Source organism: Salvelinus namaycush, chromosome 28, assembly GCF_016432855.1.
Source record: "Salvelinus namaycush isolate Seneca chromosome 28, SaNama_1.0, whole genome shotgun sequence".
In the NCBI taxonomy this organism is placed as follows: domain Eukaryota; kingdom Metazoa; phylum Chordata; class Actinopteri; order Salmoniformes; family Salmonidae; genus Salvelinus; species Salvelinus namaycush.
The window spans coordinates 18,446,958-18,591,136 of NC_052334.1; the positions used below are offsets into that span (position 1 = coordinate 18,446,958).

A 144,179-nucleotide genomic window follows, 5' to 3' on the forward strand; every position below is an offset into this window, starting at 1 on the left:
GCACGTGGTCACCTGCTTTTATAGTGAGCCTTGAGGTGGTACCACCCAGCACATCTAGAAGGGAGTGTATTTCATACCAAACCCTCCCTTGATATGACAGGAGCACTATCACAAGTTGAACTGCTAGGGGCAAAAAGAGCTAGATTTACTTACTAAAGGACCAAAATATCTCACTTTTGCAACGAACTGTTAAAATGAAGACCAGAATTTTTCATTAAAGTTACTTATGTACAATTTGATTGCACAGTGCATATGTAAAGTAAAGTCTACACCATATTAATATCACACTATGGACTCCCCTCGGATCATAAGGAAACCTGAGGAGGAAAGAAAACGATTGAAGTCTTCAAAAGAATCCCACAAGATAACAAGATTAAAACTCACAATTTTATTATGATAATGTTATTTGATATGACAAATTACAAGTGTATGCATATTTACATTATATATTTACGAAAAGTAACAAGTTACATCTGTATAAAGAAAATACAACTATGACATGAGTTATTGAACTATACATTTTACATCATATACTTAGAATTTTCAAACCATGGTAGAAATAGCTAGACATATATAAACCAATATAACCAGAACAAGAGCTGTTAAGTTTTAGATGGAAACTATGATGGACGTGAGGCACTTTTTCAAGGTTGTCAGGATGTGAAGCCAATGGCACTAAGAAACTGAAAGAAAAGATGCATGAGAAAGAAAGGAAACAGGCAGTGTTTACAGAAGAATTAGAGTACCATTTAAACTGCAATTTTCAAAACACAAATGTTTTCCACTATTTAGAAGTAATCACAGAAATGTTACATCATCAAGCGCTGTAAGAAAAAAGCCTACATACATCATCAGTGCACCAAAGCATTGGAGAATTGAAAAGTAACCACTCAACTGCTGTGAAAAGAAACCTTTTTAAGCAATACACTGAACACGTTTATATAGGCATTTCTTTTTAACGCAGACAAAGTCAAGAATGTACATTTTTAAGCATTCCAAAAATATGCACACTTTCCAAGATTGAAAGAAGAATAAAAGACTAGCAGCAAAGTGGTTAAAAACTGAAGTCTTATGCAAAGTTAACTGACAGGTAAAACATAAATATATTAAAGCAGACAAACATGTTGCATATATAACACAGTATATGATAGCGAGTTACACTGTGCTGGTTAATGCAGAATGAAACAGATGATTTCAGTATCTCTCAGCTAAACTTGTATGAATGTACGTCCTACACTTTACTCCTCAGCCAGCAAGTTTTTAAATCAGGTTAATCTAATCTTGGGTTTAGCTTGCAATATGCAGGGCAATCCAAATTACAATATGGGAGAATAAAAACATTGATAAACCAACCAAATGCGCACGCACACACACACACACGGTTATATGCGGTCATAGGAACTAGGTATTGTTTAAACAGTCTTTCGTAGCTGACTTTTCTCTCAAATCAATAAAAAAATGAGTGATTGTATCTAGCAGCTTTATATATATATATATATATATATATATATTTATTTTTTTAAATAAGTGGACTGCCACTACTGTACCATGTTAGTACTCTAGCCTTCCTCCCTTCATAGAAATCTACAATGAAACTCCATTAAAAGCTCAATTGTCATTTCCATCATGAACGCCCTCCACTTTCAATGTGAAATAATACTAAAAGGTGACTTATGTACATAATGCTGTCAATTGAAGCTACAGTATATGCATGCTGACAGCAATGATAAATACAGCTCTCTCTTTTAATTTCCAAAAAACAAGACGGGATTCTGATCCGGTATTTAAATATAGTGTTACTTATTTATAGGTGCTTGGAGTTTGGTACCTGGGGTAACGTCTACATAGCGTTAGTAAAGTGTCCCGTCACTGACTCAGTGTGGAGAGAGGTCTATGTGTTTCTCATGGTCAACAGTTTGCATAGAAAGTAAAGAGTATTGGTTGGTACCTCGCATGGGGCATAAAAGAGGGATATGGAAGAAGTTGACTGTCCCCATCCAGTCTGGCGACGAGACAGGGTTGCCACGTCCTTCTCAAGAAGTGGTGGTCCGGGGGATGGTGTGCATATCTATTGGCTACAGTACAGGGCTGTAATGACAAGCTTTTTAAATAGGGGTGATTTTAAATCCTTTTGATAACGATTTTGTCTAAATCACGTGTCAAACTCATTCCACGTAGTGTCTGAGGGTTTTTGCTCCACCCTTGTACTTGATTGATGAACTAATTAGTAAGGAACTCCCCTAACCTGGGTGTCTAGGTCTCAATTGAAAGGAAAAAAACAAAAACACACAGACACTCAACCCTCCGTGGAATGAGTTTGACACCGCTGGTCTAAATGATCAAAGAAACCAATTTCTTTGTTCTCAAAAACGATTAAGGTACACAGGCAGACAGATTTCTCAAAACAGTGGAATTAGCAATAACATACTGTCTTTTAAAGATGCAGCATCAAATTAATACAACCAGAGGTATGTCTACAGTTATTGTGGCTATGTTCCTCGGAGTGAAATATGGATTTCAACAAGGACCTTCATACTGCATCTCCCCATCAGCTTTCAACAAAGTCAGGTTTGTTACAACGAGTAAACACAGTTATCAGTTTCTATGATCACTGTGCTTGACATCTCACTGCATATGCATATGAAGACCTATGCACATATAGTGTGTAACAAACAATCATACCCATATGCTATAATTACCTATAGGCAAATGCCCTTTGACATTTAAAATTAGGTACCTGTTCATTCATGACTGGGCAAATGTTAAATTATGTATTCTCTGACTTACCGTGGACAAGCTGCAAAATGACTTGACAGTAGTACATTTGACTCGTTACAAATGCTTTAAATGACAAGGGGACAGACATCCAGTACTTTTGAAATTTGTAGATGGTGCTGTAACCCAACCTTGGAGACCAGTGCTTTCACGGTTGGCTTTTCGTACACAAAACTTGAGTTTTAGTTGGTAATTTCTAGTTTCCGACAAAAAAAAAAAAAAAAAAGGTTTTCACCAAACTAGTCTAATTTAAGTGCCTTGTTCAACAAAGGGGCACTCAAGACCCCTTACTCACCAACATTAAACAGAAAAACTTGCTGGTTGAGAAAAACTTCAGCTTTAAATAAAAAACAACAGTTTTACCATGAAGCGAAGATGTGATGGAGTCAAAATAGAAAATCTGGTAAAGTACCTGGAATTGTGACATTTTGGTCTCATGGAAGGTGAGTCAAGAAGTGCTAACATTAATTCTTGACTTGTTCGGGGGATGGAGGATTGCAAAAGACATTACCATATTTTCGCTCCTGCTCATGGAATTGATCACTTTATGTTGGAATGCAATTAAGTGGTCCAAATCACTTTACCAAAACAAGGAAATCATTCTAACATCTAGCTATGTCAGACTGTACCAGCAAAAGATAAAAAGGTGTTACCTTCTTTTTTTGTTCAACATTTGATGAATAGGAAAAATAAGGAAACACGTACACATCCACCACAGCAACATCTCTGAACTGTTAAATGACTCAATAAGAATGGTCTTAAGGTTAATGTACCATTAGAATTGTGTGAAGGGGGGATAAACATTTCTAGTGCACCTTCTCTAACAATTACACTGTCAGTGAATGCTCGAGTCATAAAGGAACTGCCAATGTTACCCAACTACAAATTCACAACAACATATCCCTTTTAGCATACTTCAAGTTTGTTTTCTGTATGCACAAATGTTTTGTTTTGTTGTGTAGTTGCTGCTCTCTGTACAAAAGACAATATTCCTTCATAAAGTTACACATTACTTGTTTGGAGAGTGACATGGTGGCCTGGTTGTTGTGTGTATTATGTACGAGTGTGAGTAAGAGTGTGTTTGTTTAGTAATATTTCCATGTCTGCTAATCGCAATGCCTTCTCCTCGCGTTCAGCTCCTGAACTATACTTCACGCTCAGAGCCCGTAAAGCACAAGGTTAGTCTTCCGCTGCTCTCTGCGTCGAAGGACACAAAAGACCTCCAAAGCCAGGCGTCTACAACAACATGTCACCCCCTCTGAGGTGAATGAAAAACAAGGTTGCCGGCATTTTAATACCCAGCTTTTTCCCGCTTTCCTGTGTCAGCTAGCTGTGTTGTGGGTAGGTCATCCCGGGTGAGGGGTCAGAGTTCAGTCAGGTCAACCAGCGGCCTTGTGCTTGCCCCCGCAGCATCTGCAGGCCTCCCCACAGTGGTGGCAGGCTCTCAGAGGCAGGTAGCAGCACATACAGGGAGCGATGAAGGACAGTGCCGTCAGGGCCAGCCAGCGCAAGCAGAACTGCTCGTCAGCCGCGTCACACGAGCACGGGTCCGAGAAGTCTCCCTCCGAGTCGGACATGCAGTGGTACAGCATGCTCTCGGCACAAAGCATGCAGCTGACTTTATAGATGCACTGCTTGATGGGGTCAGGAGCATCCTGGCACTGGCCCCGCTGGTTGTCCTCATGGTTGAACATTTCCCGGCAGTAGATGCAGCGAGAACGCTCCCCGTCTTCCCGCCTCCGCCACCCTTTTTTGGACTTGAGCAGTGGTGAGGGCTGCGCCTTGATGGAGGAGTCTTTACCCAGCCCTAGCCCCAGCCCTGTGCCCATGCCCATACTCCCAGGGCCTGAGTGGGACTCCATGCCCGGCCCCTCGGGGAAGAGGTACTCACACTTCTTGCTGTCCAGTTTGTGGAAGAGGGCAGGGAAGTCAGAGTCCTCTCGCTCTGCCTCCTGCTTCCACAAGACTGGGTGGCGGTAGTCCTCGTAGCCGCGAATCAGAACGTCCTTACGAGGGTTGATCCTTACAATCTCCTCCTCGTCCATGTGAAAGCTCACATGGCGCGTAGACTTGAAGGACACCTGATGGAGACACAGTGTTATTTTATTCAGTTCAGAGAACACAACAGACATTTTAGCAGTGTCAGTATATATTTCATTTATTTGAGTATGCATCGTGAATGATCTTTACTGTCCTTCCATGTCATGTAGGACATTCTTCAGAATTAGTATACCTTATTAAACTAGATCTAACATGGAGGTTTAATCTCCAGTGGCAATACAGGGCTATTCATATACTGTAATATAGTGGGTCACGGGTCCAACTTAGGAAATGGAACGTGGCTTTCCCACCTGACCTGATATGAATAAATTAACTTTATAAAAATGGAGACCCGTTCCGAATGAACCCGAGGACTGTCAGACACATTCCGAAAAGGCCCGTGGAGAAACAGACCCAAACAAACGCCTTCCGATCTGGATCCGAAGACCCGTTCAGATCCGAGAGCAGAAAGAAACCTCAGACTGAACACTGCCAACGCCATCAATAAACAAGTGACATTGGCCAAATGACCAACAGTTATGTGTCCTTAAAACCTGCCTATAACAAATAAAATAAAACGTTGTATTTTTCGATGTGTAGAACATGCAAAACTTTATAGCCAATTGTTATATTGGTTTTTACTTTCCTAAAACAATAAATTGTCCACCTCACAGCTCAGCTGTCAGAGATGTGAGTGCTAAATGCGCCAGGGCATTGCATGCATATAGGCGTATCGGCCTAGGTGTCCACTATGATATTCATATTTTTAAAAATATATATAAAAAAGGAAGATAAGCTTAGGCCTAGCCACACAGAAACAGAGATATAGAGTTCCTATGTTCACCTGGACAAGAGGAACACCTACGTGAGAATGCTGTTCGACTATAATTCAGTGTTCAACACCATGGTGCCCTCCAAGCTAATCACTAAGCTCAGGACCCTGGGACTGAACACCTCCCTTTGCAACTGGATCCTGGACTTCCTGACTGGCGGCCCCAAGGTAGTGACTGTAGGCAACAACACATCTGCCACTCTGACCCGCAACAAAGGGGCCCCTCAGGGATGCGTGCTTAGTCCCCTCCTGTACTCCCTGTTCACCCATGACTGTGTGGCCACGCACAACTCCAACATATTCAATAAGTTCGCATGACATAACATGGTTGGCCTGATCACCGACGACAATGATACAGCCTATAGGGAGAAGGTCAGTGACCTGGCAGTGTGGTGCCAGGACAACAAGTTATTCCTCAACGTCAGCAAGACAAAGGAGCTGATCGTGTACTACAGGAAACGGAGGGCTGAGCATGCCCCCATTCATGTAGCCGTAGTTGAGCGGGTCAAGAGCTTCAAGTTCCTAGGTGTCCACATCACTGAGGAATTAACATGGTCCACACACACCAACACAGTCGTGAAGAGGGCATGACAACACCTCTTCCTCCTAAGGTGGCTGAATCTTTTTGTGTCATGGGCTCTCAGATCCTCAAACAGTTCTACAGCTGCACCATTGAGAACATCTTGGTATGGCAACTGCTTGGCATCTGACTGCTCAAGGATTTCACCATGAGGCCAATGGTGACTTTAAATCAGTTACAGAGTTTAAAGGCTGTAATAGGAGAAAACTGAGGTTGGAGCAACAACATTGTAGTTACTCCACAATACCAACCTAAATGACAGAGGGAAAAGAATGAAGCCTGTATAGAATACAAATATTCACAATCATGCATCCTATTTGCAACAAGGCACTAAAGTGATACTGCAGAAAAAGCGGCAAAGCAATTCACTTTTTGTCCTGAATACAAAGTGTTATGTTTGGAGAGTACCACACTCCATTTTTAAGCATAGTGGTGGCATGTGTTTGATGTATTTGATACCGTTCAACTAATTCCGCTAAAACCATTACCACGAGCCCGTCCTCCTCAATTAAGGTGCCACATTATGTTATGGGTATGCTTGTAATCGGTAAGGACTGGGGAGTTTCAGAATAAAATATAAAAGGAATGGAGATAAGCACAGGCAAAATCCTAGAGGAAAATCTGGTTCAGTCTGCTTTCCACCAGACACTGGAGATGAATTCACCTTTCAGCAGGACAATAACCTAAAGCACAACACAAGGACAAATCTACACTGGAGATGAATTCACCTTTCAGCAGGACAATAACCTAAAGCACAACACAAGGACAAATCTACACTGGAGTTGCTTACCAAGAAGACAGTGAATGCTCCTGAGTGGCCAAATTACAGTTTTGACTTAAATCTACTTGAAAATCTATGGCCAGACCTGAAAATGGTTGTCTAGTAATGATCAACAACCAATTTGACAGAGCTTGAAAAATTTATTGAAGAATGTGCAAATGTTGCACAATCCAGGTGTGGAAAGCTCTTAAGAGACTTACCAAGAAAGACTCAAAGCTGTAATCGCTGCCAAAGGTACTTCTAAAAAGTATTGACTTAGGGGTGTGAAAATATGTAAAATTAGATTTCTGTATTTAATTTTCAATAAATTAGCTAAAATGTCTAATAACCTGTTTTAATTTTGTCATTATGAGATATTGTGTGTAGAGGGGTGATATTTTTTATTTATTTAATCCATTTTGAATTCAGGCTGTAACAACAAAATGTGGAATAAGTCAAGGGCTATGAATACTTTCTGAAAGCACTGTATATTTACATATCTACATCAGTTACATCGTACACCTGCACATTGTCCCGGTACTGGTACACCGTGTATGTATTGTGTACTTATTCCTTGTGTTATTATTTTAGTATTATTTATCTTTTTCTCCATACCCGTTCTTCCTCTCCTCTCCACCCGCTCTTCCTCTCTTCTCCACCCGTTTCTCCTCGCCTCTCCACCCGCTCTTCCTCGCCTCTCCACCCGCTCTTCCTCTCCTCTCCACCCGCTCTTCCTCTCCTCCCTACCCGCTCTTCCTCTCCTCCCTACCCGTTCTTCCTCTCCTCCCTACCCGTTCTTCCTCTCCTCCCTACCCGCTCTTCCTCTCCTCCCTACCCGCTCTTCCTCTCCTCCCTACCCGCTCTTCCTCTCCTCCCTACCCGTTCTTCCTCTCCTCCCTACCCGTTCTTCCTCTCCTCCCTACCCGTTCTTCCTCTCCTCCCTACCCGTTCTTCCTCTCCTCCCTACCCGCTCTTCCTCTCCTCCCTACCCGCTCTTCCTCTCCTCCCTACCCGCTCTTCCTCTCCTCCCTACCCGCTCTTCCTCTCCTCCCTACCCGTTCTTCCTCTCCTCCCTACCCGCTCTTCCTCTCCTCCCTACCCGTTCTTCCTCTCCTCCCTACCCGCTCTTCCTCTCCTCCCTACCCGCTCTTCCTCTCCTCCCTACCCGTTCTTCCTCTCCTCCCTACCCGCTCTTCCTCTCCTCCCTACCCGCTCTTCCTCTCCTCCCTACCCGTTCTTCCTCTCCTCCCTACCCGTTCTTCCTCTCCTCCCTACCCGCTCTTCCTCTCCTCCCTACCCGCTCTTCCTCTCCTCCCTACCCGCTCTTCCTCTCCTCCCTACCCGCTCTTCCTCTCCTCCCTACCCGCTCTTCCTCTCCTCCCTACCCGCTCTTCCTCTCCTCCCTACCCGTTCTTCCTCTCCTCCCTACCCGTTCTTCCTCTCCTCCCTACCCGTTCTTCCTCTCCTCCCTACCCGTTCTTCCTCTCCTCCCTACCCGCTCTTCCTCTCCTCCCTACCCGCTCTTCCTCTCCTCCCTACCCGCTCTTCCTCTCCTCCCTACCCGCTCTTCCTCTCCTCCCTACCCGCTCTTCCTCTCCTCCCTACCCGCTCTTCCTCTCCTCCCTACCCGCTCTTCCTCTCCTCCCTACCCGCTCTTCCTCTCCTCCCTACCTGTTCATCCATATTTAAAGAACTGTTTTAAACCTTCACAAAAGTATTTAACAGGTTAGGCCTATTTTGCAGCAATTAAGAAAGAAGGCGAGTTCCTACCGTATGCCTACCCAACAAATGACAGCAATAGAATAAAGATATTTTATAACATGCCTACTTTTAACCCATCTTAAAATAAAATACGGAGTACAAAATTAAAGTTAAAATTCAATTTTAGCCAACAAAATGAAACATTGCATATTTAAAGAACTGGTTTAGATTCCTAAATAAGCATACAATAATAATAATGATAAAACAAATGATAATAAACACAAAATTAAATAAAAGTTTGAAAATTACCTCAAACCTGAATAGCGAGTTGCACAGAGTCCATTTGGCCACATCAACATTCTTCTCATCTTTGTCCACTACAATATTAAACACTCCCATTGTCTGCTTCTTTTCACTATACTCTTTCTCTTTTAACTTCAATTAAAAAGGCCATCTTCGCAATCAACAGTGGCCTAGGCTCCTTTCACTCTGTCTCTCTCCTCAGCAGCAGGAGCACGCGAGGCGAGTGGCGGGAACCACTTTTAGCTGGACATAACTTATGTTTTATTGAGTTGCAATTGGCTGACAGATAAAAAGCAGATGAAAGTAATAATTTAGGGCCCAGTGCCGCTTGGTTCCGAGTCGGGTCTCAGAATTCCAGGTCTGTTGGACCCGTGAAGTCTTCCAGTCTAGAGGTGTTTGGTACTGACCTGAGGCGGCAGGTAGCGGTGGTTGCTGGAGGGAAACTGGTCAAAGGGCTGAGCGCGGACGTAGCATCCCCGGTAGGGTTCAGTGGACACCACATTGTGGGCACTCAGGGGGGAAAAGGGCTCCTTCATTGGCGTACAGATGGAGGGCAGCGCCTCACACAGGGGCTGCAACACAACCACAAAACCTCTATATCATTCATTTTTCACATCTCACCTTAATTATACAAGGCTCCGTTATTATATTTCACAAGTAGGTATAAGAAGCATATCACTGACTCACATTAGCTACTCACATTAGCTACAGACACCACTGATATTCTAACTATATTTGTCCCACATTTGTCCACCAGGTAGCGCCCAGAGAACACATTTCTCCCTGTGCCTTTGCCTGTGATATGAGATGACTCAAGCCCCTTCTGTTGAGAACTCAAGAGATCCTATCAGGCTCCCATGTGTTCTCACAGGCATTTTATTGATGTGACAAATCCTAGTCAACTGTATTGGACAACTACTGTTGAGAACTCTAACACACACAAATACATGTATACATACACCCACCAGGAGAGGAGGAGTGGTAGAACCGGTGCGGAGGAGAGGAGGAGTGGTAGAACCGGTGCGGAGGAGAGAAGAGGTAGAACCGGTACAGAGCAGAGGAGGTAGAACAGGTACGGAGCAGAGGAGAGGTAGAACCGGTACGGAGGAGAGGAGAGGTAGAACCGGTACGGAGGAGAGGAGAGGTAGAACTGGTACGGAGGAGAGGAGAGGTAGAACCGGTGCGGAGGAGAGGAGAGATAGAACCGGTACGGAGGAGAAGAGAGGTAGAACCGGTGCGGAGGAGAGGAGAGGTAGAACAGGTACGGAGCAGAGGAGAGGTAGAACCGGTACGGAGGAGAGGAGAGGTAGAACCGGTACGGAGGAGAGGAGAGGTAGAACCGGTACGGAGGAGAGGAGAGGTAGAACCGGTACGGAGGAGAGGAGAGGTAGAACCGGTACGGAGGAGAGGAGAGGTAGAACCGGTACGGAGGAGAGGTAGAACCGGTACGGAGGAGAGGTAGAACCGGTACGGAGGAGAGGTAGAACCGGTACGGAGGAGAGGAGAGGTAGAACCGGTGCGGAGGAGAGGAGAGGTAGAACCGGTACGGAGGAGAGGAGAGGTAGAACCGGTACGGAGGAGAGGTAGAACCGGTGCGGAGGAGAGGAGAGGTAGAACCGGTGCGGAGGAGAGGAGAGGTAGAACCGGTGCGGAGGAGAGGAGAGGTAGAACCGGTACGGAGGAGAGGTAGAACCGGTACGGAGGAGAGGTAGAACCGGTACGGAGGAGAGGTAGCACCGGTACGGAGGAGAGGTAGAACCGGTACGGAGGAGAGGTAGAACCGGTACGGAGGAGAGGAGAGGTAGAACCGGTGCGGAGGAGAGGAGAGGTAGAACCGGTACGGAGGAGAGGAGAGGTAGAACCGGTGCGGAGGAGAGGTAGAACCGGTGCGGAGGAGAGGAGAGGTAGAACCGGTGCGGAGGAGAGGAGAGGTAGAACCGGTGCGGAGGAGAGGAGAGGTAGAACCGGTACAGAGGAGAGGAGAGGTAGAACCGGTACGGAGGAGAGGTAGAACCGGTGCGGAGGAGAGGTAGAACCGGTGCGGAGGAGAGGAGAGGTAGAACCGGTGCGGAGGAGAGGAGAGGTAGAACCGGTGCGGAGGAGAGGAGAGGTAGAACCGGTACGGAGGAGAGGAGAGGTAGAACCGGTGCGGAGGAGAGGTAGAACCGGTGCGGAGGAGAGGAGAGGTAGAACCGGTGCGGAGGAGAGGAGAGGTAGAACCGGTGCGGAGGAGAGGAGAGGTAGAACCGGTACAGAGGAGAGGAGAGGTAGAACCGGTACGGAGGAGAGGTAGAACCGGTGCGGAGGAGAGGTAGAACCGGTGCGGAGGAGAGGAGAGGTAGAACCGGTGCGGAGGAGAGGTAGAACCGGTGCGGAGGAGAGGAGAGGTAGAACCGGTGCGGAGGAGAGGAGAGGTAGAACCGGTACGGAGGAGAGGAGAGGTAGAACCGGTACGGAGGAGAGGAGAGGTAGAACCGGCACGGAGGAGAGGTAGAACCGGTACGGAGGAGAGGTAGAACCGGTACGGAGGAGAGGTAGAACCGGTACAGAGGAGAGGTAGAACCGGTACGGAGGAGAGGAGAGGTAGAACCGGTGCGGAGGAGAGGAGAGGTAGAACCGGTACGGAGGAGAGGAGAGGTAGAACCGGTACGGAGGAGAGGAGAGGTAGAACCGGTACGGAGGAGAGGTAGAACCGGTACGGAGGAGAGGAGAGGTAGAACCGGTACGGAGGGGAGGAGAGGTAGAACCGGTACGGAGGAGAGGAGAGGTAGAACCGGTATGGAGGAGAGGTAGAACAGGCGTAATGGTGAGTTCTTAATGATGGCCAGCACATTTCAGCACTCACACAAGCATGGAGCTCTCATCTGAGCACGTACACAGCCACACACTTGGACATGCAGTTGCACACAAGTTCTCTAACACATATTGGTACACAAACTTATATGCAGTAACACAAAGATGCATATTCTCACACAGATAAGCATATACGTTGTATTTCAAACACAAGCAGAAACACACCCTTCCTCATTCAGGCCTCACACTGCCTCGCTCACTCACACTGCCTCGCTGCCTGCGTGTGGAGGAGGCTGCTGGCTCTGGTTAGTCAGTGCTGTGTGTAAAGTAGCCCACGCCAGTGTTTTAACACACAGCGGAAATCTGGTTTGCTCCCAGCTGCTGCTACAGTAATTACTGTCCTGTGGTTACTAAGAGATGCTTCCTTTGACCCCCCCAACTCCCCTTCTTTCTCTTTTTACCCTCTTCTCTCCCTCTCTCCCCCTCAGACTGCTAAAATACTGTGTGTGTGTGTGTGTGTATGCAGCAGTCTGAGCAGGAATGCCAGAATAAGGAGGGTAAAGAAGAGAAAGAACAGAACAGGGAAAAAAAAAAAAGTGTGTGTATGTGAGCATATGCATACGTGAGTGTGTATGCATGTGTGTGTGTGAGAGAGAGAGCACGGCCAACAAATCTGCTGAGGGAATGTCATAAACCAACTCCAGCTGGAGAAATGCAGGCCAGAATTTAAAATGCCAGATGACAGCTGTGTGTGTGTGTGTGTGTGTGTGTGTGTGTGTGTGTGTGTGTGTGTGAGAAAGAGAGAGAGGGGGTTAGGGGGATGAAATTGGAACCAGACTTGGGCTTGCTTATAAAGCGCTGTGCTGAGCCCCACCATTCAAAAGGCATGCGTGGGGGCCAATCTGGTTCCGATCTGACCCCAGAGATGTTGAGGTGGAGATGGTGGGGGGTGACCTGGCTCAGGACCAACATACGAGCTCCCAGGCACACACAGGGGAAGGGGCTGGCCTGCTGTGTGTGTTGTATCAGTGACTCAAAGACTCCCAGGTCCAAGCATCTGCATGTTCACATTTCATTGTGAAGCATCCCAAGAAAAAGGAATTCAGATGTGTGTTAGAGAGGGAGAGAGGAGGGGGGGAGAGAGGGATTGTGTATGAGTTCTTCAGTGTTACGGATGATGACTCATCCCTAGAATGCAACCTCGTAATGCTGCTCAGCCCTGCTCTACAAGGATTCTACTGGGGCTTCTCTCCAGTACGCTTTCTCCTCAACCAAACAACCCAACCTGACTAGAACATGCCAGGTGCCATTTGACCCACATTTGGGGTTTACTTGTTTAATCTCTCCAGGACTCTGGCACCCCACCTCCTCTCAAATACTTGGTTGAGTTTAGATCGCACCAAACACTACAATTCTACAAGTCCTATATCCATTTAAGATGAGGAGAGGCTCACCCATCCCCCTCAGCGGATATCGTGCAGTACAAAACAGATGTGGTTTTGCGTTCTCAAACACCTGTCAAATGTGGTACCTAAACAAGGTTCTGCAAGGAGGGTGGGAGGTGTATGCAATTTGTGCAGTATGTCAGCCTTTGAGTGTGTATGTATGTGTCGACTGTGTGATTATGCATGTGTGTGACTGGCTGTGCGGTGTCGGGGTGAGAGAGGAAGACTGTGGCGTTTTGGTAGAGGGTGCTGAACCCTGCTGGGCAGGATGTGGGCTGATACCACACACACAGTGGGTTAAGAGGTTCCAGATACCAAGAGACCTGGCTGGCCATTGATGTCTGCATGGGCTCAGAGCTTCAGATTATGAGGGGAAAACCAGACATCCCAAAACACTACTTGGCAGACATGTTACTAGGCCAGTCCAGCTCATGTAGAGAAAGGCTAAATCCAATACAGGCCCAAACGAGGCTCCGGAGTGCCCTCCATCCCATGTCAAAGTGACTCGTCTCGTGGCTCTCGGCTGGGCTACAGCACAAGGTCACTTTCAGCTAAATCAATTCATGTCAGACCTTTGATGAATAAATGAAACTGAACAAAAAACTCTGAACAAATGTTTTGTCTGTGTACACAGTTCTCATCATTGGAGTCAAATTCTGTGATGCAGCCAAGGCTGGAACGTGTTAAATTATGAAGAGGTGCAGGCTAATGTCACACATTGTGTGGTGGCATTTAAGTGGAGCGTTCGTTATCTCTCTCTAGCTGGGTGGCTTGGTGTTAGAGTGACTAGCCTCACGGTTTCTCGTCCGTGTAGCTCAGGTCACAGACCGCAACACTCGGATGCCAAATTACCATGGCGACATCCTCAGTTGCTCACTCACCGAACCCCCCTCCCCCTTTCCTCCCACCGCCTGCTCTTCTGCTGCTTAGCAACAATGGTGCCATTGGACTTCCTGTATGGCTGATTCCTTAAAGCTGCTCTCCACATGAACAGATTCCCCCTCCATCTCACACCCTCTGACCTTCTCTACTCCACTCAGTGAATGAGGTCAGATACTGAGGGGTCAAAGGTGACTGCAGCCCAGCCACCGAGTCACTGATTGACACAAAACTCACAAATACTGAGAACTAAAGAACAGCAGGAGCTACTAAATGATTGGCTTGGCAGGTCTTCTGAAACAAGGACTTTCGTTAAGAGGTTCAGTTTGCCATGTATACTTAGCAAATACCACGCATTGTACCATCATGTCACAAATCTGATGGGGGTTTCTACTTGAAGTGTTAAGGAGCAGTGTTGTTTCTACAACACAAAATCAGCTTGGGTGTGTCGTCATATACCTGTACTCCCTCTTGTTCAGATTGAGAAAACCTTGCTAACCACACCTGTAGCTTGTGAAATCTCAGACTGAGGACAAAGTGATAACCAACTCCTTTATCAGTTTACCAACAATACGCCTGAGCACAGCTCAATCTATTAACAGACGAGGAACATGAGTAAATACAAGTGGCTTCAGATAATCCACGCAATTATTTTTACACAATTGGGTTCCCCCAGGTATCAGTTTTGACCAGATGACAGATGCGCACACCTAAGCCGTGGGCACACTCGACAACTCCCCAGCAATGGAAGGTAAGGCCCTGGCTGTTCAAACAGACTCAAATCCTAAAGACAACTGGCAGAGTAGAAGACAGAAGGGCCTGAAGCAGTACAGATTTCCCTCTGCCCTGCTTCCTGGATTCAAGCACCGGCAAGAGAACTGAAACACACACTAGACTTGTGAGAAGTAGAGTTAGTCCTACAGCAAACCTCTGTGCTAGCAAATAGAGACACAGGTACATGGAGAATATGAGGACCCCAGTCTTTGGACTCACCTGTAATCCATCTTCAAGAGAGTCCGAGTCGTCAAATGCAGGACAGCCTGGAAAAGAGAAGACAGAAGAAAATCAGATATTCAATAAGACTTCCAGCTACACAGATACAGGTGAGCTACAGAGAGAGACAGAAAGAGTTCTCGTAACATACAGTATGTCCACACGTCACCAAGTCCCTAAAAATGACAAGCCCCCAGACCTCCCCACAAGTACGTCACTGGTGATAGAGGAAAGAGAGAAGCAATTAAGGGAGGTATGGTTGGCAAAGACTTCCATTCACCCGAGAACAGCTAAAAGGGAAATGAAAGCTATTTTGTGTTAGTGGGACACATGGCCTAATGAAATCGACTCTCTACTTGTAAAAGTGCAACTCGAGTCGATGCTAAAAAGCCATGAATGTTGCATTCACTGACACCTAGTTTCAAGTAAGTACTGATAAGAATACTAAGTCGTACTGTTGAACTCGTACCAGACTCTTAGCAACATGTCTAAAACAAGCTTTTCTTGAAATCTTGGGGAAAATAAATTAGTCCAAAGTTAAATGTTGGCAGTAGTGTAGAAAACAGATATTAGCTCATTTCCACTGGGACGGACGAAGAGGAAACTGTTTGTACCGGAGGCATCGAGAGGCTCTTTTAAGACTCCTAGTTCACTTAATTAGGATCACTAAGACCTCATTTAAAACGAGCCAGGCAGGCAGCAGGAGAAACCAGGCCTCCGTCTGTACGTCCGTCTGTACGTCCGTCTGTGTCTCTCTCCGTTAGTTTAGAGAAGGCCGAAGAAAATTGTTGGAGCATTGAACAGTGTGTGGGTATCCATCTTCCTGTCTGTCAGTCTCTGCTACGGTGAGACCCAGGCCGTCTGTCTGTCTATAGCACGTTGAGACAGAGACGACTCTGCCAGTGCTGGGTCACGGCGCTGCCTGGGCCATGTGTCAGCTGTTCCCATGGCAACAGAGGACCGCAAGGCTGACACACCACACACTCAAACATACACTAAGAAGAACACACACACACACACACACACACACACACACACACACACACACACACACACACACACACACTGCAGTCCGGCAGCAGAGCGATGCAACAGGAATACAAAGGAACCTGCCTGTGTGCAGAAGAGGTATTACACAACACTGGCGGAATACCGAGGAAGCTAGAACAGATCAGAGGATACAGAGAGGAGTAGAACAAGCACTGAGAGCTAGGCAGCAGTCTTATTATAAACCCATGACTGACAACAAGACCAAAGGCAGGTAGCCTAGCAGTTAAGAGAGTTGGTAGAGTAACCGAAAAGGTCGCTGGTTCGACTCCAGTAGCCAGCAAGGTTGAAAAATCTGCTATTCTGCCCTTGAGCAAGGCAGTTAACCACCAACAACAAATGCTCCCTGGGCACTGATGATGATGTCGATAAGGTAGCCCTCGCACCTCTCTGATTATTGGGTTGGGTTCAATTTGGAAGACAGATTTCAGTTCAATGCATTCAGGTCTGCAACTGACTAGATATCACCTTTCCTTCCCCATAGGCTTGTGTGCTAATTCACAGGAATGCTAATTCTGCTAATATGCTTGTATTGATCATCCGTACCTAAAATATCCATAGCTAGAGTTACACGATTATTTTGGTGTAGTCCATTGTGCTTCATTAATTTAAACAATTGTCATGATGTTGTTAGACCCCATCAGTTTCCTCCACAGGTCTACAGGGCCGAGGACCGGACGAGATACAGTAGAGCCCAGGCCAGGTTCTAGTCTTAACGTCTCTGCGCTACGGATCCCTTTAGCTGGATCATTTCCCTAAACAACCGCTGAATCAAAATATTACAAAAAATATTTATAATCATGCAATCACAAGTGAAATATACCAAAACACAGCTTAGCTTGTTGTTAATCCACCTATCATGTCAGATTTTGAAAATATGCTTTGCAGCGAAAGCAATCCAATTTTTTGTGAGTGTATCAATCAATGCTAGAACAGCTAGCCCCAAATTAGCATGGTCACGAAAGTCAGAAAAGCAATAAAATGAATCGCTTACCTTTGATAATCTTCGGATGTTTGCACTCACGAGACTCCCAGTTACACAATAAATGTTATTTTTGTTCGATAAATATTACTTTTATAACAAAAAAACGCCATTTGGGTTGCGCGTTATGTTCAGAAAACCAAAGCCTCGTTCCGTTCGACAAAAATTCCAAAAAGTATCCGTAATGTTCGTAGAAACATGTCAAATGTTTTTTTATAATCAATCCTCAGGTTGTTTTTAACAAACATAATCGATATTATTTCAACCGGACCGTAACCTATTCAATAAAAGAGAGAAAGAAAATGGAGAGCTACCCCTCTCGCTCGCAGGAACTAATCAAAGGACACCTGACTCGTTTTGAAAAATCTCGCTCATTTTTCAAAATAAAAGCCTGAAACTATGTCTAAAGCCTGGTCACAGCCCAAGGAAGCCATTGGAAAAGTAATCTGGTTGATACCCCTTTAAATGGAAGAAAGACGGGCAAGGAAACACAGATAAAATAAAAAAAATCACTTCCGGGTTAGATTTCCTCAGGTTTGCGCCTGCAGAATCAGTTTTGGAAACTTTGGAGTGTTTTCTATCCTAATCTCTAAATTATATGCATATTCTACGATCTGGACCTGAGGAATAAAAAAAATAATAATCTGACCCCTAGCGTCAAGATTAAGTAACACAGGTCTACAGGGCCAAGGACCGGACGAGATACAGTAGAGCCCAGGCCAGGTTCTAGTCTTAAGTAACACAGGTCTACAGGGCCGAGGACCGGACGAGATACAGTAGAGCCCAGGCCAGGTTCTAGTCTTAAGTAACACAGGTCTACAGGGCAGAGGACCGTACGAGATACAGTAGAGCCCAGGCCAGGGTCTAGTCTTAAGTAACACAGGTCTACAGGGCCGAGGACCGGACGAGATACAGTAGAGCCCAGGCCAGGGTCTAGTCTTAAGTAACACAGGTCTACAGGGCCGAGGACCGGACGAGATACAGTAGAGCCCAGGCCAGGGTCTAGTCTTGAGTAACACAGGGCAGGAGGCTGGATGGCAGATTGCTGAGCTGGCGGCTCTCCTGCTAATTGGATGACTTTGCTACCTCTGGCACTACCTCTGCTGGAAATGCGTACCAGAGTCCCAAGCTGTTGTATCAACCTCAGCCCATCTCCAACCAGGTTAACGTAGACTAGCCTCAGCCCATCTCCAACCAGGCTAACCTAGCTTCAGTTCATCTCCAACCAGGTTAACCTAGCTTCAGCTCATCTCCAACCAGGTTAACCTAGCTTCAGCTCATCTCCAACCAGGTTAAACTAGCTTCAGCTCATCTCCAACCAGGTTAACCTAGCTTCAGCTCATCTCCAACCAGGTTAACCTAGCTTCAGCTCATCTCCAACCAGGTTAACCTAGCTTCAGCCCATCTCCAACCAGGTTAACCTAGCTTCAGCTCATCTCCAACCAGGTTAACCTAGCTTCAGCTCATCTCCAACCAGGTTAACCTAGCTTCAGCTCATCTCCAACCAGGTTAACCTAGCTTCAGCTCATCTCCAACCAGGTTAACCTAGCTTCAGCTCATCTCCAACCAGGTTAACCTAGCAGAGCCCAGCTTATCTCCAACTAGATTAGCCTAGCTTCAGCCCATCTCCAACCAGGTTAGCCTAGCCCAAACTCCACCTAGCCTATTCCACAGAAAAATATTCCTGCAGCAACAGGATTGTAACATTTAGTGGATAATGTTGCTTGATCGGTAGTTAGGCAATTAGCTGACTAAAATTAGGCTACATGAAAAGTGCAATACTGTTGATATTGCTGTTTCAGTGTATTTATGTAAATCCCAAAGCTCATCTGCATTTCCTGCGGTGCAGGAAAATTCTCAACAAAAGAGTTATCCTATATCTGTACCTTAAAGCCTGAACTTCAAATTCCAGACGGCCCCTATCCTGACCTAAAGGTGTCCCTCAGCTTGTAGACCTATCCTCTGACTCGACTGTCTGGGCACGGGCTTGTCAGTCTGTACAGGAAGTGGTGCCCTTATGTCCTAGACAGCTGGCACAGATAAGATAGGAGAGCCAATCATAGGTGAGTGAGCCGGGAAAGTCATCACAGCTAATCAACACTACACATCTACCACCAGGAGAACAGGTGGCAGGTCAACCATTACATGTCACAGACATAGAACAACACACAATGACACACACACACACATAGAAACCAACACACACAAATTAATACGAACACAGGCATAATGTCAGAGGCAAGGAGTCTACAAAAGCAGATGTTCTGTGAGGTGAGACTGTACTGAGGTGGACTGAAGCTCAGGGGTCCTTCCTAACCCACCTTGGTTGATGTCTTCGATGGCCCTGCGGATCCCTCTATCGAAGGCCCTGGCGTCTGCAGGACTCTGGAAGGTCAGGCCAAACTTCTTGTCGTTGATCCTCCAATGGTGAAATATGGGGTTGACCTTGTTGTAGACCAGGTCCTTCTTTAGAATACACTCCAGAACAACCTGAACAGCGAGAGAGAGACATCTGCTAGTGACTTGAAGTTCACATTTTTCTACACTGACATTTCAGTCATTTAGCAGACGCTCTTATCCAGAGAGACTTACAGGAACAATTAGTGTTAAGGGCCTTGCTCAAGGGAACATACTTGCCCAACACTCTTAACCACTAGGCTACCTGGCCAGATGGTAAAACGTTGGTCCCACTACCTTAAGGCAGAATAATATGATACAGAACCACACAGCACAGAATCTAGTCTAGATTTCTCCAGAAGCAGCTAGAAAACCCAAAAATCAGTTTCTCACTCGAAAAGCAAAGGCGTAGAAAGTAGAAATCCAACATGGTATAGGAGTGTAAAATCACTACATGGAAACTATGCTATTTACCCCTGTCTGAGGGAGACTTTGAGGAACAGACATCTAACCGCCATCTTACTCATCACCCTAAGCTGTTTAAATGTGTCCCGTTTAATTACAACACGAAGCGTGTTGAGATAAATGAAAAGCCACAACCCTGCCCCAACACTGAATAAATTGAAACGCTCCAAATCCAACCAAATAATGAACCCTTTTCCCTCCCCTCTTCATTTATAAAACGGATTACAATATAGTGGTTTTATTTTACAAATGATAAAGCTGGAGTTAAGAACAGTTTTGGAGCCAGGCACAGAAACTAAGAGAGAAATATTATTAATCAAGACTGCTGGGTGGCCTCCAGCCCTTCCTCCAGCCCTTCCTCCAGCCCTTCCTCCAGCCCTTCCTCCAGCCCTTCCTCTAGGCAGATTCAATGAAATGAGATATGGCCATTAGTCTTTGAGGCTTTGGGCGAACGTGCACAACGACGAGGGCTGAGTGAGTGAAGGTGCACGTTGGGTTGAATGAGGGAGGGAAGGGACGACGTTGTGTGGCAACTTGTGCATTCTGTTTGACGTTCATGTTTGAAACCGTTACTAGGTGGTTGTCTACGACATGGTAATCTGTGTTATACTGTCACCTTTCTAACAAAACGGCAGTATTAGTAAATAAAAAAAGATTGGTAATAACATTTAATTGTACCTATGCAAAAATAACATAAGAAACCCGTAAAACAAAACAACAGTCAAAGAAAGTCAAGCCCCAATGGCATCCTGACGGTCAGTATATAAATCATTGTCACCTTTGTCCATGTTTGATAAGAGTGCATACGTGGCAGCTGAATGTGTGGGTTTGTGATATATCTGGTGTGTGACGGATCGCATGAGTAGTGCACAAAAACACATATTACGAATAGGCCTATTAGCTGGAAATGCAGGTGTGTATTAGACAGGAGTGTCTCGCTCACCCAGAGAAAGAGAGGAGTAAGGGTTAAACCCTTGTGTTTACACAGAGCCTGTGGAGGAAAGGAGGGAGGGAGAGATAGGCGGCAGGAGGTGTCCGCCTCTGGGGCTGATTGTGGGAGGCGAGACTGAGCGGAGCCGGAGTGGGTAAGGTGAGCGGCTTGCCTGGGAGAAGAGGAAGTATCGCCGTTGAGGAAGGATGCCACTCAACACCGCATTCATTCAAGTCAGGGAAATAGAGAGGTGGATCCACAGAAAGGTGGAGAGTAGAGACCAAAGAGAGACCAGAGAAACACCGAGAGAGAGACCAGAGAGAGAGAACAGAGAGAGAGAACAGAGAGAGAGAACAGAGAGAGAGAACAGAGAGAGAGAACAGAGAGAGAGAACAGAGAGAGAGAACAGAGAGAGAGCGAGAGACCAGAGAGAGACCAGAGAGAGACCAGAGAGAGAACAGAGAGACCAGAGAGAGAGAACAGAGAGAGACCAGAGAGAGAACAGAGAGAGAGCGAGAGAACAGATAGAGACCAGAGAGAGAGAACAGAGAGAGAGCGAGAGAACAGAGAGAGACCAGAGAGAGAGAACAGAGAGATAGCGAGAGAGAACAAGAGAGACCAGAGAGACTGAGAGAGACCAGAGAGACTGAGAGAGACCGAGAGAGAGACCAGAGAGAGACCGAGAGAGAGACCGAGAGAGAGACCAGAGAGAGACCGAGAGAGAGACCAGAGAGAGACCAGAGAGACCGGGGACAGAGAGAGACCAGAGAGACCGGGGACAGAGAGAGACCAGAGAGACCGAGAGACCAGAGCGAGAGAACAGAGAGAGAGAACAGAGAGAGAGAGCAGAGAGAGAGAACAGAGAGAGAGAACAGAGAGAGAGCGAGAGAGACAGAGACAGAGAGAGAGCGAGGGAGAAAGAAAATACAAATGCAGGATCTTCATTTGAGCCAGTCTCCTACAGCAGGAAAATAATCATGCAGCAACAGGAAATGTGAATTATTATGTGTGGACAATTTTGTAGCGGTACATTTTTAGTAAGGGAAAATCAAGTCAAATTTAAAAAGTGGAAATAACAAACTGTAGAAGCCTTTTTAAACCTCAAATACACTAAGTTATCCTGCAACAGGGTGATCAAATTAAGAACCTATGTATGTAGGAGACGGAGGTGGCGCGAGAGAGGGATTGGTAAAGAGAAGAGAGAAGATTAATTGAATTCAGAGTGAGTCTTAACAGATTGGGGGAGTTTGTAGTTGCACTCTGGCTTTTGTGACAGGGGGAGGACTGAGATGTTATCAAGAGGACAGGACTGTTTCTCTGTGTGAGAGCAGAGGACAAGCAGACACCAAACAGCAGACACACCAAATCACAGAGATAAATGCCACATCCATTCATTCAGTTATCCATTTGATATTCTACCAAGCAGCAATGCTAAATCTATAAACTAATTACAAAAACGACTTCCCATGCATATAGAATAACTGGGGCAGAGTCCTCTTAGTTTGTACGATCTCTTATCTTTATTAATTTATGTGTTAACTTCTTATGGCTGCAGGGGCAGTATTGAGTAGCTTGGATGAAAAGGTGCCCAGAGTAAACCTCCTGCTCCTCAGTCCCAGTTGCTAATATATGCATATTATTATTAGTATTGGATAGAAAACACTCTGAAGTTTCTAAAACTGTTTGAATGATGTCTGTGAGTATAACAGAACTCATATGACAAAACTCATATGGAAGTGGGAAATCTGAGGTTTGTAGGTTTTCAACTCATCGCCTATCGAATACACAGTGGGATATGGGTCAGTTTGCACTTCCTACGGCTTCCACTAGATGTCAACAGTCTGTAGAACATTGTCTGATGCTTCTACTGTGAAGTGGGGCCGAAGGAGACGGGAATGAGTAAGGTCTATCATGAGCTGACCATGCTCTGACCATGCGCATTCACATGAGAGGGAGCTCTGTTCCATCGCACTTCTGAAGACAATGGAATTCTCCGGTTGGAACGTTATTGAAGATTTATGTTAAAAACATCCTAAAGATTGATTCAATACATCGTTTGACATGTTTCTACTGACTGTTACGGAACTTTTTGACATTTCGTCTGCTTTTAGTGAACGCGCTTCCTGACTTTGGATTTGTTTACCAAACACGCTAACAAAAATAGCTATTTGGACATAATGATGGACATCACCGAACAAAACGAACATTTCTTGTGGAAGTGGGAGTCCTGGGAGTGCATTCCGACGAAATTCAGCAAAGGTAAGTGAAGATTTATAATGCTATTTATGAGTTTTGTTGACTGCACAATTTGGCGGGTAACTGTATGGCTTCCTTTTGTGGCTGTTCTCAGATTATTGAATATTGTGCTTTTGCCGTAAAGCTTTTTGAAAACTGACACAGCGGTTGCATTAAGAACAAGTGTATCTTTAATTCTATGTAAAACATGTATCTTTCATCAAAGTTTATGATGAGTATTTCTGTTATTTGACGTGGCTCTGCAATTTCTCCAGATATTTTGGAGGCATTTCTGAACATGGCGCCAATGTAAACTGAGGTTTTTGGATATAAATATGAACTTTATTGAACAAAACATATGTATTGTGTAACATGAAGTCCTATGAGTGTCATCTGATGAAGATCATCAAAGGTTAGTGATTAATTTTATCTCTATTTCTGCTTTTTGTGACTCCTGTCTTTGGCTGGAAAAATGGCTGTGTTTTTGTGATTTTGCGGTGACCTAACAATCGTTTGTGGTGCTTTCGCTGTAAAGCCTATTTGAAATCGGACACTGTGGTGAGATTAACAAGAAGTGTATCTTTAAAATGGTGTGAAATACTATTATGCTCGAGGAATTTTAATTATGAGATTTCTGTTGTTTGAATTTGGCGCCCTGCACTTTCACTGGCTGTTGTCATATCATCCCATTAACGGGATTGCAGCCATAAGAAGTTTTAAGAACAAGTCTATAAAATCCTGAAGGAAATTAGTTGGTTCAATATTTCTTAATCAATCCAATACAGAAGTAGCCTATTAGGCTACACAAACAAATAAGTACATCTAAGAAGGTTAAATCTAGCAGTGGAGAAAGAAATGCCATATTAGGGAGCTGTTATCATTTGAGAGCTGGTAATTCAGCAGCCAATTAAAGCTGTGCTCTTTGACAAAATGAGTGAGAAGGGGAGAGAGAGCAGAGAGAGAAGGGGGGGGGTTCAGAGAGAGCAGAGAGAACAGAGTGCGAGACAGAACAGAGAGAACAGAGAGAGTAAGAAAGCAGAGAGAGAAGAACAGAGAGAAAACAGAGAATGAGAGCAGAGAGCGAGCAGAGCTCGAGATAGAGCAGAGAGAGAGGAGAGTGTGAACAGAGAGAGAGGAGAGTGTGAACAGAGAGAGAGGAGAGTGTGAACAGAGAGAGAGGAGAGTGTGAACAGAGAGAGAGGAGAGTGTGAACAGAGAGAGAGGAGAGTGTGAACAGAGAGAGAAGAGTGTGAACAGAGAGAGAAGAGTGTGAACAGAGAGAGAAGAGTGTGAACAGAGAGAGAAGAGTGTGAACAGAGAGAGTAGAGTGTGAACAGAGAGAGTAGAGTGTGAACAGAGAGAGAGAGTGTGAACAGAGAGAGAGTAGAGAGTGTGAACAGAGAGAGAGTAGAGAGTGTGAACAAAGAGAGAGTAGAGAGTGTGAACAGAGAGAGAGTAGAGAGTGTGAACAGAGAGAGAGTAGAGAGTGTGAACAGAGAGAGAGGAGAGAGTGAACAGAGAGAGTGGAGAGAGTGAACAGAGAGAGTAGAGAGAGTGAACAGAGAGAGAGAGAGTGAACAGAGAGAGAGAGTGTGAACAGAGAGAGAGAGTGTGAACAGAGAGAGAGAGTGTGAACAGAGAGAGAGAGTGTGAACAGAGAGGAGAGAGTGAACAGAGAGAGAGAGTGAACAGAGAGAGAGAGTGAACAGAGAGAGAGAGTGAACAGAGAGAGTGAACAGAGAGAGAGGAGAGAGTGAACAGAGAGAGAGGAGAGAGTGAACAGAGAGAGTAGAGAGAGTGTGAACAGAGAGAGTAGAGAGAGTGTGAACAGAGAGAGTAGAGAGAGTGTGAACAGAGAGAGTAGAGAGAGTGTGAACAGAGAGAGTGAACAGAGAGAGAGAGAGTGAACAGAGAGAGAGTGTGAACAGAGAGAGAGAGAGTGAACAGAGAGAGAGAGAGTGAACAGAGAGAGTAGAGAGTGAACAGAGATAGTAAAGAGAGTGAACAGAGAGAGAGAGTGAACAGAGAGAGTAGAGAGTGAACAGAGAGAGTAGAGAGTGAACAGAGAGAGTAGAGAGAGTGAACAGAGAGAGAGCGAGTGAACAGAGAGAGAGAGAGAGTGAACAGAGAGAGTAGAGAGAGTGAACAGATAGAGAGAGTGTGAACAGAGAGAGAGAGTGTGAACAGAGAGAGAGAGTGTGAACAGAGAGAGAGAGTGTGAACAGAGAGAGAGAGTGTGAACAGAGAGAGAGAGAGTGTGAACAGAGAGAGAGAGTGAACAGAGAGAGAGAGAGTGTTAACCTTTTCTCAATAGGGGGGGGGGGGCGCTATTTCCACTTTGTAAAAAATCGTTCCCAAATTAAACTGCCTCGTACTCAATTCTTGCTCGTACAATATGCATATTATTATTACTATTGGATAGAAAACACTCTCTAGTTTCTAAAACCGTTTGAATTATATCTGTGAGTAAAACAACTCATTTTGCAGCAAACTTCCTGTCAGGAAGTGAGAAATCTGAAATCGAGGGCTCTGTTCCAGGGTCAGTTTATTAATTTGCATGGAATCTATGGGTCTACATGCACTGCATACGCCTTCCACTAGATGTCAGTAGGCAGTGAGAGTTGGAATGGGGTGCCTAGCTAGATCTGAGGCCGAACAAGACCTCTTGGAACCGTGGGTCTGGTCTTTTCACCGTTTGGCTTGACGCAAGAGGGACCTCTGCATTGCGTTCAGAAAAGCTTTCGTTTTAGAAGTTAGATATATCCGGCTCTGATTTTATTTGATATATGTGTTAAAAACATCATAAACTAGTTATATTAAACCGACTTATATCAGTTTATATCAGTTGATTGCGATTTTCGGTATTTTGTTTGTTATGCGTTCTGGTGAGTTGGGCACTTCCGTGCCGAATGGCCAGCTTTGTTAGCTAAATCGACAGATGAAGACGACATTCTACAACCGAACAACGATTATTCTGGAAAAAGGACACCTTGTACAAGATTCTGATGGAAGCTCATCAAATAGTAGGAACCATTTATGATATTATTTCGTATTTCTGTCGAAAATGTTTAGACTATATTCCGCCCAGATTTCGGGCGCTGTCTCGCTATAACGTAAGCTGTATGTCGTACTAAGGTTATTTTTAAAAATCTAACACAGCGGTTGCATTAAGAACTAGTGTATCTTTCATTTGCTGTCCAACCTGTATTTTTTTAGTAAAGTATATGATTAGTTATTTGATTAGATGATGTGAGTGTCAGAAATATATCCGGATTATTTTGTGCAGTTTGGCTAGTATTCACATTGTTCAACCACGAATTGTACCGCTAAATATGCACATTTTCGAACAAACCATATATGTATTGTGTAATATGATGTTATAGGACTGTCATCTGATGAAGTTTGAGAAGGTTAGTGAAAAATGTTATATCTTTTGCTGGTTTATTCGCTATCGCTAACGTGCCTTGAATGAATGCGGTTGTGTGGTTGGCTATTGTAGTAAGCTAATATAATGCTATATTGTGTTTTCGCTGTAAAACACTTAAAAAATCTGAAATATTGGCTGGATTCACAAGATGTTTGTCTTTCATTTGCTGTACACCGTGTATTTTTCATAAATGTTTTATGATGAGTATTTAGGTATTTCACGTTGGTTTATGTAGTTATTCTAGCTGCTTTGGTGAGACTTGTGATGGTGGCTGCAATGTAAAACTATGATTTATACCTGAAATATGCACATTTTTCGAACAAAACATATGCTATACAATAAATATGTTATCAGACTGTCATCTGATGAAGTTGTTTCTTGGTTAGTGACTATTTATATCTTTATTTGGTCTAATTTGTGATAGCTACCTATGCAGTAAAAAAATTGTGAAAATATGCGGTTGGGTCTTTTGCTATCGTGGTTAGCTAATAGAAATACATATTGTGTTTTCCCTGTAAAACATTTTAAAAATCGGAAATGATGGCTGGATTCACAAGATGTGTATCTTTCATCTGGTGTCTTGGACTTGTGATTTCATGATATTTAGATGCTAGTATTTACTTGTGGCGCTATGCTAGGCTATGCTAGTCAGCTTTTTTACTGATGAGGGTGCTCCCGGATCCGGGATGAGTACCAAGTAGAAGTTAACAGAGAAAACAGAGAGAGAGTGAGCAAACACACAGAGACAGCGAGAGGGGAGAGCGAGAACGGAAAGAGAACAGAGAGAAAGAGCGGAGTGAGAATATAGAGAGCGAGAAAGAACCGAGAGAACAGAGAGCACAAGCTAGGGAGAGACAGAAAGAACACAAAGAGAACAGAGCGAGAGAGAGAAGAGTAAGAGAACAGAGAGCAGAGTGTGAACAGAGAGAGAGAGAGAGAGAGTGAAGAGAGAGAGAGTGTGTGTGAACAGAGAGAGAGAAAGTGGGAACAGATAGAGAAAGTCTGAACAGAGAAAACAGAGAGAACACAGAGAGAGCGAGAGAACAGAGAGAGCGGAGAGCGGAGAGGGGAGAGCGACAACGGAAAGAGAACAGAGAACAGAGAGAGAACGAGAGAGAGAACAAAGAGAATATAGTAAGCGAGAGAGAACAGAGAACACAGAGCGCAAGCTAGGGAGAGAGAAAGAACACAAAGAGAACAGAGAACACAGAGCAAGGGAGAGAACAGAGAGAGGGGAGAGAGAGAAAGAACAAAGAACAGAGAGAGAGAACAGTGAGCGAGCAAAATAGAGCGAGAGAGAGGGGGGGGGGAACAGAGGCGGAGAGAGAGAACACAGAACAGAGGGAGAGAGAACAGAAAGAGAAAAAGGGGGAAGAGAAGAGGACAGAGACCGAGAACAGAGACGGAGGGAACGAGAACAGAAAGAGAGAAAGAGGGGAAGAGAAGAGGACAGAGACCAGAGAGAGAGACAGAGAACAGAGACGGAGGGAACGAGAACAGAAAGAGAGAAAGAGGGGAAGAACAGAGTGGAAAGAATCTTTCCTTCTTAATGCGTTTGAGCCAATCAGTTATGTTCATGACAAGGTAGGGGTGGTATACAGAACATAGCCCTATTCGGTAAAAGACCAAGTCCATATTATGGCAAGAACAGCTCAACTAAGCAAAGAGACTATTACGTTAAGACATGAAGGTTAGTCAATCCGGAACATTTCAAGAACTTTGAAAGTTTCTTCAAGTGCAGTCGCAAAAACCATCAAGCGCTACGATGAAACTGGCTCTCATGAGGACCACCACAGGAAAGGAAGACCCAGAGTTACCTCTGCTGCAAGGACAAGTTCATTAGAGTTAACGGCACCTCAGATTTCAGCCCAAATAAATGTGAGTAACAGACACATCAACATAAACTGTTCAGAGGAGACTGTGTGAATCAGGCCTTCATGGTCGAATTGCTGCAAAGACACCACTACTAAAGGACACCAATGAGACTTGCTTGTGCCAAGAAACACCGGTGGAAATCTGTCCTTTGGCCTGGTGAGTCCAAATTTGAGAATTTCGGTTCCAACCGCTGTGTCTTTATGAGACAAAGAGTAGGTGAACAGATGATCTCTGCATGTGTTGTTCCCACCGTGAAGCATGGAGGAGGTGTAATGGTGCTTTGCTGGTGACACTGTCAGTGATTTATTTAGAATTCAAGGCACACTTAACCAGCATGGCTACCACAGCATTCTGCAGCGATACGCCATCCCATCTGTTTTGCGCTTAGTGGGACTATCATTTGTTGTTCAACAGGACAATGACCCAACACACACAGCCTGGAGGTAAGGGCTATTTGACCAAGAAAGAGAGTGATGCAATGCTGCATCAGATTACCTGGCCTCCACAAATCACCAGAACTCAACCCAATTGAGATGGTTTGGGATGAGTTGGACCGCAGAGTGAAGAAAAAGCAGGCAACAAGTGCTCAGCATATATGAGAACTCCTTCAAGCCTGTTTGAAAAGCATTCAAAGTGAAGCTGGTTGAGAGAATGCCAAGCGTGTGCAAAGCTGTCATCAAGGCCAGGGGTGGGTACTTTGAAGAATATAAAATATATTTAGATTTGTTTAAAAAAAAAAAAAAGTTACTACATGAATCCATGTGTTATTTCATAGTTTTGATGTCTTCACTATTATTCTACAATGTAGAAAATAGTACAAAATGATGAAAAACCCATTGAATGATTAGGTGTGTCCACACTTCTGACTGGTACTGTACATGATCAAATACTAATCTTGAATTTACTACCGGACAAAATACAAACCCTCCATGCGAAAAAGGCCTATGGTGTTGATGGTATCCTGAATGAAATGATAAAATAAACAGACCACAAATTCCAATTGGCTATACTTAAACTCTTTAACATCATCCTTAGCTCTGGCATCTTCCCCAATATTTGGAACCAAGAACTGATCACCCCAATCCACAAAAGTGGAGACAAATTTGACCCCAATAACTAACGTGGGACATGCGTCAACAGCAACCAACAGAAAATCCTCTGCATTATCATTAAAAGCAGATGTACTGAAAACAATGTACAGGGCAAATGTCAAAATGACTTTTTACCAAATTACCGTACGACAGACCATGTACTCACCCTGCACACACTAATTGACAAACAAACCAAAACAAAAGTGAAGTAGTCTCATGCTCTGTTGATTTCCAAAAAGCTTGAGACTCAATTTGGCATGAGGGTCTGCTATACAAATTGATGGAAAGTGGTGTTGGGGGAAAAACACACGACATTATAAAATCCATGTACACAAACAAGTGTGTGGTTAACAATTGGCAAAAAACACACATATATTTACACAGGGCCGTGGGGTGAAACAGGGATGCAGCTTAAGCCCCACCTTCTTCAACGTATATATCAACGAATTGGCGAGGACACTAGAACAGTCTGCAGCACCCAGCCTCACCCTACTAAAATGTGAAGTCAAATGTCTACAGTTGGCTGATGATCTGGTGCTTCTGTCCCCAACGAAGGAGGGCCTACAGCAGCACCTAGATCTTCTGCACAGATTCTGTCAGACCTGGGCCCTGACAGTAAATCTCAGTAACAGAAAAAATGGTGTTCCAAAAAAGGTCCAGTTGCCAGGAACACAAATACAAAATCCATCTCGACACCGTTGCCATAGACCACACAAAAAACTATATATACCTTGGCCTAAACATCAGCGCCACAGGTAACATCCACGAAGCTGTGAACAATCTGAGAGACAAGGCTAGAAGGGCCTTCTATGCCATCAAAAGGAACATAAAAACCAACATACCAATTAGGATCTGGATAAAAATACTTGAATCAGTTATAGAACCAATTGCCCTTTATGTTTGTGAGGTCCACTCACCAACCAAGAATTAATGGGACAAACACCAAATTGAGACTGCATGAGGGAATTCTTTAAAAATATCCTCTGTCTACAACGTAAAACACCAAATAATGCATGCAGAGCAGAATTAGGCCGATACCCGCTAATTATCCAAATCCAGAAAAGAGACGTTAAATTCTACAATCACCTAAAAGAAAGTGATTCCCAAAACCTTACATAACAAAGCCATCACCTACAGAGATGAACCTGGGGCTCTGTTCAAAAACACAAACAGACCCCACAGTGCCCCAGGACAGCAACACAATTAGACCCAAACAAACCATTAATTGACTCAAACCAACCATATAATTATTTCCAATGTGTCAAGTAATTTAACAAAGAAACAGAGCATAATAGAATGCTATTTGGCCCTAAACACATATTACACAGTGGCAGAATACCTAACCACTGACTGACCAAAAATTAAGGAAATCTGACTATGTACAGACTCAGTGAGCATAGCCTTGCTATTGAGAGAGGCCACTGTAGGCACTGCCCACAAATTAAGGTGGAAACTGAGCTGCACTTCCAAACCTCCTGCCAAATGTATTAGAGATACATATTTCCCTCAGATTACACAAACCCACAAAGAATTTTTTAAAAACAAATCCACATTTTGATAAACTCACAAACAGCTGAAGTTGGAAGTTTACATACACCTTAGCCAAATACATTTAAACTCAGTTTTTCACAATTCCTGACATTTAATCCTAGTAAAAATTACATTTTAGGTCAGTTAGGATCACCACTTTATTTTAAGAATGCGAAATGTCAGAAGAATAGTAGAGAGAATGATTTATTTCAGGTTTAATTTCATTCATCACATTCCCAGTGGGTCAGAAGTGTACATACACTCAATTAGTATTTGGAAGCATTGCCATTAAATTGTTTAACTTGGGTCAAACATTTCAGGTAGCCTTCCACAATAACTTGGGTGAATTTTGGCCGATTCCTCCTGACAGAGCTGGTGTAACTGAGTCAGGTTTGTAGGCCTCCTTGCTCGCACACGCTTTTTCAGTTCTGCCCACACATTTTCTATAGGATTGAGGTCAGGGCTTTGTGATGGCCACTCCAATACCTTGACTTTGTTGTCCTTAAGCCATTTTGCCACAACTTTGGAAGTATGCTTGGGGTCAATGTCCATTTGGAAGAACCATTTGCGACCAAGCTTTAACTTCCTGAATGATGTCTTGAGATGTTGCTTCAATATATCCACATAATTTTCCTTCCTAGTGATGCCATATATTTTGTGAGGTGCACCTGTCCGTCCTGCAGCAATGCACCCCCACAACATGATGCTGCCACCGCGTGCCTCACGGTTGGGATGGTGTTCTTCGGCTTGCAAGCCTCCCACGTTTTTCTTCAAACATAACGATGGTCATTATGGCCAAACATTCTATTTTTGTTTCATCAGACCAGAGGACATTTCTCCAAAAAGAACGATCTTTGTCCCCATTTGCAGGCGATTTTGGAACAGTGGCTTCTTCCTTGCTGAGCGGCCTTTCAGGTTATGTCAATATAGGACTCGTTTTACTGTGGATATAGATCCTTTTGTACCTGTTTTCTCCAGCATCTTCACAAGGTCCTTTGCTGCTGTTCTGGGATTGATTTGTACATTTCAAATCAAAGTAAGTTAATCTCTAGGAGACAGAACGCGTCTCCTTCCTGAGCGTTATGACGGCTTTGTGGTCCCATGGTGTTTATACTTGCGTACTATTGTTTGTACAGATTAACATGGTACCTTCAGGCATTTGGAAATTGCTCCCAAGGATGAACCAGACTTGTGGAGGTCTACAAATTGTTTTCCTGAGGTCTTGGCTGATTTCTTTTGATTTTCCCATAATGTCAACAAAGAGGTACTGAGTTTGAAGGTAGGTCTTGAAATACATCCACAGGTACACCTCCAATTGACTCAAATTATGTCAATTAGCATAACAGAAGCTTCTAAAGCCATGACATAATTTGCTGGAATTTTCCAAGGCACAGTCAACGTAGTGTATGTAAACTTCTGACCAACTGGAATTGTGATACAGTGAATTATAAGTGAAATAATAATCTGTAAACAATTGTTGGAAAAAATACTTGTGTCATGCACAAAGTAGATGTCCTAACTGACTTGCCAAAACTATAGTTTGTTAACAAGACATGTATGGAGTGGTTGAAAAACTAGTTTTAATGACTCCAACCTTAGTGAATGTAAACTTCCGACTTCAACTGTATCTATTGGGTGAAATACCACAGTGTGCCATCACAGCAGCAACATTTATGACCAGTTGCCACAAGAAAAGGGCAACCAGTGAAGAACAAATATTATAAATACAAACCATATTTATGTTTATTTACTATCCCTTTTGTACTTTAACTATTTGCACATCGTTACAACACTGTATATAACCATAATATGACATTTGACATTGTCACAGTGCCATCCGTTTTGTCACCAAAGCCCTATATACTACCCACCACCTGCATGCTCTCGTTGGCTGGACCTCGCTTCATATTCATTGCCAAACCCAATGGCTCCAGGTCATCTATAAGTCTTTGCTAGGTAAAGCCCCGCCTTATCTCAGCTCACTGGTCACCATACCAGCACTCACCTTTAGCACACGCTCCAGCAGGTATATTTCACTGGTCACACCCAAAGCCTACTCCTCTTTGGCCACCTTTCCTTCCAGTTCTCTGCTGCCAATGACTGAAACTAGAGACTCATCTCCCTCACTAAATTTAAGCATTAGCTGTCAGAGCAGCTTACCGATCATTGCACCTGTACACCGCCCATCTGTAAATAGCCCACCCAACTACCTCATCCCCATATTGTTATTTATTTCTTGCTCCTTTGCACCCCAGTATTTCTACTTGCACATTCATCTTCTGCACATCTATTACTCCAGTGTTTAATTGCTAAATGTAATTATTTTGCCACTATGGCCAATTTATTGCCTTACCTCTCTAATCTTACTACATTTTCACACAATGTATATATAATTTTCTATTGTGTTATTGATTGTACGTTTGTTTATCCCATGTAACTCTGTTTTTGTGTCACACTGCTTTGCTTTATCTTGGCCAGGTCACAGTTGTAAATGAGAACATGTTCTCTACTGACCTACCTGGTTAAACGAAGGTGAAATAAATCAAATAAAAATATTCAAAATCAAATCAAATTTTATTAGTCACATGCGCCGAATACAACAGGTGTAGTGAAATGCTTACTTACGAGCCCCTAACCAACAGTACAATAAGAGAAAAGTATCAAGCAATTAAAAAGCAGCAGTAAAAAAATATATATACGGGGGGTGCCGGTATAGTCAATGTGCAGGGGCACCGGTTAGTTGAGGTAGTATGTACATGTAGGTAGAGTTAAAGTGACTATGCATAGATGACGACAGAGAGTGGCATTGGTGTGGAGATGGGAGGGTGGAGAGGGTAGGGTGGGGGAGCAATGCAAATAGTCTGGGTAGCCATTTGACTAGATGTTCAGGAGTCTTATGGCTTGGGGGTAGAAGCTGTTTAGAAGCCTCTTGGACCTAGACTTGGCTCTCCAGTACCGCTTGCCGTGTGGTAGCAGAGTGAACAGTCTATGACTAAGGTGGCTGGAGTTTGACAATTTTTAGGGCCTTCCTCAGACACCGCCTAGTGTAGAGGTCCTGGATGGCAGGAAGCTTGGCCCCAGTGATGTACTGGGCCGTTCGCACTACCCTCTGCAGTGCCTTGCGTTCGGAGGCCTAGCAGTTGCCATACCAGGCAGTGATGCAACCAGCCAGGATGCTCTCGATGGTGCAGCTGTAGAACCTTTTGAGGATCTGAGGACCCATGCCAAATCTTTTCAGTCTCCTGAGAGGGTATAGGTTTTGTCGTGCCCGCTTCACGACTGTCATGGTGTGCTAGGACCATGTTAGTATGTTGGTGATGTGAACACCAAGTAACTTGAAGCTCTCAACCTGCTCCACTGCAGCCCCGTCAATGAGAATGGGGGCGTGCTCGGTCCCCATTTTCCTGTAGTCCACAATCATTTCCTTTGTCTTGATCACACTGAGGGAGAGGTTGTTGTCCTGGCACCACACGGCCAGGTCTCTGACCTCCTTCCTACCTCTAGGCTGTCTCGTTGCTGTCCGTGATCAGGCCTACCACTGGTGTGTCATTGGCAAATTTAATGATGGTGTTGGAGTCATGCCTGGCCGTGCAGTCATGCGTGAACAGGGAGTACAGGAGGGGGCTGAGCAAGCATCCCTGAGGGGCCCCTGTATTGAGGATCAGCGTGGCGGATGTGTTGTTGCCTACTCTTACCACCTGGGGGTGGCCTGTCAGGAAGTCCAGGATCCAGTTGCAGAGGGAGGTGTTTAGTCCCAGGGTCTTTAGCTTAGTGATGAGCTTTGAGGGCGCTATGGTGTTGAACGTTGAGCTGTAGTCAATGAATAGCATTCTCACATAGGTGTTCCTTTTGTCCAGGTGGGAAAGGGCAGCGTGGAGTGCAATAGAGACTGCATCATCTGTGGATCTGTTGGGGCGATTTGCAATTTGGAGTGGGTCTAGGGTTTCTGGGATGATGGTGTTGATGTGAGCCAACACCAGCCTTTCAAAGCACTTCATGGCTACAGACGTGAGTGCTACAGGTCGGTAGTCAGTTAGGCAGGTTACCTTAGTGTTCTTGGGCACAGGCACTATGGTTGTCTGCTTGAAACATGTTGGTATTACAGACTCGGACAGGGAGAGGTTACAAATGTCAGTGAAGACACTTGCCAGTTGGTAAGCGCATGCTCGCAGTACATGTCCTGGTAATCCGTCTGGCCCTGCGGCCTTGTGAATGTTGACCTGTCTAAAGGTCTTACTTCACATCGGCTGCGGAGAGTGTGATATCACAATCTTCCGGTACAGCTAGTGCTCTCATGCATGTTTCAGTGTTACTTGCCTCGAAGCGAGCATAGAAGTAGTTTAGCTCGTCCGGGAGGATATTCCTTTGGAACGTTGAGTGTAATGTTTACAGTTAATTTTATATTGTTTATTTCACTTTGTTTATTGTCCATTTTACTTGCTTTGGCAATGTAAACATACATTTCCAATGCCAATAAAGCCCTCTGAATTTAATTGAGAGAACAGACAGCGTGAAAACACAGAGAGAGAACAGAAAGAGAGAAAGAGAACAGAAAGAGAGAGAACAGAAGAGAGAGAGAGAGAGCGAAAACACAGAGCGAGAGGACTGAGCGAGAGAGAGAAGTCCCATTGCTGGCAATATCAGGAGCCAGCTGACTCATCAGTACACTCTGTGCCGCATCATTGCGCTTATAGGCAGATCCCCCCCCCAACATTGCAGTCACCACCTCATCTCTCTCTCTCCCTCACTTTCTCTTTCTTTCAGTCTCTTTATTTTGTCGCCCTCCATTTCTTACAGTTTGACTGGCGATCTCTTTTACCTCCTCTCCATCTCTTCCCTTGTTCCCATTGCCTCTCTAGTAAAATGGTGGTTTGGACCTCCCGCTTTGACAAGCCCCTGGGGTGGGTGACATCACCAGAATCATGCTCTATATAGCACGGTGGCCCAGGCTCAGAATAGACAGTTATAATCGAAGTGTCTTAGCAGGCAGGAGCCACTTATCTACGATACTTAAAAGACAGTCAGTCACCTATTAATTCTTGTCAAAGGAAATGGTCATCAATCTAATTGTTTAACATGAATAAAGAGACGCAAGGGCTTCACAGTTTTAGGACGAGAGCATAGGAATATATGACTAGAAGCTCAGCGCACCAATATCCAATAAATTATTTCCTTCATTCCCGTTGTCCTCCATCTTTTTAGTTTGACTTCCTACATCCCTCATCCCCCTCTCCTGAGCAGTCTGCCCATCTCTTCTCTCTAATGATGTCAGCATGCATCACACAATCACGCAGCCCGCTCCTATTTACAGATACCTTCCCTGTGCAGAGGAGGAAAGCCAAACAGCCACTTCCTGTGTGACGGTGTATGTGTGTGTGACTGTGTGTGTGTAAGGTGGAGGTTGATGGTGATCTCATCCCACGACCCCCTCGGTGTGGAATGTGTCACAGGCTGAGTTGGTGCATAGTACATTGCGAACATGCTTGCTCTCCATTGTGATAGATGAGTGTGTGTGGTGTGTATGAGTCCCTCAGAGTGAGTGTGAGTTCCATGGCGAGGAGTGTGAGGTGTTTAAGGTTTGTGTAAGGAGTGTGTGACTCCCTGAGTGGAAGGTTTGTATAGTTTTATACGATTCTTAGACTACATGTCATTAGGCTGGGCGATATGGCCTGGGCGATATATTTCCCACATTATTAACGGTATTTCATGTTTTTGAATAATAAAAGTTCTACATTTGATTTACGAGCAGTGTATGACTCTAGGGTGGCAACACATGAAATACCAGTCAAAAGTTTGGACACACCAACTCATTCAAGGGTTTTTCATAATTTTTACTATTTTCTACATTTGAGAATAATAATGAAGACAACAAAACTATGAAATAACACATAATAATCATGTAGTAACCAAATGATAAACAAATCAAAATATATTTGAGATTCTTCAAAATAGCCACCCTTTGCTTTGCACACTCTTGGCATTCTCTCAACCAGCTTCATGAGGTAGTCACCTGGAATGCATTTCAATTAACAGGTTGCCTTATTAAAATTAAACATTTTGGAATTTCTTTCCTTCTTAATGCGCTTGAGCCAATCAGTTGTGTTGTGACAAGGTAGGGGTGGTATACAGAAGTGCAATCGCAAAAAACAACAAGCGCTGTCATGAAACTGGCTCTCATGAGTACCGCCACAGGAAAGGAAGACTCTTCAAAGCCGCCACCCTTTGCCTTGATGACAGCTTTGCACACTTTTGGCATTATCTCAACCAGCTTCACCTGGAATGCTTGTACAACAGTCTTGAAGGAGTTCCCACATATGCTGAGCACGTGTTTTCTGCTTTTCCTTCACTCTGCAGTCCAACTCATCCCAAACCATCTCAATTGGGTTGAGGTCGGGTGATTGGGGAGGCCAGGTCACCTGATGCAGCACTCCATCACTCTCCCTCGTGGCCAAATAGCCCTTACACAGCCTGGAGTTGTGTTGGGTCATTGTCCTGTTGAAAAACAAATGATAGTCCCACTAAGCGCATAACAGATTGGATGGCGTATCGCTGCAGAATGATGTGTTAGCCATGCTGGTTAAATGTACCTTGAATTCTAAATAAATCACAGTGTCATCAGCAAATCACCCCAACACCACCTCCTCCATGCCTCAAGGTGGGAACCACACATGCGGAGATCATCTGTTCACCTACTCTGCGTCTCACAATGACAGGGCGGTTGGAACCAAAAATCTCAAATTTGGACACATCAGACCAAAATGACAGATTCCCACAGGTCTAATGTCCATTGCTCGTGTTTCTTGGCCCAAGCAAGTATCTTTATATTATTGGTGTCCTTTAGTATTGGTTTCATTGCAGTAATTCGACCACGAAGGCATGATTCACGCAGTCTCCTCAGAACAGTTGATGTTGAGACGTGTCTGTTACTTGAACTCTTAAGCATTTATTTGGGCTGCAACACCTGAGGCTGGTAACTCAAATGAACTTATCCTCTGCAGCAGAGGTAACTCTGGGTGTCTTTCCTGTTTCGCACAAAACCATTCAAAACGAAGTCCGATGGGTTTTCTACTTTTCCCGAAATAGTCGCATAACGTCACAAACCCTGCTGCTGCGGTCATTCTTCAAAGAGAGGATGCCGTATTGAGATAAATTATGTAGCCTAAGCTACTGATAACAGGCCTTTTACAAGACTAAATTATGAGAGGAGCATTTGACTCTTATTAAATGAGATTGAGTCCAGACAGGCTACTTTAGGAAACTTTCTGAATGGACATATACAGTGCATTCGGAAAGTATTCAGACACTTTCCCTTCTTAAAAAAAAAAACACACCCTTATTTACATAAGTATTCAGACCCTTTGCTATGAGACTCGAAACTAAGCTCAGATGCATCCTGCTTCCATTGATCATCCTTGAGATGTTTCTACAACTTGGAGTCCACCTGTGGTAAATTCAATTGATTGGACACGATTTGGAAAGGTACACACCTGTCTATATAAAGGTACCACAGTTGACAGTGCATGTCAGAGCAAAAACCATGCCATGAGGTCGAAGGAATTTTCCGTAGAGCCCCGAGACAGGACTTTGTCAAGACACAGTCCTGGGGAAAGGTAGCAAAACATGTCTGCAGCATTGAAGGTCCCCAAGAACACAGTGGCCTCCTGCCCGGCCAAACTGAGGAATCGAGGTAGAAGGGTCTTGGTCAGGGAGGTGACCAAGAACCCGATGGTCACTCTGACAGAGCTCCAGAGTTCCACTGTGAGATGGGAAAACCTTACAGAAGGACAACCATCTCTGTAGCACTCTACCAATCAGGCCTTTATGGTATAGTGGCCAGACAGAAGCCACTTCTCAGTAAAAGGCACGACAGCCTGCTTGGAGTTTGCCAAAAGGCACCTGAACTCTCAGACCATGAGAAACAAGATTCTCTGGTCTGGTGAAACTAAGATTGAACTTTTTGGCCTGAATGCCAAGCGTCACGTCTGGAGGAAACCTGGCACCATCCCTATGGTGAAGCATGGTGGTGGCTGCATCATGCTGTGGGGATGTTTTTCAGCGGCAGGGACTGGGAAACAAATCAGGATTGAGGGAAAGATGAACAGAGCAAAGTACAGTGAGATGTTGGATGAAAACCTGCTCCAGAGCACTCAGGACCTCAGACTGGGGCGAAGGTTCACTTTCCAACAGGACAACGGCCCTAAGCTCACAGTCAAGACAACGCAGGAGTGGCTTTGGGATAAGTCTCTGAATGTCCTTGAGTGGCCCAGCCAGAGCACAGACTTGAATCCGATCAAACATCTCTGGAGAGACCTGAAAATAGCTGTGCAGTGACGCTCCCCATCCAACCTGATAGAGCTTAAGAGGATCTGCAGAGAAGAATGGGAGAAACTCCCCAGATACAGGTGTGCCAAGCTTGTAGCGTCACCCACAAGAAGACTCAGGGCTGTAATCGCTGCCAAAGGTGATTCAACAAAGTACTGAGTAAAGGGTCTGAATACTGAAATGTGACCGACCGGCTCAAATCGGTTTTATGCAGCAAAATGTTTAATTGTGTTTTTCACATTACACAGAAGTAGAGACTCAAAGCTACAAAATGGTATATCATACCCTACAGTTGAGGAACAATGGGAAAGTAATTCTGCTTTGAAAGTTGATAAATTTGTAAACTCACTTTTGAGAAAATAGCCTTCTGAATGTTTTGGTACTATGCTGCTGGAGAGTCCTTATACTGCTGGAGAGTCTACACCTATTCACCATCGTTGACACCCTCTTAAGCTTCAGCCCCACCCATCTCTAAGGATTGATCCGAGTGTTCTGTATGAACAACAGCAGTCAAACACCCAAGTTAACTTGCTAGCTACTTCCAGAAAATGAGTGAACAGCTCACTGAACATCACTCGCCCTAGCAGAGCGGGTTAGGCTGTTATGTTATCAAGAGCATTGGTGACTGCAACTGTGCTGTCAGATTGTCCGGTTGTAAATTCAGAGTGGTTCGCCCTCTCAGAGCGCACACTGGACGCTCTGGCCAGTGAATAGTGTCGATCCGACTTCACAACGGCAGTCAAGCACACAAGTTAACATGCTAACATTGGCTAGCTACAAATGAGAGAACACCACACTCCGACCATTTTACTCGCCCTAGCAGAGCTGGTTAGGCTGTTTTCATGGTATTCAGAGCATTGGTGCCTGTAACTGTGCTGCTGGCAACAATTTAATTACGCTTTTTTGCCGACGACACCGGCCATATTCAACGGGTGTTGAGCGTTCATAAATTCATCACTTATTCTGCGCTCTGGCACACTCAGACGAGAGTGCTCTGAAATCGGAGTAGCTGGCCAGACTGAATTTACAAACGCACCCAAAATGGTTATTTGCATAGTGGAGTCTTTTGTTAAGACATGTAACAGTAACTAACGCACTTTTGTACATTGCGCTATTCCATACAATTTACCTTATTTTAGTCACCAAAAAACGTAATACTTCCAGGTCAACTGTAAAATGAATACCATTGTAAAGCACCATTTCTCCCCTTTCCAGCAAAATCAATGACGAGACTTTCATGCTGCCCGTCTCTGCATGATTGACGAAGGCAATGAGCTCTGTCGGGACTTTTTAAAAATGGTGGATGGGGAAGCGAAACCTATTGTGTGCTAGTGAAAGGGGGAGATATGTCGTGTGGGGAAACAGCTTTCTTCACCCGATCTGTCCAACTTATCACATCTAAAATGTAAATAAAACACTAAGAGTTTATATAATGTGTCATTACATACCAAGTTGAATGTTTGTGTCGAATTTGAATCAGGTTTTTAGGGCAGCGTTAAAGTTTTCAGAAGTAAACAGGAGCTGTCGCGGCTTTTGAGAGTCGTGCAGAGATGACGCAAAAAATTAATGCATTCAGTTGTACAATTGACTAGGTAACCCCCTTACCCTGCCCCTTTCTTATTTTTAATCTGCGGCAGAAGGGCTACCCCTGGTGGAAAGAGACTGTACGGCACAAAATGAGATGCAAATGCGTGCCGTAAGTTACGTAGTGACACGTCACAACGTACCACGCGTCAAAGGGGTCAGTTTTGTCAACACTGAATCGAAACTTAGTTTACACCCCGGATTTTGATGCCAACACAGTCGCTACAGTCCCATTAGGTTTCATTGTAGCCTCGTTTGAATGCTGCGGATGCGCAAATTTGTATGGAATGAGGTTAGTCACCGTTAGCTAGCTAGGTAAACAATGAACCATAATCCCAACTCATGACGTTACTACCCTGCATGAATCTGCAGGTAGCTAACAAACCTGGTTCAATGTTAGCTAGCTAACATTAGACTATAGCTAGTCAAGCAAATGGCTCTGAGATACGAATAAGATCATACACGTAACGTTAGCTAGCCAGCCAGCCAGCTTATGCTAGCTAGCTAACAGTATACTTTAACTTGAAATGAAACCACTTTGGCAAAATTAGAAACGTGCAATATCTGAAAAATGTAGCTAGCTAAACTATCATACCCGTATACATCATTCATGGATGGACGCGTCTCCTGTCGGGATGCCATGGCTGCCCTTAGTTTGAAGATGTAATCCGGAAACAGGTGTTTTGTCCATCTCCTTTAGCTATCATACTCGAATTCCACGGATTTAAATAAATAAATAAAAAACAGTCCTCCAGGAAGTGGAGAGCAACACTTATGCAGTTTTACTACACAATCAATTTTGTTTAAAGCCAGGATTACCTAGACATACTGAACAACTCAAAGACAGAAGCATGCTATATGGCAGACCATTCCAAACTCATCTCTCGGCATGTCCAGCCCACTCATTATCTCACCGAATCACGGCTTGCGTGATGGTTGTCGTCTTTTTCTGTGGCTAAACCAACTAGACTCAAAATTTAACCATTTTATTCGTATTTACAGATGGCATACAAGTTTTTTAACCTTTTCTCAATAGGGGGTGCTGTTTTCACTTTGTAAAAATTAGTTCCCAAATTAAACTGCCTCGTACTCAATTCTTGCTCGTACAATATGCATATTATTATTACTATTGGATAGAAAACACTCTCTAGTTTCTAAAACCGTTTGAATTATATCTGTGAGTAAAACAGAACTCAAGTTGGAGCAAACTTCCTGTCAGGAAGTGAGAAATCTGAAATCTAGGGTCAGTTTATTAATTTGCATGTATTCTATTGGTCGACATGCACTGCATACGCCTTCCCCTAGATGTCAGCAAGTAGTGAGAATTGGAATGGAGTTGCTAGGCAGATCTGAGGCGATATAAAGGGTCTTGGTACGTGGGGTACACTCTTTTCAACATTCGCCATGACGCAAGACAGACCTCAGGATGGCGTTCTGGAAAGCTCTCGTTATAGGCCTTAGATATATCCGGCTCTGATTTTATTCGATATAGGTGTTAAAAACGTCATAATGTAGTTATTTTAAACCGAGTTATATCAGTATATTGCGATTTTCGGAATTTTCTTAGTGCTGCGTTATAGTGAGTTGGGCACGTTATAGTGAGTTGGGCACGTCTTCGCCACATGGCTAATGTTTACTGCTAATTCCAAAGTTGAAGGCGACAATCTACAACCGAGCAACGATTCTTCTGGACAAAGGACAACTTGCCCAAGATTCTGATGGAAGCTCATCAAAAAGTAAGAACTATTTATGATGTTAATTCGTTGTTCTGTTGAAAAATGTAAAACTCATATTCCGCCATTAATTTCGGTGCGGTCTCGCTTTAACGCACGCTGTATGTCGTAGTAACGTTAATTTTAAAAATCTAACACAGCGGTTGCATTAAGAACTAATGTATCTTTCATTTGCTGTCCAACCTGTATTTTTTAGTCAAGTTTATGATTAGGTAATGATTAGATTAGGTGCCTCTCCCAAGATTTCTCCCGACATTTTGTTGGCAGCTTGGCTACTATTCTCATTGTATAACCACGATTTGTGCCGCTAAATATGCACATTTTCGAACAAACTCTATATGTATTGTGTAATATGATGTTATAGGACTGTCATCTGAAGAAGTTTGAGAAGGTTAGTGAAAAAATTAATATCTTTTGCTGGTTTATTCGTTATCGCTATTGTTGGCTTGAATCAATGCTGTTGTGTGGTTGGCTATTGTAGTAAGCTAATATAATGCTATATTGTGTTTTCGCTGTAAAACACTTAAAAAATCTGAAATATTGGCTGGATTCACAAGATCTTTGTCTTTCATTTGCTGTACGCTGTGTATTTTTTTTATAAAAAATAAAAAAAAGTTTTATGATGAGTATTTAGGTAATTCACGTTGGTCTCTGTAGTTATTCTAGTTGCTTTGGTGAGAGTTGTGATGGTGGCTGCAATGTAAAACTATGATTTATACCTGAAATATGCACATTTTTCGAACAAAACATATGCTATAGAATAAATATGTTATCAGACTGTCATCTGATGAAGTTGTTTCTTGGTTAGTGACTATTTATATCTTTATTTGGTCGAATTTGTGATAGCTACCTATGCAGGAAAAAAATGGTGGGAAAAAAAAGTTGCGTCTTTTGCTATCGTGGTTAGCTAATAGAAATACATAGTGTCTTCCCTGTAAAACATTTAAAAAATCAGAAATGATGGCTGGATTCACAAGATGTGTATCTTTCATCTGGTGTCTTGGACGTGTGATTTAATGATATTTAGATGCTAGTATTTACTTGTGGCGCTATGCTAGGCTAGTCAGCTTTTTTACTGATGAGGGTGCTCCCGGATCCGGATGGTGACTCGTGAGAAGTTAATAAGGCACATGAAAGTTCACATGTTCGAGAAGGCATTTCTGCCAAAAAATACATTTTGATTAAAAATAAGTTTACGTTCAAACGGCTCTCCTGTGAATTAGTGACGGGTAACAAATGTGATATTTCAGTTTTTATTTGTAATAATTTTGCTAAAATTTCTAAAAACCTGTTTGCTTTGTCAATATGGGGTATTATGTGTAGATTGATAAGGTTGTAATGTAACAAAATGGGTCTGAATACTTATAGCCTATAGTGCTCTTTACCCCTGCGCATCATCAGTTGGAAAGAGATGTAGAACGTTTAATAGACAGACTAAGTTAGCAAAACAATTGCTTATAGTCATTAGTAAACGCTCCCATTATTAGGTAAAGTTCACCTACATGAAAATAATGTCAACAAAAACGTAAATAAATCCTAAAATGAATGCAGGCCTATTTAAATAGTTTTGACGGTTATTTTTATTAGCTTAATGAGGAGAATTGCGCTCAGTGTGTGGGTGTGTGGAAAGCGAGGTGAATCTTTACCGATTTGTCTTTGAGCCGCTCCCCCTTGATGCGGAAGTCTGCTGTGGTGGTGGTGTTTGGGTCTGTGGTGCTGCTGTCGCTGTCCGGTGCCCGGCTGACTTTGTAGACGGTGACGCAGCTGAGGCCCCCAGCTCCCAGAGGCAGCCACCCACCGCTGGAGTCATCCCGAGTCATGACCACTGCTCTCACACGCGCATAACTGTCACTGAACAGAGAGAGAGAAAGGGAAAGGCATGATTAGGGTGGGACTGTAACAAGACCATGACATCAACTACCTCTGCATATAGAGAGAACACAGATACTATGACAACACAACCATGTCGCCTCACGGTTACAGGCCTGCCATTGCAGACAGAAAATGGTTAGGCATAATGACCGCAACACGGCCACTGCTTGAACACATGCATGACTCGTCACGAAAGGATATGTCATGGCTGTCCTGTAAGGATCCAAATGTGTCAGATCAGCTTTTCAATAAATAGCTTCAGCCAGACCTGTCTCACCCGCAGAGGGGGAAGGAGGGAACTGGTGGGGGTTGACAGCTCACACCCTGTTGTAAATCAAGGTCAAGAACTTTCAGCCATTTCCCTCTGCAAATTCACACAAGAATGTGCCCTTGTTTCACAGACATTTCCCGCCGAAACCCTAATATGTTCTAAAGCGAATACCGGAACAATATTTCTAACATAAAACGTGGGGAACGGGCAGAGGTTACCTCGGTGTGGTTGTTACTTTGTGATGTCATTAAAAATGTTTTAAAAAAGGAAATACTGTAACTTGAAAAGTATACACACTATGTGTGAAGTGTCCATCTGATGCGTTGTGCATGAAAGTGATTTTGTTAAGAGAGGGACGTCATTTTAGAAACTATAAGAGGAAATGATTTCTATAACTTTGTATAAGTACGTACTCACCGCCCCTGAGGTCAGAGAGCGTGTCAGCCTCATTAACTGCCTCTTTTGAACGAACTGTATAAAACAATGGGTTAAGAATTAACATATCAGATCAGAGAGATGTTGAGTTGCAGCTCACGTCCAAAGTGGTTCGAACTCTGAAATTTCAACAAAAGGTAGAGACAATGAAGTCACCTCCTGGACAATCCCTGGTACGGCTGATTAGCTGTTCTAAGTAAAGTATCTAGAAAATTGAATTTAAGTGGGACCATTCTACTACTCTTATCAAATCACTGTAGTACGCTACTCTCATCACCCTAATGGGAACCACCATCTTCACAGAGGCAACTTCAGGAGCGAATGGAAGGGAAATCAACTCTGTAGTTCTGTTCAGGACTACACGACAAGTCACCGGATACCGGACGACGGCAGAGGAGAGCAACAGTAGAAGACGGGTGGGAACCCCTTTTGGACAATTAGAGTCTGACACGTGTGCCACAATAAGGCACAACTCCCTTTCCAAGGCGGCCTGGTTACGACAGAAATACACTAAGACATTTACACGTAAATACATTAATTGGTTTCTTACTCCAAACGGGCGGCGGTTCGTGTGCAAAGTATATGATTACTGTGAGAGTAGTTTCTAAACGTACCAAAGTATTATATCTCTATCCCTCTCTCTCTGTGTATGTTTATCCTGTGTTACCATTTAGTTAGCTAGTAAATAAATACTTAAACCAATTTGTGTAGTACTGAATCATAAGTAAGGCTGGGGTTTTTGCAGATGCAGGAGGTTACGACTGTTCAGAATGACAATATGATACAAGGTTATGATTAATAAGTTGACTGTTTATAGATGTGATAGGTTAAGACCTTTAGAGTTTAATTCGGGAGATAGTAACTCTTTAAAGAACCGCTCTCATCGTGCATCAATTCCTAATGAGTTAATTGTTACATGATTAATTTAAAATTGGATAACAATTAAACATAGTAAAAAAATAAATAAAAAAAAGTCTTTTTATTGGAATTTAACAATTTTCACCCATATTAAGAGATACAACAGAGACAAAACAAACAAAAAAACAGCACTCACTTACACATACCTGCGCATATATATATATATATATATATATATATATACACATATACATACACATACATACACACCCACGCACACCATTTTCCTCTCCCCTCTTCTCTCACCCCATCCCCATCATTGCGTCTCTCAATACATACATTTTAAACAAACAGAAATTAAACAAAAAAGCTCAGTTTAAACTAAGAAGTTAGGTTCGACACATGGAACGTACAGTGTAATTCTGAAATACATAGATCACCACCATTCTAAGAGAATCCTTGCAGCATAATAGCTGATACCTCAGATTCTAGGTAATTTAGATAGGGTTCCCATACTTTGTAGAACTGATCTGTTTTAGAAGGCAATGTACATGTCAAATATTCCAGTGTCTTATTCCAATCTTTAATAGAAGGAACCTTATCACCAATCCACTGTAAAATGATGTTTTTCCTCGCTGCAAAGGTAAGGATGTTGTAAAGCCTCCTCTTACCCACAGAAGTAACATGCCTACTAGGGAGACCCAACAGTAAAGAAACTGGGTCCAATTCTAGATCAACCCCTAGGATCTTTTCAATTTCTTTCAGAACACCAGACCAGTATCTTTGTATTTTGGTACATGACCATAAACAATGTGTTAGGGTGCCTGTATCAGTTTTACATTTAAGACACTGAGGAGAAGAGGAAGAGGGGCTAAAGGCATGTCTGCGATTTGGGGATATATGCAATCTGTGTATTATTCTTAATTGAATTGCTCTAGTACGATTACATATAGATATTGTTTTTGCATATCTCCAAATGTCCTCCCACATCTCTTCGTCAATAGTAACAGACAATTCTTTCTCCCACACTTGTTTCACCCTCTGTGTGTCGACAGCAGAAAAGGACCTTAAAGCATCATAAAACAGACTTACAGACATTTTCCTTTGTGGGAAAAAAAAAATTCTTTCAATGACAGACATATTCGGGTTACCAATTAAGGTGGTGCTCTTCACAATATAATGTCTTACTTGTAGGAAGCGGAAAAAGTCCTGCTTTGGGAGTCGATATTTCTCCACCATCTGCTCAAATGACAATAAAATCTTATCAGCAAATAAGTAATTTAGTCTGCGTATGCCTATATTAAGCCAAAAGTTAAAGCCAGCATCCAGCAATCCTGGACCAAAATCTGGGTTGTTAAGAATTGGGGTAAGAGCAGAGGTTAGTTTGGACCTTCCCAGGAAGCGCTGAACTGACCTCCATACTTTGAGTGTGTTAAGTGTAATAGTATTATTGCAGTGATCTTCTACAGACTTGAAACTTCTGAAAAATAAAAGATCCTGTAAGGGGTATTTTGAAAGAGAAGTCTCAATGTCTAACCAAATAGAGGAGTCATCGTTTGTGATCCAATCAGAAATATAACATAGGTGGGCACACCACTGATAGAACCTGATATTGGGCAGATCCAAGCCCCCCATAGAACTTGGCAGCTGCAATATTGCCATCTTAAGTCTTGGCTTGCGTTTACTCCATATAAAGGAACTTAGCCATACATTTACATCCTTTATTACCTTATTGGAGAGTAATACTGGGATCATTTGGATTGGGTAAAGTAGTCTAGGTAAAATGTTCATTTTCAAGAGGGATATTCTACCCAACCAAGAAATCGGGAGAGAGTTCCAGCGCCCCAGATCCTGTCTTATTGTATCAAACAAGGGAACAAAATTGGCTTTGTACATTTGCTGGAATTTAGGAGTTACAAATATACCCAGATACTTAAAACCTGAGGGAGACCATTTAAAAGGGAAGGGGGGAGAAGTATTAGGTACAGAGTGAAGGTTACCAAGTGGCATAGCCTCTGATTTAGTTAAGTTAATCTTGTAGCCTGAGAATTCGCTGAATAATTCAATAATATTAATAAGAGATGTAGTTGAAGTCTCGGGACTAGAGATGAATATCAGGACATCATCAGCATACAAGCTCATTTTATGGTGAACATCACCAATGAGCAGCCCCTGTATAGCAGCCGTTACCCTGATGGCCTCGGCCAGTGGTTCCATAACGAGTGCAAATAGGAGAGGGGACAAAGGACAGCCCTGTCTGGTACCTCTGTATATATAGAAGCTATTTGACCTTAGCCCATTAGTAAGGACAGCAGCCTGAGGATCATCATATAAAACTTTCACCCATTTTATAAAGTTGTCCCCTAGACCAAATTTATTTAGAGCAAAGCATAGGTAAGACCACTCCACCCGATCAAATGCTTTCTCAGCATCTAGGGAGAGCACAAGACCACCCCTAGCACTTTGTTGGTAGGCTTGAATTACATTAAGAAGCCGCCTGACATTGTTGCATGACTTACGGCCCTTAATGAAGCCAGTTTGGTCTCCTTTCACAATTAGTGGCAGTGAGTCCTCTAATCTTGTGGCTAGAATTTTAGAAAGCAATTTTCTATCCACATTCAGAAGGGAAATTGGTCTGTACGAGGAACAAGACTCCGGACATTTTCCCTTTTTGAGAATAAGTGATATGTTGGCTTCCCTCAGCGTTTGAGGGAGCTGGTCATTTGAAAATGAGTGGTTAAACATATCACGCAATGGCTCAAGGATCAGGCCATGGAACTCTTTATAGAACTCACAACAAAACCCGTCTGGTCCTGGGGCCTTACCATTTTGCAGATTCTTAATTGCGAACATTATCTCTTCCTCGGTAATAGGGGCATTAAGGAGAGACCTCTGTTCTTCGGAGGTAGTAGGGAGCTCAATCTTAGAAAATAAGTTCTCCATTAATTTGGGTGCATCATTTGGCATAAAGATTTGCATAAAATTTCTTAAATGAGTCATTTATCAATTTATTTTCATATAAATGATTGCCATCAGAATCAGTAATAGTAGCAATTGACTGAGTCAGCTCTCTTTTTAGCTAGGTATGCCAAGTACTTTCCTGGCTTATCGCCATGTTCATATAGCTTTTGCCTGACAAATCTCATTTTCTTTTCAGCGTCCTGTGTTAGGAGAGAGTCCAACGTTCATCTAAGAACTGATATTTCCTTTAATAGGGCAGGAGTGGGAGTTTTAATATAGTCCTTCTCTTTAGTTCCTAATTCACCCTCTAACGCTTTTTGCTTTTCACGCTTTTTCTGCCTCTTAGTGGCTGTGTATGACATAATCGGACCCCTGGCGTACGCTTTACAGGTTTCCCAAAGGAGCGAGGGGTTATCTGTTGATTGAGAGTTAATAGAGAAAAATGCTTTAAAATCTGTAATAAAATATGATGTGAATGTCTGGTCTTTACGGATGGTTGTATTCAACCTCCAATGTCTTGACAGATTGAATGCCCCGTTGAGTTTTATGTCCAGGATCACCTCTGCATGATCAGATATGACTATGCTTCCTATCCTAGCGGATAAAACAGACTGCAAAGACGTCCTGGGCATAAAAAAGTAATCTATTCTAGTCTGACATCCATGAGGTGCAGAGAAAAAAGTGAACTCTCTGTTGGAGGGCTGAAAAGTTCTCCAAACATCAGCATACCCCAGATCATCACAAATAGCTTTAAGTGACTTAGCTCGAGGAGAGAGTGGAGCTATACCGCTGGGAAACTTATCAATAAGGGGGTTCAACAAACAATTAAAATCTCCTCCAACCACTGCAGTGTCTGAGTTTAATTCTGAAAAGTCTAGAAATACCTTAGTGAGGAAATCAGGGGGGTGGGCAGGGGGGAAGTAAATATTCATTATGGAGATGTTCTGCCCTTGTAAAGTACCATTAATTATAACAAAGCGACCAAATTTATCTTTCACACAATTCAAGACCTTAAGTGGTAAGTTATTTTTCACAAGAATTGCTACACCTCTACTTCTGGATATAAATGATGAGAAAAACACTTGACCAAACCCCCATTGTTGTAATTTCAGATGCTCCTTATCATCCAAATGAGTTTCTTGCAACAGGGCAATATCAATATTTTATTTTTTCAAAAAAGACAGTACCTTCTTCCTTTTACTGGGGTTATGGCTCCCTCTAATGTTCCATGTACATACATGCAGTCTGTTACCTGCCATTGCACTTTGACCATTCAATATCCAGACTGAATCCTACTGTAGAAGTGGGGTGGTACCTTTTTCCATGTGTTGAACTCTCTTCTATCTCACCGAGCATAAACAAACGATATGAACCCTGAACTCGAACTATATTAAACCCAAAAATTAAACATGTAAAGATCCAAAAGGGGGTTTTCCCACTAGCTAACATGCAGGGGATTTCAACTTTCCAATGTAGACTCTTAAGTCTGCATTGCCACTCAATAGCCTCATCCTTTATATATATGGAAATGAAAATCAATAGGAGATTGAGGCTCTTCCACCTAAAACCAAGCCTGGGCACCAATATAGATTCACCCATATCTCAGCCTGAGCTATAGCAGCAGTTACTTTAGCAATAAAAATAATAAAAATATGAATATTACTGAACCGGAGCACGTGAGAACTCACACCACTGTTTCATGATCAGATTCAAATAAAATAAAAACGTTTACAATGCTGCGGAGGTGCAGCTTAAAGTTATTTACCCGAGAGAGTCAATAAACGCAGCAGCCTCTTCAGGTGTGTAGAGTTTCTTAGGCGATCCGTTGACCATAATCTTCAATGTGGCCGGGTACAGCAGTGCGTAGTCCATCTTCAGTCTCTTGAGTCGAGCCTTCGCCTCATCAAACCCTTTGCGTCTTCGTACAACCGCTGTGGAATAATCATTGAAGAATGAGACCTTTGGACCTTTACGTTGACTACCGTCAGAACCGATGTTTATAGCCGCATCCATGACGTGCTGCTTGTCGGTGAAGTTGTGCAACTTTATAACCACTGGCCGTGGGCGCTGGTTGGGACCGGGTATCGGTGCTTGAGAGCGATGGGCTCTGTCCAGCTTCACACGACCAGCCTTAGTGTCCATTTGTAGGTAGTCAGGGATCCATTCCTCAAAAAAATTTACTGAACATGTCCCTTCAGAATTTTCCGGGAGTCCCACAACACGAATATTGCATCTGCGTCCTCGATTAAGTCAATGTGCTCCGCCATTTCGCGCACCTGTTTCTCAAGTGCTTTTATCTTAGTGTCCATAGATGTAGTTGAAGCTTCCACTGTAGCAATTCTTCCTTCCGCCTCATCAACACGTTTGACAACCCTCTGTAGTTCAGCTGAATGGCCTGCTATTGCTTCCAAGACCGTTCTTATCTTAACATCGATCACTTTAGTAATGTTATCCGTCATCTTTTGAATCACCAGGTCCATTGTGCCTGAATCCGCAATGGTGTTAGCTTCGCTAACGTAAGCTAGCTCCTCCTGCACATCTACAGGGATGGTGGTTTTGGTCGAGTTCTTAGTAGTTCTGTTGGGCATGTTGTCGGAGATTTTTGAGAAATAGCCGTCAAGACTCATTGTAGGATAACTTATTTAGCCAATTCTACCACTTTTTCAAGCTAGGAGATTAATGAAAAAATATAAATTTACGAATGCCACGGGAGCTCGCTGAAACACAGTGTTCTCTCTACGGCGCCATTTTGTCCCCCCCAATTAAACATAGTTAGTTGATTAGATAAATAACAGTCATCAGATTAATGAAAGTAAATTCACAACACACACCATAACCAACCGTAATGTGACACTCACAAATGTCAGTAAGAGTGAGAGAAATAGAGAGGACAACAGAAAGAAAATTGGGGGTGTAAGAGAAACAGTCATTAGAAATGACAGGTCATAAAATACAAATGGCAGGAGGGCCTGAGAACCCAACACATCCCAAAAAACCTAGAACAATTGTTTACAACCTCCATATCCCATTGGATTTCATGAGATGTCACTGACCGATGTAGGGCCCTATAAAATCAGTATTATTTTTGGTCCCGATTCCGCTTTTCCCCAAAATTTCGTTTTCTCCGTTTTGTTTTTCCAGGTTTCTAGTTTACATTTACATTTAAGTCATTTAGCAGACGCTCTTATCCAGAGCGACTTACAAATTGGTGCATTCACCTTATGATATCCAGTGGAACAACCACTTTACAATAGTGCATCTAACTCTTTTAAGGGGGGGGGGGGGGGTTAGAAGGATTACTTTATCCTATCCTAGGTATTCCTTAAAGAGGTGGGGTTTCAGGTGTCTCCGGAAGGTGGTGATTGACTCCGCTGACCTGGCGTCGTGAGGGAGTTTGTTCCACCATTGGGGTGCCAGAGCAGCGAACAGTTTTGACTGGGCTGAGCGGGAACTGTACTTCCTCAGAGGTAGGGAGGCGAGCAGGCCAGAGGTGGATGAACGCAGTGCCCTTGTTTGGGTGTAGGGCCTGATCAGAGCCTGAAGGTACGGAGGTGCCGTTCCCCTCACAGCTCCGTAGGCAAGCACCATGGTCTTGTAGCGGATGCGAGCTTCAACTGGAAGCCAGTGGAGAGAGCGGAGGAGCGGGGTGACGTGAGAGAACTTGGGAAGGTTGAACACCAGACGGGCTGCGGCGTTCTGGATGAGTTGTAGGTTAACTCTCAAAATCACGTGGTTTGGTCATCACGACCAAACCGGCTCAGAGCATGCATCCAAGCTCGCATGTGGATTTTGTCTAACCCCACTAGACACGTTCATGACACACAGGTTAAAATACCAAAACCAACTGTGAAACAAATATACTGAACAAAAATATAAATGCAACATGTAAAGTGTTGGTCCCATGTTTCATGAGCTGAAATACAAGAGCCCAGAAATGTTGCACAAGCACAAAAAGCTTACATCCAAGTTAGTGAGCATTTCTCCTTTGCCAAGATACTCCATCCACCTGACAGGTGTGGCATATCAAGAAGCTGATTAAACCGCATGATAATTACACAGGTTCACATTGTGCTGGGAACAAAAGACCATTCTAAAATGTTCTGTTTTGTCACAACACAATGCCACAGATTTCTCAAGTTGAGGGAGCATTCAATTGGCATGCTGACTGCAGGAATGTCCAGTAGAGCGGTTGCCAGAGAATTGAATGTTAATTTCTCTACCATAAGCAGCCTCCAACAAAATTTGAGAATTTAAGTACACTCCTGTTCAGAAGTTTTAGAACACCTACTCATTCAAGGGTTTTTCTTAATTTTTACTATTTTCTAAATTGTAGAATAATAGTGAAGACATTAAAACTATGATGTGCAGAAGTGCAATCGCAAAAAAAGCATGCGCTGTGATAAAACTGGCTCTCATGAGTACCGCCACAGGACAGAAAGACTCTTCAAAGCCGCCACTCTTTGATGACAGCTTTCAACACGCTTGGCATGCTCTCAACCAGCTTCACCTGGAATGCTTTTCCAACAGTCTTGAAGGAGTTCCCACATATGCTGAGCACTTGGTGGCTGACTTTCCTTCACTCTTTGGTCCAACTCATCCCAAACCATCTCAATTTGGTTGAGGGATTGTGGAAGCCAGGTCATCTGATGCAGACCTCCATCACTCTCCTTCTTGGTCAAATAGCCCTTACACAGCCTGGAGGTGTGTTGGGTCATTGTCCTGTTGAACAACAAATGATAGTCCCACTAAAAGCAAACCAATGGAATGGAATGCTGTGGTAGCCATGCTGGTTAAGTGTGCCTTGAATTCTAAATAAATCAGTGTCACCAGCAAAGCCCCCTCACACCTCCATGCTACGGTGGGATATACACAAGCGGAGATCATCTGTTCAGCCACACCGCGTCTCACAAAAACACAGCGGTTGGAACCAAAAATCTCAAATTTGGACTCCAGACCAAAAATGCCAGATTGACACAGGTCTAATGTCCATTTCTCGTGTTTCTTGGCCCAAGCAAGTCTCTTCTTATTATTGATGTCCTTTAGTAGTGGTTTCTTTGCAGCAATTCGACCATTAAGGCCTGATTCACGTCTCCTCTGAACAGTTGTTGAGATGTGTCTGTTACTTAAACGTGAAGCATTTATTTGGGCTGCAATTTCTGAGGCTGGTGACTCAAATGAACTTATCCTCTGCAGCAGTGGTAACTCTGGGTCTTCCTTTCCTGTGGTGGTCCTCATGAGAGCCAGTTTCATCATAGCACTTGGTTTTTGCAACTGCACTTGAAGAAACGTTCAAAGTTCTTGAAAATGTTCCAGATTGACTGACCTTCATGTCCTAAAGAAATGATGGACTGTTGTTTAACTTTGCTTATTTGAGCTGTTCTCGCCATAATATGAACTTGATCTTTTACCAAATAGGGCTATCTTCTGTATACCACCCCTACCTTGTCACAACACAATAAGAACGAAAGAAATTCCACAAATTAACTTTTAACAAGCCACACCTGTTAATTGAAATGCATTCCAGGTGACTACCTCATGAAGCTGGTTGAGAGAATGCCAAGAGTGTGCAAAGCTGTCATCAAGGCAAAGGCTGGCTATTTGAATTCTCAAATATAAAATATATTTAGATTTGTTTAACACTTTTTTGGTTACTACATGATTCCATGTGTGTTATTTCATAGTTTAATGTCTTCAATGTTATTCTACAACGTAGAAAGCAGTAAAAAGAAAATAAAAACCCTTGAATGAGTAGGTGTTTAAAACTTTTGACAAGTAATGTACGTCCAACCAGCCTCACAACCGCAGACCATGTGTAACCACGCCAGCACAGGACCTCCACATCAGGCTTCTTCAACTGCGGAATCGTCTCAGACCAGCCACCCGGACAGCAGGTGAAACTGTGGGTTTGCACAACCTAAGAATTTCTGAACAAACTGTCAGATGGTAGACAGTATGTGGCGCTGCATGAGGCAAATGGTGGTCACACCAGATACTGACTGGTTTGCTGATACACACCTCTATTTTTAATTATTATTATTTTTTTTTAAGGTATCTGTGACCAACAGATGCATATCTGTATTCCCAGTCGTTTCCTTACAGTTCATATAACTCAGTAAAATCTTTGAAATTGTTCAGTGTATATTAATTTGGGGACAGGTCGAAAGCACATGAAAAATTAATGGACATTTTGCTAACTTGCTGTTGCTATCCAATTTGTCCTGAGAGATAAACATTGGGTTGTTATTTTACCTGAGATACATATGGTCCTTTTTCCCCCCTGGATCTTTGTAGAATTATGACCCATTTTGAGTCACACAAAATATTTTGAATTCTCTATGCCGACAATTAATCCACAGATAAGGGAAACCTAGTTAGATTTGTATTATTAATCTCTCCTTGTTTATTCTTCTTCTATGGATTTTATAAAGAGGTTGGCAACCAACTTTAAGGTGCCGCCACCAACTGGATTGGAGTGTGGACCTCGTCCATCTTTCAATCACCCACATGGGTTAGTATGCTCCTAAAAACGAATGAATAGACCAGAGAGGCAGGACTTTCAGTGTATCAAGCATCAAAAATAGAATCAAGTTCTATTTTAGCGCCTGGCTACGCAGACGCCGTTTTCGAGCGAGAGCAGTTTGGATGAAATGATTGAATAACATGCATGTGTACATTTATTTTGCAACAAATCGCAATGGGGGTGGTTTGGGCAGCATGTTATGATAATCTTGGGCAAACTAATGTATTTTTTTTTTTTAAGTTCAACACATTTAGTTGAGGTCCTACTAAAATTCAATACATTTATGATTGTTGTTGAATACCGTTGAAGCAAGCACCAGTTAGCCTGGAGCTAGCATCGTGCTAGGCCCATCTCCCGGCTAGCTGAAGAGGTCCATCAGCCACTTCTTGGGCTACAATACCTATTTTGCCAATTGGCCTGGACCTCTTTAACTGCCGACACGGAGCCCCACCAATCCATCATGAATGGTCTGCCGACGTAATCCGCCCGAGGGGGTTTGAACAGACTCATCTGTCGCGACATCCCCCTAAGGCCCTTCTGCTAGCACCGGCACGCTAGCTGTCTGAATCGCCGTGTCTCCAGGTCGCCTAGCTACTCACTGGACCCTATGACCACTCGGCTACACATGCCTCTCCCTAATGTCATTTTGCCTTGTCCATTGCTGTTTTGGTTAGTGATTATTGTCTTATTTCACTGTAGAGACTCCAGCCCTGCTCAATATGCCGTAGCTAGCCCTTTTGTTCCACCTCCCACACATGCGGTGACCGCACCTGGCTTAAATGTTGCCTCTAGAGACAAAAACGCTCTCATTGTCACTCAATGCCTAGGTTTACCTCCACTGTATTCACATCCTACCATACCTTGCCTGTACATTATGCCTTGAATCTATTCTTCCGCGCCTAGAAACCTGTTCCTTTTACTCTCTGTTCCTTATGCACTAGACGACCACTTCTTATAGCCTTTAGCCGTACCCTTAACCTAATCCTCTTCTGTTCCATTGGTGATGCAGAGGTTAACACAGGCCCTGCAGGGCCTAGCTCCACTCCCATTCTCCAGGCGCTCTCATTTGTTGACTTCTGTAACTGTAAAAGCCTTGGTTTCATGCATGTTAACATTAGAATCCTCCTCCCTAAGTTTGTTTTATTCACTGCTTTAGCACACTCTGCCAACCCAGATGTCCTAGCCGTGTCTGAATCCTGGCTTAGAAAGAACAGAGCAAAAAAAACAGAAATTTCCATCACTAACTATAAAATTTTCCGACAACATAGAACTGCCAAAGGTGGCAGAGTTGCAATCTACTGCAGAGATAGCCTGCAGAGTTCTGTCATACTATCCAGGTCTGTGCCCAAACAATTCGAGCTTCTAATTAAAAAAAATCACCATTCCAGAAACAAGTCTCTCACCGTTGCCGCAAGTTATAGACCACCTTCAGCCCCCAGCTGTGTCCTGGACACCATTTGTGAACTGATTGCCCCCCATCTATCTTCAGAGCTCGTACTGTTAGGTGACCTAAACTGGGACACGCTTAACACCCCAGCCACCCTACAATCTAAGATAGATGCCCTCAATCTCAATCTTATCTAGGAACCTACCAGGTACAACCCTAAATCCGTAACCATGGGCACCCTCTTAGATATCATCCTGACCAACTTGCCCTCTAAATACACCTCTGATGTCTTCAACCACGTTCTCAGCGATCATTGCCTCATTGCCTGCGTGCGTAATGGGTCCGCGGTCAAACGACCACCCCTCATCACAGTCAAAAGCTCCCTAAAACACTTCAGTCAGTTAGATTTCCTAAGCTAGCTTTTTCAAACAGAAATTTGTATCCTGTAGCATTAATTCCAAAAAGTTTTGGGACACTAAATTCCATGGAGAACAAGAGCACCTCCTCCCAGCTGCCCACTGCACTGAGGATAGGAAACATTGTCACCACCGATAAATCTACGACAATTTTTCTACGGCTGGCCATGCTTTCCACCTGGCTACCCCTACCCAGGCCAACATCTCAGCACCCCCTGTAGCAACTTGCCCAAGCCCCCCGCTTCTCCTTCACCCAAATCCAGACAGCTGATATCCTGAAAGAGTTAAAAAATCTGGATCCCTACAAATCACCTGGGCTAGACAATCTGGACTCTCTTTCTAAAATTATCTGCCGAAATTGTTGCAACCCCTATTACTAGGCTGTTCAACCTCTCTTTCGTATCGTCTGAGATCCCCAAAGATTAGAAAGCTGCCGCGGTCATCCCCTTCTTCAAAGGGGGAGACACTCTAGACCCAAACTGTTATAGACCTATATCCATCCTGCCCTGCCTTTCTAAAATCTTCGAAAGTCAAGTTAAACAGATCACCGACCATTTCGAATCCCACCATACCTTCTCCACTATGCAATCTGGTTTCCGAGCTGGTGATGTGCGCACCTCAGCCATGCTCAAGGTCCTAAACGATATCATAACCGCCATTGATAAAAGACCGTACTGTGCAGCCATCTTCATCGACATGGCAAAGGCTTTCGACTATGTCAATCACCACATTCTTATCGGCAGACTCAATAGCCTTGGCTTCTCAAATGACTGCCTCACCTGGTTCACCAACTACTTCTCTAATAGAGTTCAGTGAGTCAAATCGGAGGGTCTGTTGTCCAGACCTCTGGCAGTCTCTATGGTGGTGCCACAGGGTTCAATTCTCGGGCCGACTCCTTTCTCTGTATATATCAATGACGTCGCTCTTGCTGCTGGTGATTCTCTGATCCACCTCTACGCAGACGACACCATTCTTTATACGTCTGGCCCTTCTTTGAACACTGTGGTAACAAACCTCCAAACGAGCTTCAATACTATACAACTCTCCTTCCGTGGCCTCCAACTGCTCATAAATGCAAGTAAAACTAAGTGCATGCTCTTCAACCGATTGCTGCCCGCACCCTCCCGCCCGACTACCATCACTACTCTGGACGGTTCTGACTTAGAATATGTGGACAACTACAAATACCTAGGTGTCTGTTTAGAGTGTAAACTCTCCTTCCAGACTAACATTAAGCATCTCCAATCCAAAATGAAATCTAGAATCGGCTTCCTTATTTCGCAACAAGGGCTCCTTCACTCATGCTGCCAAACATACTATTATCCTACCGATCCTTGACTTCGGCAATGTAATTTACAAAATAGCCTCCAACACTCTACTCAGCAAATTGGATGTAGTCTATCACAGTGCCATCCGTTTTCTAAAGCCCCATATACTACCCACAACTGCCACCTGTATGCTCTCGTTGGCTGGCCCGCACTACATATTCGCCGCCAAACCCACTGGCTCCAGGTCATCTATAAGTCTATGCTTGGTAAAGCCCCGCCTTATCTCAGCTCACTGGTCACCATAGCAACACCCACCCGTAGCACACGCTCCAGCAGGTATATTTCACTGGTCATTCCCAAAGCCAACACTTCCTTTGGCTGCCTTTCCTTCCAGTTCTCTGCTGCCAATGACTGGAACGAACTGCAAAAATCACTGAAGCTAGAGTCTCATATCTCCCTCAATAACTTTAAGCATCAGCTGTCAGAGCAGCTTACCGATCACTGTACAATCTGTAAATAGCACACCAAACTACCTCACCCCCATATTATTACCTACCCTCTTGCACCCCAGTATCTCTACTTGCACATTATCATCTGCACATCCATCAATCCAGTGTTAATGCTAAAATGTAATTATTTCGCCTCTATAGCCTATTTATTGCCAACCTCCCTACATTTGCACACACTACACATAGATTTGTTCTATTGTGTTATTGGCTGTACGTTTGTGTATGTAACTCTGTTGTTTGATTTTGTCGCACTGCTTTGCTTTATCTTGGCCAGGTCGCAGTTGTAAATGAGAACTTGTTCTTAACTGGCCTACCTTGTTAAGTAAAGGTGAAAAAAAAATAACATGTCTGGATTCCATGATTCCATCAGCGTTCTCTACAACGCAGATTTTATTGGGGCGTACGTGATGATTTAGACTGGACATATCCTACTGGTTAAGAGTTGAACAATGATAATAGCCAAGGACACTCAACCACAACAAATAGGTATAGAAGCCTGGACAGACACATAAAAGTATAACCTGTTTTTTAAAGGCCTATGGGTTTAAGAGTTTGTAAAGATACCAACACCTATGCCCAATCCCAGGTTACCATAAACTAAAATACACCATGGATATAACTAAGTAGTGACACAAAAGCACAAACATATGACAGAGCCAGAAAGTCTGTGTGTACGGTCAGTAAGTGCATATGATGTCTCCTGCTTCTTGGAGACCAAACAAATCAAATGTTATCGGTCACATGCACCGAATACAACAGGTACAACCTTACAGAGAAATGCTAACTTACAACCCTTAACACTTTTTTTTTTAAACCGCATTATTGGTTAAGTAAAAAATGTAAATAACAAAGAGCGCAGCAGTAAAATAACAATAGCGAGGCTATATACAGGGGGTACCGGTACAGAGTCAATGTGTGGGAGCACCGGTTAGTCGAAGTAATATGTACATGTAGGTAGAGTTAGAGATTTAAAAAAAAAAGTGAGTAGCAGCAGCGTAAAAGGGGGGGATACAAAGCAAATAATCTGGGTAGCCATTTGATTAGCTGTTCAGCAATCTTTTGGTTTGGGGGTAGAAGCTGTATATAAGAAGCTGCCTTTTGGACCTAAACTTGGCGCTCCGGTACTGCTTGCCATGCGGTAGCAGAGAGAACATTCTATGACTAGGGTGGCTGGAGTCTGACAATTTTTAAGGCCTTCCTCTGACACCGCCTGGTATAGAGGTCCTGGATGGCAGGAAGCTTGGCCCCAGTAATGTACTGGGCCGTACGCACTACCCTCTGTAGTGCCTTGCGGTTGGAGGCCAAGCAGTTGCCATACCAGGCAGTGATGCAACCAGTCAGGATGCTCTCGATGGTGTAGCTGTAGAACTTTGAGGATCTGAGGACCCATGATCTGAGGACCCGCTTCAGACGCAATCGTTAGGCAAGGGTAATTTCAGTGTAGGAAAGGAAGAAACAGCGTCTGTGCCACCAGTAAGTACAGATACTAACGTTAGTATAAATCCCCCCGCACAGTCCCCGCAGCCGGACAACTTTCTCATGGCTTCTGGAGGGAAATGCTGTAGGAATGCTCAACTGGTGTCGCTCATTCAGCCGACAGAAACTTTCAACCAGTTTTCCCCATTAAGTAGCGAGTCGGAGTCTGAGGCCGAGTTTTCTCTTGTCTCTACTCCTCCCGTTACGGGGTCTGAGACGCCGAAGGCTCCCACCATTAGCTCTGACAAATTGAAAACCCTAGTCATTGGCGACTCCATTACCCGCAGTATTAGACTTAAAACGAATCACCCAGCGATCATACACTGTTTACCAGGGGGCAGGGCTACCGACGTTAAGGCTAATCTGAAGATGGTGCTGGCTAAAGCTAAAACTGGCGAGTGTAGAGAGTATAGAGATATTGTTATCCACGTCGGCACCAACGATGTTAGGATGAAACAGTCAGAGGTCACCAAGCGCAACATAGCTTCAGCGTGTAAATCAGCTAGAAAGATGTGTCGGCATCGAGTAATTGTCTCTGGCCCCCTCCCAGTTAGGGGGAGTGACAAGCTCTACAGCAGAGTCTCACAACTCAATCGCTGGTTGAAAACTGTTTTCTGCCCCTCCCAAAAGATAGAATTTGTAGATAATTGGCCCTCTTTCTGGGACTCACCCACAAACAGGACCAAGCCTGACCTGCTGAGGAGTGACGGACTCCATCCTAGCTGGAGGGGTGCTCTCATCTTATCTACCAACACAGACAGGGCTCTAACTCCACAATGAAATAGGGTGCAGGCCAGGCAGCAGGCTGTTAGCCAACCTGCCAGCTTAGTGGAGTCTGCCACTAGCATAGTCAGTGTAGTCAGCTCAGCCATCCCCATTGAGACTGTGTCTGTGCCTCGACATAGGTTGGGCAAAACTAAACATGGCGGTGTTCGCCTTAGCAATCTCATTAGGATAAAGACCTCCTCCATTCCTGCCATTATTGAAAGAGATCGTGATACCTCACATCTCAAAATAGGGTTACTTAATGTTAGATCACTCACTTCAAAGGCAGTTATAGTCAATGAACTAATCACTGATCACAATCTTGATGTGATTGGCCTGACTGAAACATGGCTTAAGCCTGATGAATTTACTGTGTTAAATGAGGCCTCACCTCCTGGTTACACTAGTGACCATATCCCCTGTGCATCCCGCAAAGGCGGAGGTGTTGCTAACATTTACGATAGCAAATTTCAATTTACAAAAAAGAAAATGACGTTTTCGTCTTTTGAGCTTCTAGTCATGAAATCTATGCAGCCTACTCAATCACTTTTTATAGCTACTGTTTACAGGCCTCCTGGGCCATATACAGCGTTCCTCTCTGAGTTCCCTGAATTCCTATCGGACATTGTAGTCATAGCAGATAATATTCTAATTTTTGGTGATTTTAATATTCATATGGAACAGTCCACAGACCCACTCCAAAAGGCTTTCAGAGCCATCATCGACTCAGTGGGTTTTGTCCAACATGTCTCTGGACCTACTCACTGCCACAGTCATACTCTGGACCTAGTTTTGTCCCATGGAATAAATGTTGTAGATCTTAATGTTTTTCCTCATAATCCTGGACTATCGGACCACCATTTTATTACGTTTGAAATCGCAACAAATAATCTGCTCAGACTCCAACCAAGGAGCATCAAAAGTCGTGCTATAAATTCTCAGACAACACAAAAATTCCTTGATGCCCTTCCAGACTCCTTCTGCCTACCCAAGGACGTCAGAGGACAAAAATCAGTTAACCACCTAACTGAGGAACTCAATTTAACCTTGCGCAATACCCTAGATGCAGTTGCACCCCTAAAAACGAAAAACATTTGTCATAAGAAACTAGCTCCCTGGTATACAGAAAATACCCGAGCTCTGAAGCAAGCTTCCAGAAAATTGGAACGGAAATGGCGCCACACCAAACTGGAAGTCTTCCGACTAGCTTGGAAAGACAGTACCGTGCAGTATCGAAGAGCCCTCACTGCTGCTCGATCATCCTACTTTTCCAACTTAATTGAGGAAAATAAGAACAATCCAAAATTTCTTTTTGATACTGTTGCAAAGCTAACTAAAAAGCAGCATTCCCCAAGAGAGGATGGCTTTCACTTCAGCAGTAATAAATTCATGAACTTCTTTGAGGAAAAGATCATGATCATTAGAAAGCAAATTACGGACTCCTCTTTAAATCCGCGTATTCCTCCAGGGCTTAGCTGTCCTGGATCTGCACAGCTCTGCCAGGGCCTGGGATCGGGAGAGACACTTAAGTGTTTTAGTACTATATCTCTTGACACAATGATGAAAATAATCATGGCCTCTAAACCTTCAAGCTGCATACTGGATCCTATTCCTACTAAACTACTGAAAGAGCTGCTTCCTGTGCTTGGCCCTCCTATGTTGAACATAATAAACGGCTCTCTATCCACCGGATGTGTACCAAACTCACTAAAAGTGGCAGTAATAAAGCCTCTCTTGAAAAAGCCAAACCTTGACCCGGAAAATATAAAAAACTATCGGCCTATATCGAATCTTCCATTCCTCTCAAAAATTTTTGAAAAAGCTGTTGCGCTGCAACTCACTGCCTTCCTGAAGACAAACAATGTATACGAAATGCTTCAGTCTGGTTTTAGACCCCATCATAGCACTGAGACTGCACTTGTGAAGGTGGTAAATTACCTTTTAATGGCGTCAGACCGAGGCTCTGCATCTGTCCTCGTGCTACTAGACCTTAGTGCTGCCTTTGACACCATCGATCACCACATTCTTTTGGAGAGACTGGAAACCCAAATTGGTCTACACGGACAAGTTCTGGCCTGGTTTAGATCTTATCTGTCGGAATGATATCAGTTTGTCTCTGTGAATGGTTTGTCCTCTGACAAATCAACTGTACATTTCGGTGTTCCTCAAGGTTCCGTTTTAGGACCACTATTGTTTTCACTATATATTTTACCTCTTGGGGATGTTATTCGAAAACATAATGTTAACTTTCACTGCTATGCGGATGACACACAGCTGTACATTTCAATGAAACATGGTGAAGCCCCAAAATTGCCCTCGCTAGAAGCCTGTGTTTCAGACATAAGGAAGTGGATGGCTGAAAACGTTCTACTTTTAAACTCGGACAAAACAGAGATGCTTGTTCTAGGTCCCAAGAAACAAAGAGATATTCTGTTAAATCTGACAATTAATCTTGATGGTTGTAAAGTCGTCTCAAATAAAACTGTGAAGGACCTCGGCGTTACTCTTGACCCTGATCTCTCTTTTGACGAACATATCAAGACTGTTTCAAGGACAGCTTTATTCCATCTACGTAACATTGCAAAAATCAGACATTTTCTGTCCAAAAATGATGCAGAAAAATGAATCCATGCATTTGTTACTTCTAGGCTAGACTACTGCAATGCTCTACTTTCCGGCTACCCGGATAAAGCACTAAATAAACTTCAGTTAGTGCTAAATACGGCTGCTAGAATCCTGACTAGAACCAAGAAATTTGATCATATTACTCCAGTGCTAGCTTCCCTACACTGGCTTCCTGTTAAGGCAAGGGCTGATTTCAAGGTTTTACTGTTAACCTATAAAGCGTTACATGGGCTTGCTCCTACCTATCTTTCCGAGTTGGTCCTGCCGTACATACCTACACGTACGCTACGGTCACAAGACGCAGGCCTCCTAATTGTCCCTAGAATTTCTAAGCAAACAGCTGGAGGCAGGGCTTTCTCCTATAGATCTAAATTTTTATGGAATGGTCTGCCTACCCATGTGAGAGACGCAGACTCGGTCTCAACCTTTAAGTCTTTACTGAAGACTTCTCTTCAGTAGGTCATATGATTGAGTGTAGTCTGGCCCAGGAGTGTGAAGGTGAACGGAAAGGCTCTGGAGCAACAAACTGCCCTTGCTGTCTCTGCCTGGCCGGTTCCCCTCCACTGGGATTCTCTACCTCTAACCCTATTACAGGGGCTGAGTCACTGGCTTACTGGTGCTCTTTCATGCCGTCCCTAGGAGGGGTGCGTCACTTGAGTGGGTTGAGTTACTGACGTGATCTTCCTGTCTGGGTTGGCGCCCCCCCTTGGTTTGTGCTGTGGTGAGATCTTTGTGGGCTATACTCGGCCTTGTCTCAGGATTGTAAGTTGGTGGCTGAAGATATCCCTCTAGTGGTGCGGGGGCTGTGCTTTGGCAAAGTGGGTGGGGTTATATCCTTCCTGTTTGGCCCTGTCCGGGGGTATCATCGGATGGGGCCACAGTGTCTCCTGACCCCTCCTGTCTCAGTCTCCAGTATTTATGCTGCAGTAGTTTGTGTCGGGGGGCTAGGGCCAGTTGGTTATATCTGGAGTACTTCTCCTGTCTTATCCAGTGTCCTGTGTGAATTTAAGTATACTCTCTCTAATTCTCTCCTCTCTTTCTTTCTCTCTCTCGGAGGACCTGAGCCCTAGGACCATACGTCAGGACTACTGGGCATGATGACTCCTTGCTGTCCCCAGTCCACCTGGCCTTGCTGCTGTTCCAGTTTCAACTGTTCTGCCTGCAGTTATGGAACCCCTACCTGTCCCAGACCGGCTGTTTTCAACTCTTAATGATCGGCTATGAAAAGCCAACTGACATTTATTCCTGATTATTATTTGACCATGCTTGTCATTTATGAACATTTTGAACATCTTGGCTCTCTCTAATTCTCTCCTTCTCTCTTTCTTTCTCTCTCTCTCTCTGAGGAACTGAGCCCTAGGACCATACATCAGGACTACCGGGCATGATGACTCCTTGCTGTCCCCAGTCCACCTGGCCTTGCTGCTGTCCCAGTTTCAACTGTTCTGCCTGCGGTTATGGAACCCCTACCTGTCCCAGACCTGCTGTTTTCAACTCTTAATTATGGGCTATGAAAAGCCAACTGACATTTATTCCTGATTATTATTTGACCATGCTTGTCATTTATGAACATTTTGAACATCTTGGCCATGTTCTGTTATAATCTCCACCCGGCACAGCCAGAAGAGGACTGGCCACCCCTCATAGCCTGGTTCCTCTCTAGGTTTCTTCCTAGGTTTTGGCCTTTCTAGGGAGTTTTTCCTAGTCGCCGTGCTTCTACACCTGCATTGCTTGCTGTTTGGGGTTTTAGGCTGGGTTTCTGTACAGCACTTCGAGATATTAGCTGATGTACGAAGGGCTATATAAAATAAACTTGATTGATTGATGTCAAGTCTCCAGAGGGGGAATAGGCTTTGCCATGCCCTCTTCACGAGTGTGTTGGTGTGTTTGAACCATGACCAACCATGTTAGTGATGTGGACACCAAGGAACTTGAAGCTCTCAACCTGCTCCACTACAGCCCCGTCGATGAGAATGGGGGCGTGCTCGGTTTTCCTGTAGTCCACAATCATCTCCGTCTTGATCACATTGAGAGAGAGGTTCTTATCCTGGCACCACATAGCCAGGTCTCGGACCTCCTCCCTATAGGCTGTCTCATCGTTGTTGATGATCAGGCCTACCACTGTTGCGTCATCGGTAAACTTGATGGTGTTGGAGTCGTCCCTGGCCACACAGTCATGAGTGAACAGGGAGTACAGGAGGGGACTGAGTACGCACCCCTGAGGGACCCCCCTGTTGAGGATCAGCATGGAAGAGGTGTTGCTACCTACACTTACCACCTGGGGGCGGCCCATCAGGAAGTCCAGGATCCAGTTGCAGAGGGAGGTGTTTAGTCCCTGGGTCCTTAGCTTAGTGATGAGTTTTGAGGGCACTATTGTGTTGAACGTTGAGCTGTAGTCAATTAATAGCATTCTCACATAGGTGTTCCTTTAGCCCAGGTGGGAAAGGGAAGTGTGGAGTGCAATAGAGAGTGCTTCATCTGTGGATCTGTTGGGGTGGTATGCAAATTTGAGTGGGTCTAGGGTTTCTGGGATATTTGTGTTGATGTGAGCCATGACCAGCCTTTTAAAGCACTTCCTGACTACAGACGTGAGTGCTACAGGTCGGTAGTCATTTAGGCAGGTTACCTTAGTGTTTTTGGGCACAGGGACTATGGTGGAATACTTGAAACATGTTGGTATTACAGACTCAGTCAGTGAGAGGTTACAAATGTCAGTGAAGACACTTGCCAGTTGGTCAGCGCATGCTCGGAGTACACGTCCTGGCCCTCCGGCCTTGTGAATGTTGGTCTGTTTAAAGGTCTTACTCACATCAGCCGTGATCACACAGTTGCCCGGAACAGCTGATGCTCTCATGCATGCTTCAGTGTTGCTTGCCTCGAAGCGAGCATAGAAGAAATGTAGCTCGCCTGGTAGGCTCGTTTCACTGCTTCCCTTTGTAGTCTATAGTAGTTTGCAAGCCATGCCACATCTGACGAGCGTCAGAGCCGGTGTAGTACGATACAATCTTAGTCCTGTATTGAAGATGTGCCGTTTTGATGTTTCGACAGAGGGCATAGCGGGATTTCTTACAAGCTTATGGGTTAGAGTCCCGCACCTTGAAGGCGGCAGCTCTACCCTGTAGCTCTACGCTCTATCCAGGCTGTATCACAACCGGCGGTGATTGGGAGTCCCATAGGGCGGCGCACAATTGGTCCAGCGTCGTCTGGGTTTAGCCGGTGTAGGCCGTCATTGTAAATAAGAATGTTCTTACCTGACTTGCCTAGTTAAATAAAAGGTCAAATTTAGCTCAGTGCGGATGTTGCCTGTAATCCATGGCTTCTGGTTGGGGTAAGTACAGTCACTGTAGGGACGACGTCATCGATGCACTTATAAATGAAGCCAGAGACTGATGTGGTATACTCCTCAATGCTATCGGAAGAATTCCAGAACATATTCCAGTCTGTGCTAACAAAACAGTCCTGTAGCTTAGCATATGCGTCATCTGACCACTTCTTTATTGACAGAGTCACTGGTGCTTCCTGCTTTAGTTTGTGACCACGTGGCTACATGGCCAGGCTACAGACTCCTCAGTGCTGTGGCCTCACCTTTCCCCTACAGCAGGTGAGGCAGGTAGCTGAGGATGTCACGGTTAGGTTACTACAGTGAATGTATCCAGCCCTCTCCCTTCTCCCTGCAGTCTGATGGCTGTCTGATTAGATAAGAACATTCCCCTGGGCCACCGGAAACGACAAAGGGCAGCACTTTACAGATCCTACCAGTAAGATATTTAAGGCTGAGCGAGCGCGAGAGGAGAGCGAGCAAGTGCGCGATTGACCGCAAAACGTATTTTGCTGTGGCATGTTGCACCCTCACAGGGGTTAGTTTATTAACCTATTGACACGGCCAGTGCCACTGGATTTGGTTGACAATGGGTATTTACTCCCTTCTGTTTATTGTATTCAATTGTAGTAGTCAGTGAACCATGGATGAGAGATACAATGCCAAATTACACTTGATTTTATATTGAACTTTTATTTAAGCAGGGAGTCATGCTGAGATCATGGTCTCTTTCACAGGTGAGCCCTGCATGAACACATCAATAAACAACAATTACACTATACATATCTACAGTGCATTTGGAAAGTGTTCAGACCCCTTCTCCACATTTTGTAACGTTACAGCCTTATTCTAAAATACAGTGAATTAATTTTGTTCCTCAATCTACACAAAATACCCCATAATGACAAAGTGAAAACAGGTTTAGACATTTTCGCAAATGTATTAAAATAAAAAAAAACAGAAATGCCTTATTTACATAAGTATTCAGACCCATTGCTATGAGATTAAATTTTACTCAGGTGCATCTTGTTTCCATTGATCATACTTGAGATGTTTCTACAACTTGATTGGTGTACACCTGTGGTATATTCAATTGATTGAACATGATTTGGAAAGGCACACACCTGTCTATATAAGGTCCCACAGTTGACAGTGCATGTCTGAGCAAAAACCAATCATTCTTAAATGTAAGAAGTTTGGAACAACCAAGACTCTTCCTAGAACTGGCCGGCCGGCCAAACTGAGCAATCGGGGGAGAAGGGCCTTGGTCAGGGAGGTGACAAAGAACACAATAGTTACTCTAACAGAGCTCCAGAGTTCCTCTGTGGAAATTGGAGAACCTTCCAGAAGGACAACCATCTGTGCAGCACTCCACCAAATCAGGCCTTGATGATATAGTGGCCAGCCGGAGCCACTCCTCAGTAAAAGGCACATGACAGTCCACTTGGAGTTTCTGCTTTGTCATTATTGGCTATTGTCTGTAGGTTGAAGGAGAAAAAAACAATTGAATCCATTTTAGCATAAGGCTGTAACTTATCAAAATGTGGAAAAGTCAAGGTGTCTGAATACTTTCCGAATGCACTGTATACACACATCAATTCCTCAAAACATGAAAAGCAAAACACAATCATATCAAACAAACACATTCTTCAGTATAAATGCACTCTAGGGCAATTCATGCAGATGTTAGAGGCACCAACTCCACCAGCTGTAGCCCTTTACAATCATATCTGTATAAGGGTTGAAAAAATGCTGAGAAATGCTGTATATTACAAGGACTATGTATTTTGAAAGATGAGATGTTGAGGATTATAATAAATTCTCTGGTTGCAATCTATGATATCATACAAGCAAGCCAAACACCCAGGAGTCTAAATGTACACTTCAAATTTCCATATCATAAAACGTATGTATGCTAATGTGCAGTGTCAACATTTATGATGACTACATTTGATGTACAGTTACAAGACATGGCATTATACCCTGGGTTGTCCTGAACACAATGACCGTTTTTGGATTGCGTAAACAACAGTAATAAAGGTGGTGATGCGGGGCTGTGTTCGAAAGAAAAATAACTACAAGTGTGCTTGCTCTAGTTCCTGAACAGCACAAACAGGGGGAGGGGGGGAAGCACCTATGAACTACACACTTTGGACTCAACCCTTGTCATTTTTGTTGTCTGATGTTGCACCTACCCATAATGTTCCTTATCATGTTACTGAATATATTTTCAGATTTAGTCATCTACAAATGTGGCGTAAAGTACAGTAAATGTAAAATGCACATACAATCAACAGTGTAATGCTTGGATTCAGTCTTGTGTCAGGTGAACCGTTGTGTCCTCACCTTTAGTCTAATAATTTTCCCATAATCTCCAAACTGTTCCCTTTTAATTGCTATTATGGTTATGAAAGACAAGACCTATTCCTATAGGAGAAGCCTATTTTGATTCTTCATTTCTTAACTAAATCATCAATATGCCTTTAAAAAGATAGCTTTTCATCATTCCTGATAAGAGGGGAAACGATAAATGTCATCTTAAACTGTAAATTGTCATGGTCAAGGCATATTGATGTAATTGTTGATGGGGAGAGGTCTGTCTGTGATGAAAAAGATGTTCAGCATTTTTAACACTACAGTCGACCAAACACGTCCTGCAGACTCAAATTTTTATGACTCTTGACTATTGCCCGGTGATATTGTCAAGTGCTGCAAAAAAGGACCTAGAAAAGCTGCAGCTGGACGAGAACAGAGCAGCACTTTATCCCTTGAATGACACTTAATTATTTTGTCTTGCCCATTGACGCTCTGAATGGCACGCACACACAATCCATTTCTCAAGGGTTTAAAATCCTTCTTTAGCATGTCTCCTCCCCTTCATCTACACAAATTGAATTGGATTCAACAGGTGACATCAATACAGGTGACATTTTTACAGAACCAATGTTGTTCATGTAAAATAGTGAAAAGAACCAGACCAAGAATTGATCCCGGTGGGACACCCTTTGTTATGTCCAGAAAACCCGATTTAACTTCTTATGGCTGCAGGGGCAGTATTGAGTAGCTTGGATGAAAGGTGCACAGAGGTGCCCATAGTAAATTGCCTGCTCCTCAGTCCCAGTTGCTAATACATGCATATTATTATTTGTATTGGATAGAAAACACTCTGAAGTTTCTAAAACTGTTTGAATGATGTCTGTGTATAACAGAACTCATATGGCAGGCAAAAACAAGAGAAAAAATCCAAACAGGAAGTGGGAATTCTGAGGTTGGTCAATTTTCAACCAAGACCCTATTGAATACACAGTGGGATACTAGATGTCAACAGTCTGTAGAACCTTGTCTGATGCCTCTACTGAGAAGTGGGGCCGAAGGAGACAGGAATTAGTCAGGTCTATCATGACCTGACCATGATTTGACCATGCGCGTTCACATGAGGGAGCTCTGTTCCATCGCACATCTGAAGTCAATGTAATTCTCCGGTTGGAACGTTACTGAAGATTTATGTTAAAAACATTCTAAAGATTGACTCAATACATTGTTTGACATGTTTCTACTGACTGTTACGTAACTTTTGACATTTCGTCTGCTTTTAGTGAACACGCTTCCTGACTTTGGATTTGTTTACCAAACACGATAACAAAAATAGCTATTTGGACATAAATGATGAACATTACCGAACAAAACGAACATTTCTTGTGGAAGTGGGAGTGCATTCCAACGAAGATCAGCAAAGGTAAGTGAAGATTTATATTGCTTTTTATGAGTTTTGTTGACTGCACAATTTGGCGGGTAACTGTATGGCTTCCTTTTGTGGCTGAACGCTGTTCTCAGATTATTGAATATTGTGCTTTTGCCGAAAAGCTTTTGAAATCTGACACCGCGGTTGCATTAAGAACAAGTGTATCTTTAATTCTATGTAAAACATGTATCTTTCATCAAACTTTATGAGTATTTATGTTATTTGACGTGGCTCTCTGCAATTTCTCCAGATATTTTGGAGGCATTTCTGAACATGGCACCAACGTAAACTGAGGTTTTTGGATATAAATATGAACTTTATTGAACAAAACATATATGTATTGTGTAACATGAAGTCATATGAGTGTCATCTGATGAAGATCATCAAAGGTTAGTGATTCATTTTATCTCTATTTCTGCTTTTTGTGACTCCTGTCTTTGGCTGGAAAAATGACTTTGTCTGGGATTTTGCGGTGACCTAACATAATCGTTTGTAGTGCTTTCGCTGTAAAGCCTATTTGAAATCGGACACTTTGGTGGGATTAACAACAAGATTACCTTTAAAATGATATAAGATACATGTATGTTTGAGGAATTTTAATTATGAGATTTCTGTTGTTTGAATTTGGCGCCCTGCACTTTCACTGGCTGTTGTCATATCATCCCGTTAACAGGATTGCAGCCATAAGAAGTTTTAACACCATCAATAAATACACTGTGCTCGGTCCGTTAAATAATTTGATGACTCAACGTTTACAAAAGAGATATTTCAAGCAACGTCCAATAGGATAATGGTTTCCGTCACAAGGCAGTTCCTGTCACAGCGTTTTCCATTTTCTCCATTCATACCAGTGTAAAGTCTCTTCCCTACAATAACTCAAACAGGTGCCCTTTGCTCTGCATCCACACCCATGCAAAACCTTGATGCCAAGGTTATTAGTTATCGATTCATCCATTTGAGCCATCGAGCATTAAACTTAGGTAGGCTTACATACAAATACTAGCTACCCCATGTAATAGTTGACCAACGTTCCTTCCACGATCAATGACCAAGGTTAATAACTCCAAAATAAATGAACCAACAAAACAGGAAAGGTGGTTTAAGCAGCCTTGAAACCAGTCTATTCCGGCCCCGTGGGAGTGGAGGAAGGAGGGATGAGGGAGGAGGCCTACTGCATTACACCCCTTGTGCACACAATGTGGTAACAAGCTCCTGGTCTTGCTAATCAAAAGTAGCCTTCCTTCCTAGGAAGGTGGATTCATACAAACAATTAGGACTTGAAACACAAACAGGAGAGATGTGAACTAATGCATTCTTTACATCAGTAAAATATGTGTAGTAAGATCTGACTTTCTTCAACATACGTTTTGCACTATCCTTACATTATCCTTGGATGTGGTGTGGCCAAAGCCACATTTCTGTTTTGTGTGTATAGCTTCAGCAAACAGTAACTACCATAGTAGTGTATAGACAAACAAAAAAAGGATAGCTATCGAACTATACAGGATCTCATCTAAACCGTATTGCCAATGATGTTGCACACTTGATTAATGCAACGATTCAAATGTGCCTTTAATTTAAAATTTGCTAACAACAAAAATGCTGTGTACTGTTAAAGGGATACTTCAGGATGTTGGCTATGAAGTCGTTTATCTAATTCCCCAGTCAGATGAACTCGAGGACACCATTTGTATGTTTCTGCATGCAGTTTGAACAAAGTTGCTAACTAGAGTTGGCGCAACTGCTATCTAGCGTCAGCGCAATGCCTGAAAGTCTATGGTAACTGCGGTAATATGGTAATATACAGTGTAGATGTGTCTTACTACCTACGGAGGTGGCTTGGGAAAGATATTTTAATCTAGATCAGTCTCTTTACACTTCAAAAATGTGTGTCCTGGAACTAGTATGTTTCATCAAACTAGTGAAGTGTAAAAAGGCCATAATAATGGTCTGTGATGACCTGACATCAGCTCATCAGGACGAGTTGCATTTGGCAGCTCTTTACAGGGTTCTACACTAACTATTTCCATGATTTGGTGGCACCAATGTTTTTATAAAATAACTGATAATGACCGGGCCTGTGTCCCATAATATGCATGCATTCCATATAGAACCAGGGTAATAATGACTAGCCATCTTTTAAATTGGCATGCCCTTATGTTCTTACACTGATTGTGGTAGATTTACTGTAACAGAAAAAAATATATACATTTTGCACTTCATTTAAAGCATTTATTGCAGATTTCAGTGCTATGTGTTATGAGAAACCCTCTAGAAGGCAGAATTAGTCAAAACAATACTTGATACCTAAAACAATAAAACAAAAATGTCAGGTTTTCGTTCTCAGAATCACACTTTAACAGAAAAACAACTACATTTGATGTTCTAAGTCCACAACAATGCTTAAACCATATCAGGGGACAATTTTTTAGGTCTGGGAAAAATCTGAGAAATGTAGATTTTTTTGGTAACTACCCTTTAATTCTCACCAGCCAGACAGTTGTGTTTGGCTAGCAGTGTTTCTGTAGCGTACTTGTGACGGAGTTTCCAAAATAAATGGACACTAAATTGATGCAAATAATCATGATTCTGCCAGGTAGGCATAGGCTACTTTGTAGTTAACATTTAATTGCCTGTCCATCTACCTGAAAATTCACTAAACAAAAATATAAACACAACATGTAAAGTGTTGTCCCATGTTCCATGAGCTGAAATAAAAGATCCCAGAAATGTTCCATATGCACAAAAAGCTTATTTCTCTCAAATTTTGAGCACAAACTTGTTTACATCCCTTTTAGTAAGCATTTTACCCTTTGTCAAGATAATCCATCCACCGGACAGGTGTGGCATATCAAGAAGCATGATCATTACACAGGTGGTGGGGACAATAAAAGGCCACTCTAAAACGTGCAGTTTAGTAATTACACCCCTTGTTACACCCCTTTCTCATTACACCCCTTGTGCACACAATGTGGTAACAAGCTCCTGGTCTTGCTAATCAAAAGTAGCCTTCCTTCCTAGGAAGGTGGATTCATACAAACAATTAGGACTTGAAACACAAACAGGAGAGATGTGAACTAATGCATTCTTTACATCAGTAAAATATGTGTAGTAAGATCTGACTTTCTTCAACATACGTTTTGCACTATCCTTACATTATCCTTGGATGTGGTGTGGCCAAAGCCACATTTCTGTTTTGTGTGTATAGCTTCAGCAAACAGTAACTACCATAGTAGTGTATAGACAAACAAAAAAAGGATAGCTATCGAACTATACAGGATCTCATCTAAACCGTATTGCCAATGATGTTGCACACTTGATTAATGCAACGATTCAAATGTGCCTTTAATTTAAAATTTGCTAACAACAAAAATGCTGTGTACTGTTAAAGGGATACTTCAGGATGTTGGCTATGAAGTCGTTTATCTAATTCCCCAGTCAGATGAACTCGAGGACACCATTTGTATGTTTCTGCATGCAGTTTGAACAAAGTTGCTAACTAGAGTTGGCGCAACTGCTATCTAGCGTCAGCGCAATGCCTGAAAGTCTATGGTAACTGCGGTAATATGGTAATATACAGTGTAGATGTGTCTTACTACCTACGGAGGTGGCTTGGGAAAGATATTTTAATCTAGATCAGTCTCTTTACACTTCAAAAATGTGTGTCCTGGAACTAGTATGTTTCATCAAACTAGTGAAGTGTAAAAAGGCCATAATAATGGTCTGTGATGACCTGACATCAGCTCATCAGGACGAGTTGCATTTGGCAGCTCTTTACAGGGTTCTACACTAACTATTTCCATGATTTGGTGGCACCAATGTTTTTATAAAATAACTGATAATGACCGGGCCTGTGTCCCATAATATGCATGCATTCCATATAGAACCAGGGTAATAATGACTAGCCATCTTTTAAATTGGCATGCCCTTATGTTCTTACACTGATTGTGGTAGATTTACTGTAACAGAAAAAAATATATACATTTTGCACTTCATTTAAAGCATTTATTGCAGATTTCAGTGCTATGTGTTATGAGAAACCCTCTAGAAGGCAGAATTAGTCAAAACAATACTTGATACCTAAAACAATAAAACAAAAATGTCAGGTTTTCGTTCTCAGAATCACACTTTAACAGAAAAACAACTACATTTGATGTTCTAAGTCCACAACAATGCTTAAACCATATCAGGGGACAATTTTTTAGGTCTGGGAAAAATCTGAGAAATGTAGATTTTTTTGGTAACTACCCTTTAATTCTCACCAGCCAGACAGTTGTGTTTGGCTAGCAGTGTTTCTGTAGCGTACTTGTGACGGAGTTTCCAAAATAAATGGACACTAAATTGATGCAAATAATCATGATTCTGCCAGGTAGGCATAGGCTACTTTGTAGTTAACATTTAATTGCCTGTCCATCTACCTGAAAATTCACTAAACAAAAATATAAACACAACATGTAAAGTGTTGTCCCATGTTCCATGAGCTGAAATAAAAGATCCCAGAAATGTTCCATATGCACAAAAAGCTTATTTCTCTCAAATTTTGAGCACAAACTTGTTTACATCCCTTTTAGTAAGCATTTTACCCTTTGTCAAGATAATCCATCCACCGGACAGGTGTGGCATATCAAGAAGCATGATCATTACACAGGTGGTGGGGACAATAAAAGGCCACTCTAAAACGTGCAGTTTAGTAAAAAAAAAAAAAAAAAGTTAAGGGAATGTTTTTTTTTTTTTTTTTTTTTTACTGTAACCTTATTTGACTTGGCAGGTCAGTTAAGAACAAATTCTTATTTACAATGACGGCCTACACCGGCCAAACCCGGACGGCTCTGGGCCAATTGTTCGACGCCCTATGGGCATGCTGACTGCAGAAATGTCCACCAGAGCTGTTGCCAGAGAATTCAATGTTAATTTCTCTACCAAAAGCAAACTCCAACGTTGTTTTAGAGAATTTGGCAGGGAAAAACTAATTTCCCTTTTGTGGGAAAAAACTAATTCCGATTGTCTGGCCTTGGCTCCCTATGCCCTCACAGGTCCACAAATGGGTGCACCCCTGTCCGGTCATGTGAAACCCATAAGATTAGGCCCTAATGAATATACACTGCTCAAAAAAATAGGGAACACTAAAATAACACATCCTAGATCTGAATGAATGAAATATTCTTATTAAATACTTTTTTCTTTACATAGTTGAATGTGCTGACAACAAAATCACACAAAAATGGAAATCAAATTTATCAACCCATGGAGGTCTGGATTTGGAGTCACACTCAAAATTAAAGTGGAAAACCACACTACAGGCTGATCCAACTTTGATGTAATGTCCTTAAAACAAGTCAAAATGAGTCTCAGTAGTGTGTGTGGCCTCCACGTGCCTGTATGACCTCCCTACAACGCCTGGGCATGCTCCTGATGAGGTGGCCGATGGTCTCCTGAGGGATCTCCTCCCAGACCTGGACTAAAGCATCCGCCAACTCCTGGACAGTCTGTGGTGCAACGTGGCATTGGTGGATGGAGCGAGACATGTCCCAGATGTGCTCAATTGGATTCAGGTCTGGGGAACGGGCGGGCCAGTCCATAGCATCAATGCCTTCCTCTTGCAGGAACTGCTGACACACTCCAGCCACATGAGGTCTAGCATTGTCTTGCATTAGGAGGAACCCAGGGCCAACCGCACCAGCATATGGTCTCACAAGGGGTCTGAGGATCTCATCTCGGTACCTAATGGCAGTCAGGCTACCTCTGGCGAGCCCATGTAGGGCTGTGCGGCCCCCCAAAGAAATGCCACCCCACACCATGACTGACCCACCGCCAAACCGGTCATGCTGGAGGATGTTGCAGGCAGCAGAACGTTCTCCACGGCGTCTCCAGACTGTCACGTCTGTCACATGTGCTCAGTGTGAACCTGCTTTCATCTGTGAAGAGCACAGGGCGCCAGTGGCAAATTTGCCAATCTTGGTGTTCTCTGGCAAATGCCAAACTTCCTGCACGGTGTTGGGCTGTAAGCACAACCCCCACCTGTGGACGTCGGGCCCTCATACCACCCTCATGGAGTCTGTTTCTGACCGTTTGAGCAGACACATGCACATTTGTGGCCTGCTGGAGGTAATTTTGCAGGGCTCTGGCAGTGCTCCTCCTTGCACAAAGGCGGAGGTAGCGGTCCTGCTGCTGGGTTGTTGCCCTCCTACGGCCTCCTCCACGTCTCCTGATGTACTGGCCTGTCTCCTGGTAGCGCCTCCATGCTCTGGACACTACGCTGACAGACACAGCAAACCTTTTTGCCACAGCTCGCATTGATGTGCCATCCTGGATGAGCTGCACTACCTGAGCCACTTGTGTGGGTTGTAGACTCCGTCTCATGCTACCACTAGAGTGAAAGCACCGCCAGCATCCAAAAGTGACCAAAACATCAGCCAGGAAGCATCGGAACTGAGAAGTGGTCTGTGGTCACCACCTGCAGAACCACTCCTTTATTGGGGGTGTCTTGCTAATTGCCTATAATTTCCATCTGTTGTCTATTCCATTTGCACAACAGCATGTGAAATTTATTGTCAATCAGTGTTGCTTCCTAAGTGGACAGTTTGATTTCACAGAAGTGTGATTGACTTGGAGTTACATTGTGTTGTTTAAGTGTTCCCTTTATTTTTTTGAGCAGTGTACTTTAATTGACTGATTTCCTTATATGAACTGTAACAGCAAAATATTTTTAATTGTTGCGTTTATATTTTTGTTCAGTATAGTCAGGCTATCATTAGCATCGCTAACGGCTACACAAAGTGGTAGACATACAGTGCATCGCACACAGAAGGGCTCGACATTCATGTACATTTTCTAATATTTTCAAGGACCTATAATTTATATTTTATTGTTGTAATAGCATATAGAAAGAAAAACTCACCCCAAAATATATGCAAAAAATAATGCATTACCACTAATGCCTTTTTTAAATAAGACTACACAATGGCCTAATGAGCTTTGAGCTCCTTCCTGGTTCCTCCTGGTGTCCTGAGCCCCTTCCTGGTTCCTCCTGGTGTCCTGAGCCCCTTCCTGGTTCCTCCTGGTGTCCTGAGCCCCTTCCTGGTTCCTCCTGTTGTCCTGAGCCCCTTCTTAGCTCCTCATTTTCTGAGACAGCCGCACTATGGGACCATGATGACACACAGTTGAAGTCAGAAGTTTACATACACCTAGGTTGGAGTCATTAAAACTCATTTTTCAACCACTTCACACATCTTGTTAACAAACTATAGTTTTGGCAAGTCGATTAGGACATCTACATTGTGCAGATCCAACAATCGCTTACAGAGATTATTTCACTATCAACTAACTGTATCACAATTCCAGTGGGTCAGAAGTTTACATACACCAAGTTGACTGTGCCTTTAAACAGCTTGTTAAATTCCCGGAAATGATGTTATGGCTTTAGAAGCTTCTGATTGAATCAAATGATGTCAATTAGCCTATTGGTGGTGTACCTGTGGATGTATTTCAAGGCCTACCTTCAAACTCAGTGCCTCTTTGCTTGACATCATGGGGAAATCAAAAGAAATCAGCAAAGACCTCAAGAAAAAAAATTGTAGACCACAAGTCTAGTTCATCCTTGGGAGCAATTTCCATTCATCTCGAGGAGACAGAACGCGTCTCCTTCCTGAGCGGTATGACGGCTGCGTAATCCCATGGTGTTTATACTTGCGTACTATTGTTTGTACAGATGAACGTGGTACCTTTTAGCATTTAGAAATTTCTCCCAAGGATGAAGCAGACTTGGAGGTCTACAAATTTTTTTCTTGAGGTCTTGGCTGATTTCTTTTGATTTTCCCATGATGTCAAGCAAAGATGCACTGAGTTTGAAGTTAGTCCTTGAAATACATCCTAACCGACTTCCCAAAACTATAGTTTGTTAACATGAAATTTGTGGCATGGTTGAAAAACAAGTTTTAATGACTCCAACCTAAGTGTATGTAAACTTCTGACTTCAACTGTATACACACACACACAAAATACATTGGATGCTCTAACTCCGAAGCAGGAGAGCACTTCTGAATTCTGGTAAATGTTTTTAGACATTTCGATTTTGGGGTGAAGTTACCCTTTAAATTCAGTGCGCACAGAGCAAGAGGCTTATTTGTTTGTTTATGTGTATTTTTGTAGCGCACATGTGCTTGTAGAGTTCGCAAAACAAATAACCACTGGATTAATGCAACTAATCATGATATCATTCTGACAGGTAAGCATATGCTACGTTGTAGTTAACATTTAATTGAAAAACTTTCAACCGGTTTTCCCCAATAAGCAACGAGTTGGAGTCAACCCTGAGCATTCCACCGAAGCCTTCCACCATTAGCTCTGAAGGGAATATGGGAATGAACGGAAATATATGCAAATTCATATTAATACCATTTAAATGTTTTTTGCATTGGATACATTTACAATATCAATTGGAGACAGAAACATAAACCTTGTCATAACTAGACATAATTGTAAATGATTAAATCCTTCCAATATAAAATAAAATAAAAATGTTGTTACGAATCAACTCATTTAAAGTTCAACTCTTCACATGGGATGATTTCACTGAACAACAAAAGGGAATATTGAATGATCCCCAATGATCCACCGCATCTCCCAAAAACATTTTCAACATGCCTGTAAAATTACATTATAGAAATTAAAGCTTTGGTTGTCTTCCTCTCAGGCTTCCATGTCTTCTCCCTGGACCTGCTCAATGTCCACCTCTTGAACATCAGACTGAGGCCTCATCTTTACTAACACTTTCCAACGTTGTTGAGGATGGCTCATTGTCAGGCACAAAAAGCCTCACATTTCCCTGGATAGCTACCAATTTCTCAAACCTTGTATTGGTCCTCCTGTTGCATGATGGTGTGTGTTCCCAAACAAGGACCAGTTGTGCTCGGAGGCAGCGGATGTTGGTGGGATTTGGAGGATGATGGAGGATCCACAAAGTCCCTTCCACCAGGTGGCTGATGAGATATGGCAGTCGTGCCAACATATCTCCATCCCAAAGCCCTTGCTTGGAAGTGTACTTTTCCAGACCGCCAAGAAACTTGCCCTCATCCAGGCCAAGGTGGTGAGACACTAGTGATGACACCAAAGGCCTTGTTGATCTCTGCACCAGACAGGATGCTCTTGCCAGCATACTTGGGGTCCAACATGTACACTGCAGCGTGTATGGGCTTCAGGCAGAAGTCTTCACACTTTGATGTATTTCAGAACTGTAGTTTCCTCTGCTTGAAGCAACAGTGAAGTGGGCAGGGCAGTACGGATTTCTTCTCTTACATCTGCAAGCAGTCTGAACATCAAACAATATGGCATTGTCTCCCGCAATCAGTGCAATGGCTACTGCTATAGGTTTCAGGCTGCTTACCACTCTTACCGCTCTACTCTCGGCTACCCAGATAAGGCACTAAATAAACTTCAGCTAGTCCGAAATACGGCTACTAGAAACTTGACAAGGTTTTACTGCAAACCTACAAAGAATTACATGGACTTCTTCCTACCCATCTTGCCGATTTGGTCCTGCCAAAAACGTTGGCCCATCGTTCCTCAAATTTCTAAGCAAATAGCTGGAGGCAGGGCTTTCTCCTATATAGCTCCATTTTGATAGAATGGTCTGCCGATCCATGTGAGAGATGTAGGCTCTATCTCGATTTTTAGGTCTTTACTGAAGACTCATCTCTTCAGTAGGTCCTATAATTGAGTGCAGTCTGGCCTAGGGGAGCGAAGGTGAACGGCAAGGCACTGGAGCGACAAACCACCCTTTCTGTTTCTGCCTGGCCGGAACCCCTCTCCCCACTGGGATTCTCTGCCTCAGCCTTTTACGGGGGCTGGGTAACTGGCTTGCTCGCGCTCGTGGGCTATACTACTGCTAGCGTTCGTGGGCTATACTTGGCCTTCGCTGAGCATAGTAAGTTATTTGTCTGTTGATATCCCTTTGGTGGTATAGGGCCTGTGCTTTGGCAAAGTGGGTGGGGTTAAGTCCTACCTGGTTGGCCCTGTCCAGAGAGAACTTTGGACAGGGCCACAGTGTCCCCCGACCCCCCCCCCCCGGGTCACAGTATCTATGCTGCTGCAATAGTCTGTGTCGGGGGGCTAGGGTCAGTCTGTCATATCTAGTGTAATTCTTCGGTCTTATCTGGGGCGGCAGGTAGCCTACTGGTTAGAGCATTGGGCCAGTAACTGAAAGGTTGCTAGATTGAGTCCCCGAGCTGACAAGGTAAAAATCTGTCGTTCTGCCCCTGAACAAGGCAGTTAACCCACTGTTCCAAGGCCTTCATTGTAAATGTAAAACTGACTTGCCTAGTTAAATAAAGGTTCAATCTGGTGTCCTGTGTGATCTTAAGTATGCTCCCTCTAACGCTCTCATCTCCCTCTTCCCCCCACCCCGACCAGAGGACCTGAGCTCTAGGACCATGCCTCAAGTCTACCTGGCCTGATGACTCCTGGCTGTCCCCGTCCCAAGTCCACCTGGTCACGCTACTGATCCAGATCCTGCAGTTCTGCCTGCGGATACAGAACCCTGACCTGTTAACCGGTTTTGCGACCTTGTCCCGGACCTGCCGTTTCCTCCCTCTCTCCACCTGGTATCTCGACCTCAATGTTCGGGTATGAAAAGCCAACTGACATTTACTCCTGAGGTGCTGACCTGTTGCACCCTCTATAACCACTGATTATTATTTGACCCTGCTGGTCATCTATGAACGTTTTAACATTTTGAAGAACCATCTGGCGTTAATGGCCATGTAGTCCTATGATCTCCATCTGGCACAGCCAAAAGAGGACTGGCCACCCCTCAGAGCCTGGTTCCCCTCTAGATTTCTACCTAGATTCCAGCCTTTCTAGGGAGCTTTTCCTAGCCACCGTGCTTCTACATCTGCATTGCTTGCTCTCTGGTGTTTTAGGTTCAGTTTATGAATAAGAACTTTGTGACAACTACTGATGTAAAAAGGGATGAATAATTGAAAAGGTTATTGGGAAAGCCTTTCCAATTAACAGAAGATTTGCTAATCATTGCTAATAGTGCACCGCACAAATAGACAGGGGGAATTCGCATTGCCTCTTCAGACATTTAATACATTTAGTTGATTCCCTACTAAGATTAATATATTTTTTATATTGTTGAACACAGTTTTAATGTCTAGATTCCGTCTGTGTTTTCCGCATCGTGTATTTTATGGGGCCCTAACATGCGCACACACAACCCCCTGTCCTCTACAGAGTGGGGCGGTCCATGGAGACAAAGGCTGGGCTCCGTGCCCCTCGCTGGGTGCACAGTCCATTGGACACACAATGAGAGCGGAAGCGGATCAGCTGGCTTGGGCCCGCAAGCAGAGGGAAAGAGAGAAAAAGAGAGAGGATCCCTGCCTCAGTCCCCACCAATTCCAAATTATTCCAAGTTATTCTGCTGGATGACCAACTTCATTTCCAACAAAAAGTATAAGAAAAGAGGGAATGAGTGAGTGAGGGGAAGAACGGGGGTATGGTAGGGAGTCGACAGCTCTCATACGGATTTAAACCCCTCAAAATCAACAAACTATGGCATAATTCTCCTCTTCTCTTATAAGAGCGTAGCCTATATGCGCATTTCAGGATTATATCATCTTCCTCAATATAGGCTAGACAAACAGGTTTGTTGAGAAAGGTCATTGAGAAAGTTCGCTCACCCTTCTCAATACAATCTAGTAGGATGTATGAAGACAGAGATTTCAAACCCAAAATAAGGTTGTTTTACTCCATTGTTTGTAAACATTGTATTTGTCAACAAAAGTATCAGTATCCCTCTAGCTTTATAGTAGAGTGGCGGGGCTACCCTTTAGCTAAAAAATGTATTAAGGACTGTCTAACTGAGCAAGTAGACAACATATTACTGGAGAAGCAACAGCAAAATACCTCTAAATCCCTAAAATGATAGAACGGTCTAAATTGCCTAATAAGCTTTGGTGAAATAAACAGAAAGACACTTTCAATCACTTGCAGTTTTTCTTATACCACAACTGCTTGCCTATGATTTCATACCTAAACCAGTTTTTGAAACGCCGTCCATAAGCGGCACTTCTCATTAACCAGGCTTCTTTTCATTTAAAAGTTTAAAATCAATAGTCAGAAAAGTCTGTATATCCTTCAACTATAGAATAACGATATGCATCTTCTAGTTATCTATTGATTGGACAGGCACCTGTCAGTCACAAAGCGAGGAAAACACTGCTGGTTTGTCAGTCTGTAGTCTATCAAGCCTCTCGGCACCTGTGTTATTTGTGTATGCTGTGGTTGGTTGCAGTCAAATTTCTTTTCACGGAGGAGCGAGAGCATGATGAGTCTCCTGCGAGTGAATTTACACTTCCCATGTAGTGGTAAGGATGAGTTGAAACCTATTTAAAGCTCAATATATACTTTCTGGGTCGACCCGACTAAATTCACATCGAAAAAAAATCACTCATTGAAAGCAAGTCTAAGAAGTGGTAGATCTGTTCAATGTGCACTATTTCTATGCTTCCAGGTCTTAAGTTTAGTTGTTGCTTTCGGTTTTGTACACCAGCTTCAAACAGCTGAAAATAAAATATTTTGTGTTATTGAAAGGATATTTCACAGTGGTTTAGATGGTACAATGATTCTCTACACATTGATTGTTTTCTCATACTGAAATTAGGCAAACTATTAGACTTTTAGCAACCAGGTAATTCTACATACTGCACAAACTCTGCAAAAAAAAGAAACTTCCTTTTTTCAGGACCCTTAACAGATCTTCATTGTAAAGGGTTTAAACACTGTTTCCCATGCTTGTTCAATGAACCATAAACAATTAATGAACATGCAACGGTTATTAGATACTAACAGCTTATAGGCAATTAATGTCACAGTTATGAAAACTTAGGACACTAGAGGCCTTACTACTGACTATGAAAAACACCAAAAGAAAGATGTCCTGCTCATCTGCGTGAACTCTGCCTTAGGCATGGTGCAAGGAGGCATGAGGACTGCAGATGTGGCCAGGGCAATAAATTGCAATGTCTGTACTGTGACAGGACGGTCAGCTGATCGTCCTCGCAGTGGCAGACCAAGTGTAACAACACCTGCACAGGATCGGTACATCCGAACATCACACCTGTGGGACAGGTACAGGATGGCAACAACAACTGCCCGAGTTACACCAGGAATGCACAATTCCTCCATCAGTGCTCAGACTGCCCGCAATAGGCTTAGTGAGGCTGGACTGAGGGCTTGTAGGCCTGTTGTAAAGCAGGTCCTCACCAGACACCACCGGCAACAACGTCACCTATGGGAACAAACCCTCCGTCGCTGGATCAGACAGGACTGGCAAAAAGTGCTCTTCACTGACGAGTCGCGGTTTTGTCTCACCAGGGGTGATGGTCGGATTCGCGTTTATCGTCGAAGGAATGAGCGTTACACCGAGGCCTATACTCTGGAGCGGGATGGTCTGGGGCGGTGTGTCACAGCATCATCGGACTGAGCTTGTTGTCATTGCAGGCAATCTCAATGCTGTGCGTTACAGGGAAGACATCCTCCTCCCTCATGTGGTACCCTTACTGCAGGCTCATCTTGACATGACCCTCCAGCATGACAATGCCACACTGCTCGTTCTATGCGTGATTTCCTGCAAGACAGGAATGTCAGTGTTCTGTCATGGCCAGCGAAAAGCCCGGATCTCAATCCCATTGAGCAGGTCTGGGACCTGTTGGATCGGAGGGTGAAGGCTAGGGCTATTCTCCCCCAGAAATGTCCGGGAACTTGCAGGTGCTTCTCACAGCAAGAACTGGCAAATCTGGTGCAGTCCATGAGGAGGAGATGCACTGCAGTACTTAATGCAGCTGGTGGCCACACCAGATACTGAATTTGATTTGACCCCCTCCTTTGTTCAGGGACACATTCAATTTCTGTTAGTCACATGTCTGTGGAACTTGTTCAGTTTGTGTCTCAGTTGTTGAATCTCATGTTCATACAAATATTTACACATGCTAAGTTTGCTGAAAATCAACGCAGTTGACAGTGAGAGGACGTTTCTTTTTTTGCTGAGTTTATAATTATTGTTTTGTGGCACCTATACAGCCAGCCACGTTTTTGGAGAACATAGGCTATTTACTGCGCGTTGATTGATGACAGAACAGCTTGTGTTGACTAGTATATAAAAAGGTGTTGAACTGACTGAATAAAGTAAATCTCCGATATTTCTTTGCTATTCATAAATCATACAACATAGTCATGTCCATGGTATCGCATGTCCATGGTATCGCATCGGGACAAGTAAACCAAAGATCTTGTTTATATCTTCCAATAATTTGAAGTCCATAACTGCTAAAGTGACATGTCAGTGTAGCCTAGTGATGGGTTGGGTTGTTCACGAACAAATGACAATTAAACTAATCTGTTAGGTCAACCGAACCTGAATCGAGTCGGTGAGAGAGCTAGCTGTTCATTTGGTTCCCTAATTTGCATACTGGTAGGCTACTACTGCTTTTGGCGATTATCTGCAGATCAATTATGAAAACACTCATTGAAGATGTTGAATCTTCACTGCAGGAACCATTGGTAGTGGAGAGAGAGCCTCATTCTGGTACATAATATGATAAAAAGAGGACAGACTGAAGGTTATAAAAGCTAATGTCACGACACACTACATGATCAAAAGTATCTTGACATACCATTTCTGTATGGACTTCGCTTTGTGGCTTAGCCCGGACCAAATTTTACATTTGGCACTATGCATTGGGGCAGGTAGTGTTCTCCTGGCATCCGCCGAATTTGACAAATTGACTTGTTGGAAAGGTGAAAGTCACTGAGCTCTTCAGTAAGGCCATTCTAATGCCAATGTTTGTCTATGTAAATTGCATGGCTGTGTGCTCGATTTTATACACCTGTCAGCAATGGGTGTGTCTGAAATAGCCAAATCCACTACTTGAGGGGTCTCCACATACTTTTGTATATATAGTGTACTTATGTCATTGTTAAAGATATTGAGATAGGCCTACTGATTTGATTAGTGTCAACAATGGAGTAGTCAACTGCTTCTTTTTGTGTAGCAAAGCCCATGTTTAACACCTGCTTCAGTCTTCAAAACATTCTCGTAGGTCTATTCACGGGTGCCTGACTTTGTGCACCCCCACTTTTATACAATCTGGCAGGGGGGCTGGGGATACTCCCCATAAATGTTTTGTTTTAACCATTTTCCTTGATTTCTATATTGTTTCTCAACAGGGAATCCATGTGTACTTTACAGAGCATTTTTCATTAGGTTAAGAAAATAAACCAAACTGAAAGAGTCGACTAGTTTTAGTTTGTCACGATATGTTACATTGAAAAGGGGATAGACTAGAATACTAATCTACCGCCTTCTCTCAAATTCCCACCCACAGTGATTGATTGCCAGGTCTGAAACCCTACCATGTGACTCAAACATCCTTGATTTGACAGGCCAAACTGTTAAAGGGATAGTTGACCAAAATTACATATTGGTTTCATTACCCTAAGTGTACACAGCAGCAGAGCCCCAAAAAATACATAATTTGAAGACCAAACATAATTGTGGTAATTCATACCTTGCAGTAAAACTGGAGATATGGTCTACTTTAATGACTTTACCTCCCATAACTTAGCTGTGTATTTCAGATGGAATTATGGGCATTAGAATGTACCAGAGGTCACCAAAAGAGCTCATTCTGGAATAGTTTTTTCCTCAGGGGGCATGCCTCCCGGACCCCCACCGCCCAGAACTACCTGGCTGGCTACTTTTTCTATTCGGCTGACAACTCCATGTACTTGCGGAAAACACTGCTAAACCAGCTCAACTTCACCAAACTAGGCTATACATTACACACACCACCACAGTACACACACCACCACAGTACAAGCCACCCGAACACACAGCAGGAACAGCAACATAAAGGGCTGTAGGCTAGGGCTGTACTTGAGAGCACGTGCTGGCCAGGCCTGCGCCCAGAGGGCCTGGCGGCTTCAGTGTGTGGTGGCGAAGGGGGATCCTGGGACAACCATTTCCTGGCCTAACAAAGTGTCCGTTTGTCTGTGGCTCTGGACTGTGGCTCACAGAGCTCCAGCATGCCATCATGCTCTGCTTCTGCCTCAGCCCCTGGAGGGAGAGGAGGAGGAGGCCTGAAAGTAAGACAGGAGTGGGACGATGTGAGAGTAGGAGTGGGACGATGTGGCCTGAGCCCTGGGTGATCGCCAAGTCACCCTCCCCTCCTTCCCACCCGCCCTCCCTCCCCTCCCACCCATCACCCTCTACGGCTGCCTCTCTACACAATGGCTGCTTCTCTGCTGAAATTTCACGTTACTGGATCCCAGGCCTGGAGTTTTGTGCTCTCACAATGCCCAGGCAATGGAACATGCTGCAGGAGAGACACACTCTGCAAGCTAAAGGCTGGAAAACCGTTCCTCTTTTCATTAGCATTAGAAAAAGGGGAGACCTCTCCACCACTCCCCCTTGTACCTAAAGCGGAGGAAGGCCGTCAAGCCCCAGCAGCCCACTTTGGGTTTAAGATTTAAAATCAAAAAGTCATTTGGAAATTAAACACAAGTTACCCCTCCCAATCTGATTCTTTAGATTATCCTTCCGCAGAGTGGGAACGGAACCGCTAGCAGAGAGAAAACATTTAGAGAATGTATTTTTTTCACTAGCATGGACTCATTTTTTTATGGCCGAATCATCTGGATACCTTCTTCCATGCAAACTGAGTAACTGCATCAAGGTCGAATATACGCTAACACACACATATCTTCACATTTCCAAAAGAACATTGGCTACTGTTTAAATGTTTTACAAATACACAACAGGCATGGAGACCCAAAACAAAACACCAACACAACCTTTCGGATGCTGGACAAATGCCAGAACCCAACCATGGAATTTTACAATTTTAGTCATTTAGCAGACGCCCTTATCGAGAGCGACTTACAGTAGTAGCAAGTCCATACAGTTTCATTCTGGTCTCCCGTGGGAATCGAACCCACAACCCTGGCGTTGCAAGTGCCATGCTCTAAAGGGTTTTATGTACAGCAAGTATTAGGGTAGTTAACGATGAACCTAGCTATCCTGAAATGCACCATGCCTTCCGTACAAGAGCAAAAATACCCAACAAGATGGCTATAAATAGCCTACATATCCTAGCCTATATAGAAGTGTAACAAAGAATGAGAGACTGGTTGAAGAACAACCTTTAAGCTCTAATCACAGAAAAACTGAAAGAAAATGTAAAAAGAAACTAAGAACATTTACATTGACTAAAGTTCAAGTAGATTCTCAAGGAGGCGTTGGGGGAAAAAAATACAGAATAGACGTATTGCTGTAATGTAGGCCTAAAACTAGGGTTGCAAAGGGTCAGAAAATGTCCGGTAAAATTCCAGAATTTTTCCATGTGAAGTGTATCCCAGTTTCTGTGGGATACAAGGCAATTCTAGGTCTTGTGGCATATTTTGGTTAAACTATCCCAAATTCAATGGAATTGCAACCCTCTGCATGCACAGTGCATTCTTCCATCACATGTACAGCTGATTCTCAAGATCTTGCACACTAATGAGATGTTATTGAGCCCACACTACTACACTGTCTGAGCCAAGGACCACATCCTTTCTGGTAAGTTTTGATTACAATACTGGGTGGGGTCAATATATTTTATATGACATACATGATTTTTTGTTAACTAGTAAATAGTATCGTACAGGAAAGTGTGTTTAAATCATTTCTACCTTGTTAATCATTTCTGCTAGTTAGTTTTTGCTACCATGTGTGTTTTAGCTTGCTTGAGCCTGCTAACTGAGAAGTGTAAATTCACCTGTTTCCATACATGTTTCATTTTAAAACATGTATCTTACAAAAGAGTTGTTTAATCTAACTGCTTAACTATTTATCTGTACATGGAATTGTATTTTTATTTATTTTTTCTCCTTTTTTTCCTAATCTTTACAGGAAAATGCCACGGGCACTATCTGATGTGTGGAGCCATTTCACTGCACCTAATGTAGAAGGAAAAGCTGTGTACATTTGCAAATACTGTGCCAAATCATATGTGAAGAATGCAACAAAGATGCAGAATCATCTGGCCAAATGCATAAAATTCCTTCAGCACTCACAAGCAACCTCTGACAAAAGTCCCTATACTTCTAATAGAGGTGAAAATGATGAATGTGACACCTTATCGATAACAACAGCTCATGGTCCTCCTGGAATCAGAAGTTTTATGGTCTCAATGGAGGAACGTAGTCAGAGAAATGCTGATGAATGTCTTGCTCTAGCTGTGTATGCAACTGGTTCACCTCTGATGCTCACAGGCAATGTGTATTGGAAGAGATTTGAATGTTCTTCGCCCAGCATACACCCCTCCAACCAGACATGCGTCATCTCCTCATTTGCTGGATGCAGAGTTCAACAGAGTTTAAGTGAAGGTCAAGCAAATCATTGTGAAAGCAGACTATTGCAATCATCTCTGATGGGAGGGCAAGGAATAATTAAAACTACATAATCACCACCCCTCAACCAGAATTCTACAAGAGCACAGACACAAGGGACAACAGACACATCGGTCTCTACTTTGCAAATGAGCTGAAGCCAGTCATCAATGACCTTGGACCACTGAAAGTATTTGCACTGGTGACAGACAATGCTGCGAACATGAAGGCTGCTTGGTCTAAAGTGGACGAGTCCTACCCTCACATCAAACCCATTGGCTGTGCTGCTCATGCATTGAATCTGCTCTTCAAGCACATCATGGCACTGAAAACAATAGATACACTCTACAAGAGAGACAAGGAAATGGTTAGGTATATGAAGGGTCATCAAGTTATAGCAGCAATCTACCTCACCAAGCAAAGTGAGAAGAATAAGAGCACCACATTGAAGCTGCCCAGCAACACCCGTCGGGGTGGCATAGTCATCTTGTTTGACAGTCTCCTGGAGGGGAAGGAGTCTCTCCAAGAAATGGCCATATCACAGTCTGCCGATATGGACAGCCCCATCAAGAGGATCCTCCTGCATGATGTATTTTGGGAGAGAGTGGTAAGCAGCCTGAAACCTATAGCAGTAGCCATTGCACTGATTGAGGGAGACAATGCCATATTGTTTGATGTTCAGACGGCTTGCAGATGTAAGAGAAGAAATCCGTACTGCCCTGCCCACTTCACTGTTTCTCCAAGCAGAGGATACAATCCAGGTGTGCAAAGTTTTTAGAGACTTACCCAGAAAGACTCACAGCTGTAATCGCTGCCAAAAGTGATTCTAACATGTATTGACTTAGGGGTGTGAATACTTATAATTTTCAATACACTTGCATAATTTAATAAAAATGTTTTCACTTTATCATTATGGGGTAGTGTGTGTAGATGGGTGAGTAAATAACGATTTAATCCATTTTGAAATCAGGCTGAAACCACATGGAAAGTCAAGAGCTAAGAATACTTTCTGAAGGCACTGTATACATTGCATTCGGAAAATACTCAGACCCCTTGACTTTTTCACATCGTTACATTACAGCCTTATTAGAAAATGGATTAAATAAAATAAAATGCCTAATCAATCTACACATAATACCCCATAATGACAAAGCGTTGAAACAGGTTTTTTTGAAATGTTTGCACATTTTTTAAATTATTTTTTAACAAACAGAAATACCTTATTTACATAAGTATTCAGATGCTTTGCTATGAGACTCAAAATTGAACTCCAGTGCATCCGGTTTCCATTGATCATCCTTTAGATGTTTCTACAACTTGGAGTGCACCTGTGGTAAATTCAATTGATTGGACATGATTTGGAAAGGCACACACAGGTCTATATAAAAGGTCCCACAGTTGACAGTGCATGTCAGAGCAAAAACCGAAGGAATTTATAGAATTGTCCAAAGAACTCCCGAGACAGGATTATGTTGAGTCACAAATCTGTGGAAGGGTACCAAAAAATGTCTGCAGCATTGAAGGTCCCCAAGAACACAGTGGCCTCCATCATTCTTAAATTGAAGAAATTGGAAGCACCAAGACTCTTCCTAGAGCTGAACACCCGACCAAACGGGGGAGAAGGGCCTTAGTCGGGGAGGTGACCAAGAACCCGATGGTCACTCTGACAGAGCTCTAGAGTTCCTCTGTGGAGATGGGAGAACCGTACAGAAGGACAATCATCTCTGCAGCACTCCACCAATCAGGTCTCTATGGTAGAGTGGCCAGACGGAAGCCACTCCTCAGTAAAAGGCACATGACATCCCGCTTGGAGTTTGCCAAAAGGCACCTGAAGGACTCTCGGCCCATGAGAAACAAGATTCTCTGGTCTGATGAAACCAAGATTGAACTCCTTGGCCTGAATGCCAAGCGTCACATGTGGAGGAAACCTGGCACCATCCCCATGGTGAAGCATGGTGGTGGCAGAATCATGCTGTGGGAATGTTTTTCAGCAGCAGGGACTGGGAGACTAGTCAGGATCGAGGGGAGAAAATGAACAGAGGAAAGTACAGAGAGATCCTTGATGAAGGCCTGAGTGCCCTGGTGCAGGTTCTCTAAGACAACACAGGAGTGGCATTGGGAAAAGTCTCGGAATGTCCTTGAGTGGCCCAGCCAGAGCCTGGACAAGATTGAACATCTCTGGAGACCTGAAAATAGCTGTGCAGCAACGCTCCCCATCCAACCTGACAGAGCTTGAGAGGATCTGCAGAGAAGAATGGGAGAAACTCCCCAAATGCAGGTGTGCCAAGGTTATAGAGTTATACCCAAGAAGTCTCAAGTCTGTAATCACTGCCAAAAGGTGCAGTAAATGTGATTTCAGTTTATTTTTAATACATTTGCGAAAAAAATATTTAAAAAACAGTTTTTGCTTCGTCATTATGGGGTATTGTGTGTAGATTGATGAGGAAATTTTAGAAAAAGGCTGTAACGTAACAAAATGTGGAAAATGTCAAGGGGTCTCAATACTTTCCGAAGGCACTGTATCCCATGTAATGACTTGCATTATAGGATAAAACGAAGCCTGGTTAGTTGAGGTAATTATCTTAAATTGTAATATAATCTAACTGAACAAAAATATAAATGCAACATGTAAAGTGTTGGTCCCACGTTTCATGAGCTGAAATAAAAGATCCCATACACACAAAAAGCCTCTCAAATTTTGTGCACAAATTTGCTTGCATCCCTGTTAGTGAGCATTTCACGTTTGCCAAGATAATCCATCCACCTGACATGTGTGGCATATCAAGGTGATTAAACAGCATGATCATTACACAGGTTCACCTTGTGCTGGGGACAATAAAAGGCCACTCTAAAATGTGCAATTTTGTCACAACACAATGCCACAGATGTCTCAAGTTGAGGGAGCATGCATTGGCATGCTGACTGCTGGAATGTCCACCAGAGCTGTTGCCAGAGAATAGAAAGTTAATTTCTCTACTATAAGATGCTTCCAACGCTGTTTTAGAGAATTTGGCAATATGTCCAAATTGGCCTCACAACCGCAGACCACGTATAACCACGCCAGCCCAGGCTTTCCGCATCCGGCTTCTTCACCTGCGGGATGGTCTGAGACCAGCCACCTGATGAAGCTGTAGGTTTGCACCACCAAAGAATTTGTCAGAAACAGTCTCAGGGAAGCGCATCTGCGTGCTTCTCGTCCTCACCAGGGTCTTGACCTGACTGCAGTTCGGTGTCGTAACGGACTTCTGTGTTATTGTCTGACTCCTGTAATTTGAGTTTGCAAATGGGAAGATAAACCCTCTTAAAATGGTCTGCACATGTGTGAATTGGTGTATCATGTTGTATTAATGAAGTACTGTAGGTCTAATGGTTAAGATGAGAAGATGCTCGCATAGCATTCTGTGAGATTTACAATACTAGAGGTGGGCAGAGAGAACATATTGTCGCTGAAGCCACGGTAAGTGTAGCTAATGTGAACACCGGTGCTGGTAACAAGTCTAGTAAATATGAACGGGCACTAAAGCACCATGCCAAGCTACTCCAGCAATGTTTCTGTAACAATGATTTTATGCCTCACACCAATGCTAACCAACCTCATTACACGTTTGGGCCTGTAACACCAACGACAATGTTCTGGGTACCCCAGCACTGGTGTACTGAAATAAATCAAAAGAATCCCATATGTGTATCAAAAGCCCCAAAACTATTCTCAAACATCAAAGCACCACATATTGAGATGATCATAATTAAAACTGCAAGCATTTGGCAAATTAAAACCTTGCACTCACCATTACGGGAAAAAGAGGAATGGCAAATTTGGACTGCTACGGCGTCTACGGGCGGCTTTGATGTGAAAGTAGTCTTTGGAGACCCTGCTTCTAATTGCAATAGTTACTGCAGAATCTCAGATTTAAGACTGGGGAGTGCTAGGAACGGGTACGAGGACAAGGCTGAGAAGAAGCAAGACCTCATTACAAGGAATGCACCATGCTGTAAAGAAGCCATCATCCATCCACCATGGTTGTTAACAAATCACAGAAATGGCACATTAGTATGCTGTAAACTATCCCTGTAATCCACACTGTTGTTAAAGCATCACAACCACAGCATACTATTAAAAAATATTCACATTGTGGCGAGTTGTAAAGAAACCATCAAACTAGACTACTGTACTGCCCATTACAATCTAGCACGCTGTAAAGAACTGCGTTGAAAAGTGTTCTAGCTAGAAGACCTTGTGAGAAACACTTCACAGGTGTAGGCTACACATTGGAGAAGTGGCTTCTCATAAAAAGTCAGGTTCAATTCCTAAAAATGGCTAATAAGATGACTCAACAGATGAGCATAAATTTCCCTATAATAGGCGACATACCCGGTCAAACGTTTGGTTCATAAAAGATTCCTTCTATAAAATGAAGTTATGTTTCCTTCAATCCCCTCATCTAGCCTATACCTACTTATATGTTATAGACACAAACTAGACAAGCATGTACACATGCGAATACACTCACAGGCCCCAACTCCTTCCTGTTTTCAAAGAGTTTGGAAACTCAATCAAAAGACAAGGTTTTGTATTTACATCTGTACCCTTTTATGTCAGTGGTCTTGCAGGAAAGACCCGTCTTACCTCAGCTGCAGCAGCTCCCAGCAAAGCCTTCATGCAGCAGCAGCAGCACAACTGAAAACAATACATACAATTTTGACGTTTTACTGCTCAAAGAATTTCGTAGAAGCATATGGCCAGGGCACACCAGAGTGCTCCTTGAAAAAAAGACGTCACTGTACATCTGGTGACAAAAAGAAACGGGGAGGATTTTTTAGCCTGGTCTAATACGACACAGCATAGCCTAGCATTTTCAAAGGAAACATGGGCATTGCATACGCATTAACATTTTGTCTTTATTGTTGAGACAGTCAACTAAATGGGTACAGTGCTGTTTTAAAGAATGAGGGGGAAAAAATGTATTACTATCCAAATACACTGATGATATTTACTAGTTTAGGTCTGCTCCTAAAATACTTTTAAGAGGAAATGAGAATTACAATAGGGAAGTTGCTCGGGTTTAACATATACCGAATCGTAACTCTGGCCATGGGAAGAGAAGAGCCAGAACAGACTACATTCATACTGTACAGGGCCTGCTCAGTTGCACAGTAACACACTGTCAGTAACAAATCATCCCATTCATACAGACAGATTTATAGAGAAGTATTGTCATGCAAACAATACAACACCATCTAACAGAAAATCAGACTATAAATAGCCTGTACACAGGGTAATTTCACAGATTAAACAACTGCTCATCCTCCATTAGGCTTGGTACATGTAAAATCCCATAGAGAATAACAAAATGCTGATGTGTGCATTAAACATTTTCAACCGTCTGACCTAAACCATTTGCAGGACAAACATCCCAGCTCATAAAGTTACACTAGTAACTCAAAAAAGCTACTCAGTTTGCTGCAAGCACAAAACAAATATTAGACAGATCCAAGAGGGGATTCTCTGCTGTTACCAAACAATGATTTATTTTGGAAGAAGCTAACCACTTAGCTAACCAGCTACTAAACTGGCAAACCAAATCCATAACTGCAGAGCATTTAGAACATTTTACACATCCTTAGCATGCTAGTACTGGAAGCCTATGGGCAACGCTAGTAGGCATTGGCTAATGAAACTCCCTTCATACTGGACACAGAGACAAAAATGGTATCCACAAGTTCATCTTACTCTGGGGAAGTAGATAAAGGGCATCATAGCCAAACTCCCAAACTTTATAATGAAACATTTTGTGACAGGTGAAATGAAGAATGCGTTTGTCTTTATCTCTTAACATATTGCACTGGATGACTGCATGTATTTACTTAAAAAGTAGATACAAATATTAAAATGTATTTAAACAACTTCAAAATAAATAGTTAACGATATTGAGAAACTATCCCGTGGCCATTTTCAAATACCCCGGTATATATGGTATACCGCCCAAGCCTATCCTCCATAGCTAATTATCATATGTTAAGAATAGGTAAAGAAAAAAAGGAGAAATTATGACGTTGCGGCAGGGAAAATACATTTTCTGACATTTGGCAAAAGATATATCTTGAGATAATTGGGAGCAAGAATCAATGATCGTTTGACAACCTACTAGGCCAGCCTGCTGATACAGTTAAAAAAGAACAATGCGCTCTGACTCAATCCAAAGTCAGGTTGTTAGCCTATGTAAGACCAAAACTTCCTTCATACATTTTATTTACACAGATGACAAGTTCCAATTCAATCAATACAGAGCAGTGGCCAGAAACTATCAAAGGGCTAATTCCCAAAAAGAATACAGAAGCAAAACTACAGACAACTCTGAGGACCTCTAAAGCCTTTGACTACCCACTTCACACTAGGCTTGGGCGGAATACCGCATATGCCATATACCGGGGTATTTAGAAAATGCCAAGAGTTGGTTTTTCCAATACCATCAAAACTATTTGTAGTTTCCATAAATTGGAAAATGTGTTGCTACTTTGGAAGTTAATACCTGCAGTCAACTTGTGCAATACATTGAGAGATGAAGCATATTGCTTTCTTCCCTTCACCAGTCACGTTATGAAGCTTACCCTAGTTCCCCAAAACAGTTGAGCCAGACACGTGTTCGTTGTAAAGAGCACAACGGGAGAAAGCATTCTATGTACATTCAATACAAAAGTTGTATATAGAGTACAAGTCAAAAGTTTGGACACAGCTACTCATTCAAGGGTCTTTATTTTTTACTATTTTCTACATTGTAGAATAAATGACATCAAAACAACAAAATAACAAATATGGAATCATGTAGAACCAAAAAAGTGTTACAAACCAAAATATATTTTATATTCTTCAAAAGTAGCCACCCTTTGCCTTGATGACAGCTTTGCACACGCTTGTCATTCTCTCAACCAGCTTCATGAGGAATCCTTTTCCAACAATCTTGAAGGAGTTCCCACATATGCTGAGCAGTTGTTGGCTACTTTTCAATCACTCTGGGGTGCAACTAATCCCAAACCATTTCAATTGGGTTGAGGTTGGGTCATTGTGCATGCCAGGTCATCTGATGCAGCTCTCCATCACTCTCCTTGGTCAAATAGCCCTTACACAGCCTGGAGATGTGTTGGGTCATTGTCCTGATGAAAAACAAATGTCAATCTCACTAAGTGCCAACCAGATGGGATGGAGTATCGCCCCTGAACGCTGTGGTAGCCATGCTGGTTAAGTTGTCATTGAATTCTAAATAAAATCACCAACAGTGTTACAGGCAAAGCACTCCCATACCATCACACCTCCTCCTCCATGCTTCACGGTGGGAACCACACATGCAGATATCATCCGTTCACCTACTCTGCGTCTCACAAAGACACGGCGGTTGGAACCAAAAATCTTACATTTGGACTCATCAGACCAGAGGACAAATTTCCACCGGTCTAATGTCCATTGCTTGTTTCTTGGCCCAAGCAAGTCTCTTCTTCTCATTGGTGTCCTTTAGTAGTGGTTTCTTTAGGGCTATCTTCTATATACCACCCCTACCTTATTACAACAAAACTGATTGACTCAAAAGCAAAAAGGAAAGAAATTCGACAAACCCCTGTGTGTGCTATGCCAGTAATACCGTAAATCCCAGGATGGCAGAAGAACGGTGTGAAAATATGGATACCGCCCAAGCCTACTTCACACCAATTGGTATTTGAAACTCAGGCCTAGGAGGAGTGTGTAGGCCAAGGTTACATTCAGGCTTCAAAACTACAGGCGTGGCACATTTCCAGGAGGTTTTACCCTAGTGTTTTACCGAAGGCTCAGAATTTTTTCCAGAACCAGCAACCTTTTGGTTACAGGCCCAACACTAACCGCTAGTCTACCTGCCGCCCTAAAACACTGGCTGCCCACTGATGTGGGGGTAAGTCTTGATGGAAAAGCACCAGTTGTGTTATGTAGGCTATTCATTTCCCCCATTAGCCTGCTTCACCCGAAACACTAGCCTAAAGAGATTAACAAAACGTAGCCTACTAAACATTATTTCACAGAGTTCCACAGCACATAACCTGAGCAATTACCACCACCATAAACAACTAGCCGAACAGCTGAAGAAGCTATGCTCTGTCGTAAAGGCACAATACTCACATTCAATCAGTTGTTGTGTGTGGGAATTATTTTGGGAGAAGCCTGTCAGAGGAATGGAGCGAGGGGCAGGTGATAAGATCGTGACAGCATACATTGACAGACAAATGCTGAGCTGTCAAATCAATCACACAGATAGGAAGAAGAGGAGTCCGAGAGGAATCACCTGACTGGCAAACTAGGCTAAACAGAAGACAGGACATCAATCCAAAACCATTAGACTAACCCTACTTATTTATTAATGACCGTACCAATGCCAGACATAAAATATGTAATTATTTCCCTGTGCTTCCTACTAGCATTTTTTTCCCCTCCCCTCTGCTCCGTACACATGCTGCTCTTCCTTCAGGAAAGCATGCATCACAACTTTGTTCATTCATTTGCAGTTTCTCTCATTCACTTTCGCTTGTAAAATGTCCACACTCACTGAAAATGACATTCGGTAACTACTACCTATGCTTGTATAACTTTATGAGCTGGATTTGCCATTCTTTGCCATTAGTTTATGTTTGTATTTGCTCATTGGCATTTAGCTAACAACATATGTGATTTTGCTATTTTGTTATCATATTGGGCTTTTTTAGCCCACCCTTGTTTACTATGTTTGTAATATCTTAAATCCCTGGATGGCAGAATAACCTTATTAAAGACTACTTCTAAGCTCCCTCGTAAGGATATGTCACCTTTAGTCCAAGACAGACACACCCTGGTTCTTCTACTTTCTCTGTGTGATTATTTTTTGCTTATCTGGAGGATTATGCTACCTTCTTCAACCACACACACACACACACACAGAGTAGGCCATGTTAGGCCTAGCCCTTCCTCTTTTCAGTGTATCATGCAGACTGGATATTTAACATGGTGGTATGCATTTCACGTTCACAGCAAAAAATCTTTTAATAACCTGTACGAGTGCATCTTCGCGTGTGAGTGAGTGAGTAGCACACACATTCAACCACATTTTATTCATCACACAGCTTTGTGATCATTTGATGAAGCAACAAGCTGTAATGAATGATATATTACTATGCCCGTGATGCTAACAGAGAAGTGTGCAGAAACTCCCAACAAGACGACAATGTAACCTACTGAGCATCCCATTGTATTCACACACTTACGACTCACAACAATAAGTGTGTGGTTTAATGATTGTCCTTGGCTACTCATTGACATGGTTAACTTTAATGCTGTTGTGAGGAGAAACCGGAAGACACACATTGCAATGGCTCGGTCATATGCTTTACAAGTAAGTACAAAACCTGATAGACCTTAACATTTGATACAATAGTGTAGCTCAAATGTGTCAAAATGGCAACCAGTGACATTAAAAACATCTTGCTTCTTTGTGTGTTCTTTGTCATCAGATGCGTACGTTATGTACAACAGCTGCTAGACTGCGGGTAAATTCCAGCCAGCATAAATATAAAAATGGATCAGGCGGGGCTTACTGTTCTTTTCCCACCATCTTCCTTGATCTTCAATTGCATCATATGTTGGCCATCTTATGTGTTGTGCTGCTGCAGTCACTAGGAAGAACAAACGCAAAGCACCATACATCATGGTCCTTGCTTATGTAATATATTGAATATGAAACAACAATATGCCTACATTGCCTAGTTCAAGGACACAGAGTCCTTTTTCTCCCACTTTAAATCAATCAACCTGTTGTGTGCAAGCATGGGCATCTTTCGAAGACAAAAAAGATGGAAATGTCAGCATAGGAACAGATTTCAACCAGCTAGAATAAAAAAAAATATGGATGCCAATTTTGAGAGCATCAGAAGACTGCGATAAGAGCAAATCAACCTTGCATGATTTATTTGTTTTCAAATGAATGGATGTCTGTCATGTCTACATCCAGATTAAGCTCACCAAATCTTTGTGTGATCGCCAGTGAGTCGCGAGACACGGTACTGTACAGCGTACTGTGAATGGGCACCCAGGTACTCTTTATGAATGGAAGGGGTCACGTGACCGCAGCACCTCCCGAACAGATATTTCTCACTGACTGTCAACAAGCCACGCAAGAGATCAGCCCATTAAAACAATACGGATTTACAGCGACACAAAGGACCTTATTTCAATTCACATAACTGTTGCTTTCCGGGCGTAGCCCAGTCACATTTGGAACATAATACGTCCATTAAAAATATATATATATGAATGGAGATTGTGATATGCAAATGAGTGCTATTGATAAAAAAATATGGCGTCTTCTACTTTTGCAGCAACCAGTTTACAGCCACATTTCCATTGAAAAAAAGAATAATATTGAGAGAATATACATTTTTAAAACCTCTACATTAACTAACAGAGCAACCTGCTATCAAATGTCAAGAAAACACTATTGTATAATATTGATTCTTTTGACAATATAAGAGTAGGTACAGTAAGCATATAAGTATTCTTAAATCATACGCTTAAACACAAAATCTAGCCACAGTGATTGTAATAAATTACACGATTTAGTCACACATACAATCTGAAATATCAATAGATATTATCCAATTGCAGTCCAATCATAAGGTATTTTTCAAAGAGTCTTGATGGAAACAACTATCATATATATTGCATTAATTATGAGGCTAATGTTAGAGTGGATTGTAATCCATTTTCTATACAGTCGTCAAAATTACATTTAGCATCTGCCGTTGCCATAATAAGACGGTTTTATTTCTATTGCATTAAGTCCCAAAACACGTTGTTGTGATCATGGAAAACAAACCAAACAAAACCAAACAAAATAATTCAATAGTAACCTCAGTTAAATATGCAAGTTCTCAAAATGGTATTTGTAGAACCAAGGATCATAGCGGAACAGAGTCATTTAGAATCGTGCAAATCATTGCAGTGAAGATTAGATACATGAAGGCAGAATTATCATCGCGTTCTAGAATGTGGGATAAAAATGTACTCACTCGTTTGGATTTGTTGAATCTTCGCTCATTTTTTCTCACGGGGATCCAAATCCTAGCAATAGCATCGAGGACGCAGTGACGGCGGGGAAATAAACCGCAAATATCACCATTTTCTTTCGCATAAAATCACTAGATATTGTATAAAAGTTAATTGTCTTACAATGGCGCATGCATAACTGAGCTCTTTTAGGAAAACCAAGTAGCCTAGCTAATTTTGTAACTCAATTGCGAGGAGGAATGACAACCGATTATTAATTTGATTTTCCCTGGAAGTAAAATCCAACCACAACAAAATGCACATCTTCGTCATCCTCTTCGGTAAAATGAAATCCAATGCGTTCAGAAGCTAAAAAGTGTACAAAATAAAACCGACATTTGGCACGTTATTAGTGGCTAGCTATCGAGCATTCCCCTCTCCAACTTCAGGTCCAGGACAACACTTAAAAAGCGCTGGTTGGTCCGTCAATGTGTCGGTGTACGTTGAATTATAGCCTCCACAGCTAGAAAAAGGTACAACATAATTTATATTAAGAAATTGAAATACAAAAGGCAAATACAGTGAGTTACATTTTCCCCAAGAAGTTGTTGGACATCTGCTTTAATCGAACTCCATTTTCAACTCGAGCAATGAACATCGGAAAACTGGGCGGAAGCGTCGACCACCAGTTTTACAATGAAATCCTTCCGCGTGGCTGCAAAAAAATACATATGCTATGTCAAAGGATTCTCAACTATAAATTCTATTGTTTACATCAACTCTAACCATATGTGAGAAAAATGTGATAAAATATGCCTGTGTCATTAGGCATATATTCGGATTATTTATATCCAAAATTGACCTAAAGTAGTCCCTGCACTTCCCAATAGAAGTTTCCCTTCAATCACGCAGTGATACAAAAAAAGGAAGCGTCTGTGTGATAGCACGAAAAAATAAAAAAAAATCTGTGAGAAGGATTGTGTATGTGATACCACCATGAATAGGCTATCATGTGTAGATTATGTTGGTGTGGGTTACATTTCGCGCCTTTAGCGTCACAGAAAACAACTGCTTTCATACTGGAAGACTAGTGCTATAAAATGGAGGAGATTGTATAGACATATGAGCCGAATACATGGGGCAGCACGTGGAATTACATCAGATTCCACTTAATGATTTCAAATAACAGAGAACGAAGGCTACAGCTGTATTCTTCAATCGTTTTCTCATTCATTGGCTGTAGGCTTGATCTCAAGAGTAGGTCTGAGGCCAGATATGTGAATGATGATGAATGTAATTTGTTTGAATTCCAGAAAATTATTGTTTCATGTTGACATCACCATGATGGGAAGTGTTAAAAAGAATCCAGAAAATTATATTGTATCTGCAGTGACTTTTTGATCCGGCCAGGTAAATGAGTAATCTTCAATATATTTGCTTCGGGACAGAATATCCGTTTTGACCGTCTTCTTGGATGCACAAGGTGATACTAATAGACAACAATATAAACATGATTGCGATCGAAATTACATTTGAAGACAGAGAATAAAGTTAGCCAATTAGTTTTGCCTTTCACAGCCATAGCTTTATAAAATAATAGATTATTTTATAAAATTACATTAACCAGCAAGTGTAAGTAAACCTTTGAAAAACACTACCCACTCATATTCACAGATCTTTAACTTTATTATGATTATTGTATTGTTCTAACTGCATGTTTCTCCAAAAGATAGTGTGAATGTAGTATATCGTGCTATTACATTGTCATTCTGCAAACAACCATTGGACATTTTTATTTTGTGACATAAAGACAGCCAGAAAACAAAAGCAATACCAATTGACAATTTAACCCCAAATTCATATGATATGCATTCATCTTATTCACTCCTGTGAGATGTCATATGCCATGAGAAACCAATGGGGTGGTTATATAAGACTTTAACGCTATTGGATTTCTGTGCTGTCTGGAATAGCGAGAAATCGGGCTAAATGATTCTGCCCGGTTGTCATAGTGACAGTATGTTGTGTGAGAAGTTTCTTTGTATTTCACTGACTCCCATACAGCTTGTTTTATACAGCTGATATTTAAGGCTGTGGCACAAACTGTAGTCGTCACTAGTTACCACAGCCACAAAGTCATACTTTTGGCTAAATCCCGCCTATTTCTACAATTTCTCTTCTTAAAGTTAGATTTTATACCTAACCCTAAATTTAACCACACTGCTAACTTTATACCTAACATTAACCTTAAATTAAGACACCAAAATAAATTGCTGCTGATATTCTTGGAACAAGTTATTTTTAATTTATTTACAAAAAAATCAATATGGTTCAGACTCAATTGCCATGTTATTTGCAGTCTTATAAGCATGTTGATGTCACCAAACAGACCTTTGTGGCAATGGGTTTATAAAATGTATTCAATTTGAAAAGTATGTTACAGTAGTACACTTTTCACCCCTCCTTTAATAGAATTGAGTGTCCTCATGTTTAGGCTTAGGTCCACAAGCGCAAATAAAGTGTCCCTTGTTTCATTTGAGCAGTAAAACAATGACCATCTTTGAATTTCTCCTCTAGCATTGCCTCTATACTTTGGAGGACTATTCAGAGTTCAGGAAGTCAGTTTGTTTTCTCATCTCACAAATATGGATGGCCTAATGCATTTCCTGTGTTGTTCACACACAACATAGTGTACAGAGCACAAGGGCAACAGGATGTTTAGCTCAAAGGGAAAAGCCTCATTGCGCTACTTCCCTCACATAGAGCAATCAGGGTCACCCGTTAAAGGAGATATATAACATAATGAATCAATATGATTTTCAATGGTGACCTCAATACCTGAAGATTAGATCTAGAGCAGTGTTACCTACTCAAGTTTTAAGGGAGCAACGACTCATAGTATTTTATAAACACATATCATAGATGCAGTAGATTAAGTAACTCACTCACATACTGCAAGAATGCACACCAACATTGAAAACATTCCAAGGAAAGTAAGTTCTAAAAGTCAGGATGGTGTAAAGCAGGACACACATTGACACACACAGCTTAGGGACACAACGTATCTACTGAAGGACGATGAAGTTGCTCAAGGTGTAACGTCCAAACTAAGTTGCGTTCTATTCAAAGCAGCACCGGTTTCTAGCTCTCATGCATGACCACAATCAGGTGACGACCTCAAACTCAAGTGATCACTAGCGTAAGCAGCAGAGTGATCTAGAGTACACAGTCAACCTCCGGTCACAAGTGAAGGGAAGTGAAGGTCCCTCTTTGTATGAACATTATGGAGAGAACAGGATGTGTGTGTACATCATCAGACATTCAGTCTGCGAGACCACTTAGAGCCCATAGACAGTAAGGTAAACAACAACTCCTAAAGACACTAATCTAAGGATCCTCTGCCTTTTTATCTACATTGTGTCCCTCCCACTCTTGTTTATTTGATTTGAACCACACCGGTTTGGTTCCCTTTATGTTCCTGTTGATGTTGTTGATTCCTGTTTCCCAATAGCATACCTGTGGTGGAGCAACTCCGTTCCCCTCAACCCATTCTTAAATCTGCAGATCTCCCCTTCAGTTTGCCATCTAACCAGACAATGTACTAGCCTAGTGTAAGGGCTGGGCCTGTGCCCAACTCAATAGAGAGGAGGGGCTTTAAACCAGAGGTGCTGTTTAAAGGGCTGCGAGCTGAACACAACAATGCATACCTATGATTAGTGTGGGTATGGCCTCGGAAGCCTGTGGCAGCCAGGCATGCTAATTGCTCTGTGGCCGGCGGAAAAGGTGTAGCTGTTCCAAGGAGAGGAAGTGCAAAGCCTTCAGGCATGTTTGACTACTGCCTATGTACAGTTAAAGTCGGAAGTTTATATACACTTAGGTTGGAGTCATTCAAACTCGTTTTTCAACCATTTAAACTCGTTTTTCAACCACTCCACATATTTCTTGTGAAACAAACTATAGTTTTGGCAAGTCAGTTAGGACATCTACTTTGTGCATGACACAAGTCATTTTTTGTTTACAGACAGATTATTTCACTTATAATTCACTGTATCACAATTCCAGTGGGTCAGAAGTGTCACGAATCCCGCTTCCTGAGTCTGTTTTTGCCTGTGTTCTGTCCTGGAGTGTTTTTTCCGGTGTCCTGGAACGCACCCTGTCTGGTTGCCGGGCGACGTAGCTAGTTGGAGGATCTCTGAGTACCCGCACCTGTATCCCATCAGCTATCTGCACACCTGGTCCTGATCATCACCCCTCCACTTCATAAGCGCTGACCTGACATCCATTCCCTGCTGGATCGTTAGCCATGAACAGTATGTTGTGCCAGCGTATCAGCCTCCAGTTTGATAGAGTTTGTTTTGTTGTTTTGTACGTCTTGCTTGCCTTGAACTCACCTCCCTTTTTTCTGTCTACAGTCATTCACCCGGAACACTCATCCCATCCCTACCTGGTCGTCGGTGACTTCAGTTACTTCCTTGGATCTGCCTATTCAATCCCATCAACTCACCTCCGCTGCCCGCTCCGCCACTTGGATTTTTCTATCACTACATTTAAACTTGTAAATAAATACTCACCTTCGTCTTACTCTCCTTGTCCTGGTCTGCTTCTGGGTTCTACTTTAGAAAACCGTGACAAGAAGTTTACATACACGAAGTTGACTGTGCCTTTAAACAGCTTGGACAATTCCAGAAAATGATGTAATGGCTTTAGAAGCTTCTGTTAGGCTAATTGACATCATTTGAGTCAATTGGAGGTGTACCTGTGGATGTATTTCAAGGCCTACCTTCAAACTCAGTGCCTCTTTGCTTGACATCATGGGAAAATCAAAAGAAATCAGCCAAGACCCCAGAAAAAAAATGTAGACCTCCGCAAGTCTGGTTCATCCTTGGGAGCAATTTCCAAACATCTGAAGGTACCACGTTCATCAGTACAAACAGTAGTACGCAAGTATAAACACCATGGGACTACGCAACCGTCATACCACTCAGGAAGGAGACGCTTTCTGTCTCCTAGAGATGAACGTACTTTGGTGCGAATTGTGCAAATCAATCCAAGAACAACGGCAAAGGACCTTGTGAAGATGCTGGAGAAAACAGATACAAAATTATAGAACATTTGTGGGCAGAACTGAAAAAGTGTGTGCGAGCAAGGAGACCTACAAACCTGACTCAGTTACACCAGCTCTGTCAGGAGGAATGTGCCAAAATTCACCCAACTTATTGTGGGAAGCTTGTGGAAGGCTACCCAAAACGTTTGACCCAAGTTAAACAATTATAAAGGCAATGCTACCAAATACTAATTGAGTGAATGTAAACTTCTGTCACGATCGTTATAATGAGTGGACCAAAGCGCAGTGTGATCTGGGTTCCACATCTTTTTATTACTAGGTGAAACTCACAGCAAAACAAAAACAATAAATCTCAAAATGAAACGTGAAGCTAACAATAGTGCTAACAGGCAACTATCCATAGTCAAGATCCCACAAAGCACAAAGGGGAAATGGCTGCCTAAATATGATCCCCAATCAGAGACAACGGCAAACAGCTGCCTCTGATTGGGAACCATACCTGGCCAACATAGAAACATAATCCCCTAGATGACCCACCCTAGTCACACCCCGACCTAACCAACATAGAGAATAAAAAGCTCTCTATGGTCAGGGCGTGACAGTACCCCCCCCCCCCAAAGGTGCGGACTCCGACCGCAAAACCTGACTCAATAGGGGAGGGTCCGGGTGGGCATCTACCGCCGGGGACTCCAGACCGTGGATCGTCGCCGGAGGAACCGGACCGTGGATCGTCGCCGGAGGAACCGGACCATGGGTCGTCGCCGGGGACTCCAAACCGTGGATCGTCGCCGGGACTCCGGACCGTAGATCGTCGCCGGGGACTCCGGACCGTGGTTCGTCGCCCGGGGACTCTAGACCATGGTTCGTCGCCGGAGGCTCCGGACCGTAGATCGTCGACTGAGAACCCCCGCCGGAGGCTCCGGACCTCAGACCGTCGCTGGAGGCTCCGGACCGCAGACCGTCGCTGGAGGCTCCGGACCGCCGACCGTCGCTGGAGTCTCCGGACCGCCGACCGTCGCTGGAGGCTCCGGACCGCGGACCGTCTCAGGAGGTTCCGGACTGTGAAACGTCGCCGGAAGCTCCGGACTGGGAACTGTCGCCGGAAGCTTGGTACGTGGGGCCGGCACTGCACTCAGGGCGAGTGCGGTGAAGAGGCACAGGACGTACTGGACTGTGGAGGCACACTGGAGGCCTGATGCGTGGAGCCGGTACAGGTGGCACCAAGCTGGTGACACGCACCTCAGGGCGAGTGCGGGGAGGAGGCACAGGACGTACTGGACTGTAGAGGTGCACTGGAGGCCTGAAGCGTGGGGCCGGTACAGGTGGCACCGGGCTGGTGACACGCAACTCAGGGCGAGTGCGGGGAGGAGGCAAAGGACGCACTGGACTGTGATGGCGCACTGGAGTCCTGAAGCGTGGGGCCGGTACAGGTGGCACCGGGCTGGTGACACGCACTTCAGGGGGCGAGTGCGAGGAGCAGGAACAGGACGGACCTGACTGGGAAAGCTCAATTGAGGGAGAGTGCGAGGAGCAGGAACAGGGCTGTGGAATGGGAATGTGATGAAAGAAATAAAAGCTGAAATAAATCATTCTCTCTACTATTATTCTGACATTTCGCATAGCTAAAAGAAAGTGGTGATCTTAACTGACCTAAGACATGGAGTTTTTACTAGGATTAAATGTCAGGAATTGTGAAAAACAGAGTTTAAATGTTTTTGGCTAAGGTGTATGTAAACTTCCGAATTCAACTGTATGTAGGACTGCCTGTGGGACTGCCTGTGGGACTTTTTTAACCGAACGTGACTAAAACTGGTTTAGTGTAGACAAAGACAACACTGCATGGTAATATTGAGGTACCTTTTAGGTACATTAGTAGTGACATGTGACTATGAGTTCATGTGTTGGACCTGTTGTTGAGCCTCTAATGGGAGTGTGCTTATCCAGGGAATGTGCCAGTTAGAGGATCTGGTTAAATGGATGTGTAAAGTGTGTCAACAGTGTCATGCTTAGGAATTATACACATGACAAGGATGTATAATATCTGAAATAAAGTATGTGGACACCTGCTCGTCTAACATCTCATTCCAAAATCATGGGCATTAATATGGAGTTGGTCCCCCTTTGCTGCTAGAGTATAACTCTCCTGGGAAGGCTTTCCACTAGATGTAGGAACATTGCTGCGGGGACTTGCTTCCATTCAGCCACAAGAGCATTAGTGAGATCGGGCAATGATGTTGGGCGATTAGGCCTGGCTTGCAGTCGGCGTTCCAATTCATCCCAAAAGTGTTCGATGAGGTTGAGGTCAGGGCTCTGTGCAGACCAGTCTTCCACACCGATCTCGACAAACCATTTCTGTATGGACCTCACTTTGTGCATGGGGGCATTGTCATGCTGAAACAGGAAAGAGCCTTCCCCAAACAGTTACTACAAATTTGGAAGTACGGAATCGTCTAGAATATCATTGTAAGCTGTAGCGTTAAGATTTCCCTTCACTGGAACTAAGGGGCCTAACCCAAACCATGAAAAACAGCCCCAGACCATTATTCTTCCTCCACCAAACGTTACAGTTGCCACTATGCATTCGGGCAGATAGCGATGTCCTGGCATATGCCAAACCCAGATTCATCCGTCGAACTGCCAGATCGTGAAGTGTGATTCATCACTCCAGAAAACGCATTTCCACTGTTCCAGAGTCAGTGAGCTTTACACCCCTCCAGCATACAATTGGGATTGCACATGGTTATCTTAGGCTTGTTTGTGGCTGCTCATTTCATGAAGCTCCCGACGAACAGTTCTTGTGCTGACGTTGCTTCCAGAGGCAGTTTGGAACTCTGTATTGAGTGTTGCAACCAAGGACAGACGATTTGTACGCACTTCAGCACTCGGCGGTCCTGTTGTTGCTCCTAGACGTTGTTGCTCCTAGACGTTTCCACTTCACAATATCAGCACTTACAGTTGACCGGGGAAGCTCTAGCAGTGCAGAAATTTGACGAACTGACTTGTTGGAAAGGTGGCATTCTATGACAGTGCCACGTTGAAAGTCACTGAGCTCTTCAGTAAGGCCATTCTATTGCCAATTTTTGTCTATGGAGATTGCATGGTTGTGTGCTTAATTTTATACACTTGTCAGCAATGGGTGTGGCTGAAATAACCAAATCCACTAATTTGAAGGGGTGTCCACATACTTTTGTAGATACAGTGCAAATTCAAATGGAGGGTCATTGCTGTGAAGCCCTTGCGAGAGAGAAATGCTTATAATGGATGGCCCCAGCTAGGATAATAGGTAGAATGTGAACTATGTGTGTCTATGTGACCATCCATGATGATGTTGGGTAAGGAGATAAGTAATTTACCCCGCTATGAGGATATAATAACACTTTAAATGCCATTCAGAAGACACATGAGGGATGTGCTTGACCAGATTGGAAAAGCTCCTGTTTAGTTCAGCAAGATACTGCACTGTGGGCTTATAGGAAATGAATACTTGGACTCTTTGTTTTCATTTCACCTACAATGGGCCTTTCCTAGACTAGTTTCCGTGTTTGTATCCTATGTTAGTGTTATTGAAACCTGAGCCTGCTAAATGGGGGAACTGTGTTTTTGGTAAGGTGGACAGACCTTTGTTGCTTGGGGGGGGGGTTGATTTGGGCGGCTGCAGTTCATTTGGCTTCCCTGTAATCATCCGACCCCACCGTATAAAAGGGATTATTGAACATGTTGGTGAGGAAGTTACAGATGACTCTTTATCACTCTCATGGGGATGTTACGGAGAGCAGCGAAAGAGCGAGAGAGAGAGCAAGAAAGAGAAAGACACTGAGACTGAGAGAGACACAGAGAGGCACATCGATACAGCCAATATGACAAATAAATTGACCAACATTGCAGAGATTAATCTGAAATTTCAGAAGCTGGTCCATTTTAAGCACAGTTTAACTTGGGTTTTTCACGCAAAAATATCACTGTCTGGCTAATAATGGGGGTCTCAAGGAAGAAAATGGGCTGGTGTACTACTGGTTTCAATTGAAGTCCCCCAGTGCTTAATCTGGCCCGGAGATGTTTCCGCTCTCCCCACAATCCCAGAGGAGGACTCACTGACTGATAGCGCTGAGTCACTCATGACTCCTCATCTTACTCTATGCAAGAATATTTAAATATTTTTTTCTCCCACTTCAGCTGTGTGATCCCCCCTTCCTCCCTCATCCTCCCCTCTTCATCTGGGAATCACAACATCTGAAAAATCACCACTTCCCGCTCCATAAAGAGTCGCATTGTGCCCAGATTATTTGATTGTTTTCAGATGTTGAAGCTCTTCCTACACAAAAGAAGAAGAGAAAAGAGGAAGAACAGGGACCTGTCCAGAAAAGCCTCTCCGGGGCCTCCTAGCCACCGGGGGTGGGTGGGGAGACACATGGGGATCGGCGGAGGCAACCGAAGGGGTGGCATGCGGAGAGCAAAGGGACAAGCTTGGTGCTGGGTGGGGGCGACAATTCAGGGATGAAAAATTTGTCGTATGGAAATGGATGAGTAGTGGGCAGGGGTGGGGATGAGGTGGGAATTGGCCCCCTCTACCAGCATACGTGAACAGGGATGGAGGGATGGAAGGAGAGGAGTGGTGGAAGAAGAGGGAAAGGGGTGGGGGAGATGCAGGAATAGGGGGAAGCGAGAAGAACCGTGAAGGGTGTATAGTCTGCCAAGAATGTATAGTCTGCCATGCCAGGGAATAATGGGTATGATTCAGGGCTTTTCAAGCATGGAGTCCCGTGCTTGTCAAATAGCATGTAACCAGCAGACTTTTGTGTGAGGATTGAGTAGTGTGGAGGGGAAGCAACAGACTCACGCTGAATGGCGCTTTTGTTTCTGAGGCTGTTGCGGCTTTTTACATTTGACCAAGCCTTCAGGAGAGCAGAGGAAGTAGATATCAGGCCTTTGCCTTGTGATTCCTGTAGAGCTCAGAGACGGAGGCAGCAAACCTGGTGATGAGAAAGAACAAGTGAGAAAAGGACTCCTACTGTGTAGTGCCACACACACACACACACACACACACACACACACACACACACACACACACACACACACACACACACACACACACACACACACACACACACACACACACACACACACACACACACACACACACACACACACACACACACACACACACACACTCCACCCCCGTCTGCCCTGTCCATGTGTGACTCACAGCACATCAGCAGCAGCACCGTGAGAACTTCAAAAAGAGTCTGGCTGTACATTCACCGTGTATTCAACCCCTGCTCTTTAAATAGCTCTGCCTCCAAACAGAAAAATCCATGCATTAGAAATGACTGAATCATACATGAATTAAAGAGACACAGTACTCAAAGGAGTGCTGCACAGACAATGGCATTTTGTCTCACCCTTCCCTACATATCATATGTGTATGACAGTGGAGGCTGGTGGGAGGAGCTATAGGAGGATGGGCTCATTGTAATGGCTGGAATGGAATAAATGGAATGGAGTCAAGCATGTGATTTCCATATGTTTGATGTGTTTGATACCGTTCCATCGATTACCTTCCAGCCAATACAATGAGCCCATCCTCCTATAGCTCCTCCCACTAGCCACCACTGGTGTATGATGCATTTATGGGAACAGTGTGTGTGTTTATTTGAGTGGTGCTCTCTGCGTGTGTGTGTATGCGCGCATGTGTGTGTGTGTCATGTGTATATGTGTGTGTACATGTGTGTGTTTTGGCCCCACCTCACAGAGCGGAATGCACCTGGCCTGACAGGCAGACGGTGGAATGCTGCAGGCCCGCCTCTCACCAAGGGAGGCTGGGCTGCAGGCCCTCTCTCTTTCTCTCTACTGCACAGAGATCCAGATACACCCCCCCCCCCCCCCCCCCCCCCCCCACACACACACACACACATACACAGTCTTTAGGCTAGGGTCAGCCTGTAGCCAAGGGCTCCACATGCACCTGTGTGTGTGTGTGTGTGTTTGTGTGTGTGAGAGAGAGTGTGTGTGTGTGTGTGTGTGTGTGTGTGTGTGTGTGTGTGTGTGTGTGTGTGTGTGTGTGTGTGTGTGTGTGTGTCTGGTCGATTGTGCCTCCCTGCCTGCCTGTGCGTGTTTGTGCTTGGATGAACAAATGTATCTGGAGTGCAACCTGAGAGCAATTCATTTTTCCTTTGGAGCAGAAGCTGTGTAATTTTCATTGCTTCACGCATTGTAATTAAGTCATTCCATGGTGCTGCAAATTCCAACCAACAAAGTGAGTTTACAGCTTCTTTTAGGAACTGCCAGATCTCTCCCCCTGCACTCTTCAGCTCAACTCCGCTTACCCTTACTCTCATCATCTACTTTCTGATCCCGGTGCGTGTGTGTTTGTGTGTGTCTGTGTGTGTGTGTATGCATGCGTGTGCACACTAAGTGTAACTGTATTATACACTCTTAGGGGGGAAAAATGATATCTACAACCTTAAAGGTTTCTTTGGCTGTCCCCATAGGAAAACACCTTTGAATTACCCTTTTTGGTAAGATTCGGGGTCCTGACAAATTTCATTATCTGGACAAAGTTCAGCTCTGCTGGGAAAAAATAATGCGATTCCAGGGACCAAACCTCTGGGAATACACGTTCACTAAAATGGATCACTCCTACAGACACGTGGCTTGCAATATAAAACAGGCAGACAGGCATCGAGGCATTCAGTTACTGTTCGATTGAATGTTAGAATGGTCAAAACGAGTGACCTAATCAACTTTGAGTGTGGTATGATTGTCAGTGCCAGGCACGCCGGATCCAGTATCTCTGAAACGGCCGCCCTCATGGCCTTTTCACGCACGATAATGCATAGGGTTTCTCAAGAATGGTGCGACAAACAAAAATCATTCAGTCAGCGGCAGTCCTGTGGGCGAAAACAGCTTGTTGATGAAAGAGGTGGAAGAAGAATGCCTAGAATCGTGCAAGCTAACGGGAGGGTCACAAACAGGCAAATAACGACGCAGTACAACAGTGGTGTGAACGGTATCCTGTGGGCGAAACAGCTTGTTGGTGAGAGAGGTTGAAGGAGAACAGAATCTTAGAATGCACAACTTGTCGATATTTGTCACGGATGGGCTATTCCAGCAGACGACCACACCGGGTTCCACTCCTATCAGCTAAAAACAAGAAGAAGCGGCTCCAGCGGGCACGCGAACACCAACACTGGACAATTAAGGAGTGGAAAAACATTGCCTGGTTCAACGAATCCGGGTTCCTGTTGGGTCATGCTGATTGCAGTCTGGATTTGGTGTAAGCAGCATGAGTCCATGGACCCATTCTGCCTGGTGTCAACGGTACAGGCTGGTGCCACTGATGTATTGTCGTCCAATCTGCAGCAACCCAACACTAGATGGGTGTACCTACTAACCTGGCCGGTGAGTGTATGTTTGGTTGCATATTAATTAAAGGTGGAAGCAAATGATGAAGGATCTGATATTCTTCTTCATACTTGTAATGGTTAAGGCTAGGTTTGGTAGTAGGATAATCTGACCCTAGATCTGTAGTATTGGTGCAACTTCTACTTAAATGTACCCTTTTTAGCCCTTTTTAGTGATATTGGATGTGGCACAAATAGCACAAGACACACACTGCTTTCAATGAAGAGTCCCTCCATCCACATGATTCAAATGCATTTCAGGAAGGAGGCCTTCTGCACTCTGTTCTCCCCTCCTAAAAGATTTGTTTTATTTTTTGAAGAGAGGAGCTATAAAAAGAAAGCCTTCGCATAGTGCCGTCTTTCAGGGGCAATTTGCTGCATGGCAGTCTTGAGACTCGCAGAGCCAATTGATTTTTGCATTGCTTTTCTGATCCTTTGCACAGCACCAGGATTTTAGGATTTGTTTTCTCAAACGGTACAAATAAGCAGGGGCTGTCTGTTTGTTTGGGATGAAAAAAGGGGGAGAAAGGGGTGAGGGGGGAAAGCAACCCAAGGGGTGCTCCCCTCCTTTTGGGGCCTGTTGCATTGACTCTGACCGTGGTTAGAAAGCAAACTCAAAGCGTCTCCTTTCACATTTAAAGTGGCTTTATGTGGGCTGACAGTGGTGCTGAGCTGACTGACAGAGGCTTGGTGTCACACAGACCCAGCTCAGACCCAGCACAGCCCCCAGCTCCCCCAGTGCTGGAGCCTGGTGGGGCTTATTCTCTCAACTCAGGTTTTAGATGGGAAATGGCAGATTTCACTGTTTAGTCAAATAGAGTGAGCGTGCGTGTGGCGGGGGGAGTACACAGTGCACACGCAGATGTTGGGTGTGCCTGTATGTGCTTGTTTGTATGTGCTTGTGATGAATTGCTTTTGCATGTGAACGTGGAAGAGAAAAAACGTGTGCCGATACAGTGACTAGGTAGATGTGGTGATGAACAACCAGCAGCACTGTTGCTAAGTTAAATATGAACTACTTTCTTGTATAAGGTTGTTTTGTGGTCTCTAATGCCACCTAGTGTAAAGAGAACCTAAGTGCTATAAAATGATTGACCATAGATTGTAAAACAAATTAAACTGATGTAGGCTACTTATTACCTTTTGTCTATTTGCTTTTTAAAATATCCTCTGAATTTGGAAAATGGCTTTAAGTTATTGTGCAAAAGAGTGACATACTTAGGAAATTGTCCCTAAAGAGGGTTCTCTGGATCTTGAAGGCGTGAGTAGGCACAGATATCATCAACCCCCATACTAGGCTTATTGTCCAACTAAATTTTATCAACTTTATCAAATGCTTGCTGCAGTCGTAGCCTCGATGAGTCACAGTGCAGAGGATTCCACTGCATATCATTTCCAATAGAGGTCGCTAATGCACCTAGTCAGAACCATACATGTTACAGTGATAAAGAGGACCCATCCTTGGCTCTTGCAACCTTAGTTTACTCTAATCCCTGATCATTGAAACACACTTCCTGATCGGAATGTGCCATCAGCGTTTTTATTAGAAGCCACCAACCAGATTATTATACTATCATCCTTGTATCTTGATTCCAGTTAATCTTTTACTACCAATATTTAGGGCCCTGAGTGTTTCCTGACTGTGTATAGGGATCTGCCATGCCATTCTTTGTGTATGTAGCCTATGTAATGGTTATCATAGCATTGTGGGATCATGTATCCACTCTTAGCTTCAGACACAGTGCTCTTCACATTCACACTAATCCATCGGTCTGAATCCCTCTTCAAAGAGTGCAGTCAAACGGAAGAAATGGCCTGTAAGTCACCTTGGAGGAGGGAATCCACTGAGCTGGGATAGCGCAATTATAAACACTGGGGCTAATTCATTAGCACATGATTTCTCACTCTTAATGAAAGCCTGTGCCTGGGGGTACCTCTGTCTGGGCACTGTGGGCACCTCTGTCTGGGCACTGTGGGCCTGCCCCAGACCTTTTGTCGCTTGTGTGTTTGTGTCAAAGGAGGCTGGTGGGAGGAGCTATAGGAGGACATGGTCATTGTTATGGCTGGAATGTAATAAATGGAACGGAGTCAAACGTGGTTTCCGTATGTTTGATGTGTTTTATACCCAGTGGTGGAAAAAGTACTCAATTGTCATACTTGAGTAAAAGTAAAGATGACTTAAAGTATCTGGTTTTAAATATACTTTAGTAGCAAAAGTAAATGTAATTGCTAAAATATACTTATGTATCAAAAAGTATAAATAATTTTATATTCCTTATATTAACCTAACCAGACGGCACAATTTTCAGATAGCCAGGGGCATGCGCCAACACGCAGACATAATTTACAAAAGAAGCAGTTGTGTTTAACGTCGCAATTCAGCGGCTCAGACACGAGACTTATGTGGCAGGGACTACAGACAATCACGGACTACAAAAGGAAAACCAGCCACGTGGCCAAGACCGACGTCTTGCTTCCGGACAGGCTAAACACATTCTTCGCATGCTTTGAGGATAACACAGTGCCACAGACAGGGCCCGCTACCAAGGACTGTGGGCTCACCTTCTATGTGGCCGACGTGAATAAAAATGTAAACGTGTTAACCCTCACAAGGTTGTCGGCCCAGACGGCATCCCTAGCCGCGTCCTCAGAGCATGCGCAGACCAGCTGGCTGGTATGTTTACGGGCATATTCAATCTCTCCCTATCCCAGTCTGCTGTCCCCACATGCTTCAAGATGGCCACCATTGTTCCTGTACCCAAGAAGGCAAAGGTAACTGAACTAAATGACTATTCCCTCGTAGCAATCCCTTCTGTCATCATAAAGTACCTTGAGAGACTAGTCAAGGATCATATCACCTCTACCTTACCTGCCACCCTAGACTCACTTCAATTTGCTTACCGCCCCAATAGATCCACAGACAATGCAATGGCCATCACTCTGCATACTGCCCTATCCCACCTGGACAAGAGGAATACCTATGTAAGAATGCTGTTTATTGACAATAGCTCAGCATTCAACACCATAGCACCCTCCAAGCTCATCCTTAAGCTTGAGGCCCTGGGTCTGAACCTCTCCCTGTGCAACTGGGTCCTGGACTTTCTGACGGGCCACCCCCAGGTGGTGAAGGTAGGAAACATCACCTCCACTCTGCTGATCCTCAACACTGGGGCCCCACAAGGGTGCGCGCTCAGCCCCCTACTGTAATCCCTTTTCACCCATGAGTGCGTGGCCAAGCATGCCTCCAACTCAATCATCAAGTTTGCAGACGACACAACAGTAGTGGGCTTGATTACCAACGATAACGAGACAGCCTACAGGGAGGAGGTGAGGGCTCTGGAAGTGTGGTACCTGGAAAACAACCTCTCACTTAACGTCAACAAAACAAAGGAGATGATTGTGGATTTCAGGAAACAGCAGAGGGTGGACCCCCCCAATCTACATTGATGGGACCGCAGTGGAGTAGGTGGAAAGCTTCAAGATCCTTGGCGTACACATCACTGACAAACTGAAATGGACCACCCACACAGACAGTGTGCTGAAGAAGGCCTCTTCAACCTCAGGAAGCTAAAGAAACGTGGCTTGTCACCTAAAACCCTCACAAACTTTTACAGATGCACAATTGAAAGCATCCTGTCGGCTGTATCACCGCCTGGTATGGCAATTGCACCGCCCGCAACCGCAAGGCTCTCCAGAGGGTGGTGCGGTCTGCCCAACGCATTACCGGGGGCAAACTACCCACCCTCCAGGACACCTACAGCACCCGATGCCACAGGAAGATCAAAAATATCATCAAGGACATCAACCACCCTGAGCCACTGCCTGTTCACCCCGCTATCATCCAGAAGGCAAGGTCAGTATAGGTGCATCAAAGCTGGGACCGAGAGACTGAAAAACAGCTTCTATCTCAAGGCCATTAGACTGTAAAACAATCACTCGCACATTAGAGGCTGCTGCCTATAGGCATAGACTAGAACTCACTGGCTACTTTAAGGAATGGAACACTAGTCACTAATAATGTTAACATATCTTGTGTTACTCATCTCATATGTATATACTGTATTCTGTACTATTCTACGGTATCTTAGTCACTTAATAATGTTTACATATCTTACATTACTCATCTAAATATGTATATACTGTATTCTATACTATTCTAATGTATTTTAGTCCATTCTGCTCTGACATCGCTTGTCCATATACACTACCGTTCAAAAGTTTGGGGTCACTTAGAAATGTCCTAGTTTTTAAAAGAAAAGCTATTTTTTTGTCCATTGAAATAACATCAAATTGTGTAAACATTGTTTATGTTGTAAATGACTATTGTAGCCGGAAACGGCTGATTTTGAATATCTACATAGGTGTACAGAGGCCCATTATCAGCAACCATCACTCCTGTGTTACAATGGCATGTTGTGTTAGCTAATCCAAGTTTATAATTTTAAAAGGCTAATTGATCATTAGAAAACCCTTTTGAAATCATGTTAGCACAGTTGAAAACTGTTGTGCTGATTAAAGAAGCAATAACACTGGCCTTCTTAAGACTAGTTGAGTATCTGGAGCATCAGCATTTGTGGGTTCGATTACAGGCTCAAAATGGCCAGAAACAAAGCACTTTCTTCTGAAACTCGTCAGTCTATTCTTGTTCTGAGAAATGAAGGCTATTCCATGCGAGAAATTGCCAAGAAACTGAAGATCTCGTACAACGCTGTGTACCACTCCCTTCAAATGCTGATATTACTGCACTTTCATAAAGTCTCGTCTAAAACTGAGTTTGTAACCTCAGTGCGTCACAACAAGTAAATGAAGGTTGGGTTTGGATTACAATTATGTCAACAAATCATGCCCCTTTTTGCCAAGCTCCATAGTAAAAAATACTTTAAAGTACTACTGAAGTAGTTTTTTTGTGTAGATGTACTTTAATTTACTATTTATATTTTTGACAACTTTTACTTTTATTTCACTACATTCCTAAAGAAAATTCTGTACTTTTTACTCCACAGATTTTCCCGGACACCCAAAAGTACTACTTACATTTTGAATTCTTAGCAGGACAGGAAAATGGTACAATTCATGCACTAATCAAGAGAACATCCCTGGTCATCCCTACTGCCTCTTACAGTGCATTCGGAAAGTATTCAGACCTCTTGACTTTTTACACACTTTGTTACGTTACAGCCTTATTCTAAAATTGATTAAGTTAAATGTTTTCCTCATCAATCTACACACAATACCCCATAATGACAAAGTGAAAACAGGTTTTTAGAAATTGTAGCAAATTTATATATATAAAAAAAGATACCTTATTTCAGACCCTTTGCTATGAGACTCGAAATTGAGCTCAGGTGCATCCTGTTTCCATTGATCATCCTTGAGATGTTTCTACAACTTGATTGGAGTCCACCTGTGATAAATTCAATTGATTGGACATGATCTGGAAAGGCACACATCTGTCTATATAAGGTCCCACAGATGACAGTGCATGTCAGAGCAAAAACCAAGCCTTGAAGTCGAAGGAATTGTCCGTAGAACTAAGAGACAGGATTGTGTTGAGGCACAGATCTGGGGAAGCGTGTAAAAAAAGTATGCGGCATTGAAGGTCCCCAAGAAGACAGTGGCCTCCATCATTCTTAAATGGAAGAACCACCAAGACTCTTCCTAGAGCTGGCCACCCGGCCAAACTGAGCAATTGGGGGGATTGGTCAGGGGGGTGACCAAGAACCCGATGATCACTCTGACAGAGCTCCAGAGTTCCTCTGTGGAGATGGGAGAACCTTCTAGAAAGACAACCATCTCTGCATCAATCAGGTCTTTATGTTTGAGTGGCCAGACAGAAGCCACTCCTCAGTAAAAGGCACATGACATTCCACTTGAAGTTTGCCAAAAGGCACATAAAGGACTCTCATGCCATGAGAAAAAAGATTCTCTGGTCTGATGAAACCAAGATTGAAATCTTTGGCCTGAATACCAAGTGTCACACCTATAGGAAACCTGGCACCATCCCTACAGTGAAGCGTAGAGGTGGCAGCATCATGCTGTGGGGATATTTTTCAGTGGCAGGGACTGGGAGACTAGTCAGCATTGAGGGAAAGATGAAGTGAGCAAAGTACTGAGATATCCTTGATGAAGACCTGCTCCAGAGCGCTCAGGATATCACGGCTCAGGAAAAGACCTAGATGCAGACAGTTCGAAGTAACAAATGTTTATTACAAAAACAGGGGGCAGGCAAACGACAGGTCAAGGGCAGACAGAGGTCAGTAATCCAGAGCAGAGTCCGAAAGGTACAGAACGGCAGGCAGGCTCAGGGTCAGGGCAGGCAGAATGGTCAAACCGGGAAAACTAGAAAACAGGGACTAGAGAAAAAACAGGAGTACGGGGAAAACACTGGTAGGCTTGACGAGACAAGACGAACTGGCAACAGACAAAAGAGAACACAGGTATAAATACAATAGGGATAATGGGGAAGATGGGTGACACCTGGAGTGGGGTGGAGACAAGCACAAAGACAGGTGAAACAGATCAGGGTGTGACACAGGATGTTTTTCAGCGGCAGGGACTGGGAGTCTAGTCAGGATCGAGGGAAAGACGAACGGAGCAAAGTAAAGAGAGATCCTTGATGAAAACCTGCTCCTGAGCGCTCAGGACCTCAGACTGGGGCAAAGGTTCACCTTCCAACAGGACAACGGCCCTAAGCACGCAGCCAAGACAATGCAGGCGTGGCTTCGGGACAAGTCTCAATGTTCTTGAGTGTCCTAGCCAGAGCCCGGACTTGAACCCATTCTAACATATTTGGAGAGATCTGAAAATAGCTGTGCAGTGGCGCTCCCCATCTAACCAGACAGAGCTTGAGAGGATCTGCAGAGAAAAATGGGATAAAGTCCCCAAATACAGGTGTGCCAAGGTTGCAGCGTCATACCCAAGAAGACTCGAGGCTGTAATCACTGCCAAAGGGGCTTCAACAAAGTACTGAGTAAAGGGTCAGAATACTTCTAAATGTGATATTTCCGTTTTTTTATTTTGATTAAAAACCCGTTTTTGCCTTGTCATTATGGGGTATTGTGTGTAAATTGATGAGGAAAAAACAAACAATTTTATCCATTTTAGAATAAAGCGTAAACAAAATGTGGAAAAAGTCAAGGGGTCTGAATACTTTCTGAATGCACTGTATCTGTCGGACTCACAAAACACAAATACTTTGTTTGTAAATGATGTCAGAGTCCCTGGCTATCCATAAATTAAGGAAACAAGAAAATTGTGCCATCTGGTTTGCTTAATATACTGCTCAAAAAAATAAAGGGAACACTAAAATAACACATCCTAGATCTGAATGAATGAAATATTCGTATTAAATACTTTTTTCTTTACATAGTTGAATGTGCTGACAACAAAATCACACAATTATCAATGGAAATCAAATTTATCAACCCATGGAGGTCTGGATTTGGAGTCACACTCAAAATTAAAGTGGAAAACCACACTACAGGCTGATCCAACTTTGATGTAATGTCCTTAAAACAAGTCAAAATGAGGCTCAGTAGTGTGTGTGGCCTCCACGTGCCTGTATGACCTCCCTACAACGCCTGGGCATGCTCCTGATGAGGTGGCCGATGGTCTCCTGAGGGATTTGAATATATATATATATATATATATCCTATATCCTCCCAGACCTGGACTAAAGCATCCGCCAACTCCTGGAGAGTCTGTGGTGCAACGTGGCGTTGGTGGATGGCGCGAGACATGATGTCCCAGATGTGCTCAATTGGATTCAGGTCTGGGGAACGGGCGGGCCAGTCCATAGCATCAATGCCTTCCTCTTGCAGGAACTGCTGACACACACCAGCCACATGAGGTCTAGCATTGTCTTGCATTAGGAGGAACCCAGGGCCAACCGCACCAGCATTTGGTCTCACAAGGGGTCTGAGGATCTCATCTCGGTACCTAATGGCAGTCAGGCTACCTCTGGCAAGCACATGGAGGGCTGTGCGGCCCCCCAAAGAAATGCCACCCCACACCATGACTGACCCACCGCCAAACCGGTCATGCTGGAGGATGTTGCAGGCAGCAGAACGTTCTCCACGGCGTCTCCAGACTCTGTCACGTCTGTCACATGTGCGTGTGAACCTGCTTTCATCTGTGAAGAGCACAGGGCGCCAGTGGTGAATTTGCCAATCTTGGTGTTCTCTGGCAAATGCCAAACGTCCTGCACGGTGTTGGGCTGTAAGCACAACCCCCACCTGTGGACGTCGGGCCCTCATACCACCCTCATGGAGTCTGTTTCTGACCGTTTGAGCAGACACATGCACATTTGTGGCCTGCTGGAGGTCATTTTGCAGGGCTCTGGCAGTGCTCCTCCTTGCACAAAGGCGGAGGTAGTGGTCCTGCTGCTGGGTTGTTGCCCTCCTACGGCCTCCTCCACGTCTCCTGATGTACTGGCCTGTCTCCTGGTAGCGCCTCCATGCTCTGGACACTACGCTGACAGACACAGCAAACCTTCTTGCCACAGCTCGCATTGATGTGCCATCCTGGATGAGCTGCACTACCTGAGCCACTTGTGTGGGTTGTAGACTCCGTCTCATGCTACCACTAGAGTGAAAGCACCGCCAGCATTCAAAAGTGACCAAAACATCAGCCAGGAAGCATAGGAACTGAGAAGTGGTCTGTGGTCACCACCTGCAGAACCACTCCTTTATTGGGGGTGTCTTGCTAATTGCCTATAATTTCCACCTTTTGTCTATTCCATTTGCACAACAGCATGTGAAATTTATTCTCAATCAGTGTTGCTTCCTAAGTGGACAGTTTGATTTCACAGAAGTGTGATTGACTTGGAGTTACATTGTGTTGTTTAAGTGTTCCCTTTATTTTTTTGAGCAGTGTATAAGGAATTTTAAATGATTTATAATTTTACTTTTGATACTTAAGTATATTTAAAACCAAATACTATTAGACTTTTACTAAGTAGTATTTTACTAGGTGACTTTCACTTTTACTTGAGTCCTTTTCTATGAAAGTATCTTTACTTTTTCCACCACTGCCCTCAGCCCACTTCGCTTGCCTTCATTGAGTGGGGCTCCGTTGTTACATCGTCCCCAACCAATTCGTTGAAAGGATCACGGCCGTTTGAGACGGAAACGGATTGATCATGCAATGCATGCTTCCAGCTAAGTTGAAGATGGGTATATTTTGAAACTAGGCTTCCAGCAGGATGCACAGCCAACAACTATGGTTTGCTTGCCCCTTGGAAAAACCCTATTATACAGAATAGGTGGTTGGAGTTCGTTGGTCCCCAGTGGAGGTGAGTATACCGGTAGATATACCACAGACTGCTGGTTATGTATCTGGTTATGTACAGTGTCTTCTGAAAGTATTCACACCCCTTGACTTTTTCCACATTTTGCTGTTGTTACAGCCTGAATTTTAAATGGATGAAATTGAGATTTTGTGTCACTGGCCGACACACAATACCCCACAATGTTGAAGTGGAATTATGTTTTAACAAGTCACATAATACGTTGCATGGACTCACTCTTTGTGCAATGATGATTTTTGAATGACTACCTCATCTCTTTTGTCATGATTGTGATGTCGCCAGAATGACTTTAGATGCAGTATAACTTTAGCCAGCTAACTATACTGCACTAAAATATAAACGCAACATGCAACAATTTCAACAATGTAACTGAGTTACAGGTCATATAAGGAAATCAGTCAATTGAAATAAATTCTTTAGTGCCTAATCTATGTATTTCACATAACTGGGCAGGGGCGCAGCCATGGGTGGGCCTGAGAGGGCATAGGCCCACCCACTGGGGAGCCAGGCCCGGGCAATCAGAATTTGATTTTCCCCACAAAAGGGCTTTGTTACAGACAGAAATACTCCTCAGTTTCATCAGCTGTCCGGGGTGGCTGGTCTCAGATAATCCTGCAGGTGAAGAAACCGGAAGTGGAGGTCCTGGGTTGGCGTGGTTACACGTGGTCTGGCAACAGCTCTGGTGGACATTCCTGCAGTCAGCATGCCAGTTGCACGCCCCCTCAAAACTTGAGACATCTATGGCATTGTGTTGTGTGACAAAACTGCACCTTTTAGTGGCCTTGCAGTGATCATGCTGTTAGGTGAATGGATTATCTTGGCAGGAGAAATGATCACTAACAGGAATGTAAACAAATTTGTGCAAAAAAATTGAGAAATAAGGTTTCTGGGATCTTTTATTTCAGCTCATGAAACATGGTACCAACACTTTACGTGTTGTGTTTATATTTTTGTTCATTATAAGATTGAGAGGACCACCATATTTTAGCTAGCTAACATTAGCATTGCTAGCTATTTTTGACAAACTTTGCTTGTAACAGCATTTTTTTGAGGGTTTAAAGGTAACCTTCATTTAACTTGGCAAATCAGTTAAGAACAAATTATTTTTTACAATGACGGCCTACACCGGCCTAACCCGGAAAACGCTGTGCCAGTTGCGTGCCCCCTATGGGACTCCCAATTACAGCCGGTTGTGATACAGCCTGGATTTGAACAAGGGTGTCTGTAGTGACACCTCTAGCACTGAGATGCAGTGCCTTAGACCGCTGCGCCACTCGGGAGCCCCAACAGTAATGGCAACATTGCCATCTCTCTAATCTGAATTTGACAACATCCTAAAATGGCAAAGCTGTTTCCTACTCCTTATTTGTCTACTTTAGCGATCTCATTGTATTTACAGTAAGTCAAACCTACTCATTCCAGGAGTTTTCTTATTTTTTCTTACTATTTTCTACATTGTAGAGTAATAGGGAAGACATCAAGACTATGAAATAACACATATGGAATCATGTTGTAAGTGTTAAAAAGTGTTAAACAAATCAAAATATATTTTATATTTAAGATTCCTCAAAGTAGCCACCCTTTGCCTTGATGACAGCACTGCACATAGTCTGGGTAGCCATTTGATTAGCTGTTCAGCAGTCTTATGGCTTGGGGGTAGAAGCTGTTAAGAAGCCTTTTGGACATAGACTTGGCGCTCCGGTACCACTTGGGCTGTAGCAGAGAGAACAGTCTATGACTAGGGTGGCTGGTGTCTTGAGTCATTTTTAAGGACTTCCTCTGACACCGCCTAGTATAGAGGTCCTGGATGGCAGGAAGCTTGGCCCCAGTGATGTACTGGCTCGTATGCACTACTCTTTGTAGCACCTTGTGGTCGGAGTCCCAGCAGTTGCCATACCAGGCGGTGATGTATCCAGCCAGGATGCTCTCGACGGTTTAGCTGCAGAAATGTTTGAGGATCTGAGGACCCATACCAAATCTTTTCAGTCTCCTGAGGGGGAATAGGTACTGCTGTTGCAGTACGCGTCCTGGCCTTGTGAATGTTGACCTGTTTAAAGGTCTTACTCACATCGGCTGCGGAGAGCGTGATCACACAGTCTTCTGGAACAGCTGGTGCTCTCATGCATGTTTCAGTGTTATTTGCCTCAAAGCGAGCATAGAAGTAGTTTAGCTCGTCTGGTAAGCTTGTGTCACTGGGCAGCTCTTGGCTGTGCTTCTGTTTGTAGTCTATAATGGTTTGCAAGCCCTGCCACATCCGACTGGTGTCAGAGCCGGTGTAGTACGATTCGCTCTTAGTCCTGTATTGACGCATTGCCTGTTTGATGGTTCATCGGAGGGCATAGCGGGATTTCTTATAAGCTTCCGGGTTAGAGTCCCGCTCCTTGAAAGCGGCAGCTCTAGCCTTTAACTCAGTGCGGATGTTACCTGTAATCCATGGCTTCTGGTTGGTGTATGTACGTACGGTCACTGTGGGGACAACGTCATTAATGCACTTATTGATGAAGCCAGTGACTGATGTGGTATACTCCTCAATGCCATTGTAGGAATCCCGGAACATATTCCAGTCTGTGCTAGCAAAACAGTCCTGTAGCTTAGCATCTGCTTCATCTGACCACTTTTTTATTGATCTAGTCACTGGTGCTTCCTGCTATCATTTTTTCTTGTAAGCAAGAATCAGGAGGATAGAATTATGGTCAGATTTGCCAAATGGAGGGTGAGGGAGAGCTTTCTATGCATCTCTGTGTGTGGAGTAAAGGTGGTCCAGTTTGGTGGTCCGTTTTCTTGTTTACTTTGGAGGGAATACAGCTCATTCAATGCTGTCTTAGTGCCAGCCTCTGACTGCGGTGGTATGTCAACAGCTACGAAAAATACAGATGAAAACTCTCTCGGTAGATAGTGTGTATAAGGGCACAAGGCGAGACCAAAATGCAGACACAGCAGGCAGATGGTAGAGCTCCGATATTTATTATATCAAAGGGAGTAGGCAAAGGCAGGTCAGGGACAGGCGAAAGTTCAGAAACCAGGTCAGAGTCCAAACAGTACCAGACAATAGGCAGTCTTGAGGTCAGGATAGGCAGGGGTCAGAAACCAGATCCGAGTCCAAAACAGTACAAGGGGATAGGCAGGCTGGTAGTCAGAACAGACAGAGTGGTCATGCAGGCAGGTAGTCAGAACAGGCAGAGGTTGAAACCAGGAGGACTAGAAACAAACAGAGACTGGGAAAAATAGGAGCAAGGAAAAACGTTGGTTGACATGGCAAACAAGACGAACTGGCCCAGAGAGACAGGAAACACAGGGATATACATATACTGTCCCCCGGGGATAATAAGCGACACCTGAAGGGGGTGGAGACAATCACAAGGACAGGTGAACCAGATCAGGGTGTGACGGTGTGGTCTACAGCTTATCATGAGACACTCTACCTCAGGCCAGGAATAGCTTGAAACTTCCTTAGATATCATGCACCAGCTGTTATTTACAAAGATACATAGTCCGCCGCCCCTTGTCTAACCAGACGCCGCTGTTCTATCCTGCCAGTGCAGTGTATAACCAGCTAGCTGTATGTTGATAGTGTCATCGTTCAGCCAAGACTCCGTGAAGCATAAGATATTACAGTTTTGAATGTCCTGTTGGTAGTCTAATCTTCCGCGTAGGTCATCTATTTTATTGTCCAAAGATTGCACGTTTGCTAGCAGAATGGAAGGAAGTGGGAGATTATTAGATCGCCCACGAATTCTCAGAAGCCAGCCCGCCCTCCGGACCCTTTTACTCCGCCTCCTCTTCACGCAAATCACTGGGATCTGGGCATGTTCCCGAGAAAGCAGTATATTGTTCGCGTCGGGCCCGTCAGACTCGTTAACTTCTTGACGCTAGGAGGCAGAATTTTTATGTTTGGAAAAATAACGTTCCCAATGTAAACGGCCTATTTCTCAGGCCCAGATGCTAGAATATGCATATAATTGACAGATTATGATAGAAAACACTCTAAAGTTTCCAAAACTGTCAAAATATGTCTGTGAGTATAACAGAACTGATTTTGCAGGCGAAAACCTGAGGAAATCCAACCCGGAAGTGCCTCTTATTTTGAAAAATCCCTGTTCCATTGCCTGCCTATCCTCCATTTAAAGGGAGATCAACCAGATTCCTTTTCCAATGGCTTCCACAGGTTGTGAACAGTCTTTAGACATAGTTTCAAGATTTTATTCTGAAAAATTAGCGAGATTTATCAAATCGCGTCAGTGTCCTTGATTAGTTCTTGCGTGCGAAAGAGGTATCTCAACATTTTATTTCTGTCTTGTATTGAATAACTTTACCCTCCGGTTGAAATATTATGGATTATTTATGTTAAAAACAAGCTGAGGATTGATTATAAAAACGTTTGACATGTTTCTACGAACTTTACGGATACTATTTGGATTTTTCGTCTGCCCTTCAAGACCGGCACGAGCCTGTGGATTACTGAACATAACGCGCAAACCAAATGGAGGTTTTTGGATATAAAAATCATCTTTATCGAACAAAAGGAACATTTATTGTGTAACTGGGAGTCTCGTGAGTGCAAACATCCGAAGATCATCAAAGGTAAGCGATTAATTTTATTGCTTTTCTGACTTTCGTGACCAATCTACATTGCTGCTAGGTGTTCGTAATGTTTTGTCTAGTGATCGAATAACTCACACAAACGCTTGGATTGCTTTCGCTGTAAAGCATATTTTCAAAAACTGACACGACAGGTGGATTAACAACAAGCTAAACTGTGTTTTGCTATATTGCACTTGTGAATTCTTGAATATAAATATTTTTTGCACATTTTTTTTTATTTGGCGCTCTGCAATTCAGCGGTTGTTGATGACAATTATCCCGCTAAAGGGATCCGTGCGCCAAGAGGTTAACTTCTTGACGCACGGATCCCTTTAGCAGGATCATTTTCGTAAACAACCGCTGAATTGCAGAGTGCCAAATAAAAAAAAGGTTAAAGGAAAAAAAGGATTCTGTCAGTTCGTGGTGAGAAATCGCAGTCCTGATGTCCAGAAGTTATTTTCGGTCATAAGAGATGGTAGCTGCAACATTATGTACAAAATAAGTACAAAATTAAGTTACAAACAACGCAACTAAACAAACTAAAAAACACAATTGTTTGGGGGCACGTAAAACGTCTGCCTTCTACTACGGGGCCATTTTATTATTAGGGATGCAAAAAGACAATACAGACTAACTTGAATTGATGTTCGATAACTCAGGCTCGTGTCACATGCGGAAATGACAACAGACTACAAAGGAAAATCCAGCTGTACTGTGCCCACCAAAGCCACCCTCCCAGACGAACACATTAATACATTCTATGCTCACTTCAAGGCAGACAATACCGAGCCATCCAGGAAGACTCTCATTGCTCTGGACGACCAGGTGCTTTTGTTCTCAGAGGCTGACGTGAGGAAAAGAGCAGGCCCAGATGGCATACCTGGCAGCGTCCTCAGTGTGTGTGCTGACTAGCTGACAGGCATATTTTTGGACACCTTCAACCTGTCCCTGTCCAAGGCTGTAGTTCCCACCTGATTTAAGAAAACCACCATTGTCCTAGTGCCCAAGAATGCCAAGGTGACTATTGCCCCATCACACTCACCTCGCTCATCATCACCTCGCTCAACCCTCATCACGTGCTTCAAGAGGGTAGTCATGGTCCACATCAAGGCTAGAATGCCGGGCACACTAGACCCACTCCAATGTACCTACCGCTCCAACAGATCCACAAAAGATGCAATTTACATCGCTATTCACATTGCCGTAGCACATCTGGACAAGCGGAACACCTATGTGAGAATGCTGTTAATTGACTACAGTTCAGAATTCAACACTATTGTTCCCTCCAAACTTGACTCCAAGCTCAGAGCCCTGGGTCTCGAGACCACCCTCTGCAACTGGATACTGGACTTCCTGATGGTTAGACTACAGGCTGTGAGGATTGGCAAAACCTCCTCCACACTGACTCTTAACACAGGGGCCCCCCAGGGGTGTGTCCTCAGCCCTCTGCTGTACTCCCTGTTCACCAATGACTGTGTGGCTTTGCACGACACCAACTCCATCATCAAGCTTGCTGTTGACACCAATGTTGTATGCTTGATAACCAACAACGATGAGTCAGCCTATAGGGAGGAGGTAAACTGGAGGAGGAGGTAAACTGGGTTTGTGGTGTCATGACAACAACCTCTCCCTCAATGTCAGCAAAACAAAGAGTTGATTGTTGACTTCAGGAAGCAGTGGAGGAACATGCCGTGATCCACATCAACGGGACTGCAGTAGAGAGAGAGGCAAGTTTTAAGTTCCTCTGCGTCCACATCACCGAGGACTTGTCATGGACCAACAACACCACCACTGTTGCCAAGAGGGCGCAACAGTGTCTCTACTTCCTAAGGCAGCTGAAGAAATTCAATATGCCTCCCCAGGTTCTCTCCAAATACTACCGCTGCACCATCAGGAGTGTCCTGACCGGATGCATCACTGCCTGGTGCAGGAATTGCTCCGTCCATGACTGCAAGGCTTAGCAGACATGCACTCAGTCATACACACACCCACACAGACATACACACACACACACACACACACACACACACACACACACACACACACACACACACACACACACACACACACACACACACACACACGTAACAGTATAACTTTAAACCGTCCCATCGCCCCGACCCGGGGACCCTCTGCACACATCAACAACTGACACCCGCGAAGCATCGTTACCCATCGCTCCACAAAGGCCACGGCCCTTGCAGAGCAAGGTGCAACACTACTTCTAGGTTTCAGAGCAAGTGACGTAACTGATTGAAACGCTAGTAGAGCGTACCCGCTAACTAGCTAGCCATTTCACATCCGTTACACTCACCCCCCTTTCAACCTCCTCCTTTTCCGCAGCAACCAGTGATCCGGGTCACGGCACCAATGTAACAGTATAACTTTAAACCGTCCCATCGCCCCGACCCGGGCACGAACCAGGGACCCTCTGCACACATCAACAACTGACACCCACGAAGCATCGTTACCCATCGCTCCACAAAGGCCACGGCCCTTGCAGAGCAAGGTGCAACACTACTTCTAGGTTTCAGAGCAAGTGACGTAACTGATTGAAACGCTAGTAGCGCGTACCCGCTAACTAGCTAGCCATTTCACATCCGTTACACACACACTACAAAAAGTATGTGGACACCTGCTTGTCTAACATCTCATTCCAAAATCATGGGCATTAATATGGAGTTGGTCCCCCCTTTGCTGCTATAACAGCCTTGACACTTCTGGGAAGGCTATGCACTAGATGTTGGAACATTGCTGCGGGGACTTGCTTCCATTCAGCCTCAACAGCATTAGAGAGCTCGTGCACTGATGTTCGGTGATTAGGCCTGGCTTGCAGTCGGCATTCCAATTCATCCCAAAGGTGTTCGATGGGGTGAGGTCAGGGCTCTGTGCATGCACGTCAAGTTCTTCCACACCAATCTCAACAAACTATTTCCGTATGGACCTCGCTTTGTTGCCACAAAGTTTGAAGCACAGAATCGTCTAGAATGTCATTGTATGTTGTAGCGTTAAGATTTCCCTTCACTGGAACTAAGGGGCCTGAACCATGAAAAACAGCCCCAGACCATTATTCCTCCTCCATCAAACTTTACAGTTGGCACTATGCATTGGGGCAGGTAGCATTCTCCTGGCATCCGCCAAACCCAGATTTGTCCATCGGAATGCCATATGGTGAAGCGTGATTCATCACTCCAGAGAACACATTTCCACTGCTCCAGAGTCCAATGGCGGCGAGCTTTACACCACTCCAGCCGACGCTTGGCATTGCACACGGTGATCTTAGGCTTGTGATCTTGTGATCTTAGGCTGCTCGGCCATGGAAACCCATTTCACGAAGCTCCCAACGAACATTTATTGTGCTGACATTGCTTCCAGAGGAAGTTTGGAACTCGGTTCTGAGTGTTGCAACCAAGGACAGACGATTTTTGCCGCTATGCGCTTCAGCACTGGGTGGTCCCGTTCTGTGAGTTTGTGTGGCCTACCACTTCGCGGCTGAGCCATTGTTGCTCCAGACGTTTCCACTTCACAATAACAGTACTTACAGTTGACCGGGGAAGCTCTAGCAGGGCAGAAATTTCTACTTTTGTATACATAGTATTTATACATACATTCATGCTACACACATATCACAACTGCTGCTACCAGACTCTTATTATACTGCTCAATTTATAGTTGTCCCCTATCCACCCCCCTTCTCCAATACGCATGTAAATATTGGACTATAAATTGTGCCTTCCTGTATTATACTTGTGCTAAAAAATGTATTCTATGCTACTGACATTTACCTTATATTTGCTCATATTGATATCTTTTATTATTTCTTATTGTTGTTTGCAGTGTTGAAAAAGAACCTGCAAGTAAGCAGTTTGTTGGACAATTTATGCCATTCGTATCCCGTACATACGACTAATAAAACTTGAAACCACTGTCTATCTATGGAAAAACTGCAGTTATTTTGCAAGTAACATTGCTAAAATCAATGAAATAAAATGAACCTCCTAAAATGTTACCTGTAATGCTAATCTCCTGTAGCCTAATTGTCATCTCCTTACTTTCTAACTGTGGCTGAAAGGGTTGGATTTGACCTAAACTATTTTATATGTCAGCACTTAAAAGGCACGTACAAAATCTGGTATATGGTTTGCCTCGCATACATTGTCTACTGTTATCATTTTAAAGAACATATACCTCAACACGTAAACAATGTGTGAGTTTAGCTATTCTCTGCTTTAGATGACAGATGCCCATAATGCCAGTAACGCCATCATACTGTAGGCCTATGGCTGCATAGGCGATGCTTGCCATATGATAAGCTGCAAAATTGATTCACCATGCTGTAATACTGAGAGAGAGAGTGGTAATCAAATAAAACAGATCTTACAACTAGATGAAAAGGAAATATTAATTTGAGAATACAACACAGAAACATTAAAGACAGAACCCTTTCCCCTCTGTATTGCAGGATTGTTATATGTGATTAGTTAACATTCAAATCAAATCAAGTTTATTTTATATAGCCCTTCGTACATCAGCTAATATCTCGAAGTGCTGTACAGAAACCCAGCCTAAAACCCCAAACAGCAAGCAATGCAGGTGTAGAAGCACGGCGGCTAGGAAAAACTCCCTAGAAAGGCCAAAACCTAGGAAGAAACCTAGAGAGGAACCAGGCTATGAGGGGTGGCCAGTCCTCCTCTGGCTGTGCCGGGTGGAGATTATAACAGAACATGGCCAAGATGTTCAAATGTTCATAAATGACCAGCATGGTCAAATAATAATCAGGAGTAAATGTCAGTTGGCTTTTCATAGCCGATCATTAAGAGTATCTCTACCGCTCCTGCAGTCTCTAGAGAGTTGAAAACAGCAGGTCTGGGACAGGTAGCACGTCCGGTGGACAGGTCAGGGTTCCATAGCCGCAGGCAGAACAGTTGAAACTGGAACAGCAGCAAGGCCAGGTGGACTGGGGACAGCAAGGAGTCATCATGCCCGGTAGTCCTGACGCATGGTCCTAGGGCTCAGGTCCTCCGAGAGAGAGAAAGAAAGAGAGAAGGAGAGAATTAGAGAGAGCATACTTAAATTCACACAGGACACCGGATAAGACAGGAGAAGTACTCCAGATATAACCAACTGACCCTAGCCCCCCGACACATAAACTACTGCAGCATAAATACTGGAGGCTGAGACAGGAGGGGTCAGGAGACACTGTGGCCCCATCCGATGATACCCCCGGACAGGGCCAAACAGGAAGGATATAACCCCATCCACTTTGCCAAAGCACAGCCCCCACACCACTAGAGGGATATCTTCAACCACCAACTTACCATCCTGAGACAAGGCCGAGTATAGCCCACAAAGATCTCCACCACAGCACAAACCAACTGGGGGCGCCAACCCAGACAGGAAGATCACGTCAGTAACTCAACCCACTCAAGTGACGCACCCCTCCTAGGGACGGCATGAAAGAGCATCAGTAAGCCAGTGACTCAGCCCCTGTAATAGGGTAGAGGCAGAGAATCCCAGTGGAGAGGGGGGAACCGGCCAGGCAGAGACAGCAAGGGCGGTTCGTTGCTCCAGAGCCTTTCCGTTCACCTTCACACTCCTGGGCCAGACTACACTCAATCATATGACCTACTGAAGAGATAACTCTTCAGTAAAGACTTAAAGGTTGAGACCGAGTCTGCGTCTCTCACATGGGTAGGCAGACTATTCCATAAAAATGGAGATCTATAGGAGAAAGCCCTGCCTCCAGCTGTTTGCTTAGAAATTCTAGGGACAATTAGGAGGCCTGCGTCTTGTGACCGTAGCGTACGTGTAGGTATGTACGGCAGGACCAATTCGGAAAGATAGGTAGGAGCAAGCCCATGTAACGCTTTATAGGTTAACAGTAAAACCTTGAAATCAGCCCTTGCCTTAATAGGAAGCCAGTGTAGGGAAGCTAGCACTGGAGTAATATGATCAAATTTCTTGGTTCTAGTCAGGATTCTAGCAGCCGTATTTAGCACTAACTGAAGTTTATTTAGTGCTTTATCCGGGTAGCCGGAAAGTAGAGCATTGCAGTAGTATAACCTAGAAGTAACAAAAGCATGGATACATTTTTCTGCATCATTTTGGGAAAGAAAATATCTGATTTTTGCAATGTTACGTAGATGGAAAAAAGCTGTCCTTGAAACAGTCTTGATATGTTCGTCAAAAGAGAGATCAGGGTCCAGAGTAACGCCGAGGTCCTTCACAGTTTTATTTGAGACGACTTTACAACCATCAAGATTAATTGTCAGATTTAACAGAATATCTCTTTGTTTCTTGGGACCTAGAACAAGCATCTCTGTTTTGTCCGAGTTTAAAAGTAGAACGTTTTCAGCCATCCACTTCCTTATGTCTGAAACACAGGCTTCTAGCGAGGGCAATTTTGGGGATTCACCATGTTTCATTGAAATGTACAGCTGTGTGTCATCCGCATAGCAGTGAAAGTTAACAATATGTTTTCGAATGACATCCCCAAGAGGTAAAATATATAGTGAAAACAATAGTGGTCCTAAAACGGAACCTTGAGGAACACCGAAATGTACAGTTCATTTGTCAGAGGACAAACCATTCACAGAGACAAACTGATATCTTTCCGACAGATAAGATCTAAACCAGGCCAGAACTTGTCCGTGTAGACCAATTTGGGTTTCCAGTCTCTCCAAAAAAATGTGGAGATCAATGGTATCAAAGGCAGCACTAAGGTCTAGTAGCACGAGGACAGATGCAGAGCCTCGGTCTGACGCCATTAAAAGGTCATTTACCACCTTCACAAGTGCAGTCTCAGTGCTATGATGGGGTCTAAAACCAGACTGAAGCATTTCGTATACATTTTTTTTGTCTTCAGGAAGGCAGTGAGTTGCTACGCAACAGCTTTTTCAAAAATTTCTGAGAGGAATGGAAGAGATTCCTCTCAGAAAGTTTTTTATATTTTTTATATTTTCCGGGTCAAGGTTTGGCTTTTTCAAGAGAGGCTTTATTACTGCCACTTTTAGTGAGTTTGGTACACATCCGGTGGATAGAGAGCCGTTTATTATGTTCAACATAGGAGGGCCAAGCACATGAAGCAGCTCTTTCAGTAGTTTAGTTGGAATAGGATCCAGTATGCAGCTTGAAGGTTTAGAGGCCATGATTATTTTCATCATTGTGTCAAGAGATATAGTACTAAAACACTTAAGTGTCTCTCTTGATCCTAGGTCCTGGCAGAGTTGTGCAGACTCAGGACAACTAAGCTTTGGAGGAATACGCAGATTTAAAGAGGAGTCCGTAATTTGCTTTCTAATGATCATGATCTTTTCCTCAAAGAAGTTCATGAATTTGTTGTTTTTCAACTCTTAATGATCGGCTATGAAAAGCCAACTGAAAATTATTCATGATTATTATTTGACCATGCTTGTCACTTATGAACATTTTTGAACATCTTGGCATAGTTCTGTTATAATCTCCACCCGGCACAGCCAGAAGAGGACTGGCCACCCCTCATAGCCTGGTTCCTCTCTAGGTTTCTTCCTAGGTTTTGGCCTTTCTAGGGAGTTTTTCCTAGCCACCGTGCTTCTACACCTGCATTACTAGCTGTTTGGGGTTTTAGGCTGGGTTTCTGTACAGCACTTCGAGATATTAGCTGATGTACGAAGGGCTATATAAAATAAACTTGATTGATTGATTGATTACTGCTGAAGTGAAAGCCATCCTCACTTGGGGAATGCTGCTTTTTAGTTAGCTTTGCAACAGTATCAAAAATACATTTTGGATTGTTCTTATTTTCCTCAATTAAGTTGGAAAAGTAGGATGATCGAGCAGCAGTGAGGGCTCTTCGATACTGCACGGTACTGTCTTTCCAAGCTAGTCGGAAGACTTCCAGTTTGGTGTGGCGCCATTTCCGTTCCAATTTTCTGGAAGCTTGCTTCAGAGCTCGGGTATTTTCTGTATACCAAGGAGCTAGTTTCTTATGACAAATGTTTTTAGTTTTTAGGGGTGCAACTGCATCTAGGGTATTGCGCAAGGTTAAATTGAGTTCCTCAGTTAGGTGGTTAACTGATTTTTGTCCTCTGACGTCCTTGGGTAGGCAGAAGGAGTCTGGAAGGGCATCAAGGAATCTTTGTGTTGTCTGAGAATTTATAGCACGACTTTTGATGCTCCTTGGTTGGAGTCTGAGCAGATTATTTGTTGCGATTGCAAACGTAATAAAATGGTGGTCCGATAGTCCAGGATTATGAGGAAAAACATTAAGATCCACAACATTTATTCCATGGGACAAAACTAGGTCCAGATTATGACTGTGGCAGTGAGTAGGTCCAGAGACATGTTGGACAAAACCCACTGAGTCGATGATGGCTCCGAAAGCCTTTTGGAGTGGGTCTGTGGACTTTTCCATATGAATATTAAAATCACCAAAAATTAGAATATTATCTGCTATGACTACAAGGTCCGATAGGAATTTAGGGAACTCAGTGAGGAACGCTGTATATGGCCCAGGAGGCCTGTAAACAGTAGCCATAAAAAGTGATTGAGTAGGCTGCATAGATTTCATGACTAGAAGCTCAAAAGACGAAAACGTCTTTTTTTTTTTTGTAAATTGAAATTTGCTATCGTAAATGTTAGCAACACCACCGCCTTTGCGGGATGCACGGGGGATATGGTCACTAGTGTAGTGAACAGTTGAAACTGGAGCAGCAGCACGATCAGGTGGACTGGGGACAGCCAGTAGTCATCAGGCCAGGTAATACTGAGGCAGGATGCTAGGGCTCAGGTCCTCCGAGAGGGGAGGGAGAGAGGGAGAGGGAGAATTAGAGGGAGCATACTTAAATTCACAGAGGATACCAGATTATACAGGATAATTACACCATATATAACAGACTGACTCTAGCCCCCTGGAACATAGACTATTGCAGCATAGATACTGGAGACTGAGACAGGGGTGGGTCGGGGGACACCGTACGACGATACCCCCGGATAGGGCCAACCAGGCAGGATATAACCTCACCCACTTTGCCAAAGCACAGCCCCCACACCACTAGAGCACCTCCTCCCAGTTGCCCACTGCACTGAGGCTAGGAAACACTGTCACCGCATAATGCTTATTGAGAATTTCAATAAACATTTTTCTACGGCTGGCCATGCTTTCCACCTGGCTACACTTACCCCGGTCAACTGCCCGGCACCCCCCACAGCAACTCGCCCAATCCTCCACCATTTCTCCTTCACCCAAATCCAGATAGCTGATGTTCTGAAAGAGCTGCAAAATCTAGACCCCTACAAATCAGCCGGAATAGACAATCTGGACCCTCTCTTTCTAAAATTATCTGCCAAAATTGTTGCAACCCCTATTACTAGCCTGTTCAACCTCTCTTTCGTATCGTCTGAGATTCCCAAAGATTGGAAAGCTGCCGTGATCATCCCCCTCTTCAAAGGGGGAGACACTCTAGACCCAAACTGTTACAGACCTATATCTATCCTACCCTGCCTTTCTAAGGTCTTCGAAAGCCAAGTTAACAAACAAATTACCAACCATTTCGAATCCCACCGTACCTTCTCCACTATGCAATCTGGTTTCAGAGCTGGTCATGGGTGCACCTCAGCCACGCTCAAGGTCCTAAACGATATCATAACCGCCATCGATAAGAGACATTACTGTGCAGCTGTATTCATCGACCTGGCCAGGGCTTTCGACTCTGTCAATCACCACATTCTTATCGGCAGACTAAACAGCCTTGGTTTCTGAAATGACTGCCTCACCTGGTTCACCAACTACTTCTCTGATAGAGTTCAGTGTGTCAAATCGGAGGGCCTGTTGTCCAGACCTCTGGCAGTCTCTATGGGGGTGCCACAGGGTTCAATTCTCGGGCCGACTCTCTTCTCTGTATACATCAATGATGTCGCTCTTGCTGCTGGTGATTCTCTGATCCACCTCTACGCAGACGACACCATTCTGTATACTTCTGGCCCTTCTTTGGACACTGTGTTAACTTCTTCTGGCTGCAAGCCCGAGGCCGGCCACAATATGACAACAGCCACTTCAAGTGCAGGGCGCGAAATTCAAAATATATTTTTTAGAAATATTTAACCTTCACACATTAACAAGTCCAATACAGCAAATGAAAGGTACACATCTTGTGAATCCAGCCAACATGTCCGATTTTTTAAATGTTTTACAGCGAAAACAGCACGTATATTTATGTTAGCTCACCACCAAATACAAAAAAGGACAGACATTTTTCACAGCACAGGTAGCATGCACAAAGCCAACCTAACTAACCAAGAACCAACCAAACTAACCAACAAACAACTTCATCAGATGACAGTCTTATAACATGTTATTCAATAAATCTATGTTTTGTTCGAAAAATGTGCATATTTCAGGTATAAATCATAGTTTACATTGCAGCTACAATCAGAAATTGCACCGAAAGCAGCCAGAATAATTACAGACACCAACGTCAAATACCTAAATACTCATCATAAAACATTTCTGAAAAATACATAGTATACAGCAAATGAAAGACAAGCATCTTGTGAATCCAGCCAATATTTCCGATTTCTTAAGTGTTTTACAGCGAAAACACAATATAGCGTTATATTAGCTTACCACAATAGCCAGAAACACAAGCCATTCCCCAGTAGCAAAAGTTAGCGATCGTAACAAACCAGCAAAAGATATATAATTTTTGACTAACCTTGATAAGCTTCATCAGATGACAGTCCCATAACATCAGGTTATACATACACTTATGTTCTGTTCGAAAATGTGCATATTTAGAGCTGAAATCAGTGGTTATACATTGTGCTAACGTAGCATCTTTTTCCCACAACGTCCGGATATTTTTCTGACACTTTTTCTGACACACATATTCTGACCAAATAACTATTCATAAACATAACTAAAAAATACATGTTGTATAGGAAATGATAGATACACTAGTTCTTAATGCAATCGCCGTGTTAGAATTCTAAAAATAACTTCATTACGACATCCAGCTTAGGTATAGCGAGAGAGTACCCAAAAGCTGGGCGCAAACGACTAGCACAACATGTTCGACAGATATATGAAATAGCATCATAAAATGGGTCCTACTTTTGTTGATCTTTCATCAGAATGTTGTACAAGGGGTCCTTTGTCGGGAACAATCGTTATTTGGATTTAGAACGACCTTTTTCCCTCTCGATTTAGCAAGCACACTTGCCAAGTGGCGCGAATCTCTCCATCGTCAACAAACTCAGAGAACGGAACACGGCAAAACTCCCGAAAAAATTTCAATAATCTGATTAAACTATATTGAAAAAACATACTTTACGATGATATTGTCACATGTATCAAATAAAATCAAAGCCGGAGATATTAGTCGTCCATAACGACAGCTTATCAGAAGGCAAATCCAGGTCCCTTGACGCGCTCTCCAGAAAACAGGAAACTGGTGACACGTCATACAAAGAGCATTTATTCGAGCCCAGATCAAGTTACACACTCCATTTCTTCTCTCACTGCTTGTCGACATCTAGTGGAAGACGTATGAAGTGCATCTAAACTAATAAATATCAAGGACTTTAATAGGCAGGCCCTAGAAGAGAGCATCGATTTCAGATTTTCCACTTCCTGTCAGGAAGTTTGCTGCAAAAGGAGTTCTGTTTTACTCACAGATATAATTCAAATGGTTTTAGAAACTAGAGAGTGTTTTCTATCCAATAGTAATAATAATATGCATATTGTACGAGCAAGAATTGAGTACGAGGCCGTTTGAAATGGGCACCTTTTATCCGGCTACTCAATACTGCCCCTGCAGCCCAAACAGGTTAACTAACTTCCAAACGAGCTTCAATGCAATACAACTCTCCTTCCGTGGCCTCCAACTGCTCTTAAATGCAAGTAAAACTAAATGCATGCTCTTCAACCGGTCGCTGCCCGCACCTGCCCTCCCGTCGAGCATCACTACTCTGGACAGTTCTGACTTAGAATATGTAGACAACTACAAATACCTTGGTGTCTGGTTAGACTGTAAACTCTCCTTCCAGACTCACATTAAGCATCTCCAATCCAAAATTAAATCTAGAATCGGCTTCCTATTTCGCAACAAAGCATCCTTCACTCATGCTGCCAAACATACCCTTGTAAAACTGACCATCCTACCGATCCTCGACTTCGGCGATGTAATTTACAAAATCCAAAACATCCGGTGATTTTGCAAATACTCATAATAAACATTGATAAAAGATGCAAGTGTTATTCACAAAATGAAAGATAAACTTATCCTCTATGCAACCGCTGTGTCAGATTTCAAAATAAACTTTACAGAAAAATAATTATCTGAGAACGGCGCTCAGAGCACAATCCAGCCAAAGAAATAGTCGCCATTTGGCGTCAACATAAGCTACAAAAACACTATAAATATGCACATACCTTCGAATAACTTCATCAGAGGGCACTCCCAGGATTCCCAGTTCGACAGAAATGACTGAAAAGTTCCATAAAGCCCATCATTTAGCCACTTGTTGTTAGCATGTTCAGCCCACGAATCCATTTTCATGACGCACGAGCAATCCCTCCAGACAAAAACTCAAAAAGTTCCGTTACAGGTCGTAAAAACAAGTCAAATGATGTATGCAATCCATATTTAGTATGTGTTTTACATTAATTATCAATAAGGATCCAACCGGAGAATTTCATTGTCTGAAGAAAGAGCATTGGAACGAGAGCACTCTCTCTCGCTCGCGCGCAAAACGAGACTGAGAATTCTGAGGACCACTCACTAAAATAGCTCCTATGAGCCCCTCCTTTATAGTAGAATCATATAACTCAAATCTAAAGACGGTGACATCTAGTGGAAGCCCTAGGAAGTGTTTGCTTATCAATAACTAGAAGGGGTATCATTAGCCCTGTTTGAAAATCGAGTTCTCACTTCCTGTGTGGAAGTCTTCTCAGGTTTTTGTCTGCCAAATGAGTTCTGTTCTACTTACAGACATAATTCAAACAGTTTTAGAAGCTTCAGAGTGTTTTCTATACAATAGTAATAATAATATGCATGTATTACCTTCTGGGGCAGAGTAGGAGGAAATTCCGTTTGGGTACGAAATTCGTTCAAAGTGGAAACACTGCCCCCTGTCCATAACTGGTTTTAAGTTTGCGGACTACACAACAGTGGTAGGCCTGATCACCAACAACGACGAGACAGCCTATATGGAGGAGGTCAGAGACCTGGCCGGGTGGTGCCAGAATAACAACCTGTCCCTCAACGTAACCAAGACTAAGGAGATGATTGTGGACTACAGGAAAAGGAGGACGCCCCCATTCTCATTGACGGGTCTGTAGTGGAGCAGGTAGGAGAGCGTCAAGTTCCTTGGTGTACACATCATCAACAAACTAGAATGGGGCAAACACACCAAGACAGTCGTGAAGATGGCACGACAAAGCCTATTCCCCCTCGGGAAACTAAAAAGATTTGGCATGGGTCCTGAGATCCTCAAAAGGTTCTTCAGCTGCAACATCGAGAGCATCCTGACTGGTTGCATCACTGCCTCGTACGGCATTTGCTCAGCCTCCCACCGCAAGGCACTACAGAGGGTAATGCATACGGCCCAGTACATCACTGGGGCTAAGCTGCCTGCCATCCAGGACCTCTATACCAGGCGGTGTAAGAGGAAGGCCCTAAAAATTGTCAAAGACCACAGCCACTCCAGTCATAGACTGTTCTCTCTACAATGCATGGCAAGCAGTACCGGTGTGCCAAGTCTAGGACAAAAAGGCTTCTCAACAGTTTTTACCCCCAAGCCATAAGACTCCTGAACAGATAATCAAATGGCTACCCGGACTATTTGCATTGTGTGCCCCCCCAACCCCTCTTTTTACGCTGCTGCTACTCTCTGTTTATCATATATGCATAGTCACTTTAACTATACATTCATGTACATATCTACATACTACCTCAATTTGCCCGACCAACCAGAACTCCCGCACATTGGCTAACCGGGCTATCTGCATTGTGTCCCGCCACCCACCATCCGCCAACCCTTCTTTTACGCTACCGCTACTCTCTGTTCATCATATATGCATAGTCACTTTAACCATATCTACATCAAATCAAATGTATTTATATAGCCCTTCTTACATCAGCTGATATCTCAAAGTGCTGTACAGAAACCCAGCCTAAAACCCCAAACAGCAAGCAATGCAGGTGTAGAAGCACGGTGGCTAGGAAAAACACCCTAGAAAGGCCAAAACCTACGAAGACACCTAGAGAGGAACCAGGCTATGAGGGGTGGCCAGTCCTCTTCTGGCTGTGCCGGGTGGAGATTATAACAGAACATGGCCAAGATGTTCAAATGTTCATAAATCACCAGCATGGTCAAATAATAATAATCACAGTAGTTGTCGAGGTTGCAGCAAGTCAGCACCTCAGGAGTAAATGTCAGTTGGCTTTTCATAGCTGATCATTAAGAGTATCTCTACCGCTCCTGTAGTCTCTAGAGAGTTGAAAACAGCAGGTCTGGGACAGGTAGCACGTCCTGTGAAAAGGTCAGTGTTCCATAGCAGCAGGCAGAACAGTTGAAACTGGAGCAGCAGCATGGCCAGGTGGACTGGGGACAGCAAGGAGTCATCATGCCAGGTAGTCCTGAGGCATGGTCCTAGGGCTCAGGTCCCCCAGAGAGAGAGAAAGAGAGAATTAGAGAGAGCATACTTAAAATTTAATTCACACAGGACACCGGATAAGACAGGAGAATAACTCCAGATATAACCAACTGACCCTAGCCCCCCGACACAAACTACTGCAGCATAAATACTGGAGGCTGAGACATGTACATATTACCTCAATCAGCCTGACTAACCGGTGTCTGTATGTAGCCTCGCTACTTTTATAGCCTCGCTAATGTATATAGCCTCGCTACTGTTTTTCACTGTCTTTTTACTGTTGTTTTAATTTCTGTACTTACCTATTGTTCACCTAATACCTTTTTTGCACTATTGGTTAGAGCCTGTAAGTAAGCACGCGCACGTGACAAATAAACTTAGATTTGATTTGACTTGTTACGAAGACAGAAAAAAGCTGTCGTTGAAGTATTCTTGATATGTTCGTCAAAAGAGAGATCAGGGTCCAGAGTAACGCCAAGGTCCTTCACAGGTTTTTTTAAGACGACTGTACAACCATCAAGATTAATTGTCAGATCAAACAGCAGATCTCTTTGTTTCTTGGGACCTAGAACTAGCATCTCTGTTTTGTCCGAGTTTAAAAGTAAAACATTTGCCGCCATCCACTTCCTTATGTCTGAAACACAGTCTTCCAGGGAGGGCAATTTTGGGGCTTCACCATGTTTCATCGAAATGTACAGCTGTGTGTCATCTGCAAAGCAGTGAAAGTTGACATTGTGTTTCCCGAATGACATTACCAAGAGATAGAATATATAGTGAAAACAATAGTGGTCCTAGAAGGGAACCTTGAGGAACGCTGAAACATACAATTGATTTGTCAGAGGACAAACCTTCCGTAGAGACGAACTGATATCTTTCCAACAGATAAGACTTAACCAGGCAAGAACTTGTCTGTGTAGACCAGTTAGGGTTTCTAATCTCTCCAAAAGAATGTGGTGATCGAGGGTGTCAAAAGCAACACTAGGGTCTAGGAACACGATGACAGATGCAGAGCCTTGGTCTGACGCCATTAAAAGGTAATTTACCAATGAAATGTCAGAATAATAGTAGAGATAATTATTTATTTCAGCTTTTATTTATTTCATCACATTCCCAGTAGGTCAGAAGTTTACATTCACTCAATTAGTATTTGGTAACATTGCCTTTAAATTGTTTCACTTGGGTCAAACGTTTCGGGTAGCCTTCCACAAGCTTCCCACAATAAGTTGGGTGGATTTTGGCCCATTCCTCCTGACAGAGCTGGTGTAACTGAGTCAGGTTTGTAGGCCTCCTTGCTCGCACAAGCTTTTTCAGTTCTGCCCACACATTTTCTATAGGATTGAGGTCAAGGCTTTGTGATGGCCACTCCAATACCTTGACTTTGTTGTCCTTAACTTTTACCGCCTCAGAAACCCGGATCCGGGATCACCCCCCACCCCCCCCACACTGATTAGCATCGCTAGCATAGCGTCACAATTAAATAGTAGCATCTAAATATCATTAAATCACAAGTCCAAGACACCAAATGAAAGATACAGATCTTGTGAATAAAGCCACCATTTCAGATTTTTAAAATGTTTTACAGGGAAGACAAAATATGTAAATCTATTAGCTAACCCCGTTAGCAAAAGACACCACTTTTCTAACTCCATCAGTTTCTTACTCCATCAGGTGCTATCACCAATTCGGCCAAATAAAGATATTGATAGCCACTAACCAAGAAAAAACCTCATCAGATGACAGTCTGATAACATATTTATTGTATAGCATAGGTTTTGTTAGAAAAATGTGCATATTTCAGGTATAAATCATAGTTTGCAATTGCAGCCACCATCACAAATCTCCCCAAAGCGACTAGAATTACTACAGAGAGCAACGTGTATGACCAATTTACTCATCATAAAACATTTCTTAAAAATACACAGCTCACAGCAATGGAAAGACACAGATCTTGTGAATTCAGACAATATTTCAGATTTTCAAAGTGTCTTACAGCGAAAACACAATAAATCGTTATATTAGCATAACACATTTGCAAACGTTACCCGAGCATTGATTCAAGGCAAAATGGGCTATAGCGTTATCATCACCAAAATACATTAATTTTTTCACTAACCTTCTCAGAATTCTTCCGATGACACTCCTGTAACATCATATTACACAATCCATATAGAGTTTGATCGAAAATGTGCATATTTAGCGGCACAAATCGTGCTTACACAATGGAAATAGTGTCCAACTACTCAAGCAATCTGCCCGGCGCCATTTTGAAAATACAACTATTTTTATCGAAAACTATTCATAAACTTGACTAAAAAAATACAGGTTGGACATGAAATGAAAGATGCATTAGTTATTAATGCAACCGCTGAGTTAGATTTTTAAAATTAACGTTACTAGACATACAGTGTGCGTTACAGCCAGACTAGTGCCGCAATAATGGCGTCACTAATCGCCATTATTGAGTTTACATTTTTCCACTTAAAAACGGAATAACATCATAAATAGCTCTTACTTTTCGACGAGCTTCCATCAGAATCTTGGCCAAGTGGTCCTTTGTCCAAAAGAATCGTTGCTTGGTTGTAA

The 144,179-nt window shown here is 43.5% G+C and overlaps 1 protein-coding gene across 1 annotated transcript; it reads right to left on the reverse strand.

Moving 5' to 3' along the window:
* Positions 1 to 368: 368 nt before the first annotated feature.
* LOC120023163 (sprouty-related, EVH1 domain-containing protein 1-like) lies at positions 369 to 101,244 on the reverse strand. Its single transcript, XM_038967175.1, has 6 exons — positions 100,632 to 101,244; positions 44,367 to 44,571; positions 19,452 to 19,620; positions 15,102 to 15,148; positions 9,399 to 9,563; positions 369 to 4,856 (listed from the first exon to the last, which is right to left on the reverse strand). Exons 1-6 carry the CDS (start codon positions 100,658 to 100,660, stop codon positions 4,155 to 4,157), a joined length of 1,317 nt encoding a protein of 438 aa, XP_038823103.1. The 5' UTR covers positions 100,661 to 101,244; the 3' UTR covers positions 369 to 4,154.
* Positions 101,245 to 144,179: the final 42,935 nt, after the last annotated feature.

Bases quoted from the DNA above. Each gene is read 5' to 3' on its own strand.
- LOC120023163 (XM_038967175.1), bottom strand. From the start codon at position 100,660: ATGAGCGAAGATTCAACAAATCCAAACGA. The intron at 19,621-44,366 runs GTAAAGATTCAC...CTCGCTGTTCAG, and splicing joins AGCGGCTCAAAGACAAATCG to GTTGTTCTGGAGTGTATTCT. The intron at 15,149-19,451 runs GTGGGTTAGGAA...TCTCTTTTCCAG, and splicing joins CATCGAAGACATCAACCAAG to GCTGTCCTGCATTTGACGAC.